The sequence below is a fragment of the Hemiscyllium ocellatum genome, chromosome 9 (genome assembly GCF_020745735.1).
Source record: "Hemiscyllium ocellatum isolate sHemOce1 chromosome 9, sHemOce1.pat.X.cur, whole genome shotgun sequence".
Classification (NCBI taxonomy): domain Eukaryota; kingdom Metazoa; phylum Chordata; class Chondrichthyes; order Orectolobiformes; family Hemiscylliidae; genus Hemiscyllium; species Hemiscyllium ocellatum.
The window spans coordinates 85989674-86133852 of NC_083409.1; the positions used below are offsets into that span (position 1 = coordinate 85989674).

Consider the following 144179-nt stretch of genomic DNA (forward strand, 5'->3'; position numbering starts at 1 on the left):
GATTGGATAGTACACATTATATGTTCTGCTAGATGTTTGAGTGTGGATAATGGGCTGACAATGCAACAGGGGTCATTTCCCATATCTTGAAATGATTTTGCCAGTGTACTGTTGTCTGTTGTCACCCATGATCTGATTGGAACACTGAATAAACTGAACATAGCATCATCAAACCAGAATGGTAACACTTATTGAGTTCTTTGAGAAGGTGACTAAGGAAGTGGACGAGGGTAAAGCAGTAGATGTTGTGTATATGGATTTTAGTAAGGCGTTCGATAAGGTTCCCCATGGTAGGCTAATGCTAAAACTACGGAGGTATGGCATTGAGGATACATTAGAGGTTTGGATTAGGAATTGGCTGGCTGGAAGGAGACAGAGGGTAGTAGTTGATGGACTATGTTCATCTTGGAGTGCAGTTACTAGCGGTGTACCACAAGGATCTGTTTTGGGACCATTGCTTTTTGTTATCTTTATAAATGATCTAGAGGAAGGGCTTGAAAGCTGGGTAAGCAAGTTTGCGGATGACACAAAAGTCGGTGGAGTTGTGGATAGTGAGGAAGGAAGTGGTAAGTTACAGCGGGATATAGATAAGTTGCAGAGCTGGGCAGAAATGTGGCAAATGGAATTCAATGTAGCTAAGTGTGAAGTCATTCACTTTGGTAGGAGTAACAAGAAGATGGATTACTGGGCTAATGGTAGGCTACTTGGTAGTGTGGATGAGCAGAGGGATCTTGGTGTCCATGTACACAGATCTCTGAAAGTTGCCACCCAGGTAAATAGTGCTGTGAGGAAGGCATATGGTGTACTGGGCTTTATTGGTAGAGGAATTGAGTTCCGGAGTCCTGAGGTCATGTTGCAACTGTATAAGACTCTGGTGCGGCCTCATCTGGAGTATTGTGTGCAGTTTTGGTCGCCATACTATAGGAAGGATGTGGAGGCATTGGAACGAGTGCAGAGGAGGTTTACCAGGATGTTGCCTGGAATGGTAGGAAAATCTTATGAGGAAAGGCTGAGGCACTTGGGGCTGTTCTCATTGGAGAAGAGAAGGTTTAGGGGAGATTTGATAGAGGTGTACAAGATGATTAGGGGTTTAGATAGGGTCGACACTGAGAACCTTTTACCGCTAATGGAGTCAGGTGTTACTAGGGGGCACAGCTTTAAATTAAGGGGTGGTAGGTATAGGACAGATGTTAGGGGTAGATTCTTTACACAGCGGGTTGTGAGTTCATGGAATGCCCTGCCAGTAGCAGTGGTGAACTCTCCTTCTTTATGGTCATTTAAGCGGGCATTGGATAGGCATTTGGAAGTTATTAGGCTAGTGTAGGTTAGGTAGGATTCGGTCGGCGCAACATCGAGGGCCGAAGGGCCTGTACTGCGCTGTATCTTTCTATGTTCTATGTTCTATGTTCTATGTACTTGCTGCATTGCTAAATTGTCAATAAATTGGAAATTTGGAGAAAGAATCCACCCAGGAGTATAATCTTCCCCATTCAAAGTGTGGATCAAGCATCATGTGGATGCAATGGTTCTCTCCACTGCTGGAAGTGATACATCTAACATGCCTCAAAGCATGCTGAATATCATGATTTATTCCTGGCCAATACACAGATTCATGTGATCACCGTTTTGTATATTCGATAACCATGTGTCCCTGGTATAGCATATACTGATTGGAGGCAGATGTTCACAGGTAAAGGGACAGCTGGAAAATGGGAAGCCTTCAGAAATGAGATAACAAGAATCCAGAGAAAGTATATTCCTGTCAGGGTGAAAGGAAAGGCTGGTAGGTATAGGGAATGCTGGATGACTAAAGAAATTGAGGGTTTGGTTAAGAAAAAGAAGGAAGCATATGTCAGGTATGGACAGGATAGATCGAGTGAATCCTTAGAAGAGTATAAAGAAAGTAGGAGTATACTTAAGAGGGAAATCAGGAAGGCAAAACGGGGACATGAGATAGCTTTGGCAAATAGAATTAAAGAGAATCCAAAGGGATTTTACAAATATATTAAGGACAAAAGGATAACTTGGGAGAGAATAGGGCCCCTCAAAGATCAGCAAGATGGCCTTTGTGTGGAGCCACAGAAAATGGGGGAGATACAAAATGAATATTTTGCATCAGTATTCACTGTGGAAAAGGATATGGAAGATATAGACTGTAGGGAAATAGATGGTGACATCTTGCAAAATGTCCAGATTACAGAGGAGGAAGTGCTAGATGCCTTGAAACATTTAAAAGGTGGATAAATCCCCTGATCAGGTGTACCTGCGAACTCTGTGGGAAGCTAGAGAAATGATTGCTGTGCCTCTTGCTGATGTATTTGTATCATCGATAGTCACAGGTGAGGTGCTGGAAGACTGGGAGTTGGCTAACGTGGTGCCACTGTTTAAGAAGGGCAGTAAAGACAAGCCAGGGAACTATAGACCAGTGAGCCTGACCTTGGTGGTGGGCAAGTTGTTGGAGGGAATCCTGATGGACAAGATGTACATGTATTTGGAAAGGCAAGGACTGACTCAGGATAGTCAACATGGCTTTGTGCATGGGAAATCATGTCTCACAAACTTGATTGAGTTTCTTGAAGAAGTAACAAAGACGATTGATGAGAGCAGAGTGATGGATGTGATCTATATGGACTTCAGTAAGGCGTTCAACAAGGTTCCCCATGGGAAACTGATTAGCAAGGTTAGATCTCATGGAACAAAGGGAAAACTAGCCATTTGGATACAGAACTGGCTCAAAGGGAGAAGACAGAGGGTGGTGTTGGAGGGTTGTTTTTCAGACTGGAGGCTTGTGACCAGTGGAGTGCCACAAGGATCAGTGCTGACCTTTTGTCATTTACATAAATGATTTGGATGCGAGCATAAGAGGTACAGTTAGTAAGTTTGCAGATGACACCAAAATTGGAGGTGTAGTGGACAGCGAAGAGGGTTACCTCAGATTACAACAGGATCTGGACCAGATGGGCCAATGGGCTGAGAAGTGGCTGATGGAGTTTAATTCAGATAAATGTGAGGTGCTGCATTTTGGGAAAGCAAATCTTAGCAGGACTTAATGGTAAGGTCCTAGGGAGTGTTGCTGAACAAAGAGAGCTTACAGTGCAGGTTCATAACTCCTTGAAAATGGAGTCGCAGGTAGATAGGATAGTGAAGAAGGCGTTTGGTATGCTTTCCTTTATTGGTCAGAGTATTGAGTATAGGAGTTGGGATGTCATGTTGTGTCTGTATAGGACATTGGTTAGGCCACTGTTGGAATATTGCGTGCAATTCTGGTCTCCTTCTTATCGGAAAGATGTTGTGAAACTTGAAAGGGTTCATAAAAGATTTACAAGGATGTTGCCAGGGTTGGAGGATCTGAGCTACAGGGAGAGGCTAAATAGGCTGGGGCTGTTTTCCCTGGAGTGTCGGAGGCTGAGGGGTGACCTTACAGAGGTTTACAAAATTATGAGGGCTATGGATAGGATAAATAGACAAAATCTTTTCCCTGGGAGCGGGGAGTCCAGAACAAGGGGGCATAGGTTTAGGGTGAGAGGGGAAAGATATAAAAGAGACCTAAGGGGCAACTTTTTCACGCAGAGGGTGGTACGTGTATGGAATGAGCTGTCAGAGGATGTGGTGGAGGCTGGTACAATTGCAACATTTAAGAGGCATTTGGATGGGTATATGAATAGGAAGGGTTTGGAGGGATATGGGCCGGGTGCTGGCAGGTGGGACTAGATTGGGTTGGGATATTTGGTCGGCATGGACAGGTTAGACCGAAGGGACTGTTTCCATGCTGTACATCCCTATGACTTTATGACTCTATGACATGATATCTTGGTGCAACATTTTACATTTAAGATTTGTTTGTCCCTGAAAATGACTTGGCATGCTAATGCAAGTTCACCCTTGTATGGCGAAAACAAATAAATATTCTTTGGTACTCCTTTAATGTCAAGCCATTCCTCGAGAATGATCTTTTGCAATTTTTGCAGCTGCTTATTTTTTGCCACTTTCAACTGTGAAATGTCTTTAACTTGCTAGTATAAAGTGTCCTTCATTATGAGAGGAATTGAACATAAAAGTACGGATGCTATGCTTCAGTTATAGAGAGCATTGATGAAACCACACCTCAAATACTGTGTACGGTTTTGATTTCCTTATTAAAAGAAGGATGCAAGTATATCAGAGGCAGTTCAGATCAGGTTTACTTAGATTGATCCTGGGATTAGTAGGTTGCCTTAGGAGAATAGGTTGGACAGGGTGGGTTTGGTTCTACTGGAGTTTAGAAGAGTGATGGGGACTTTATTACTAAAGTATCTAAAATCCTGACATTCATTGTTCCTCATCCACATTGCCACCACCTTTATAGAACCTAAAACATTGAGGTAAAACTCTGGCCTGCCCCTTCTCCTGCCACTGGTAAAATAATGACACAACACCAGGTTACAATCCAACGGGTTTATTTCGAAGCACTAGCTTTCGGAGCGCTGCTCTTTCATCAGGTAGCTACAGCTAGCTACCTGATGAAGGAGCAGCATTTTGAAAGCTTGTATTTCCAAATAAACCTGTTAGACTATAACCTGGTATTGTGTGATTTTTAACTTTGTCAACCCCAGTCCAGCACCAGAACCTCCACATCACAAGTAAAGTAATGGCAGAGGTGGAGCAAAAAAATCTTAAATACTAAAGGGGGAAAATTAGTAAAGGAAATAGCTACAATTGTTACCACAGAAAAAAGGGACTAAGGAAATTAATGGAGCTAAAGGCAGATAAGTCCACTGGGCCTGATAGGATTCATCCTGGACTGAAACAATAATAGATTCACTGCTAGTAACCTCTGAAAAATCCTTAGAATTTGGAAAAGTCCCAGAAAATTGGAAAACTTCCAATGTAACTCTAATCCATAAGGTAACTGTAGGCCAGTTGGTTTAACATCTGTTGTTTAAAAAAAATTAGCATTTCATTATTATAGTGGAGCCTACTATAAAAGATGTAATGGGTACAGCAGTAATAAGGAAGTCAAATGGAATTTGGGTATTTATTGCTAAAGGAATAGAGTATAAAAGTAGGAAGTATTGTTGCAACTGTACAAGAAATGAGTGAGACCGCACCTGGAGTATTGGAGGTGGAGGTCTTATGTGGAGCAATCTAGAATGAGACGCCTTAATTTTAGGATAAAGGGTAGGAGATTTAAGACCAAGATGAAGAGAAATTACTTGTCTCAAAGGGTCATGAATCTGCAGAATTCATAACTGGTGATGTGTATGCTGGGACGCTGAGTAAGTTTAAGGAAAAATTAGATAGATCTTGATTAGTAACAGATTGAAGGGTTATGAAGACTGGGCAGGAAAGTGGAATTAAGGCTGAGATGAGATCAGCCAAGATCATGATAAATGGCAGAGTAGGTTCAAGGGGCTGGATTGCCTGATTCTGCTTCCAGCTCTTATGTCCTAAGGTTGGTCTCTCATCCGAGAGAGATGACTGGTGGTGGCTGGAGTAGCCACACCTCAGGCAGAGGGAGAAGTTGAGATGGCACATTCTTCATAGTGACTTCAGCCAGTGCAAGAATTGAGTTAAAGCTATTGGCATTTCTCTGCATTGTAAACCAACTGTTCAGCCAACTGAGCTAAACCAAAGATACACAACCCTCTGAGAGCAGAAATTTAGTTTTAAATTGGCACCCCTTAATTCTGAGACTATGTCATCCGCTCTTAGACTCTCCTATGAGTGGAAACATCCTCTTAGCATTCACCCTGTCAAGCCACTTAAAATCTGACATGTTTCAATCAGATCACCTTTCATTCTTTTAAATTCCAATAAATAGAGTCTCAGCCTGTTTAACCTTTGATCATAAAAAAACCCTCCAAATCAGGTATCTTCCGAGTGAACCTTCTCTGAACCTCCTCCAATGAAATGATATCTTGCCTTAAATAAGGGGACCATAGCTGTTCAAAATAGTCCTGATGTGATCTTACCAGAACCTTGTACAGTTGCAGTAGGACTCTTCTACTCTTACACTTTAGGCCTCCTAACTCCGCCCCTACTTCGATCCACGTCTAACTCCGCCCCTACTTCGATCCACGTCTAACTCCGCCCCTACTTCGATCTCTGTCCCCGCCCCTAACCCCGCCCCCAGCCCCAGCTCCAGTCCCACACCAGGTCCTAGCTCCCAACCATGCCGGATTTTCACCATCCCTCCAGATCTCCCCCTCTCTGAGGATGAAAGATCAGTCCTCAGCAGGGGCCTCACCTTCATTCCCCTACGCCCTCAGATTAATGAGTTCAACACGCGCCGGGATATTGAACAATTCTTCCGTCGCCTTCGCCTTCGTGCCTACTTTCACAACCAAGACTCCCGCCCACCCTCTGACGACCCCTTCTCCCGCCTCCAACACACCCCATCCACCTGGACACCCCGTGCTGGCCTCCTACCCGCCCTCGACCTCTTTATAGCTAACTGCCGCCGTGACATTAACCGACTCAACCTGTCCACCCCTCTCACCCACTCCAACCTCTCACCCTCAGAACGTGCAGCCCTCCACTCCCTCCGCTCCAATCCCAACCTCACCATCAAACCCGCAGACAAGGGAGGCGCGGTGGTAGTTTGCCGCACTGACCTTTATACGGCTGAAGCCAAACGCCAGCTCGCGGACGCCTCCTCTTATCGCCCCCTTGACCACGACCCCATCTCCCACCACCAAACCATCATCTCCCAGACCATCCATGACCTCATCACCTCAGGGGATCTCCCATCCACCGCCTCCAACCTCATAGTCCCACAACCCTGCACCGCCCATTTCTACCTCCTGCCCAAAATCCACAAACCTGCCTGTCCCGGCCGACCCATTGTCTCAGCCTGCACCTGCCCCACCGAACTCATCTCCCAATGCCTCGACACGGTCCTGTCCCCTTTAGTCCAAGAACTCCCCACCTACGTTCGGGACACCACCCACGCCCTCGACCTCCTCCAGGATTTTCGCTTCCCCGGTCCCCAACGCCTTATTTTCACTATGGACCTCCAGTCCCTGTACACCTCCATCCCCCATCACGAAGGACTCAAAGCCCTCCGCTTCTTCCTTTCCCGCCGCACCAACCAGTACCCTTCCACTGACACCCTCCTTCGACTGACTGAACTGGTCCTCACCCTGAATAACTTCTCTTTTCAATCCTCCCACTTCCTCCAAACTAAAGGAGTTGCCATGGGCACCCGCATGGGCCCCAGCTATGCCTGCCTCTTCGTAGGATATGTGGAACAGTCCATCTTCCGCAACTACACTGGCACCACCCCCCACCTTTTCCTCCGCTACATCGATGACTGTATCGGCGCTGCCTCGTGCTCCCACGAGGAGGTTGAACAGTTCATCAACTTTACTAACACCTTCCATCCCGACCTGAAATTCACCTGGACTGTCTCAGACTCCTCCCTCCCCTTCCTAGACCTTTCCATCTCTATCTCGGGCGACCGACTCAACACAGACATCTATTATAAACCGACTGACTCCCACAGCTACCTGGACTACACCTCCTCCCACCCTGCCCCCTGCAAAAACGCCATCCCATATTTCCAATTCCTTCGTCTCCGCCGCATCTGCTCCCAGGAGGACCAGTTCCAACACCGCACAGCCCAGATGGCCTCCTTCTTCAAGGACCGCAGATTCCCCCCAGACGTGATCGACGATGCCCTCCACCGCATCTCCTCCACTTCCCGCTCCTCCGCCCTTGAGCCCCGCTCCTCCAACCGCCACCAAGACAGAACCCCACTGGTTCTCACCTACCACCCCACCAACCTCCGCATACAACGTATCATCCGCTGTCATTTCCGCCACCTCCAAACGGACCCCACCACCAAGGATATATTTCCCTCCCCTCCCCTATCAGCGTTCCGCAAGGACCACTCCCTTCGTGACTCCCTCGTCAGATCCACACCCCACACCAACCCAACCTCCACCCCCGGCACCTTCCCCTGCAACCACAGGAAATGTAAAACTTGCGCCCACACCTCCACACTCACTTCCCTCCAAGGCCCCAAGGGATCCTTCCATATCTGCCACAAGTTCACCTGTACTTCCACACACATCATCTATTGCATCCGCTGCACCCGATGTGGCCTCCTCTATATTGGTGAGACAGGCCGCTTACTTGCGGAATGCTTCAGAGAACACCTCAGGGACGCCCGGACCAACCAACCCAACCACCCCGTGGCTCAACACTTTAACTCTCCCTCCCACTCCACCGAGGACATGCAGGTCCTTGGACTCCTCCACCGGCAGAACATAACAACACGACGGCTGGAGGAGGAGCACCTCATCTTCCGCCTGGGAACCCTCCAACCACAAGGTATGAATTCAGATTTCTCCAGTTTCCTCATTTCCCCTCCCCCCACCTTGTCTCAGTCGGTTCCCTCAACTCAGCACCGCCCTCCTAACCTGCAATCTTCTTCCTGACCTCTCCGCCCCCACCCCACTCCGGCCTATCACCCTCACCTTGACCTCCTTCCACCTATCCCACCTCCATCGCCCCTCCCCCAAGTCCCTCCTCCCTACCTTTTATCTTAGCCTGCTTGGCTACTCTCTCTCATTCCTGATGAAGGGCTTATGCTCGAAACGTCGAATTCTCTATTCCTGAGATGCTGCCTGGCCTGCTGTGCTTTGACCAGCAACACATTTTTAGCTCTTGAAACAAGGGCCAACATTCCAATAGCCTTTCTGATTATCTGCTGTACTTGTGTGCTAGCTTTCTGTGGTTTGTGCACAGGTTCCCTAGTTCCATTGTGTTGTAGCTTTCTCCATTCAAATATTTATCTGTTCTTTTGTTCTCCTGTTGAAAATGAACAACTTCACATTTTTCACAGCTCCATCTGGCTACTTTATGCCCATTTACTAAACCTACTGACATTTCTCTGTAAACAGTTTGTACTTCTTTGCCTTTCTACCTATTCTTTTTTCTACTGAAAATGTGGCTAAAGTACATTTGTTTCTTTCCTCCAAATCATTAATATATAATATAAACTGTGCAGTCCCAGTATTGTTCCCTATGGAACCCTACTGGTAAGCAACCAATCTGAAAAAAAAACTCTTATCCCCATTCACTGTTTCCTGCCCAATAGCCAATTGTTTACTTGTATTATTACTTATATTATTTCCAACACCATGGGCTCTTATGAATGAACATTTTGTAAGGCACCTCATTGAACACCTTCTGGAAATCCAAATACAACGCATCTATTGGGTCCCCTCTGCCCATGGTGGTTGAAACTTCCTTGAGAAACACAAACAAATTAGTCAGACACAATTTCCCTTTCATGAAACCACACTGACTCTACTTGTGATTTTCCAATCATTTTTATTAGCAGAGATAGAGGATTCATTAATTAATGGAAGAAGAGGATTGCGATATGTGGGGCATTTTCAGTTTGGCAACCTCTATCTACCAGAGATGCCACAGGGATGTGTGCAAGGGCCACAATTATTTAAAATATACATGAATGACTTGGATGTGGAAAGTAAATGTACTGAAGCTTACTTTGTAGGTGACCCAATAATTCTTTGCACGCAAGTGACACAAACAAATCAGCAGATGGACATACACATGTTAAGTAAGTTGGCAAATACTAAAAGTAAGTGGATAGAGGGTTATGGGAAAAAGCAGGACAGTGGAGTTGAGGATTTTCAGATTGGCCATGATTTCATTGAACGGTGGGCCAGACCAGATAGGTTTAATGGCCTACTTCTGTTCTTATGTCTTATGGTCATTTGATAAGGTATTACAGTTGGTTCTGCTATAATGAGGTAGTTCCATTTTCGTGCAATCCCATGTTATAGGAAAATCACATAAAAGCAGCACCTAATGGGGCCAGAATCACTTTATGATCAATACACGCTTTAAAAGTTCACGTTTTAGAAACAGTGTTCCCAATTTGTCCATCGCGTTGTAGTGAATTCGTATTAACGAAACATGTGTTATAGTGGAACAATCTGTACAGAGAAAGGTCTTTGCATAAGATACAAACTCATGGTACTGAGATAATAAGTTAGCACGGATTGAGGATTGGTTAATACAAAAACGGCATAAATTGGGATTAACTGACCTTTCTCAGGTTGGAAACATGTAACTAGTGAAGTACCACAAGAAACAGTACCAGGGCCCCAATTATTTACTGTTATTGACTTCAAGGAGGTGGAAGAGTGCAGTGTATCTACATTTACTAATGATACAAAAATACATGAGATAACATGTTGTGGTGAGGATATAAGGAATCTGCAAGAAATATAGATAGGTTGAGTGAGTGGGCAAAACTTGGTATATGGAGTTTAATGTAGTAAAGTGTGAGGTTATGCATTTTGCTAGGAAGAATCAAATAATATTCAGTTATAATATAATATTAAATAATGGTTTTAAAATAGAGAGACTCCAAACAATGCAGAACAGAGGTATCTGAATGTTTGTGCATGACACTAAAAGGTTAACATGTGGATGCAGCAAATAATTAAGAAGGTAAATAGGATTTAAGTCTTTATTAATAGGTTTGGATTTTAAGAATAGGAAAGTCTTGTTGCAAATGTGCAGAGTGTGGGTGAGGACGCCCCTGGTGTATGGTGCACTGGTTTGGGTAGTATATTTAAGAAAGGATACACTGGCATTGGAGGTAGTTTGAAAAAGATTCACTAAGCTGATTCCTGGGATGAAAGTATTGACATATCAAGAACAGCTAAACAGGTTCGGCCTTTATTAATTTAAGTTTAGAGAAACGAGGAGTGAAATAAGATTCCGTGGAGCTTGACAGGGTAGAGTTTGAGAAGATGTTACCAATAGTTACAGAATTTGGGGGCACTCATTTAAAACTCAGATGTAAAGTGATTTCTTCTCTCAGAGGACAGTGAATATGTTTTATTCTATATCCTAGAGGCTAGATCACTGAAAATGTTTAAAGAGGAAAGAGACAAATTATTGAAATATCAAGGGGTTGAGGTCTATGAGGAGCTAACATGAAAGAAGAGTTCAGGCAGATCAGGCATGATTTTATAAAATGACAGCACAGACATGAGAGGCTGAATGGCCTGAAATCAATTTAGGTAAAGAGGCAGCGCAAAGAGATCTGGGTGTTCTCGTACACAAATCAATGAAGGTAAGCATGCGGGTACAGCAGGTAGTGAAGAAGGCTAATAGCATGCTGGCCTTCATAACAAGAGGGATTGAGTATAGAAACAAAGAGGTTCTTCTGTAGCTGTACAGGGCCCTGGTGAGACCACATCTGGAGTATTGTGTGCAGTTCTGGTCTTCAAATTTGAGGAAAGACATTCTGGCTATTGAGGGAGTGCAGCGTAGGTTCACGAGGTCAATTCCTGGAATGGCGGCTAAAAGACTGGAGTGACTGGGCTTGTATACCCTTGAGTTTAGAAGACTGAGAGGGGATCTGATTGAGACATATAAGATTATTAAAGGATTGGACCCTCTGGAGGCAGGAAACATGTTTCCGCTGGTGGGGGAGTGCCGAACCAGAGGACACAGCTAAAAAATATAGGGTAGACCATTTAGGACAGAGATGAGGAGAAACTTCTTCACCCAGAGAGTGGTGGGTGTGTGGAATGCTCTGCCCCAGAGGGCAGTGGAGGCTCAGTCTCTGGATTCATTTAAGAAAGAGTTGGATAGAGATCTCAAGGATTGTGGAATCAAGGGTTATGGAGATAAGCCAGGAACAGGATACTGATTAAGGATGATCAGGCATGATCATATTGAATGGTGGTGCAGGCTCAAAGGGCAGAATGGCCTACTCCTGCACCTATTATCAATTGTCTATTGTCTACTCTTGCACCTACATTTGATATTTTTATATTCCAACAGGCCCCAGGTAGCAAAATTGCCTGACAGCTTCCTTTCCAGTCATGGTAAGGGAGACAGGTCTGTGGATGGTGGAAAGGTGGTGGGGAAAGCCTTCTGCTTTACGTTATGAATCCCTCGCCTTTAAATGTGCCATAGGTGAAGCCATAAAATTCAGCCCATAATTTCACTGCTTCCTAATTTGCAAACATCTGCAAATCTTTAACCTTGAATGTTGACAGTGCTATTGAGTGGAAATTCTTTAGAGTTGCTGTCACATAGATATACAGGATTTCTGTCACATCTTCAGTATTATGATGATAGAGGAGGAAAAGCAACAATGAAATTCCTTACCAGAGCTTTTATGAGGACATTGCATTTATTTATGAGTCAAACATACAGTTGAAATGTTCAAGAAAAGTATACTTTCTTACTTACATTTGCAATAACCATACTTACCCAAAACAATTGCAAGGTGATTTGTACTTACAACTTCCCACATAAAACATAGCAACATGCACTAGTAATTTTGTATATGAAACAAAGATATAATACAGGTTGGTTCTTAAATTTATTGCCCATTCATTTGCATTCATCCCAGTATTAGGCATGGTGGTGGAACCTTTTGTTAATTAAACCAAACATGCAGAAAAGCTCATCTCGCCTCACAATCTGTTAAAGTATGACTGACAGAGAACTTCCCAAATTCCACTATTTAAAGAAAAATATCAACTTTATTCTTTAGCTCTAGAGTGAACATTCAACAACAATAATTTACAATTCGAGGCCTCCTTTGTCTTAAATGTCTGTTATCTACCTCCAACTCTATAACAATATACTTATCCAATAAAAGGCTCTATTAAAATTACGTCAACTTAATTTTTAAAACCAGACAGCAGCTATCATTATCGGCGCCTGTCTACTTTCGGCTGAAGATCTCCCTGGGTCATCTTCAGTCTTTTGCTGCAAAGATGTTTCATATGAAAAAGATACCTTTGATAGAGAGTGTTTTGAATTGCACTTTCTCTCCAGATGGCAAATTGCACTCTCTGGCTAACTATTAAAATGCTGGCTTATTTATGCTCCAAACATCAGATCATCTCGATGTTGTCAAAACAGTAAAATTCAAATTTGGTTGGGCTTTAGTATCCTGGTGCATAATGTAAACTGGTTAAATTCAAACAGCCAAATGTAACATATTTTCAATTTTCCAGTACTCTCTAGGTCTGCTAGTCAGTCACACGACAGGTGCCTGCAAACTCTCAGTACAAAACAACCTTCAGTCTCTCTTAAAGGTACAGTACATGGCTTCAACTTCATAACACCTCCCCCTAAGAAATAAAAGTTAACTTACATAATGAAAAGATGGCTTTTTTAAAATTTTTAACCCTATTTTATATATATAAATGTATATAAAATACTGGTATCTATTCAATCTTATCGATACTTTATCTGTTAAATCCGTGATAACGCATTTGCTATCACATTCTTACGTCCCGCAACATGTCTGTTTTAGAAAATAAAAGTCTGTAATATAAGACTCCAATGAAATAGTACCATCTTCAAATTATTCCACGAATATAAGAGGATTGTGATGCATGTACACAGCCGTCTCTGACACATGGTTCGTCACATAAAAAAAATGTTGTCAGGCCAGTATCAAACTCAAGAATTCCTTTTCAATGGTAGGATGTTTTCTCTGATGGGTGTTGAGTTTCTTTGAAAAGTAACCAACCTGCTGTTCAATGCTATCATCACCTTTCTGTAGCAGTACAGTTCCAACTCCTACGTCACTAGCATCGATTGCAACTTTGAAGGGTTTCAAAATGTTTGGTGTAGCTAAAACTGGTGCAGTGGTTAATTCTGCTTTTAAATTGTCAAATGCCTCCTGGCACTGTTCTGTCCACTGAAAGTTTGTGTTCTTCTTGAGTAAATCTGGTAGCAGTGCCATTATGCTGCTAAAGTTTGAAACAAACTTCCGGTATAATCCGCTGAGTCCCAAAAATCGAAGCACCTCTTTCTTCGAGGTTGATCATGGAAATCCCTCGATGGCCTTCGTCTTTGTGTTTCTTGGGATCAACCATCCATGACTGATGTTAAGTCCCAACACATCACATCTTTATTCGCAAACTCTGTTTTCCTTAAATTTATTACCAATTTTGTTTCTCTTAATCATTCAAAGAGCTCTGCCAACAGTACCATGTAACCTTTCCATGACTCACTAAAGATCATTACATCGTCCAGATGGACTGCACAGTTTTTTAACCCAGCTACAACTCTGTTTGTGAGTCTTTGGAACGTGGCCGGTGCGTTCTCTATTCCAAGGGCATCATAGAGTCATAGAGTCATAGAGATGTACAGCATGGAAACAGACCCTCCGGTCCAACTCATCCATGCCGACCAGATATCCCAACCCAATCTAGGCACACCAACCAGCACCCAGTCCATATCCCTCCAAACCCTTCCGATTCATATATCCGTCCAGATGCCTTTTAAATGTTGCAACTGTACTTGCCTCCACCACTTCATCTGGCAGTTCATTCCATACATGTACCACTCTCTGCATGAGAGACCTAAGTTACCTCTTAGGTCTCTTTTAAATCTCTCCCCTCTCATTCTAAACGTATGCCCTCTAGTTGTGGACTCCCCCACCCCAGGAAAGAGACTTTATCTATTATTCCTATCCATGCCCCTCATAATTTTGTAAACCTCTATAAGGTCACCTCTCAGCCTCTGACACTCCATGGAAAACAGCCCCAGCCTATTCAGCCTCTCCCTGTAGCACAAATCCTCCAACCCTGGCTAAATACTTGTAAATCTTTTCTGAACCCTTTCAAGTTTCACAACATATTTGTGGTAGGATGGAGACCAGGATTGCATGCAATATTATTCCAAAACTTTGAATTGATAAGGGACTGAAGAAGTGTCCTGACTGAAACGTCGACTCCCTTACGCCTCGGATGCTGCCTGGCCTGCTGTATTTTTCCAGCACCATGCTTTATCAACAAATGTTCTAATTGTACCAGCCTCCGCCATTTTCTCTGGCAGCTCATTCATACACACACCACCCTCTACATGAAAAAGTTGTGGCTTAGGTCCCTTTTAAATCATTCCTCTCTGAACTTAAGCCTTTATCCTCTAGTTTTGGACTCACCTACCCCTGGGGAAAAGACCTTGTACATTTACTCTATCCATGCCCCTCATGATTTTAGTTACCTCTATAAGCCCACCTCTTAGCCTCTGCTACTCCAGGGAAACTAGCCCCGCCTATTCAGCCTCTCCCAATAGCTCAAACCCTCCCAACCTGGCAACATATTTATAAATCTTTTCTGAACCTTTTAAAGTTTCACAACATCTTTCCACTTCAATGTGTACGTTTGAATCTACTGATTAGTAAAGTACTAGCTAATCACAGTGGCTCAACAGAGGAACTTCAAATGAAGATACCTCCAAAATTTCAGTATCCTGTACTAAACCATCAGACTAGTTTATATAGAAATAACTGGAACTTGTTCTGAGTGCATTTTTTAGCATGTATTTCTCACAGTATCTCATAATTGGCAACCTTATATTTGACCCTGAGATGTGCTCATGATCAACATAACTATCAAGACAGCCTACCTTCCTTACTCTTTTCCAAGACCAAAAGTGGGGGACATGGTGGAATTATGGTAATATCACTGGAATAGTAATCCAGAGGGTGAGACTAATGCTCTGTGGGCATAGATTTAATCTCACCACAGCAGTTGGGGGAATTTTAGTTCAACTAATTAAATCTGGAGTTGAGAGCTGTTGTGAGAGTGGTAGTATCCTGGGTTCAAAAAGGTCTGGGTTCAAATTCTACTTGCTATATGAGTATGGAATGGCATTTCTGAACAGGTTGATTAAAAAATATCTAAATCTAGAATTGAAAGCAACTCTTAATAATGGTGACCAAGAAACTAGCACTGACTGATGTAAAAACCCATCTGTTCACTAATATCCTATAGAGGGGAAATCTGCAATTTTTATTTGGTCTGGCCTTCACGTGACTCCAGACCCAGAGCAATGTGGTTAGCTTCTAACTACTTTTAATTAGAAGCTCAAGGGAAATGAAGAATTTAAGATGAGGTCTGATCTTACTAGTCATGCCCATTTTCCAGGAAATAATAAGAAATAAAATTACCAGAGTGTCTCTCTGTTTGACTACTGTTGAAGACCTTTCTTACTTCTGGAGTTTTAGATCGACTGTTCCAATGCACTCTTAGCCAGCCTCTCATTTCCCCCCTTCTTAAACATGAGCTCATTCAAACTCTATTGTTCACAACAAATCCTATTTATCCATCCCTCCTGTGTTCACTGATTCACTTCCAAGCAAAGAATGCTACAATTTGAAGATCCTCATTTTTGTTTTCAAATTCTTCTATAAACTAACCCCTTCTTAACTGTGCAATCTGTTTCAGAACTAAACCATATGGGCATCTATTTTGCGTCAATTCTGACCTCTTGCGCTGGCTCTAATGAAGAGTCATCTAGGTTCAAAAGGTTAGCTTGCTTTCTGTCCATGGATGCTCCCTGACCCCTGTGATCTCCAACATATTTTGTTTTCAGGACTGGCCTCTTGCATATTCTGTATTAATAGTATGTTGATGCCTGTGTCTTCATCTGCCCTACATTTCCCTTCCTCAAGATCTGTGTGTATCTGTTCAAACTCTTTCTTAAAGAATCTCCTTAAAATCAATCGTTTTGGCCATTGTCTGACATCTCTTGTACAACTGTATTAAATTTTGTCTGATAATATTCTAGGTAATAATATTGTGATGTTTTGTTATATGTTAAATGTTTATTGTGGTTAATCTAATGAATTATGTGAATCTTGTGAAGACACACTTTCATCTAGCTTGGTTAGTCTTTAGCTGGTCTCAGGCATGCCTTTTAACATCAGCTCTCCCAACTCAGACTTTAATTGCTGGACTTCAGTCAATTGCAATTAAGTAAAGTGAACACCAGATCTAATAATCATGTACAAAAGCAAGTATTTGTTATTATTCTCTCATTAAGATCCTCCCTGTGCTTTCTAAGGCTACCAATATCTATACAAAGTCTTTTCGAATTTCCTGTCCAAAGGCAGGTGTCAGGCAATTATTTGCTTACCCATGGCAAAGTGCTGTGATACTATCTATAGGTAAGGTGAGGTGACATGGGAAGATCAAACCCATTAATCTGATCCACATGTAAGCCATCTGGCCATTTTAGACAACCATTCCCTCATCTACAATCCCTCAAAAATACTATTGTAAAATATCTCAAGCATTAAATTTAAGATGAGTTCTGGCCTTGTTAGTAATGGCAACATTCCAGGAAACAATAAGAAATAAGTGGTGAACTCAGCCCAGACAATCACAAAGACCAACCTCCCATCTACAGAACCAATCTACCAGGTCCCATGGGAAAGGAAAGGCTGCCAGCATTCTCAAAGATCCATCCCACCCTGGCATTGCTTTTCTACAACCACTATCAATGGGGAGAAGATACAGAAGCCTAAACACACATACCAGCAGGTTTTGAAACAGTTTCTACCCTACTGTTGTTAGAATACTGAATGGACTCACAAACTCTTAACATTCGCCTGTACCTGTGTTTTTGTTTTAGCCACTGTTTACCTATTATTTACTTATCTATGCTACTTAACTATGTGATCTGCCTGTGTTGCTCGCAAGACAAAATCTTTCACTGCACCTCGGTATATGTAACAACAAATTCAATTCAGTTCAATTCAATTCAAATAAAATTACCAGAGTATTCTTTCTGATGGCTTCTGAAATATCAAAACATTCAACAGTTGCAGTTTATCATGAATCCTCACCACAGAACATTCACAGCCTCCTTTGAATATGTTTCTGCCTTGTTCATATGTCCCAGATAGTCCCACTGTTAAGCCAATCAGTAAGTTAAATTCTGCATGGGCTGAGCAATGATGTCTATGTGGAAAATCTATGGAAACATCAGGCCTTCAGTACAAAGAAACACCTCATTTCTGCATTTCTTATTTTACTTTCTTCCATACATTGTACCAATACAAATAACTTGTCTGGGAAGCAATTTTCTTTCCAATTTACAGAGAGTAAGAGTCAGAGAGTCATACAACACGACTGGTCCAACCATTCCATGCCATATTCCCAAATCAAACTAGTTTGCCCAATATCCCTTCAAAATCTTTCCTATTCATATGCCTATCCAATGTCTTTTAAACATTGTAACTGTATACGCATCCACTTTCTGGCAGTTCATTCCACACATGAACTGTGTAAAAAAAATTGCCCCTCAGGTCCTCTTTAAATCTTTCTCCATTCATCTTAAAAATGACCGTAGTTTTGAACTCCCTCACCCTAGAGAAAAGACCCTTGTCATTGACCTTATCTGTGCCCCTCATGATTTTATAGACCTCAGTAAGGTCACCGTCTCATCCTCCTATGCTCCAGTGGAAAAATGTTCCAGCCTTTCTGGTCCATTTTATATCTCAAAACCTCCATTCCTGGCAACATCCTGTTAATTCTTTTCTTCAGTTTAATAATATCCTTCCTATAACAGGGTGACCAGAACTGCTCGCAGTGCACCGTAGTCTAAACTTAGTGAAGGAATGACCAATGACCTCTCTTTTGTGATTGTGCTTCGGAAAACACTGCAGACTAATTCATCAGTTATGCAGAATCCTGTTTCAGCAGTCTATGTTTTCGCAATGGGTCAAATTGTATAAAAATCTGTATTACTTTTGATTTGCCCTTCACTGGCTCAACTTACAACTCTGAAACATTTACCATATTCTTTGCACACTAGTGCTAAAGGAGCACCTAGTTACTGCAGTGGTTGCTACAGTAACGAGTTACCATAGCAATCAACTTAGCAGCCCATTCATGCAGGATGAATTGCTGTTGTCCAGCAAATAAATACAGCAGAATTTAATGTTACCATGGCTTTCTGACCATTTCAACAATCTCCTCCAAAGGTTTTGTTGAAAAAGAGAAAAGTAAATACTGTGATTCTATCAATTCAAAATTATATTTGTTGCAAGGCCACTGTAATAAAACGGAAGAAATTGTTACCATGCAAATGCTAAGTGCTTAATGAGTGGCATTTCTGAAATCCTTGGTTGAGCATATAAGCCTTGTTCAATAACTGATTGCACGTTTATTCTACCTCATTAAAAACAAACCTGCTGACTGCAGATTGAAAAGTCCTTACAATTAGTTTATGTTTTTAAAAATGTGACCTGTTTTACAATATTGACATTCATTGCTGTGGCATTCTGTATTTTACTGTTGGCAACAATGTGCACTGAAAAGAATTGTAACGTGGAACACTGTCTTTTCCTCTTTAGAGACTGGATTTTAATTTAGACTCAAGAGTCTTCCACTCTTTCTGCCAGCTAAGATTCGGATGTAAACTGAATCCGGGCTGCCTCAATACCTTCCAGTGTACAGCGTATTCACTATTGTAATGTATGAAAGTGCAAAAAATCCCATGGTACTACTTCAAGAGGAATACAGTTGTCCCAACAAATATTTTTTCTTCACAAATTATGAATTTGTTACTCATTTTATTGCAGTTTAAGATACATTGCTGTGCAGAAATCTCCCACATCACAAGGATAGAAAAACACAAGAAATAGAAGCTGAACTAGGTAATTTGGCCAATAAGCATTTTACATCATTAAATTGATCATATTCTCCCTCCAATCCCTTACCACTTTCCTGACTGCAAATTCTGTCACTCCCTTAATAACTGAAAAACTATCAATCTTAGCCTTGATTATACTCAACAACTGAGCTTCCACACTGCTCAAGATTCACAAACCTTTAGTTGAAGAAGTTTCTCCTCATCTCAGTCCTGATGTCTGAACAGTATTTACACCTAAAAAGTACTTAACTGCCTGTGAATTAATTTCTGATTCCCCCAGGATCATAAAAGACAGTTGCAATTTTAAATGTTTAAATTTAACCCTTGCTGTGGTCAAAAGCTGTAAGTTCTTTACTCACGTACCAATTTAAGTTTTGATGGGCATTAGGTGTATGCATTGGGAAATTATAATAACACTCTTCATGATTTACCATCCAAAACAACTGTGGGGAGATGCATTCATAAAATCATCTTTTATGTACCATAAATGAGAAAATGTCTCCTCTGTCAGCTCTCATCCTGACCAGCAGAAAAATTCATGAAAAATTGTTCTTTTGAGACATAGCTACCGTCTGGATAGGTAAGGAGAATGTGTTTTATTATAACTTCACTCATGGGGTGTGGGCATCGTTAGCTGGCCAGCATTTATTGCCCGTCGCTAGTTGCCCTTGAGAAGGTAATGGTGAGCTGCCTACTTGAACCGCTGCAGGCCACATGCTGTAGCTTGACCCACATTGCTCTTAGATGGGAATTCCAGGACTTTGATCCAGCGACAGTGTAGGAATGGTGATAGATTTCCAGGTCAGGATGGTGAGTGGTTTGGAGGGCCAATTGAAGGTAGTTGTGTTCCCATGTATCTACTGTTCTTGTTCTTCCAGATAGAAGTGGTTGTGGATTTGAAAGATGCTGTCTAAGCATCTTTGGTGAATTTTGACAGTGCATCTTGTAGTACACACTGCTGTTACTGAGTGTCGGGTGGTGGGGGGAGTGGAAGTTTGTGGAAGTAAAAACAGAAAAAACTGAGGATGCTATAAATCAGAAACAAAACAGAAATTACTGGAAAAGTTCAGCAGGTCTGGCAGCATTTGTGGAGAGAAATCGGCGTTAACATTTCAGGTTGAGTGATCCTTCCTCAGAACTTTGTGAAAGTGGTGCCAATCAAGTGAGCTGCTTTGTCTAGATGATGTCAAACTTCTTGAGTGTTGGTGGACCTGCACTCATCTGGGCAATGGAGATTATTCCATCACACTCCTGATACGTGCTTTTCGATGGTGGAAAGTCTTTGGACAGTTATTCACCACAATATTCCTAGCCTCTGGCCTGCTTGTAGCTACTTATATTTATGTGGCGAGTCTAGTTGAATTTTTGATTAATGGTAACCCCAAAGATGTTGATAGTGGAGGATTCAGTGATGGTAACACTGCCAAAAGGCAGTTATTAGATTATCTCCTATTGGAGATAGTTATTGCCTAGCATTTGTGTAACACAAATTATACTTGCCACTTCTCAGACCAAGCCTGGATTAGATTAGATTAGATTACTTACAGTGTGGAAACAGGTCCTTCGGCCCAACAAGATCACACTGACCCGCTGAGGTGCAACCCACCCAGATCCATTCCCCTACATTTATCCCTTCACCTAACACTATTCACCTAACCTGCACATTTTTGGACTGTGGGAGGAAACCGGAGTACCCGGAGGAAACCCACACAGACACAGGGAGAATGTGCAAGCTCCACACAGTGGATCGCCTGAGGCAGGAATTGAACCCGGGTCTTTGGCACTGTGAGGCAGCAGTGCTAACCACTGTGCCACCGTGATTGTCCAGGTCTTGCTGCTTTGGAGATGGGCTGCTTCAGTATCTGAAGATTAGTGAATAGTGCTGAACGTTATACAATCATTGGGAAATATCCCCACTTCTAACCATATGCTGAAGGGAATGTCAGAAGTGGGATGTTCATTGATGCTCGCACAATATTCAACACTATCTACAACTCCTCACTTGGTCTACAATATGGTGAAGCTGGATAATTTGTGGGCTGACCCATTAGTAAAACATTGTGTGTTCTTTTGAAAACAATATTACACACTTCTAAGTTACCAGGAATGTTCCACTCAAAGAGCATGAAATCACTTAAGGAAATTCCTTTATGTGGGTTCCCAGGTCTTAGAAATAGCAAATCTAAAATGATTCGCCCTAACAAGCCTTATTTGAGGCTGGAACTTTATAACAATGAGGAACAATTACCTGAAGAAGTTTTCTGATTTTCTCATCCAAATGTTCTGTGCACTCAGCTCATCTTTTTAAATAGGGTATTAATGGCAACAGTATGATAGCATTTCAAAAATAGAAAGCTGAATTGCTAGATTATCCATTGCAGCAATCAAAATACTAAAGTGAGTACTGGAATGAAGTGTTCATAATCTTCCTGATTTGAGCTACTTAATTGAAAGAAGAGTGCTAGCCATTTTGCTTTCACCTGCAGTGCAATATCCACACTTGCCTTTACCTACAGAATCAGAAAAATACCAAAACAATACAAGAAGATAACTGCAAGTGCAACCCCTGATTTAACTAAAATAACAATTATGTATCACGTTTAGTAGCATTTTGTAAACGCATGGCTTCCACCACTCAGGAAGACAAGGGGACCAAGTACTTGGGAATTCATTCATCTACAAGTTCCCTTCCTGATATTGACATATGTTACATTCTTTAAGTGTCAGGGAATTAAAATCTTGAAACTGTCAATGCTTTGGGAGTACCTTCATCACAAAAACTACAAAGTTAAGAAGAATTCAAATAGAAATGCACAGACTATTCAGTTTCTTATTTTCTATAGTGCAAGTAATATTTCTAGTTTTGTCCTCAATGAGGAATGACTTCTGTATGACCTTTATTTATGTTAAAGTACATTTATCTCTTAATTATCCAGTCTGCAAGTTTTCTAATATTACGTTGTTGAATGTTTTCTCGGTATTGGCTATCCACGGGTCTGGTTTCCACGGTTTCAGTTACTCTTGTTTTACCTTGGCCCAAAGATATTATGGGAACGTTCCAGAACCAGGGACCAGGAGGCTTCTGGGAAGGTACGCTTCCCATTTAACTGAAGGGGTTAGCTCCTATCCGCGGTTTTGGGTTTCCACAGTAAGTCTTGGAACGTATCCCCCTACGTGTACGGGGGGGGGACAACTGTATACCCCCAATTTAGTATCTTCTGCATGATGATAATTTGCTTGTCTCAAAATCATTAATTCATGTATATTAGTAATGAAGGTGGATCCAGTACTGATTTTTGTGAAGCACCAACTTTTACTATCCACCAATTTAAATAACTACCAATTAACATTACTCCAATTTATTTTTGAGCCAACTCGCTACTTATTTGTCCCCAACTTCAAATGCCCTCACCTTTGATGTGAACCTATTGTGTGATACAAATCAAAGGTGTTTTGGAAATTCCAATATAGCATCTACTACATTATTCTTGTCTGTGCTTCTCGTCGCCTCTTTATTAAATGTAATCCGGTCAGTCAGAATCCATGCTTTTTTGTTACATTGTACTTCCTGTCCCTGTTATTTCATTACTCCTTTCAGTATAAAGCCCAGTATTATTCCTATTGCTGACATTATCTTGACTGGGCTATCATTCCAATTTTTTGTTCTATTTCTCTCTTTATTAAAATGAACATCATTAGCTGCTCACTAGTTTTCAGACATAATCCCAGTTTTATGGAGTTGTTATTTGCATATGAGTGGGCTGATATCATTCAAGCCTTTATCTGCTTTTGGTTTTGCTAGTTTGTCATTTTTTCCCTTGTTATGTTTTCTGAATTAATATTCTTTTTAAATATACCCTGAAATGTGTTGTCTATCTTTATCTTCCCTCTTAAAAACTAAGCCCAAGTAGTTATTCAATCCTCATGTTATTTCTGTGGCATTAAAGGAGGAGCTGTTTAGTTCATTTGTGATTTTCCTATTTTTAATTTATAAAAAAAATTTGGGAGGTGAGCATCTGTGGCTGAGCCAGTATTTCTTACCCGTCACTAGTTGCTCTTGAAGAGGTGATGGTGAGCTGCCTTGTTAAACCAATGCAGTCCATCTACTGTAGTTAGATTCACAATGCAGTTAGGGAGGGAGGTCCAGGATTTTAACAAAGTGACAGTGAAGGAACAGTGATTCATTTCTCTGTCAGGATGGTGATTGGCTTGGAGGGGAACTCACAGGTGGTAATGCTTCCCTGTATGCGCTGCTCTTGTCTTTCTATTCAGGGATTGGGAATTGACGTCGGTTTCAAAGATGCTGTCTAAAGAGGTTTGATTTGAATTTTATTTTCCTTTTGCTGGTACTGTGCCCAGAGAACTTTACTTTCATATTGCTTGTTACTTTGATTTCGTGTGCTCTTTCCCTTTGTAGTGTTCTTCTTTTAATTCTCTCCTAAAGTTAAATGGGTTGAAGACGCAGATGATCTAATTGAATGGAAGCGTGGCCTTGGGGCGGTGAGGCTAAATAGCTTACTCCGAGCCACATTCCTCTCTTCTTGCAGAAGGGAGTAAAGAAACAAAGTGGATGTTACTGAGAGAAGAAATTCTCTTGATGGAAAATGTTTTTGAGAACATTAAATATTGATAGACATAAATACATGTTGGAAGTTCAGATAATTAAATTTACAGCTCAGTCATGGGGTTAAAAGTTAATATAAAGTTTATAAATACCTATTTGTTGATAAGTGAAGATTTGTATTTTTTATGTATATGTACTGTAAATACTTTTAAACATTGCAATTTGGAATAAGTCTTAAAGGATCAGAATGGCAGATAGACATTTGTTTAGGAACTTGCTTAAACCTCTCAGGTCCTGGACAGCTTTTAGCACAGCCTCTAATGGTCGGGTGAAATCAGTCAGTAGTATACAAGGTCAGATTTGAATACACAATTCTTAGAGGACCATAAGAAAGAAATAGTGCATGTTAAGTCTGGGAGTAAGCAAACACAAAAGTTTGGGGACTGAGGGCCAATGTAGATCAGGGAGCAGAAAGTCGATGACATGAGGGGAAAATCCAGATGTCTTTGCACTCTGCTTTAATCCTATCAGTAGTGAATGGGAGGCTGGCCAGAAAGTTTGAAATAGTCAAATCTGGAAATCTTAAAGACATGGCTGTATTTGAGAACAATGAGCTATGTTTGAACTGGAAGTAGGTGCTCTTAACAGAAGGCAAACCTGTTATGGAGGAGATGCAAGGACCAGAGCTTATCTGAAGTGAATTACAACGTCAAGGCTGCGAACAGTCTTGTTAAGTCTAAGACAGTGGAAGGGAGGGAAAGAAATGAATGTCAAGGGTACTGTTTTTGGAAATAGAACAAAATGTTTAACGGGAATAAATTCTAGCTTATCTCAGACTAGACATTGAGTTTGAGGAGATGTGGTGGAGAGGTAACGTTGTCCTCAATGTAAATGTGGGTGATAACCTCATGCCTTTGGAAGGTGTTGCCAAGGGACAGTTATGTACATAAAGAAGATGAAGTGTAAGAAGCCCGACGTAAACATTTGGCCGATTCTAAAATTAACACAAGGGTAGGGGGAAGAATGGTTTCTTAAAATGGGTGACAGAATGGTAAGAGTGGAGGCAAAGACAATGGAGGAGAGGCATTGGCAAAGGTGACATGGTTAAAAGTGTCAAATGCAGCAGAGCCATGAAAAGAACAAGGAGGGCACGTGCATTTTGCTCACCAGTCACAGAGGAGGATAGCTTTACTAAATTTGATTCGCATATTTTCAGTTGGGGCAAAACAAAATTCTAGACTGTGAAGAGTTTGGACAAACAAGGCATGTATTCTCTAAACATGTGAAGAATGAGAGCTGGTCTCCTGAAACTTTCAAAATAATTTAAGAAATAGAAGGCCCATGAAGCTAAGATGGTTTTATATTCTCCAACCCGCAGGCCCAAATTAAAAATAAGGGGGATATCACTTAGGTCTGAGATAAGGAAGATTCTTTTTACTCAGAGGGTTGTGAACCTTTCGAATTTTCTACTGCAGAGGGTTTAGGAAGCTTGGTTTTTGAATATGTTTAAGGTAGTGATTAATAGCTTTATAATGGTCATTGTATAAAGGGTTATAGAAATGGGGTGGTTAAAAGGTATTGAAGTGTTCCATTGCCATGATTGTATTGAATGATGGGGATAGGTACAACAGGGTGACTAGCTTACTCTGTTTCTGTGGTCCTATGAACCAGCTTAGGCCGATGACATGATGGTAATGATGGAGTGAAGGGTATGCTTAGTTACCAGGTTACAGATTATGGTAGGACATAATTCTGCTATCTATCCCATTTAGCACAGTAGTAATTGTGGAGATAGGCCTCTGACATAAGCTGTCACATCACAATGTAATCAGTTGTCATGTGTTAGTCAGCAGCTAAGATGTTGGATGTGATACTGCTCAGACCATGCTACTCTGTAGCCTTCTCATCACATACAATGTATTAATAACTTTTCGAAAGAAGTTTAGAAGTCTGACTTGTGTTTGAGTGAAGACCTGAAGAACCAATATAAGAACATAATACAGTAGTAATGTCAGATAACATGAAGGAGAGTAATTTCAGCGTGAAGGTGGGACTTTGCTTCCACCAGGCAACATCCTAGTAAATCTCCTCTGAACCCTTTCCAAATCTTCCACATCCTTTCTATATTGAGTGACCAGAACTGTATGCAAGACTCCAAGTGCGGCCACACCAAAGTTTTGTACAGCTGCAGCATGACCTCATGGTTCCGAAACTCAATCCCTCTACCAAGAAAGGTTAACACACAGTCTGCCTTCTTAACATCTCTATCAACCGGGATGGCAACTTTCAACGATCCATGTACTTGGACACAGAGATCTCTCTGCTCATCTAAACTAACGAGAATCTTACATTAGCGCTTCCCCTATTGCTTCTGACTTCACACACAACTTCCCACTACTATCCATGATTGGCCCTAATCTTACACTAGTTATTCTTTTATTCCTGATATACCTATAGAAAACCTTAGTGTTTTCCTTGATCCTATCTGCCAACAATGACTCATGTCCATTCCCGGCTCTTCTTAGCTCTCTCTTTAGGTCTTTCCTGGCTAACTTGTAACTCGCAAGTGCCCTAAATGGGCCATCACATCTCATCCTAACAGTTAAAAATCACAACACCAGGTTATAGTCCAACAGGTTTAATTGGAAGCACACTAGCTTTCAGAGCGTCGCTCCTTCATCAGGTGATAGTGGAGGGCTCAATCCTAACACAGAATTTATAGCAAAAATTTAGTGTGATGTAACTGAAATTATACATTGAAAAATTGATTGACTGTTAAGCCTTTCATCTGTTAGAATACCATGACAGTTTCGTTTCTTTCATGTGTAAATCACAAAACCTTTTTTTTAAAAAGTTGTATTCTCAGGTTAACTGTTAACAATGGTGATAGCTAGACGATATGTTAAAGGTGTTAGCCCCCTGTGTTCCCTGTCTATGCCATGAATAACAGAGCTTTACATGAATTCATGCAGGTTTTGAGCAAAGTACAATGTAACCCTGCAAGTACAAATTCACCCCACAAAATATGTGTGTGCATGTGGGCCTTTATCTGTCTGTCTGGGTTGGGGGTTTTGAGTTTGTGAAAGTTATGTGTGTGTGTAGTGAGTGCAGAGTATCTTAAGTCTGTGAGGGGGGTGCATGTGTGTGTGTGTAGGAGTTTGTGTGTGTGGCCTTCTATGTGTGTGTGTGTGTGTAGGAGTTTGTGTGTGTGTGTGTGTGTGTGTGTGTGTGTGTGTGTGTGTGTGTGTGTAGGAGTGTGTATACGTTTAGTGCAATGATGGTCACCTGTAATGTGACATGAACCCAAAGTCCCGGTTGAGGCCCTCCCTATGGGTACCGAACTTAGCTATCAGCCTCTGCTCGGCCACTTTTCTCTGCTGTCTGTCCTGAAGTCCGCCTTAGAGGATGGTCACTCGAAGGTCCGAGGTCGAATGTCCTGGACCACTGAAGTGTTCCCCAACTGGGAGGGAACCCTCCTGTCTGTTGATTGTTGTGCAGTGCCCATTCATCCGTTGTCATAGCTTTTGCTCGGTTTCCCCAATGCACCATGCCTCCAGGCATCCTTGCCTGCAACGTATAAGGTAGACGATGTTGACTGAATCACATGAGTACCTGCCACGTACAAGGTGGGAGGTGTCCCCATGCGTAATGGTGGTATCTATGTCCACACTCTGACATGTCTTGCAGCGCCTACTGTGACAGAGTTGTATGGAGTTGTCCTGAGAGCCGGGCAGCTTGCTACAAACAACGATCTGTTTGAGGTTTGGCTGTTAAAAGGCAAGTAGTGGAGGTGTGGGGAAGGTCTTGGTGAGGTGCTCATCCTCATTGTCACCTGCAACACATTATCAAAGAACATGGCATAGTTTTTCAGCTCCTGGAAAATACTGAACAACGAAGGGTACCCTGTCATCCTAACATAAGTCTTCTTCCTCTTGACAAGAGATTCAACTTCCTTAGTAAATCACGGTTCCTGGGCTCGACTACTTCCTCCTTGCCTGACTGCAGTAGCTGGTCCTTGAATAAGCTCCACATTTCAATTGCACCCATCCCCTGCAGTTTCCTTCCCCATTCTATGCATTCTAACTCTTGCCTAATTGCATTGTTTTTGCCTTTCCCTCAGCTATAACTCTTGCCCTGCGGTATATACCTATCCTTTTCCATCACTAAAGTAAACATAACGGAATTGTGGTCGCTATCACCAAAGTGCTCACCCACCTCCAAATCCAATACCTGACCGGTTCAATACCCAGTGCCAAATCTAATGTGGCCTCGACTCTTGTTGGCCTGTCTTAATTTATGCTGAAAATGTGTTGCTGGAAAAGCGTAGCAGGTCAGGCAGCATCCAAGAAGCAGGAGAATCGATGTTTTGGGCATGAGCCCTTCTTCCGGAATGAGGAGAGTGTGCCAAGCAAGCTAAGATAAAAGGTAGGGAGGAAGGACTTGGGGGAGGGGCATTGAAAATGCAATAGGTGGAAGGAGGTTAAGGTGAAGGTGATAAGGTGAGGGTGATTGGCCGGAGTGGGGTGGGGGCGGAGAGGACAGGAAGAAGATTGCAGGTTAGAAAGGTGGTGCTGAGTTCGAGGGTTGGAACTGGGACAAAGTAGGAGGAGGGGAAATGAGGAAACTGGAGAAATCTGCATTCATCCCATGTGGTTGGAGGGTTCCTAGGCGGAAGATGAGGCGCTCTTCCTCCAGCCGTCGTGTTGCTATGGTCTGGCGATGGAGGAGTCCAAGGACTCGCATGTCCTTGGTGGAGCGGGAGGGGGAGTTGAAGTGTTGAGCCACGGGGTGGTTGGGTTGGTTAGTCCGGTTGTCCCAGAGGTCACCTTCCTAACTTGCTGGGTTAAATGAACATGAGTAAAGAGTGAGGTCTGCAGATGCTGGAGATCAGAGCTGAAAATGTGTTGCTGGTTAAAGTACAGCAGGTTAGGCAGCATCCAAGGAACAGGAAATTCAACGTTTCGGGCCAGAGCCCTTCATCAGGAATGAGGAGAGGGTGCCAGACAGGCTAAGATAAAAAGGTAGGGAGGAGGGACTTGGGGGAGGGGCGATGGAGATGTGATAGGTGGAAGGAGGTCAAGGTGAGGGTGATAGGCCGGAGTGGGGTGGGGGCGGAGAGGTCAGGAAGAGGATTGCAGGTTAGGAGGGCGGTGCTGAGTTCAAGGGAATCGACTGAGACAAGGTGGAGGGAGGGGAAATGAGGAAACTGGAGAAATCTGAGTTCATCCCTTGTGGCTGTAGGGTTCCCAGGCGGAAGATGAGGCGCTCTTCCTCCAACCGTCATGTTGTTATGTTCTGGCGATGGAGGAGTCCAAGGACCTGCATGTCTTCGGTGGAGTGGGAGGGAGAGTTAAAGTGTTGAGCCACGGGGTGGTTGGGTTGGTTGGTTCAGGCGTCCCAGAGGTGTTCCCTGAAGCGTTCTGCAAGTAGGCGGCCTGTCTCCCCAATATAGAGGAGGCCACATCGGGTGCAGCGGATGCAATAGATGATGTGAGTGGAGGTGCAGGTGAATTTGTGGCGGATATGGAAGGATCCCTTGGGGCCTTGGAGAGAAGTAAGGGAGGAGGTGTGGGCGCAAGTTTTGCATTTCCTACGGTTGCAGGGCGCAAGTTTTGCATTTCCTACAGTTGCAGGGCGCAAGTTGAGTACCTGTTTTAATACTGATAAGCCTGTATAGTTTTATTCACATTTGACAGTTTCATAATAGTTTGATCCAAGTAAGTGGCTTTGCAGAGAGCAGTTAAGAATCAATTATATTGCTATAGATCTGGAATCACATCATTTTTTATTAAAAGATATTACTGAACCAGAAGGGCTTTTATGATGATCTGGTAGTTTAATAGTGACTCATATTTAATGAACTTAATTAGTTGAATTCAACTGACTGTCCTAGTTTAGGGCCATCTGCAAATTGGATTTTTGAAACAGTCATTTATGTCAATTAAATTATTTATCCCTTCAGGCACTCTACTCTGTACTACCCCTCCAGTAAACAGGATTGTCTACAAGTACCTGCTGTTTTCTAACCTTTAACCAATTTCCTAACCAATCCCAATGTTAACTCTTAAATGTACAATGGAGTATTTTGGGCAAAAGTTTGTCAAATACTTCTTGGAAATCTGAATGCTGTTTTAGTGGACTTTAATTCAGAAATGGGGTATATTTCCAGGAGGCACCTCTGTCTTATCTGTTATAACTTTGATAGAATGGCTGCAGAGATGTTGGAATAACCAAAATCATTATTCTAGCAGTATTTTGAGGATTGCCAGATATGGTGGACAGACAAGCAGAAATTCAGCTCATAATTTTACTTGATTGAACTTCAGCAAAGAAATATTATGAATCATTTTATGATTTTAATATGAAGAGCATAGAGAGACAATATAATCTAAAGAATGTGATTCTAAAGGGATGCTTAAGCTGAGAGACCTGTGTACACTTGTAAATTATGTTTGAAGGTGACAGGACAGGTTGAGAGAGCAGTTTATAAAGTGTACAGTTTTTGGTCTTATCATTAAGACAGGCATAGAGGGCAAAAGGTGATCGTTCTGAACTTGTGTAAGACAGAAGGACTTAGTTTGTGAAACTTCCTGGCCAGGAGACTGTTTAGAAATTGACAGGACTTTAGAACAGAAATTTAGACTTCCAGATTTGTGGAAAAGGTCATATTGGCAGATTTAGCAACAACTTATTGAATTGACCCCATTCAGTAGGAAAAGACTGTCCTGAGTCTGTTAAGTAGAATCTTAAATAGTTGAGATAAAGTTTTAGTTTCTCTGGACTGGAGTCTCAAAATGCAGTGTCAGTTGAACAGGTTGGAAGTTTGTTTTGATGTATTCTTTAGATCTAACTGTTTTCTATGTTTAAGTAGCTTGTTTTATCGTTTTACTATTGTTCAAGAAAATCTACAGCCTCACGTGAATATGTTTCAGTTTACTTAAAAAAACCCCATCAGATTTTGGGTTTTGAGTTGTCCAGGAACCCATTGGCTGTGATCGTAAAGATGCTTCCAGGGATGATGAACTTCAGTAATGAAGATGGATTGGAAAAGTTAGGACTGTTAGCGTTGGAAAAAAGACGGAAGAGAAAAGATTTATTAGAGTTTTAAAATCCTGAGAGAGGTCTACACACATTAGGTAAAGACAAACTGTTCTTATTTGTGAAAGGAAGCAAAAAGGAGAGAGCACAAATTGAAAGTAAAAATGTGTTTTCTGCCATCACAACCATAGACTGTGCACTGACCTGTTTAGTCCTAGTTCCTGTGATATCATTGTAGTAGGTTGTAGTAGCTACCTGTATCTGAAAATTGTCCTTGTTTGCCAGAGTCACCACGTCTAACTCCGCCCCTACTTCGATCTCTGTCCCCGCCCCTAACCCCGCCCCCAGCTCCAGCTCCAGCTCCAGTCCCACAGCAGGTCCTAGCTCCCAGCCTTGCCGGATTTTCACCATCCCTCCAGATCTCCCCCTCTCTGAGGATGAAAGATCAGTCCTCAGCAGGGGCCTCACCTTCGTTCCCCTACGCCCTCGGATTAATGAGTTCAACACGCGGCGAGATATTGAACAATTCTTCCGCCGCCTTCGCCTCCGTGCCTACTTTCACAACCAAGACTCCCGCCCACCCTCTGACGACCCCTTCTCCCGCCTCCAACACACCCCATCCACCTGGACACCCCGTGCAGGCCTCCTACCCGCCCTCGACCTCTTTATAGCCAACTGCCGCCGTGACATCAACCGACTCAACCTGTCCACCCCTCTCACCCACTCCAACCTCTCACCCTCAGAACGTGCAGCCCTCCACTCCCTCCGCTCCAATCCCAACCTCACCATCAAACCCGCAGACAAGGGAGGCGCGGTGGTAGTTTGGCGCACTGACCTGTACACCGCTGAAGCCAAACGCCAGCTCGCGGACGCCTCCTCTTATCGCCCCCTTGACCACGACCCCACCTCCCACCACCAAACCATCATCTCCCAGACCATCCAGGACCTCATCACCTCAGGGGATCTCCCATCCACCGCCTCCAACCTCATAGTCCCACAACCCCGCACCGCCCGTTTCTACCTCCTGCCCAAAATCCACAAACCTGCCTGCCCCGGCCGACCCATTGTCTCAGCCTGCTCCTGCCCCACCGAACTCATCTCCCAATACCTCGACACGGTCCTGTCCCCTTTAGTCCAAGAACTCCCCACCTACGTTCGGGACACCACCCACGCCCTCCACCTCCTCCAGGATTTTCGCTTCCCCGGTCCCCAACGCCTTATTTTCACTATGGACATCCAGTCCCTGTACACCTCCATCCCCCATCACGAAGGACTCAAAGCCCTCCGCTTCTTCCTTTCCCGCCGCACTAACCAGTACCCTTCCACTGACACCCTCCTTCGACTGACTGAACTGGTCCTCACCCTGAATAACTTCTCTTTTCAATCCTCCCACTTCCTCCAAACTAAAGGAGTTGCCATGGGCACCCGCATGGGCCCCAGCTATGCCTGCCTCTTCGTAGGATATGTGGAACAGTCCATCTTCCGCAACTACACTGGCACCACCCCCCACCTTTTCCTCCGCTACATCGATGACTGTATCGGCGCTGCCTCGTGCTCCCACGAGGAGGTTGAACAGTTCATCAACTTTACTAACACCTTCCATCCCGACCTGAAATTCACCTGGACTGTCTCAGACTCCTCCCTCCCCTTCCTAGACCTTTCCATTTCTATCTCGGGCGACCGACTCAACACAGACATCTATTATAAACCGACTGACTCCCACAGCTACCTGGACTACACCTCCTCCCACCCTGCCCCCTGTAAAAACGCCATCCCATATTCCCAATTCCTTCGTCTCCGCCGCATCTGCTCCCAGGAGGACCAATTCCAACACCGCACAACCCAGATGGCCTCCTTCTTCAAGGACCGCAGATTCCCCCAGACGTGATCGACGATGCCCTCCACCGCATCTCCTCCACTTCCCGCTCCTCCGCCCTTGAGCCCCGCTCCTCCAACCGCCACCAAGACAGAACCCCACTGGTTCTCACCTACCACCCCACCAACCTGCGCATACAACGTATTATCCGCCGCCATTTCCGCCACCTCCAAACGGACCCCACCACCAAGGATATATTTCCCTCCCCTCCCCTATCAGCGTTCCGCAAGGACCACTCCCTTCGTGACTCCCTTGTCAGATCCACACCCCCCACCAACCCAACCTCCACCCCCGGCACCTTCCCCTGCAACCGCAGGAAATGTAAAACTTGCGCCCACACCTTCACACTCACTTCCCTCCAAGGCCCCAAGGGATCCTTCCATATCTGCCACAAGTTCACCTGTACCTCCACACACATCATCTATTGCATCCGCTGCACCCGATGTGGCCTCCTCTATATTGGTGAGACAGGCCGCTTACTTGCGGAACGCTTCAGAGAACACCTCTGGGCCGCCCGAACCAACCAACCCAATCACCCCGTGGCTCAACACTTTAACTCCCCCTCCCACTCCACCGAGGACATGCAGGTCCTTGGACTCCTCCACCGGCAGAACACAACTACACGACGGCTGGAGGAGGAGCGCCTCATCTTCCGCCTGGGAACCCTCCAACCACAAGGTATGAATTCAGATTTCTCCAGCTTCCTCATTTCCCCGCCCCCCACCTTGTCTCAGTCGGTTCCCTCAACTCAGCACCGCCCTCCTAACCTGCAATCCTCTTCCTGACCTCTCCGCCCCCACCCCACTCCGGCCTATCACCCTCACCTTGACCTCCTTCCACCTATCCCACCTCCATCGCCCCTCCCCCTAGTCCCTCCTCCCTACCTTTTATCTCAGCCGGCTTGGCTCTCTCTCTCTTATTCCTGATGAAGGGCTTATGCTCGAAACGTCGAATTCTCTATTCCTGAGATGCTGCCTAACCTGCTGTGCTTTGACCAGCAACACATTTGCAGCTTGTTTGCCAGAGAACCTGCTTTCTCACCTGCAGAAGTGACATGAGGAAAACCATCTTCACATAGTGTGTGATTAAGGTCTAGATTGCAGTGGATTCATTTGAAGCATACGGCAGGGAATTATGGTTATCTGAAAAGGAGAAAAGTGCAAGGCTACAGGGAGAAGTCTGGGAATGTCCCTGAGTGAATGGCTCATTTGAAGTGTAGTTAATGCAGAATGGGCCAAATGGCCCCTTCCTGTACTAAGCTGAAAATGTGTTGCTGGTTAAAGCGCAGCAGGTCAGGCAGCATCCAAGGAACAGGAAATTCGACATTTCAGGCTAAAGCCCTTCATCAGGAAGCCATTCCTGATGAAGGGCTTTAGCCCGAAACGTCGAATTTCCTGTTCCTTGGATGCTGCTTGACCTGCTGCGCTTTAACCAGCAACACATTTTCAGCTCTGATCTCCAGCATCTGCAGACCTCACTTTTTACTCTTCCTGTACTAAACCAATTATGGGATTCTGTAAATGTTATTTTAATTAAACAGAATTTGTGTCCTATGGATATTTCCAAGCAGTCTGCTAAACTAGGTGCAGCACTAACATAGAAATAGCTGATGAGATAAACCTTAGAGGCCACTTACAAATGTTACTGGCCTTTTGCTAAAGAACTCCAAATCTAAGCTCAGTACTTTTTTGCAAGCTCAACTGCTTCAAATATTTATCTACTTTATAATTAATAGATGTAATAATCACCACCTCAATTATCCCCTATAGCAAACCACTTCAGGCTCCAACAACTAAAGAACAATTGATAACTCCTTGGCACCAGAGGAAATAACTATATTTCTAATTGATAATTTCCATTCAGAGTAACATCATAATTTCCAAACACACATTTACTAAGGTTTTTTTTAAACCACCCTGAATTTCAGAGGAAATAAGTTTATTTGTGAGACACTGCAGAAATTGGAGATCATTTCCCCTGAAAAAAGTCTGACAGTCTGTATGTCCACTCTGCCCAGGGAGTCTGCTCCATCATGCAATGAGATCACGGCTGATCTGAATCCTCAATGCCATTATCCTCCTTCATCCCTCATAAGCCTTCATTTCCATACAGATTATTTTCAGAAAAAAAACCTATCTTAGCCTTGCATATACTTAGCAACCCAATCTCAACAGTCCCCTGTGGTAAAGAATTCCACAAATACATTGTCCTCCTCTCTGTCTTAAATGGGTGATTCCTTCCTCTGAGATTATGTCTCTATTCTTAGACTTTCCCACAAGAAGAATCAACTTATCTATTGACTCTATCAAGTGCTCTAAGAATAGTTTGTTTTCAATAAGGTCTTCTCTCATCTTTGAAACTCCAATGAGTGCAAGCTCAGCCTACCAACCTCTCCACATAAGAAAATCTCTTTATCCTCAGTATCAAGCTACTGAACCTTCTCTGCTGTCTCCAATGCCAGTATATCTTTCTTTAGATAAGGAGACCAAAACTGTCCACAGTATTCCAGGTGTAGTGGAACTAGTGCTTTAGAAGAACTCTCTCTTTTTATATTCCATTCCCTTTGAAAAGTAAGCATTAGCTTATAGTTCCCATTTATCTGAATTGCTTGTTACCTCCTTAAAAGAAATGTAATGCCTCTATCAGCCATAATTATTATTCATAAAGCCATGCTGATTCTGTTGATTTTGATGCATTTCTCAATGCTCTGCTATTACATCCTTTATAATGGACTATATAAAAGACTGGCTTAATGTTACCTTTCTGATAAGATTGTTAACAATTACACTATGAAAAGTTAGCCAATCAGAAAAGCAAATGATACATGCAGATTTTGTGTACCTTGCTTGACTTGAAAGGAGGCAGGATTACAGGTCATTACTCCCAATTGCTGTTCAATATCTGCTGAAGGTTCATTTGTGCAATCTTGGCAGTCTCAGCCAGGCCTGCTAACCGAGCAGCAGAAAAAACTTCCTGCGAGTATGGAATTCCATAAGCAATTTATTTGCTATGAATCATTGTGAACAGGTTCACAATCTCAGCTGTCATACAAAGAAAGCGAAAATAAAACTGAAAAATAATTCATATGTGGAATCAGCCTGGGTTATCGCCGTACACATTCCAACAGCTTACTGTAGAAGTCATAGAGATGTACAGCACGGAAACAGACCTTTCAGTCCAAATTATCCATGCCAATCAGATATCCTAAATTAATTTGTCCCCTTTGCCAACATCCCGCTAAACCCTTCCTATTCATTTAACTATTCAGATGCCTTTTAAATGTTGTAATTGTATCAGCCTTCACCACTTCCTCTGGCAACTCATTCCATACACGCACCACCCTGTGTGTGAAAAAGTTGCCCCTTAGGTCCCTTTTAAATTTTTCCCCTCTCACCCTAAACATCTACCCTCTAATTTTGGACTCAGGGAAAAGACTTTGTCTATTTATCCTGTCCATGCCCCTCATGATTTATTAACCTCTGTAAGGTCACCCTTCAGCCTCCAAAGCTCCAGAGAAAGCAGCCCCAGCCTATTCAGTCTCTCCCTACAGCTGAATTCCTCCAACCCTAGTAACATGCTTGTAAATCTTTTCTGAGTCCTTTCAAGTTTCACGGCATTCTTCCAATTGATGGAAGAACAGAATTGCACACAATATTCCAAAAGTAGCCTAACCAATGCCCTGTACAGCTGCAACATGACCTCCCAACTCCTATACTCTGTGCTCTGACCAATAAAGGAAAGTATACCAAATGCCTTCTTCACTATCCTATCTACCTGCAACTCCACTTTCAAGGAAATATGAACCTGCACTCCAAGGTCTTTTTGTTTTAGCATCACTCCCCAGGACCTTACCATTAAGTGTAGAAGTCCTGCCCCCATTTGCCTTTCCAAAATGCAGCACCTCACATTTATCTAAATTAAACTCCATCTGCCATTCCTCGGCCTATTGGCCCATCTGAAGAAGATGTCATCGTATTCTGAGGTAATCTTCTTGACTGTCTGCTACACCTCCAATTTTGGTGTCAGCTGTAAACTTACTAACTATAGCTCCTATGTTCACATCCAAATCATTTAGATAAATGATGAAAAGTCTATGTATCAAAGCAGTATTTCAAAAAAGTAACATGCTAAAAAAAAATTGGGAGGAGGTAGAAGAGATTTTTAGATTTTTTAAAAAATATCTGCAGCATGAAAACATCTTTGGGACCAATGTAATTCTTTTCCATTATCTCTTTTGAACTGTCACCACTTTCTGACTGACCATAAGTTCACATAACTCTATACTGAATCTTAACTTCTTTTGAAAATTAAAAGGGTCTTACTCAAAGCAAAAATTATTCCAGCCAGTTTGATTTTATCGACTGCAAGCTGCGCCATGATGAACTATTATAAGTTAGTGCAAATAAAGAAAGGAATTGCAATTCCACTGTCCAGAATACTCTGCATCAGTGCGGTTCTGTATTCTGAAATGGTCACAGGTAATAGTTGTTGATTCAGCAAGCTTTATCTAACTATTATCATAATCTTTGTTCAACTTCCTTATGGAATTGCAAGAATAGCCTATGGACCTATAATACTGTTACTGATGTAATATCACAACACCATTGACTGTCATCTGGTACAATTTTGGAGGACACATACCTAAACCAAAGAACTAGACTGCAACTTCAATTTTCAAAATAGAAACATAGGAACAGGAGTCCATTCAGCTTCTCAAGCCTATCTTGCCAATTATCAATGAAAATAGATCTGTACCTTAACTCCATCATCCACCCTTTGTCTCTATCTCTTGAAACCCAAGCCTAACAAAATCCATCAATCTCAATGTTGAAAGTTTAAACTTACCCTGTTTCCATTGCTCTTTGGAAAGGGTGTCTCTACCCTTTCTCAGCTTGATTATCCCAGAACTGTTTAGGACTGTTAGGAGTCCTTTAGTTGGCAAGAAGTGTAAACTCTTGGGCACACTGGATTTGTGTTGAGAGTGTGTTGCTGGAAAAGCACAGCAGGTCAGGCAGTATCTGAGGAGCAGGAGAATCCATGTTTAGTGCATAAGCCTTTCATCAGGAGTCCTTGACCACACTGGATCACAAAGATCTCTGCTGGAAAGAGGTGTTTCTTGATTTGCAATCAATTTTTTCTCACATTAAAACCCTTACTTGAGACCAGATACACACACACAATTTATTTATTATCATTTTGTTTACTCCACTTTTTTTAAAATTGTTTACCTCCCATGTAAAATGATCACATGATCATTGAGTGGAAGCCAAATGTTAAACCTGAAACAAACTGAGAAAAACCTGAAGGAATTATTGCTTCAAAATAACATTTCTATCCCAAGACTTGCACACCCGCCTTGGGATTCCAGCTACTAGAAGGTTTTGCCACATTAATTAATGAAACTTGTGTATTCGTGGTTCCATGACCACCCAGAATTGATTGCAGATATACAAAGAAGTGCTGCTAAATCTTTACAAATCTAAGGTCAGAAGCCTGTCAATGTTGTGTCTCTGCAATGTAGTACCACAATCTCACTCACATTTTATGATGACTTTAAAAGATTTTTGTTGTCTGCTTAGTGAACCTTCCTCAGTTTTGTTGGGGCAGACCGTGGGAGGGGGTAGAAAAAGCATGTTTCCTTTCTGATCAAATTGATTCCCAAACAAGGTTTGTAATGGGACATTTGAACAGATTTGATTCCCTTGTGTGTAATGAGATTTCAAAACAAGCAGATGCATAGTATTTCAGCTGGCACTTGACTAATCAACTGACCCAGTTCACTAAATGATTCTTAACAGTAGACTCACCATTGCGTTTGGGGATTTTTCCCAGTAATTTCAGTTAATTCTGCATCAATCTTGCAGATACTGGTCTGAACAGGAAAATACGTGGAAAGTTCACATCTCAGTGCTTGTAACCTGTTTGGTTAATCTCCAGAAACATCCCTATGTTTTCTGGATTTCCTAAACCTTGATCTTTGCTAGCCTAACTTTTTCTGGGCATATGTTCCTATATCTATTAGGCAAATTATGTCTGTCAACAACATTTCATAAAACTTCAGTTTGCAAACCCAAACACAATGGATTCCCATGCATGTCAGGATACAATCACAATATATAAACACAAATTTAGAACAACAATATTTTAAGTTTTGTGCAGGTATATATGCATCCTTCAAGAGCTTCTTCCTGTGGATTAATAAACCTGAATAAGTCAAGGCTACAGGTTATCTGTGAGAGTTGGAGTAATGATTCAAGATGTGCATAAGTATAAGGGGCAAGAAGGTGACCAAAAGAAAATGGCCGACATATGAATTTGACTAACTTAGCTATAGCAGCAGAAGGGGTAAACAAGTTGCAGCTGGACCACAAGGTCAGACAGATAACAAACCAGACAATGGGCGACTTTACACATAGCAAAAACAAGTCCAGGCAGCAAAACCACAAGGCCGACATTTATGTCAGAAACGAACCTCGTGACTGATAACGAAGGACAACCGTTGAAAAACAACCTGAGGTGGACAATGGACGGTTGTCAGCTGCCTGGGAAGATGGTAAACACTTGAGAGGGGAATGTGTCCAGCTGCGCTTGAAACAAGTAATGGATAAGTACCGGTTACTCAAGATTGAGAATCACCTGACTCAACAGGGGGTGGAGTTTAAGGGTATATCAGGGGATGCTTTGTAACAATCAGGGTCCCTTTCTTTGAGGGGTACCCAACTCTGCAGACTTGCTAATTGCTAATAAACTTTGTTTTCCTGAATTTGTCTTGAGCTGACTTTTTTACGTCTAACAACTCGGGGGCTCGTCCGGGATCGACACTCCGGCTGCGAGGGGATCGAGAAAGGACATCGGGGAAGGTGCACCCTGCCGAATTTGGCAGTCCCTGAGTGCTTGCTCGTCGCCCCACGCGGCTTGAGCGAGTGATATCCGGAGGACTCAGGAAAACAAAGAACAGGGGACCGAGGCAGAAGGGACTTTTTTTTCGATCGAGTAATTTTGGTGCACCAAACCCAGGTAAGATACCTTGCAGATGTCTGGTTTAAGGAGGAGCGTGCGTCACGGGGTCCTGCAGGCCTTCTGCAGAGGCGTGGCACGCGCGAATCTGAGGACCGGAGGGTCCTGCTTGTGTTCCTGGGCGATCGAGGGCGCAGATGTCTGGTTTAAGGAGGAGCGTGCGTCACGGGGTCCTGCAGGCCTTCTGCAGAGGCGTGGCACGCGCGAATCTGAAGACCGGAGGGTCCTGCGGGGTAAGTGTGTTTTGACACGGATACTTGCAGAGGTCTGGTTCAAGGAGGAGTGTGTGCCACGGGGTCCTGCAGGCCTTCTGTAGAGGCGTGGCGCGCACGAATCTGAGGACCGGAGGGTCCTGTGAGTGTGTCTTGACACGGGTAAATCTTCGTAAGTCCTCGGAAATGGGAAATAAGGAATCAAAAGCAAATAAGGAAGAGGGAGGTCCAAACGTGGATAATGAGAATTTTTTTACCAGCAGCTTGCAGTAAGACCGACAGAGAGAGAGAGAGTGCGAGAACTGCTCGCAAAACAATTAACCCTCTGTGATTCGGTTTGAATGCACATTGGTTTGTTGGTGATTGAATGAGGAAGTTTTATTCACTGGAGCTTGAGTTCCAAGATTGTTTTAAATGTGATCTTTATGTAAACTTAACATGATTTATTTTCAATATGTGAAGGACAGTTGTAGTTTCAGTTCAACAGTAGACTGTCGGAAAAAAAAAGACGATAACTTCCATGGTTATTATCTGAGACCTTGGATTCGGCCATTAGAATTTTTTTAAAAACTTGAATTGACAAATTATTGTAAGACAGCTCTGATTATTTTACGACCTAAAGTATTGTAATTAAGAAATAATTGGTCAGGAGTACATAAGAAAACTAATTTTGGATCTAAATTAGAGTACTAAATCTGGGTGATTAAAGTGGATTTCAAAATTGGGAACTGTATGCATTTTACATTTTAAATATTAAATACTGAATAAATGGACGTAAATATATAAATATGTTTACAAGTTAGGAACAGGCTTTAAAGTTAGTCAAGCATGAATTAATAAATTGGTGTTTGAGGATATGAGAAGCTAGGAACATTGCAATATTTATTAAAAAAGGAAGAACGTATCGACTAAAGTGCCGATAGGGGACAAGGAGATTGGGTTTGTGTGTGACCCCCTCACCAGTGGGGAGGTCGGAACATTTAGAAGGAAATGACGGTCCTGGATGAGAATCCAATAGGATTGTCAGAACAAATCAATTTTTGAGGCCCAGTCTGTATATGTGGGCTGAGTTAATGTCTATTTTTGAATATACTATTTACTGGGGGAGAAAGGAGACTTATATGGGGATACTGGATAGGGAAAGTGTTAATTGAGATAAAAAAAAACTAGTAGCAGTGCCGGTATTAAGCTTGCCGGACAATTTGGCATGAGAGGGGGATGGTTAGGGGTGAAGACAAAGATCCCCTTCAGAACCCTAACTGGGACCACCACAATATAGAAGGGTGGAATAATATGTTAGACATGCAAAATTTGATAATCCAAGGGATACAAACTTGCATCCCCAAACAACAAAATTTAGCCAAGTTTTTCGACCTGAGGCAGGGAAAGGACGAGTCTCCCTGTGCATTCATACACAGATTAAGGGAGTCGGTTAGGAAATGTTCGGGTATAGACCCAGATGGGGAAATAGGATGACGGATGGTAAAGGTTCACTTCGTGACAAAGACATGGCCTGATATCCAGAAGAAGTTACAGAAGATAGAGAACGGGAACGGTAGAAATGAGTCGGAGTTGTTACAGGAGGTTCAGAAAGTATTTGTATAGAGAGACATAATGGCGGAGGAACGGAAGGCTAAGATAATGGTAGCAGTAGTAAGGGAGGACTGTATGAAAGACAAAAGGAGTCGGATAAATAAGGTGGTTATCTAAATCTGAATATTTATGTCTTTGTGGGCCGGCCCCGATAGGAATTTTGTGTTGGTGAAGATTTGTGTGTGTCTTTGTGTGTGTAAATTTGATTGTAAAAAAGTCTCTGTGGATGTGAGAAGTTGTGTTTGTGTATGGATTTTTTTTTTAAAAAAGGCTTCTCAGCTAACAAGCAGTTTAACACTTGAATTCTGGCTTGAATTCATCTGTTTGTTAATGGTTTTATGTGTGAAACTTGTTGTTTGTCATTTGATTCAGTGTGCTATTTTTGATTGTAATTTTATGAATGCTCAACGTTATTTTTTTCTCATGATATGATTTTATTAGAACTTAAGGAGGACCCTGATACTGGGAGAAAACAGCAGTATAGGTGGACTATCTTAGCTGAAGTCACCAAACTTGTTTGGACAGATCCTAGAACAAGTTCTTGAGGGCTTGACTTTAAGACCAACTTTAAAGTTAATTCAGTATGTGGACGACCTCCTGTTGTCCGGTCCCACCCAAACTGACACACAGCAGGGAACCAATGATTTATTAAACTACCTTGCAGTGAAGGGATTGCGAGTTAGTCAGAACAAACTACAGTATGTGGAACGGGAAGTAAGATATTTAGGACATCTATATGAGGCAGTGCTCTTAGATAGAGTGGACCTTAAGATAGAGGTGGGAGCATGTTCAAATCCGGCTGACTTCTTATGGAAAGGAGGACCATTCATGAGATTGAGTGCAAAGTAGTAATAAGTTAGAACAATTCCAAATTCACACGACATGAGGGGTGGTATCCACCTTCAGGAAAATGAGGCAGGGGAGCAGTGGCTCTGGAACAGATGTACAAAGAAAAAGGCTGCTGATAAGGCAGGGGGGAACAGAAACTCTGAGGGTAGATGCGAATTAATATGGGTAACTTGAGAGTGAGTTTCAGGACGTTGAGACAGTAAGTAGACTGTATTGCGCTGAGATTGTTTGTGGGGGGGCTATACGGCGCGTAGGGCCGCATTGAAAAACGGTAGGTAGGGAGCGGGAGCTCCAGGGGCGGATGCGCCCAGACACAGGGAAAACATTACATTTGACAACTGCGATGTGCTTGAAAGAATTAAAATCTTACTGACAACCGACCCTGAACAGTTCCATATGTAGAGCAGTGACCTCCGGGAAAAAGGGGGGGAAGATCTGCCACATGGGGACTGCCCAGCAGTACTGGAGACTGCGAGTGGAGATAGTTGGGGAAAAGAATTAGCACTTGAAGACCTGGTGGTCAAGGGGAGGTCGCTATGAGCTCCGATGCGCAGACACAGGAGACAGTGACAGGCAGACATAGACAGAGAGACCAACACCGTATGAGAGAGAGAGAGAGACTGGCTGTGTGTGAGGACCTACAGAGAGAGAACGGAAGCTATTACATTTTGTTGTGTTTCTGGCTGAAAGTCATCTGTTCGTTAGTGCATGAATGTTTGAGTGTTTATCACCTAGAGCTTGAGTCACGAGATATGTGTATCTGTAAATATGTTGAGACCCTGGGCTTCGCTGTTTCTCGTTTACTTCACCAGGGACTCCTGACTCAGACACCACCTCTGGATTTCGCTGTGCACACTATTGAACCCGGTGAAGGGGATTTGATCAAACATTGACAACAGTTAACTCTCGAACTTGTGTGGGACGGCCCGTTCCTAGTACTCCTCACCATTGAACGGCGGAGAAAAGCTGGCAAATGGCCAGTCACCTCTCCAGTTAAGAAAGGAGTCTGGACAGCCGAATCAACACGTGACCCACTATAACTCAGACTGAACAGACTTTGATTAACTGACTATACTATGGCGACGTGAGTGCGGGGACTGTTTCTTCAGAATTGTATGTTAATCTTGTTTTGTGCTTTGATATATTGTTTAAGTTCTTAGCACTAGTCAGAATTATGCTGCTATTCCTGTTACTTCTGAGTTTTGCTCATATATCTTTTTCAGATGTTGTGTTAATGATTTCTGTTTCGGAATTTCCACAAGTTATAAAAATTGATGCTTGCAGCCTAAGTAGAATGCCCAGATGTAGAGTTTCAAAGGGAATATCTTTCCTCCAAGATATTTCTTCACACCCTACCGAACCGCAAAAGCCACCGCCTAGCATCACTATCCATAGAGCCCCCTTTAGTCCAGCCCTAAACTGTTTTGACAGGAAGTGTCATCCTATATATATCTCACCATTAAAAATGCTTCCTCTGAAGACTCATTTCCCCATAAAAATGGGTCCCAACTCCTTAGTAAAGATTTAAAGATAGAGATGACAGTGTATGGGAAGCGTTTTGTGGGCTGCTGTTTTTGAATTGGCGTCAGACGGGGACAGCCTTTGGGATTCCTTGATTCTAAACTGCAACCTTTAACCCCTTACACTGATCCAAAGTCAATGCAGATTATAGAGGTTAAAGACCTGAGACAGACTCTTGAAATAGAAACAGGATATGGATAAACAAATGCCTGGATTGAATGGGTTAAATATACTGTAAAAAGCCTGAACAAAAGCAATTGCTATGCATGTGCCTCCGGTAGGACAGTGTCTCAGGTAGTTCCCTTTCCGCTCGGGTGGGAGCGAAACAAACAGGGCATGGAATGCACGATAGCCCTATATCAAGATGAGACTGCATGGAAAAATCCGAATTGTGCTTCTTTGTCTTTGATGTTCTCTTCCTTAAAAGGACATAAGAGGCAAGCTCCCCCTGTGTTTTCTGCCGCTGTTGGGAATCACACATCGTGTGTTTATAGACAGGGTGGATCTATTGATTTGGGGGAGCTGAGATTGTGTTCGGTGATTAAAAATGTTACTGAAGCAGTGGAAGGAAGAAATTACTCATCTTTAAACGTTCCCCGAGCGGATCTGTGATGGTATTGTGGAGGGAAAATACTGAGACCTACCCTGCCCCCTGATTGGAAGGGGATATGTGCAATTGTACAATTGGCAATACCATTCACCCTGGCATTTGAAAGAGAACATTTAGTTGAGAAAAAAAGGAAGAGATAAGAGATCACTGCTATCCACTTCTTTTGATAAAGGGATTTATCTTGATTCAATAGGGGTCCCTAAGGGGGGTGCCTGATGAGTTCAAAGCTCGTAACCAGCCTTCAGCAGGCTTTGGATCATCCCTATTCTGGTGGGTTACTAGTCGTATGGCTTGGGAAAATAGACTGGCCTTGGACGTGCTCTTAGCTGAAAAGGGGGGCGTTTGTGTCATGATAGGCTCTCAATGTTATACTTTTATTCCCAACAATACGGCCCCTGATGGCTCGGTGACCCGTGTCCTGGAAGGTCTCCAGGCACTGGCTGATGAGATAGCTGAGAATTCAGGTGTAAATACTAATTGGACTGGCTGGCTAGAGCGGTGGTTGGGCGTTTTTGCCCTGCTGCTAATCCTTCCTTACCTGATCCCCTGCTTTCAGTCCCTGATTCAAATGAACCTATCCCAGCTTGAGGCCGTGGCCATTCCTCAACATGGGACCCGTGAGCTTAAAGTCATGTTGCTTCGCAAGTCTCCTGCCTGACTGATTCCTTATGCACATCTTGAAAAGAAAAAGGGTGGATTGTGAGAGTTGGAGTAATGATTCAAGATGTGCATAAGTATAAGGGGCAAGAAGGTGACCAAAAGAAAATGGCCGACATATGAATTTGACTAACTTAGCTATAGCAGCAGAAGGGGTAAACAAGTTGCAGCTGGACCACAAGGTCAGACAGATAACAAACCAGACAATGGGCGACTTTACACATAGCAAAAACAAGTCCAGGCAGCAAAACCACAAGGCCGACATTTATGTCAGAAACGAACCTCGTGACTGATAACGAAGGACAACCGTTGAAAAACAACCTGAGGTGGACAATGGACGGTTGTCAGCTGCCTGGGAAGATGGTAAACACTTGAGAGGGGAATGTGTCCAGCTGCGCTTGAAACAAGTAATGGATAAGTACCGGTTACTCAAGATTGAGAATCACCTGACTCAACAGGGGGTGGAGTTTAAGGGTATATCAGGGGATGCTTTGTAACGATCAGGGTCCCTTTCTTTGAGGGGTACCCAACTCTGCAGACTTGCTAATTGCTAATAAACTTTGTTTTCCTGAATTTGTCTTGAGCTGACTTTTTTACATCTAACATTATCCACATCTTGAATAATAACAAACTATAAAACCAATGCGATGTGAGGAAAAGCTGTACTTTTATATCTATTAAAGTGCAAGGTGCTTTTTTTAATTATTAAAGGACACTATTAAACAAGTAATCTCACTTTATTGAAATAAAGCAGATTACAATCAAAGCAGAAACTTTGGGTTATTAAACACATTTACTTTGACCTGACCTGAGGCAGTTTAATGTGTGATAACATTTCAAAACCATGCAATCTAATGAGGCTGATGTGCCTAACTGGCCCTGTTTCCTTATGTTTGCTATATTTCACTACACCTCCACATTTCTCTGCAGGGTATCCAGGCTTTAAGCAAATGCGCAGTCAGCAAGCTCGTCTCCTTATCTCTTTCAATGCAATTCTGATCAGCCACTGGAAGACATCGAGAGCCAGTAATACAAAATCCAGTAACACAGCCAAATAATGCAGAACTAACGAGCTGGAGACATGAGATTAAATCACATCACAGCAGTTGGGAAATATAAATTTAACTGATTAATCTGATATAAAATGCTAGCATTAACAACAGTGACCATGAAGGTACAAGTCTATCCAGTTTAATGTCCTTTTTGAGAAGGATGCCTACCCTTCTTCTCCTAAATCCCCTTGAAACAGCTAACAAGTCACTCAGCCATATCTCAAGCATAATCACAGAGTAGCTTGCCTGTACCAATTATATTAACAGCCTCTGAATTCAGAAAATAAATAAGGCAAGTCATTTTTCTTTAATTTTTTTTCAGGGGATGAGATAAATCAGGTTTGAATAGAAATATGATAGCAATGCTGTGTAAACACAAAATTATATTGGTTTCATGGTGTTACTGGAAAGGACAATATTGTCACTCATTCTGAATTACTCTGGAACTGAGTGGCTTGAAGGTCATTTCCAAAATGGAGAGAAGAGGCAATCATGTGAGCATGAAGTCACATGAAAGCTAGACCAAGGGATAAGGGATAATATTCTATCAATGGATAGAGGACTGGTTGACAGAAGAAACAAAGAATAGGAATGAATAGGAGACAGTAAGGACTACAGATACCGGAAATCAGAGTCAATAAATATGAAACTGGAAACACGCAGCACGTCAGACAGCATCCAGTGAGTAGGTAAGTCAACGTTTCAGGCCAAAACCTTTTGTCAGGAGTGGGGAGGGGGAGAGACACAGGAAGTATATAGAGGGACGTGGGGTGGGTCTTGGTGGGGGGTAGGTGGAATGGTGATAGGTGGGTGCAAGTGAGGGTTATTATGATTAGTCAGTGGGAGGGGTGGAGCAGATAGGTGAGTAGGAAGATGGACACGTTAGAACAGGTCAGGGAGGTGGGGTGGGGTGGGGCAGGATATGGTATAAGGATGGGGGTGGAGAGATTTTGAAGCCAGTTAAGTCAGTATTCAATCCATTGGCCTGTAAGCTTCCCAGGCGAAATATCAGGTGTTTTTCATAGAACATAGAACATTACAGCGCAGTACAGGCCCTTCGGCCCTCGATGGTGTACCGACCTTTCATACCAATCTGAAGTCCATCTAACCTATACTATTCCACGTACGTCCATATGCTTGTCCAATGACGACTTAAATGTACTTAAAGTTGGCAAATCTACCACTGTTGCAGGCGAAGCATTCCATACCCTGACTACTCTCGGAGTAAAGAAACTACCTCGGACATCTGTCCTATATCTATCACCCCTCAATTTAAAGCTATGCCCCCTCATGCTCACCGTCACCATACTTGGAAAAAGGCTCTCTCTGTCCACCCTATCTAACCCTCTGATTATCTTATATGTCTCTATTAAGTCACCTCTCAACCTTCTTCTCTCTAATGAAAACAGCCCCAAGTCCCTCAGCCTTTCCTCGTAAGACCTTCCCTCCATACCAGGCAACATCCTAGTAAATTTCCTTTGCACCCTTTCCAAAGCTTCCACAGCCTTCTTATAATGCGGTGACCAGAACTGTACACAGTACTCCAAGTGCGGCTGCACCAGAGTTTTGTACAGCTGTAGCATAACCTCATGGTTCCGGAACTCGATCCTTCTTTTAATAAAAGCTAAAACACTGTATGCCTTCTTAACAACCCTATCAACCTGGGTGGCAACTTTCAAGGATCTGTGTACATGGACACCGAGATCTCTCTGCTCATCTACACTACCAAGAATCTGACCATGAGCCCAGTACTTTGCACTCTGGTTACTCTGACCAAACTGAATCACCTCACACTTGTCCGCATTAAACTCCATTTGCCACCTCTCAGCCCAGCTCTGCAGCTTATCTATGTCTCTCTGCAACCTACAACATCCTTCGTCACTATCCACAATTCCACCTACCTTAGTGTTGTCTGCAAATTTACTAACCCACCCTTCTACACTCTCATCCAGGTAGTTTATAAAAATGACGAACAGCAGTTGACTCAACACCGACCCTTGTGGTACACCACTAGTAACTGGACTCCAGGATGAACATTTCCCATCAACCACCATCCTCTGTCTTCTTTCAGCAAGCCAATTACTGATCAAACTGCTATATCTCCCACAATCCCATTCCTCTGCATTTTGTATAATAGCCTATTATGGGGAAACTTATCGAACGCCTTGTTGAAATCCACATATACACCACATCAACCAGTTTACTCTCATCTACCTGTTTGGTCACCTTCTCAAAGAACTCAATAAGGTTTTTGAGGCACGACCTACCCTTCACAGAACCGTGCTGACTATCCCTAATCAAATTATTCTTTTCTAGATGATTATAAATCCTATCTCTTATAACTTTTTCCAACACTTTACCAACAACTGAAGTAAGGCTCACTGGTCTATAATTACCTGGGTTGTCTCTACTCCCCTTCTTGAACAGGGGAACCACATTTGCTATCCTCCAGTCTTCTGATACTATTCCTGTAGACAATGAGGATTTAAAGATCAATGCCAAAGGCTCGGCAATCTCCTCCCTGGCTTCCTAGAGGATCCTAATATAAATCCCATCTGGCCCAGGGGACTTATCTATTTTCTGCAGGATTTCTAATACCTCTTCCTTGTGAACTTCAATCCCACCTAGTTTAGTAGTCTTTATCTCAGTATTTTCCTCGACAACATTGTCATTTTCTAGAGTGAATACTGTCGAAAAATATTTGTTTCGTGCTTCCCCTATCCCCTCTGACTCCACACACAACTTCCCACTACTGTCCTTGATTGGTCCTAATCTTACTCCCGTCATTCTTTTATTCCTTAAATACCTATAGAAAGCCTTAGGGTTTACCCAGATCCTATCCACCAACAACTTCTCATGTCTCCTCCTGGCTCTTCTGAGCTCTCTTTTGGTTTTTCCTGGCTACCTTGTAACCCTCAAGTGCCCTAACTAAGCCTTCATATCTCATCCTAACATCAGCCTTCTTCTTGCTCTTGACTAGAGATTCCACTTCCTTCATAAACCACTGCTCCCGCGCTCTACAACTTCCTCCCTGCCTGACAGGTACATACTTATCTAGGACACACAGGAGCTTTTCCTTGAATAAGCTCCACATTTCTAAAATGCCCATCCTCCGCAGTTTCCTTCCCCATCCTATGCTTCCTAAATCTTGCCTAATTGCATCATAATTGCCTTTCACCAGCTGTAACTCTTGCCCAGTGGTACACACCTATCCCTTTCTATCATTAAAGTAAACATAACAGAATTGTGATCGCTATCACCAAAGTGCTCACCTACTTCCAAGACTAACACCTGCTCAGGCTCATTACGCAGTACCAAATCTAATGTGGCTTCGCCCCTGATTGGCCTGTTTACATACTGTATCAGGAAGCCCTCCTGCACACACTGGACAAAAACTGACCCATCTATAGTACTCGTACTATTGTGTTCCCAGTCAATATTTGGAAAGTTGAAGTCCCCCATGACAACTACCCTCCAGTTTCCATTTGTCTCACTCTGATAGTGGAGGAGGCCATGGATGGACATGTTGTCAGGGGAGTGGAAGAGGGAATTAAGTGGATGGCAACTGGAAGGTCAGATTGGTTCATGCATGCAGAGCACAGATGTTACGCAGACTGGTTCCCCAGTCTATGTTTCGTCTCTCCAAAATAGAGGAGACTACATCGGGAGGCTCAAAAGGGCTGAATGGCCTGTTCCTTTGTCTGGAATGAATGAGGGAACATTTGGATCTTGTGAAAATTTATATCCATTTGTATCCTTAACTTCTATTAAACATCTTGAAATAAAGCTCCAAGCTTTAAGTTGTACTTGCAGATGGAATTACACAGGGGACGCTGACCTCAGCAGTATCAAAACATTTGCAGTCTGCAAAAGATAACTTCGTGAAACGTTCTTTCATTGATGTTCACAAGGAAGTTCTTTCTGCATTGCTGTGGCTGACATTGTTATTCCAACTGAAGAACATCCATACAGTCTTACTTGGCACAATGCTATAGCTCTTACAAATCCCTGCTATCTATGCCATATACTCCAGTTGTTTCAAGCAGAAGATCAAGTAGTGTTCTCCTGGATAAAAGCTTACAAAGCAGACATGATCTGATGTGAAGGGGCTGGCCTGTGGTAGGTGATGTTGCACTGGACAACATAACACAGCATCCTGACCTCCACTCCTGGGAAGAGCATAGCAACACTGCCCCTCTCTCATTTTCGCAGCATTCTGTTGAAGACAAGGAACTGTGGCTCCTTGTATCTTTGCCACATCATGACAGAGTAGAAGTGGGCACTGCAGATGCTAGAGATTAGACTCAAGATTAGAGTGGTGCTGGAAAAGCACAGTAGGTCAGGCAGCACGAGGAACAGGAAAATCAACATTTCAGGAAAAAGCCAGAATGAAGGGCTTCAGCATTCCTGACGAAGTGCTTTTGCTCAAAGTGAATCACAGGATCAAGTCCCTGAGTTTAAATGCTAACCCCCAGCCCCTCTCCACCACCACAAACTTTCATATTCCTTCTCCTCCCAACCACATCAGTTTTAATTTTTATCTATATTCCAATCCACTTACTTAACTGGTCATCCACCCACTTTATATTTGAGCCTCAGAGATACATCATACCCAGTCCAAGCAGTCTCACACTGTCTTTCCACTAGATCCTCAGTAGTGCTGATATTTAATGCCCCTCCCACCCCCTGCCTGTAGAACCCCTTGCTCTCCTATGCTCTACCACTTCCACTCTTATATGGTGAGCTCACCCCCATCCCCCCTCCCCCTCCCCCCCCCCCCCCCTCCCCCCCCCCCCACACACACACACACACACACACACACTTCACAAGTATTATCCAACCTCCACTTCACCTCTTACTCTGAATAATTTAGTGAACAGACCCTCAGAACTCTCTTGACCAACGCTGACGAATGAACCAAACTTACTGCAAATTCCCACCTGGTTGAACTGAACCTGAAGGATTGACCGTGGCCAACTCCTTGAAGTGCTGAGGTACAGAATCCCTGACCTTAGATGTCCCAAGTGGCTGACTGACCAAACATCTGGTCTGATGATGTTCAATGTCCTTGACTTACTATGCCACTACCACTGACTGAAGACCATCTTCCTTGACCTGACTAAGCACTACTCACTCCCCTCAGACTTTGAGAAATGACCATTTGATTAAAACACATGCATAACATTTGCTGTACAAGCTATTGGCATATGGTGCAAGAGTAACATTAACATAGCATGGTGCTGTACAGCAACATGCCATTCCTGATAAAGGGCTTTTGCCAGAAAACGTCGATTTTACTGCTCCTCGGATGCTGCCTGAACTGCTGTGTTTTTCCAGCACTACAAATCCAGAACATGTCCACTCTCGAATGGTCACTCTGCCAACCATATCAAGCTGCCTAGCTTTGCATTTGCACCAAATACACAATAAGACAAAAAATACTCTTAACCTTTAACTTTTGAATGAGATAGCATGGCAAGGCTATGATGATCCAAGTGCAAAGTGTCTGGGCGCTAAGAAAACAAGTGAAGAACCTGAAATACACCCTGGTCCAAAACACAAAATGGGTGCCTGTCCCTGCATGGTGTCTTAGCAGCATTATATGAAAGGTGTCAGTGCATTCTAGATTGCAGCACTGAAGTGGAGAGATGTTCAACAATCACATGGGGAAGTTGGTCCATGTCTGATGCCACCATCCACAAGAGGGTTAGAGAGGAGGGATGTTTGCAGATGCTTGTTGCCCACGGTGTTTAATCAGCGATGTTGGGGCTGCTGTTCAAGTTGGTGTGTCAGAGAAGCAAGCAACAAATTAGAGCTGTCAGGTACTATCTTTTCACATTCTTGTCAGGAATTGTCAGCATCTAAGTGCATGGGAAACTGCAAATCAATGAGATGAAGAAATGTTCTAATGCACACAAATGAATCTCTTGCTGCTCACTAGCAATAGTCGCATCATGCTCATTTTTCCAATCTCATCATATCTTCCACACTGACTTACCATTGCCCACATTGCTCGGGGTGGGGAATATTCCACCCATTATTTTGACAGGGAACTCACAATCAGAGCATTGTCAAGATTGCACAAATATGGTTGCTTCCCTTCATCGTGTTGCTGCAAGCATGACTATCCATACTTAAAACTACTTTTTTTAACAAAGCTATGGCAATAGATTGAAGGCACTAGATGCAGAAAACAAATCTCATTATTGTACTCAATCAAAGGAGGCACAGAAATCAACTTCTCTTTAAACTCTTGAACGGTTGTCAATGAAAAGTTGTGCAACATGCTGTGCAACACCTGAATGTAAACCTAGGTAAATATGGGTGTTTTGTATTATAAAACAAAAGTATTTATACTTTATATGAACAAGCTCCCTATTTCAAAGGGAAGCGATGACCTAATGGCATCATACTAGCCCAGAGATCCAGGTAATATTCTGGAGACCTGAGCTTAAATCCTGCCATGGCACAGCAGAAGGTGGAATTTGAATTCAATTTTAAAAATCTGGAATTAAGAGATTAATGACCATTGTCAATTGTCAGAAAAAAATCCATCTGGAGCAGGGAAGGAGAACGCCATCCTTATCTGGACTGGCCTATATGTGAGTCCTAACCCAGAGCAATGTGGTCGACTCCAAACTGCTCTCTGGGCATATTAGGCATAGGCATAATGCCAGAGATACCCTCAACCCGTGAATGAGTAAAAAAAAAGAATGTAAAGACTATACTGTTTTGATTTGTCTTTTCTCATTGTTGAAACATTTTTCATGTAAATATTTTAATGAGTGCATGAACAGACCGACATTCCCTGCTCACAGTTACCAAACTGAATCCTTCCTCCATGATTCCTGATGCTAATTTTTCCTTTTTTTCTTGTTTTTAAATAAACAAAATTAATGTTTTGTTAAATGAGTCAGAGGGAAAAAATACAAGAGAATTTCAGTATTCTGCTATATGAATGCCACTGATGAGTGAAACCTAAACATGCATTTATCCATTAGTGCTGAGGGAGGATGGGGGAGTGCTTTCAGCAATCCAATCCTTTTGTCACCATGTCCAGTGTCAGCAAATACTAACAACTCCACATGGGAGCACTTGATGTTAATAGCTGTTTTTGCAAACGTTACAAGTGATACAATTTGATACATTTGGGGAAATAGCACAAACTATAGAGCAGCTTATAGTGGAAGAAATTCATACAAACATACAAACGAGGAGCCTTGAATCTGTTCTGCTGAAAGATGAAAGCTGTTTTGATTACTCCACATTCCAGCCTATTCCTGGAGAAGGGCAAGGACATAACAATTACACTGTATACACTTCTTATGATATGCACAATAATATTCAATGCTATATATTATTAAAACAAAAAAATTGTTCAATGTTTTAAGTATCATTTTAAGTATCATTTGAAAAAAAATTCACATCCTTTCAGAATACAAAAAAAAGTTACCCAAAGAGCAGCATTGAAATTCACGTCAAGAATATCTATTGCATTCATACAAAACATAAGGTTTGCCATCCTTCATATTTTCCCAGTTGACAAGAGCACACTTACTACACATCCATTACTATTTAAAGAAGGCAATAACTCTACAGACAAGTGGAACTCTTCACCTGCAACTGTCAGATGCATTCTTTATTTTACTTTCGACCTAAATAAAAAGTCAGCTTTCTTCAAAGATGAATAAAACTTTCATTCCCAGTAGGCCAAACACACACATACCATGTAAATATTATCTCCAATATGGATTCCTTGAGCTGAAATTAACATATAGTACTGCTAAACCTCTCAAGGTAGATATTGGTGCAGTAACTAATGATCGAATCCCAGATCCAGGCCCATGGCCGAACTTGAAGCAGGAACTGTTCCAAATTTTATTGAGATAAGACGAGAAGGTGACATTATTGTTTTATTCTTCTGGCTTTATATTCCATGTTTTGGTTTATTTTCTGTGTTTTAAGATGGCACTGGAGAGTAGTGATGTGAAACAACACTTTTTACTGTATTTGTTATAAATATTCATGACAATAAATCAATTGAAAAGATCTTGATGTAGTTGTTGGGGTCACAATGTGAAAATTTGAAAAATATGCCATCATGTCAGCAGTGGGATGGTGGATGCTCAGAGGCTGTTTAAGTCAGACAGACCATGATGTGTTGGGCGATCAGGGTCATGATTGGCAAAATGATGTGCAACTTGGTAAGTATAGTGGTACACATACAGGAGATGTGAACACTGAAATCTGAGATATAAAGTGACTGACTAAGTAAATGCTTTGCATTGACCTGAAGAGTAATCTCCTTTCTTTTGATGAATCCCTGAATCAACTTTTGTTTATTTTTATCTTTCAGAAAGTTCAACTTAAAAGTATTTAAAATAATGGCCAGATGTTAAAATAAAAAATAAATATGTTTATAACAATGTACAATGTTTAAAAATATTATCCTATAACCTCTCATTGTACAAAAATATTAAAGTTGGCTGCTTGGTTGAGCAGGTAAATCATGCTTCCTTTAAATTAGAACTTCATAGACTGAAGAACTACACAACTCATGTCCAAAACCACAGAAACATGAGCAGTCCGGTACTAACTATTAAACTAGACCATTACGTCAGTGCAGATCTGCATTGGATAAAATCTATTCGATATATATCAAGAAGTCCCATCACAGACACTCATTGTTGAGGTGAGTAACTGCCATTGTGAGGTTTTCTCAGCCTGTGTCTTGGCCCTGCGTTTGGCAAGTTTGGAATTGGAAGGAGGGGAAAGTCGCATAGAACAAACAGCCTTGATGATCGCTTCCTGTTCCCCTTGCATCTCCTCATCTTGCTGTGAAAGCTGCCTGTTGAAGGCAATGGCTTCTGCAGCAAAATCAGTCAGGTCCTTTGTGCTACTGTTTCTGGAGAACAAATATGACAATTGTATCTATAAGCTGGGAAATAATATTGATAATTCACTGCATAATATCTTAAACTACACACGAAGCAGCATAATCATTAAGGATATTACAGTGTAATGTAACAAGCTAAGACATTATCCTGCAATTATTAAATCCCAATATTAACTTAATCATGCAATTTGATGTCGACCATTACAAACTAACTAGGTCAACCAGAAGGCACAAAGAAATCTCTTTGTTCAGATTCAACTGTTAAAGGGCAGCCTTTTACAGAATTATAAAAGATACGAACAGGCTTGAATCAGAACATGCATAAAATCATTCCAAATCTGAATGCTGTCTTCCCTTGTCAATACTTGGAGGAAGTAATGAAGAATATGCTTTCTCTAAGCAGAGATAAACCAAGCAGAATTAATTAGATTGATATAAATGAGATAGATTTGAAGTTTTGAACAGAGAGATCCCCAATAACACATGGTTACTTTCCCAAGAGACTGAGGGGGGCTTGGAAGGAGTTTTTTCGGCACTGATGATCACAGTAAAGAGAATCACTGAACACGACACAGCAACTGGAAACAGGCAAGCATGATGCCCACACTGATAGGCTGACAGCCAGGTATGAGCAACATCAGTAATTCTAAGGAAGTGACCTGGCATTCAGAAATAGACTACAAACTGGCCATATTTGCAGGTTATGTCAAAGCAGGAGGAGCAGTAAAATTCGATGAGGTGGTTAAAATTGCAAAATCAATGGACAAAATATGTAAGTGCAAAAATTGCAAAAGAACAAATATGACTATTGTCTCTATAAGCTGGATAAGAACATTGGTAATTGGCTGCATAATATCTCAAAATACATATTAAGCAGCAACATATGTCACTCTTATAAATGATAACAAAATTGATCAAGATTATATTGAAAGTCAAAAAAGCCAAAAGAACATGCAACTATATAACCACACGGTAGAAGTCAGAGAATGCCACAACAAAACTGCGTCTGGTATCATAACTTGTTCTAATTTCCAGAATACAATCAAGAAGTGGAGGGAGTACAAAGATTCATGAAGTTGATCAGAGTATCGCACTTAATAGGAAAGGTTAGAAAGCTCCTTGCCTTTGTAGTAGTTGTGGTGTAGGCAGACGTTTTTCTGGCGCATTCTACAAAGAAGAAGAGAATTATTACTATTTTCATTGCAAAAGCATTTTCCGAGACTGTTCTTTTGTTAAAGTCAATGAAGGTTACTTTATAAAAGGGAACATGATATCAAATTACTGCACAGATAAAGTAGCACTTGTGAATGAATGCAAAACCACAGGATTAATTCACTGGGGCAATTTTTACACTACAGTACCTAGTATTGTTTGCAGTGTACTTTAATACTGACTAATAAAGTAGACACGCTTAATGTGTCTTCTTATAAGATGGTCTTCTCAAAATATGTTAGAAACTAAATTATAAGAGCATTGAATTCTAATTGCTGAATCAATCTGACCACACTTCAGAGGGCATTAACCAACTGATCAGTCGTCAGGATTACTCAATTGGTGTTCTGCAGTAAATAGATTAATGTTTCCAGAAACTAACAAACGTTTTTGTTATTAAATAGTTAGATGGTTTATTTGTGACCTCTAGTAATAATCCATACCAAAACAAGATGTTTAACAATAAAAGTAGTGAGCATATCTTGCTCTGTATCATTTTTGATAGCTAATTTCAATCCTTTCAACAAACATGAACTCATGAAGATTCAAAGTATGGGATTTCTCAAGTGAATTGATTTTTTTTTACCAGTTACTGAATAACAATGACGGTTGGATTGGGTTTACGGCTGTAGCACACATCACTCACATATGGAGAAAGTAGAAAATGTTGAGCTTGGTCTTGGCTATTTATTACTCTTTAAATAGTTTCTCAGCTTCACGGTACCAAATATCACCAATAAACTAATTGAAGCGTCTTTTGTGGCATGACTTCCGTCCAGAAGTGATACAGCAGTGCATTAACCAATTTGGCCAAATAATCCCATTCTAATTCAATTTTTGACATGTGTACTTACCCCTTGCACCCAGGGATGTTGAAGAACTTGTCCAGCACTGAGCCTATCCTTTGCATCACGCATCAACAACTTACGAATCAAATCCTTGGCCCCATCAGAGATATTAGCCCAATCCTTCTCAGGGAACTCATATTTACCTTCCTGTATGCTCTCAAATAGTATGTTCTGTAGGCCAAAGAACATCATATTCTAATCGATTGTTGTGTCTTTAACAGAATATACTATCAGTAATACCAAAACTCTTCCAGTGGTTTAACCTGTAAAGACACTGAATGAATAGCTCAGCCACTGAGATTGAATCCAGTTTCTGTTATTCCCTGATCTGAGCTGGTGTACCAAGAACTCCAGGTAGTAAGGGGAACTATCAGCCCCTTGTTCAACCAGATGATATAGTTTAGTTTCAATAGACTGCACTGAAACTAGGATGTCAACCCTCACAATTTAGGCACAAGCAAAAAGAGTTCTGATGGAAACCATAATCCTACTCCAGGTATAGTAGTTTGGTGGTTATGTTAGTGGACTAGAAAATTTTCTGGAGACTAGAGTTCAAATCCCAATCTAGCCAGTTGGGAAACAACCTGGAATTAGCAGCTAACATCAGTGATGACGACCATGGAACTACCAAGTTGTCATTAAAACTCAACTGGTTCACTAATACCATTTGAGGGAAGGAAATCTGCTGTTCGTACTTGGTTAGCTAAGTCCAGACCCATTGCAACGTGGTTGACTCTTAACTCTCCTCTAAAGTGATCTAGTAAGCCAGTCACTTGCATCAAAAACTTGTGATGAACTCTAGCAGTTCAATAAGATGGCTCAGCACCTTCTTCAAGGGCAATTAGGGATGGGTAAGAAATGCTGGCCTGGTCAGTGACATTTACACCTTGTGACTGAATAGAATAAAAATATTTTTAAAAAGGTTAGAACATTGATATAATAAGTATTTGCTTTTTAGATTAAACGTTACAAAGCAACTACCAATCAATATGAATGTTCGAGAAAGGTTACAAGTCACAATGGTACATTAATGAAAACTGTTTAGCCAAAAGAATGGCTCAATTTAACAATGCTTTTGGAGGTGCATTATAATCCTTGCCACTTTGTGGCACCATTTCAAACCAGGTGACTTTTTCTGATGTTAAGGTGAAGGAAGTCAAATCCTAAAGGCACTGAAAATGTTTGAAGGCTTTGTCTAACTCTCAAAGGAAAGGAACAAGCTGAGAATATCACCATCCTCCTCTAGAAAGCTTTTCTTTCAATACATTTAATACATTTCAGCCAGATTAAAATATTGTCAATAATTTTTAAATGATTTCTCCAATAAAGAGAGTATTAAGATGGGGTTCATGAGTTAGCAGTACAGAGTGGAACAGAATGTATTGTCTATGTAAGACAATATAAAATCTAAATGATAAAGAAGCAAGCATGGAATTCACAGCTGGTGAAGCAGTCAAACACAACATTAATAGAACAGTGCAGCACAGTACAGGCCCTTCGGCCCACGATATTGTGGCAAGCATTTATCTCAATCTAAGATCAATCTAGCCTACACACCCCTCAATTCACTGCCGTCCACGTGTTTGTCCAGCAGTTGCTTAAATGTCCCTAATGTCTCTGACTCTACCACTGCTGCTGGCAGTGCATTCCAGTACCCACTACTCTCTGCATAAAGTGTAACAACATTGGGAAAAATAGAAAACTTTTTAAAATTTATAATTAAATCCAATACTTAAATTCAAAAATTGTTGCAGTTCAATATTTAAGTAGGACATCCATAACTTAAAGGAACATTTACCTCAAAACCCAGAGTTAGCAGAAGCCTGGTGAGTTAGCAAGATACCTCTGACGCAAGTTAGGGGGAGGAAAATCATTACCTCGCTCGAACAGCCATAACTTTTACTTTGAAAGATGCTGAAGAACTGTTTACTTCTGCTTTTCAAGTTGCAGAACTGAATTTCTTACATACAGCAGATATACCCCAATTCCAAGTACATCCATTCACATTTAGTTTCCCATTAAAGTTGCATAATTTCTCATTTCCAGGCCAGTTCAATCCCCCTTCCTTTTTGAAGAAAGGCAATGTTGATTCAAGTGGAAAGTGCTCATGATGATCAGTTTTCATGATTCATCTAACTATATTTCAAGACTGGGGTATTAACAATAATTCAGTTTAACATTACATTTGTCAAAAATTCAGTTGACTGCAACTTCGGGCTATTTTAAACCTTTTTCATAAAATGTTGTACAATGGTAACTTTTAGTTCTGGTTTGCAAAACCACTTTATCAATGTTTTAACCTGTGGTAAGCTTTACTGTGGAATGGATCCCTCTTATCAAAAGTTACCATTAAAGTTTTAAAGTAAGTTTAAACCTTACTGCACAATAAATTTTACTTACTATTCTATTATGATTACCACTATTTCTGTATTGATTTATCCTACTTTATGCCAACTCCAAATCTTAATATGAAAAAACATTTGTCAGTTGAATAATGAGTAAAACGTCATTCAAGAAATAGTATCATTGTCAGAACTTTTAAAATTTCATAAATATGATAAATTTGATACTTTGTTATAAAGACCCATTTTGAATTTAAAAAACATTTCTCAACCTCATGACAAACAGAAAATCTGTTTATCTAGTTCTAACATCCTAATTAAATCTAAATAAACGCTTTACAAATTAACTCAGTCACTTTACTTCAGTAAAATACTTCACATCCAACAGAACCATCTGTCCCCCACGGGTGTTCATCTCAGTTTGTTTTCAAATTTTTACTTTTATTGTTAGAATGTTTTTCTCAACAAGAATTGTTTAATTTATTTTCTAATTCTTGTATTAGAATTGTTTTGTTTCTTCGTTTGAATAAAAGTATTCTTTTAAAAAACAAATCACCTAGGAAATACAGGAAAGAATACTTCAGTAACGGCAGAAAATATGAACAAATTGAAGTATAGTAATAATAAAACGAGGTGATCAAGTCAGTGAAAACAGAAAAGACAATCTCATGAACTCTCAGTAAAAAATATGTTGCAATTATACTTGAATTCTGTGGAAAAATAATTGGACCAAAACTACTGAAGAAAATAATGAGAAATTATGGAATGTCAAGGAGATTACTGCGAACTTTCCAGCAAAGGTATTAGTCAAAAAAGAGACACTACAGCCCCCTCCCACAAAAAGAAGAATTGAGAGAGAACAGAAGCACTGAAAGTTGTACAACAGGCAATAAGCCCCAAGAGTACACAGAATTGAAGCACAAGGAGCTAAAGAGGAGTCTGAAGTGATAATTTACCACAGTAACAAAGCAGAACAGCTTTGGACATTGGCAGTAATGCCCATTTCCAGGTAAACAAAGAACTGCAACAATGTGTTGTATTAATCTGATTAGGATGCTTGAGAAGCTATTTACCAGATATGGTGACATCTGTAACATAAAACATAAAACATCATACCTAATATAGTAACATATTTCTGTAGTTATCACATCGCCTTTAACACTTTTCATCCCCCATAAATAAAGCATAATTTCTCATTCTTTAATAAGTTATTTGCAGATATGTTATACAGTCTTACCCGACAAGCCATGCAGGCCTCTCCTCTGTCCCAGCCGCAGTCTGTTCCACAGTTCCCCACGAAGGGTGGGTTGCCACTCAGCATGATGTACAGTATTACTCCAAGGCTCCATAAGTCACAACGCTTATCATAAAATGATGCGTCCTCTGTGAACGTCTCTACGACTTCAGGAGCCATGTATTCCACAGAACCACACTGAGAACATTAATGCAGTTATTAGAAATTAAAACCTGAGACAGTTGAGCATTAATTTCTCAACCAGCTCTCAAAATAAGACTAAGTTCGAGCATCACATTAATCTAGGCTGAGTTATATTTTGGACATGGATAATCATGCAAGAATGATCGCCACAGGCCATTCTGATAGTTTTTACTCTCTGACACCATTCTATGTTTAGCATCTCACCTAAAGTTGGACTGCATAAAGGCAGACCTGCCAGCATGAATTTTACAAGCAATTTTGATTGTTGCACTGTAGTAGCAGGTTCTTCCACTGAAAACCTTTAACAGTAAACCAGCTAAGTAAAGATAATGCCCCAAATTCTTAGGTCAGAGGCAAAAACCATGGAAAAACATGACTCCTTAACCACAGGAACCTTTACTGTGACAGGAGTCTGAAAATCAGGAAGGAGAAGTTTGAATTAGTTAATTCAATGTCAATCATGCATAGAAGGTAAAATAAGAAGAACGAAGGGATTAAGAGAGATAACAGCCAGAAAGGAAAGTTTGTTTTTAATTCTCCAACAACAATTAAGATCTAAAGGAATGAGAGACTTCACTGTAAAGATTAGTTTTTAATAGAGAGGTTGCTTGGCAATAATTGAGACTCCACACATCATCAACACTTGAATGGACAAGTATTAACTTTTTCTGGTGTGTATGATAGGAAATTACCTAGCTTAACATTAACAAATGGAACAGTCTTAAGTCTCTCGGAGTCTCACCATTATAAATAATTCCTGTTGCTCCAGAAGTTAACAGCTCCCTGATTTCTGCATTTGACAGTTGCTTGCCAAAAGTTCATGCCTGGTTTATTCTTCAATACCAAATACTAGTGCAGAACATCAGTAATGCTGAAAAGACATGCTGTCAAATCTTTTCATCTTGCACCCATCAGAATACAATCACAAACAAACTAAACTTCAAAAGGATCATTTTGAGGTGGCACAGTGGTTAGCACTACTGCCTTACATCACCAGGGTCTTGGGTTCGATCACCCCCTCTGGTAACTGTGTGTGTGGCATTGGCATTTGCACATTCTCCCCGTGTCTGCCAGGGCTTCTACCAGGTGCTCCGGTTTCCTCCCACAGTCTAAAGATGTGCAAGCTAGGTGGATTTGTCATGCTAAATTACCCATGTGTACATTAGGTACATTAACCAACAGACATGCAGGGATAGGGTAGGGGGATGAATCTAGTTGGGATGCTCATCAGTTGGTCGGTATGGACATATTGGGCCGAATGGCCTATTTCCACACTGTGGCAGATTCCAAGAACAAGTTGTACTGCATGAGAAAAGTGAACATACTGATTGGCAAGTGGACTTGCAGTGTGGCTCACTCACACATACTAGAAGCCACCGATATTTATCAGCAGGGCCCTATGCTTTGTAAATAGAAGGAACATATTGTATCTGCTTTAACTGCACACAAATCAGGGGGAGTAGCCTTTCCCTGAGGCATATCCCATTTCAATGCCCCAGACAGAATCAACTTGCCTGGTTTGAATGTAAACAAAAACACCAGTTTAGGAAATGCACTATAGTTTAAAAAGAAGCCATAATGATATTTACATACCGGTGTCATCAGCTCAGGCGTTGAAATGGGAGTACATGCACTGCTCAACTTTACCCCACTGCCAAGGTCAAAGTCGCAAATCTTCACTGGGGATATCTAGGGAAAGGAATGACAGAAGGGAAAGGGAGGAGAGAGAAAGAGGGAGGGAGGAGCAAGCAGAAGAAAGTGAGAGGGGCAGGTGGAGGGAGAGACAGGCAGAAAGAAAGATGCAGGTAGAGAAAGGGGGAAGGGAGGAGCAGACAGAAAGATAGACATGAATTTATGATTAAATTGTCAGTTTCCAGCAAGCATGGAGAATTTCATTTTCAAATCAAGAAGCAATGTGCAAAAGGATGTAGATTTCTGCTAACAGAAAGGCAGTCTGTTAGATTGGTATCCCAAATACTTCAAATTGTTCTTCTACAGCTTATGTCTCAAAGAAACTGCTGCCAACTTGCATAGTTTCAAAAATGTCTCAAAACAGAACGTGACTTCAATTTTATAAATGCAAACATTTATAGCACAGGAGGAGAACATGCAGACCATCCTGTCTGAGCTGGTCAACAAATATATGACTACACTAATCCCATTCTCACCTCGTGGCTCATAGTCCTGAAGGCTATAGCAATGCGGGTGAACATCTAAAACGAGACTTTGACTCAATCAGTCTTTCAGGCAGTAAGTTCAGGACTCCCCACACCGTCTGGGTGAAAAGAATTCTCAATTCTTCTACCTCTTACTTTTGATGGTATGCCCTCTGCTTACTGATGCTGTACTAATGGAATAGATGCCTTCCTATCCACCCAATCTGTGTTCCTCATAATCAGGATCTCTCTTAACCTTCACATCACCAAAGGAAATAACTTCACCTACCCAGTCTTGCCTCTTAGCTCAGATCATCCAGTCCAGATAGCATTCTGCTATTGTATTCAATGCCTTGTTTAATAAAGGCAAGTGTCTATTATGCTTTAACTACTATTTCTACCAGTCCTGCAACCTTCAATGATCTGTGGATACGCACACCAAGGTTCCTCTGATCTGCAGTTCTTTCCATGATCCTACCATTTGTAATGCAACCTCTTGCTTGTTAGCCCTTCCCAAGTGCATTACTGCATATATTCCCAGGTGGCATTCCAATGGCCACTGCTCTGCCACCGTGACTATCTGTTGACGTGCTCCTGCACTTAATGGCTATCCTCTCATTTTATGTAGTTAACATAATTATTCATAGTCCACAAGAAACCAGACATATATGCCTTGAAGTGCACCACTCCACATCATGCAACGGAGCAAGGCAATGAGTCAGGCCTCTCTGGGCTACAGCTGTTACAGGGATTGAACCTGCACCAATCACATCATTCTGCACCACACTCTAGTAATCCGCCAACTGAACTAACAAATCCCCATAAAAACCAAATGAACTGCAGATGCTGTTCTGGACGGTCACTCAATCCAAAATGTTAACTCTGATTTCTCTCGACAGATGCTGCCAGACCTGCTGAGCTTTTCCAGCAATCTCTGTTTTTGTAACAAATCCCCATGCTTTGTGAAACAAAAGTACAAATCTTGTACAGTCAGACGTACAGCACAGAAACAGACCCTTCGGTCCAACTCACCCATACTGATCAGATATCCCAACCCAATCTAGTCCCACCTGCCAGCACCCGGCTCATATCCCTCCAAACCCTTCCTATTCATATACCCATCCAGATGCCTTTTTACTGTTGCAATTGTACTAGCCTCCACCACTTCATTTGGCAGCTCATTCCATATACGTGCCATCCTATGTGTGAAAAAGTTGCCACTTAGATCTCCTTTATATCTTTCCCCACTGACCCTAAACCTCTAGTTCTGGACTCCCCCACCCCAGGGAAAAGACTGTCTATTTATCCTATCCATGCCCTTCATGATTTTATAAACCTCTAGATGATGATCATCCCTCAGCCTCCAACGCTCTAGGGAAAACAGCCCTAGCCTATTCAACCTCTCCTCATTGTTCAAATCCTCCAACCCTGGCAACATCCTTGTCAATCTTTTCTGAACCCTTTCAAGTTTCACAACATCTTTCTGATAAGAAGGAGACCAGAATTGCACACAATATTCCAATAGTGGCCTAACCAATGTCCTGTACTGCCGCAACATGACCTCCCACCTCCTGTACTCAATACCCTGACTGATATACGAAAATGCCTTCTTCACTATCCTATCTACCTGTGACTCTACTTTCAAGGAGCTATGAACCTGCACTGCAAGCTCTCTTTGTTCAGCAACACTCCCTAGAACCTTACCATTAAGTGTATAAGCCCTGCTAAGATTTGCTTTCCCAAAATGTAGCACCTCACATTTATCTGAATTATACTTCATCTGCCACTTCTCAGCCCATTGGCCCATCTGATCAAGATCCTGTTGTAATGTGAGGTAACCTTCTTTGCTCTCCAATTTTGCCAACGGAGTCTTGCCAACACTGGCAAATGACTGACAAAAACTGCGCAAGGAAGTGCATTCATCCACTTATAAATACATTGCTACTAAAAATACTAACTGCATGTTTAACTGAAATGCAGCAGCACTATTTTAAAGATTAATCATATGCTTAATTCACCAGAATAATAGACTTATTTCAGTAACTGTTTAGTTACTATTTAATTTGCTCGCATTTTTAGCTAAGTGCAAGCTCCAGTCTCCAAGATGTTATTACAGTTCATTGTGTTAAGGCAAAAAGATAAGGATTAAAAAACTTTCTTCTGCATAGTAGGCAAAATAACTATGGTCAAGGTAATAAACCTCCAGTGATTAATTCACTCTTCCAAAATAATTAAACATTTGGTAGCCTGGTATAGGACCTAATTGAAATTTTACAAAAGGACTGGCCCTTTGAGACCAGGGAAGTGGAGCAATGTTTCAGAGAAAGTTAAATCTATTCATGCACCAATAGTCACTCTCTAAAACTAGCAAAGTTGTAATCTAACATTGTACTTAAAAACCACTAAAGGCTGACTTGATATATACATAAAATATCACAGCCACAATGTACAAATCAAATGACTGAGCAGGAATATGTACCTGCAAGTTCCTACCCAAACCGCAATCAAATCCGGCTTTGAAATGCTGCAATTCATAATAACTGGCAATTCACTGGGCTTATCCAGCAGACATCTGAGTTCTACATCAGATGTAGTTTCATTCATAAATGAAGAAAAAATGGAATTAGGGATTATTCAGTGTACATCGCTCCAAACTGTAACGTTAGAATTTTGGTCAAATGATAATGTGTATAAGTGTGCTGGACTACACACAAGATAGCTTAAAATCATAACATGATTTACAGGTTCCACAGGTATTATACAGGCATCCACGCTGGCTGCATCCAACATCTATTTAAAGAACAAGGAAAACCTGGCAAGAAACATCAGCAACATGCTGGCATTTTGTTTAATCTAATGTCCCTGGAGCAGTTTGTACATATTTTGAAATTATAAGACATTGAATGTTAACTAAATCTAAAATTGAATTAGCAAACTGGCATCCATGTGACTCAGGCACTCATGGTTCAGAATCAATCTGCATTCCTTTTCTTTGAATCTATCTCCATCACTCCATATTTCCTACCTCACTGATGCTTTTCTCAGCTTTTTGCTGTCTATTCTCATGCATACTAACTGTACAGTTTCTAAAGAAAAGTAGTTTGGAATTTTGAAAAAGGGCATAAAAACCTACATGAATAGTCATATTTTATTAACCAAAGGAGCTAACTATCTCAGCAGCTAACTTCAGTTATTGAAATGCAAAGTGAGCAGCATTCCCTTACAGAAGGGAAGCATCAAGCTCAGTTTGGAAAAATATCTCAGTGACACAAGTAATCAGCATACCTTTAACAAACGTCCTCAATATGATATCAAGTTGTACAAGTAAACTGGTACAACAGACATTTTACCTGTTCTGCAAATTCACAAAGGATGTTCTCTGGCTTCAGATCTCTATGCGCTATACCTTCACAGGGAGAACAAGAAGTTAATTACATAAATCAGAGACACAAGAATTCTATCAAACACCTTAAATATTGCATAGTAAGGAATACATTTCCCTAAGCTGTTTGCAGTGAAAGTCTGACACACCCAAATCTGCATTGTTGCTGCTATACTAGTCGATAACTAACTTGTGCCATCTACCAATTATAACATCCTCCAAGAAAAAATAAATATTTCAACCAGTGAACCCTGGAAGCACTCAGCAGGGCACGGAGGATCTGTGAAGAGACAGAGATAAAAAATAATGTTTCAGGATTAACAACTATTCCTCAGAACCAGTTCCTGTTGTCCGATCTGAATATTTCCAGCATTCTGTTTTTATTTCAGATTTTGTGCATTTGCACAATTGCTTTTATGTTTTCCATTTTGAATAAAATCAAACTTTAATTTAACAATTTTGAATACAAAAAAAAACACCTGATATTGTCAGTGCCCAGATATGGTCAATGCAGCCACAAAACAGGCATCAGTGATATTAAATAGGATTTTAAAAAGTACTTAAAACATTGATTTTATTGTTGGCACATGTATTGAGATTCAGTGAAAAGTGTTGTTTTGTGTGCCACGTAGGCAGACCATACTAAACAAATTGCATTAGGGTAGCAGAACAGAGTGCAGACTACAGAATTATAGCCACAGAGAAGGTGCACAGAGAGAAATCAGAGTTAATATTTGAGAGGTTCAAAAGTCTGATAACTGTAGAGAAGAAATTATCCTTGGATCTATTTATACATGTATTAAATATCATATATCTTCTGCCCCATGGAACAGAGTATAACCAGAATGGGAGGGTTCTTTGATTATGGTGATTGCTTTCCTGAGGCAGTGGGAATTATAGGTGGAGTCAATGGATGAAAGACTGATTTGCCTGATGAACTGGGCTGTGTTCATGACTCTCTGTAGTTTCTTACAGTCTTGGGAAGAGCTGTTGCCATACCAAGCTGTGGTGCATCCAATCGAGAGTAAGATTCTGGAAAAGCACAGCTGGTCAGGCAGCATCCAAGGTGCAGAAGAATCAATGTTTTGGGCATAAGCCAGGAATGAGGCTTGTGGGTTGGAGGGCTGAGAGATAATTGGGAGGGGAGTGGGGTTGTTGAGGGGGGGTGTGGTAGCTGAGAATGTGATAAGTAAATGAAGGTGAAGAAGGAGAGGAGGGCGGAGCGGATGGATGAGAAAGGTGATGGACAGGTCAGGAGGGCTGTGCAGAGTTGAGGGATTGGGACTGGGATAATGTGGAGGAAACTGTTGATATCCACATTGATTCCATGTGGTTGCAGAGTCCCAAGGCAGAATATGAGGCGTTCTTCCTCCAGACATTGGGTGGTAAGGGTTTGGCGATGGAAGTGGCCCAGGACCTGCATTCCTGTGGTGCAGCCAGATAGGATGCTTTCTATGATGCATCTATAAAAATTGGTAAGAGTCCCTGTGGACATGCCAGAAACTAATTTGAAAGGCAACAGGAAGAGGTGTTGGGAAGGTTTAAAACTGTTTTGAAAGGGGGCAGAGCCACAAAGTAGATGTAAAGTCAGGAACAAGGTCCAACCAGATATAGAAGGAATACTAGGACAGTCTAAAAGGTGGAGAAGACATGAGCATGATAAGGCACTCAGGAGATCCCAAAAGCTAAAGTGCATCTATTTTAATGCAAGGAGCTTGACTGACAAGATAGATAAGAGCATTGATCAGCACATGAGAATATATTATATGGTTGAAAAAAGGGCAGGACAGGCAGTACATCATTCAATAGAAGTTGCGGGTGTGATGAGAGGTGGGACCATTGCATTATTGATAAAGGAAACCATCACTGTAGTAATGAGGGAGGATTTACAGGCAGCACAGTGGTTAGCACTATTGCCTCATAGTGCCATGGACCCAAGTTCAATTCCAGCCTTGAGTGACTGTCTGTCTATGTTGAGTTTTCAAGTTCTCCCTAGGTCTGCGTGAGTTTCTGCTGGTGCTCTGGTTTCCTCCCACAGTGCAAATATGTGCAGGGTTACAGGGATAGGGTGAGGGATACCCAGCTTCACTGGAACACTAGCTGAAGTAGGACATAAATGACAGCATGAGAGCAAGGTGGCACATTAAAATGGCAAGCAATCGAAATGTCAACAGTGATACTTGTTGGACTGGTCAGGATGACACAACAATTCAATGCAAGCTGGAGGAACAACACCACATTTTCCATTTAGACACCTTATTGCCTTCTATACTCAACATTGAATTCAACAACTTAAAATCTGTCCACATTTTGTCCACCATGTAATTTCTGGTTTTCTTGGTTTTACTTTCAGCAGAGCTAAGCTATATAATGCTATTAATAATCTCTCTGGACCCCTCACCCTACTCTACAATCATTCCCATTCCCTTTACTTTTTGTCCTGTGTCATGTAGCCTCTAACCCTTTATCTTTTCCAACAGGTAAAAAAAAAATCCAGGACTTTTCCACCTCTCTCTTCAGTTATGAAGAATCATCGTGTTGGACTCAAAAAAAGTGTCAACTCTGTTCCTCCTCCACAGATGCTCCAAAATCTTATGTATTACATACAGGTAGTATGTTTAAGAAAACAAACAGTCTCAAAGAACGTAAACAAGGCTACAATCACAAGATGTTTTGCAATAAACCAAAAAAAGCTTTCTCGATAGATGCACTTATTTTATAAACATCAAAACACAAGTGCTCTTGAGAATAGAATAAGTCAATTAAACCAAAGAGCTGTTTGACAAATCAATGCAGTCCTCCCAGCCTTTATCGTTTTTTTTGTTCAATCTCTTTCCAAAAAAGAAAATCTGCATGGTTTAGCTGTTAGAACACCTAATTTTTTTTAAAAAACTACTTTAATGCCTTCAAAGGCCCTCTTATCCAAGATTAGACCAGGTGAGGCATAGTCATACTGCAATATTATCAGGCATGTGCTGCTCACACTGTTTGATGTGTTTTCTCTCTCCAAATGTTGTTCTAACTTTGTAGGGCAGTCCAGTTCTTGTCTCTCCCATACACTTAGTATAATTTGTGGCCTCTGAACAAAATACATTTGCTGACTTGCTTGATCCACTCATTATTTCCAAATTATTTTGTCAATACCTTAGTCAACTGGCTTAACTTTTTTTTCCACAGATTTCACTGTGATCAATAACTGCTATTACTAGTGGGAACTTTTACACTGGCTCATACAGATCCAATGCTACAACAAATTTCAACTGATACTCAAACACAGATCTCCAAAATTCAGCTTCTCAGAACATATTTGTTTTTTCTTTTGACACTGACTCTCCTTACCTTTGGTATGCAGAAAATCCAAAGCAGATGCAATGTCTTTCACAACAATACTTGCTTCTCTCTCATTAAAGTACTTTCTTCTCTGGATGTGGGTCAAGATGGAACCTAGAAAGCACAGCAGACTTTTCTTCTTAAATGTAAAAGTTACATGAATGGAACTCCTCAAAGAGTAAAACAAAAGATGCAGCCAAGTTGTTGAATTTCATAAGCAGCACTAATACGAGCATCAGAAAAAAAAATGGTTTAGAGTATGAAATAGTTGTTTGTGCCTGCACTTCCCACAAAGTGAATTGATCTTACACATGTTCATAGTGGAAACCACAAGTACTGGAAAATAAGTAGATTTTTGTGAGCAAATGTTGTAGGCCAAGGATACTCAATCTTTTTATTTCAAAAACAGCAGTGCCATGATTTAGAATTTTCAGAAATTTACCTCCTCCCCTCCAAACTACAAAGGTTCAAGACACAGAAAATACAAGCAGTAGGCCATTCCAGGATGGCAGATGGTGACTGGCGGAGTTCTGTGGGGGTCCATGTTGGGACAACTATTCTTGTTAGACAGTAATGATCTGGAATAGTGAACTGGACATTGTCACTAAGTTTGCAGATGACACAAAGATACAGATTGATTATAGATTCCAACAATTTCCCCAACACAGTCAGATTAACTGGTTTGTCATTCCCTCATTTCCCTCTGTCACCCTTCTTAAAGATTGAAGTGGCACGAGCAAAATTCCAATCTCTCCACAGATGCCACGAGGCAGCTCAGTATTTTATCATTTTAAAAATTAGGCTGAATTAAAATTCCCAAAGGGATGTTAATTTTTTTTTAAATTACTGGAACATTCGTGACTAACATGTATTTCTGTTTTAACTCCACAAAGGCCTATATCCTTTCACCAAGACAGCCTTTCTTTACATGTGCACTTGACACTGATCCTGCTCAGAGCTGGCTCCTAAAGTGAACGGAACCCCTGACACTCCTGTTTATTTTTTTTTCAAAATAGAGTTGGAGGGTTACTGTTCTTTTTTTTTATTAACCCCCCACACTACCACCTAACTGCTGTAGTGTTTATTTTCCCCAGCACCCATGGTGTGTGTGTGTGTGTGTGTGTGTGTGTGTGTGTGTGTGTGTGTGCAGGTGTGAGACAGTGAGAGACACACAAAGTACACGAATCTTCATTCAATTTCCACCACCAGGAAGATAGTAAAAACACCCGAGTGGCCTGTGACAAACAGTGCCCTTCACGTCAAAGGGCACTGCTGTGTGATCTAAACAGTGAAGGGGAGGGTAGGGAAGGGACTAAATCAAAATGGAGTTGGAGGGTTCCTGTTCTTTTTTTTCCTTAGGGAAAACACCCGAGTGGTCCAGTGACAAAGCAGTGCCCTTCACGTCAAAGGGCAATGCTTGCACTCCTGTTTTTTTTTTGAGTTTTTTTTTCTTTTTCTCTTTTTAACCCCCGCACTACCGCCTAACTGCGGTAGTGCTTATTTTTTCCTCAGCACCCATGGTGTGTGTGCAGGTGTGAGACACAGTGAGAGACACAAAGTGCATGAATCTTTATTCAATTTCCACCACCAGGAAGATAGGAAAACACCGGGGTGGGTCTGTCACCCAGTACTTCCTGATTGGGGCTGTTAACCTGGTCCAATCAGGGAACTCTTATGCTATGAGTCAAAATTAGAGGGGTGCTGGAAATGCACAGCAGTTCAGGCAGCATCCGAGGAGCAGGAAAATCAACATTCCGGGCAGGAGTCCTTCATCAGGAATGAGGCTGGAAGCCTCAGGAGCGGAGAGATAAATGGGAGGGGGTGAGGCTAAGGAGAAGGTAGTAGAGAGTGCGATAGATGGATGGAGGAAGGGGTAAAGGTGACAGGTCGGAGAGGAGGGTAGAGCGGATAGGTGGGGAAGAAGATCGACAGGTGGGACAAATCATGAGGGCGGTGCTGAGCTGCAAGTTTGGAACTGGAGTAAGGTGGGGGTGAGGGGAAATGAGGAAATTGTTGAAGTTCATGTTGATGCCCTGGGGTTGAAGTATTCCGAGGCAGATGATGAGGTGTTCCTCCTCCAGGTGTCAGGTGGTGAGGAAATGGCGGTGGAGGCGGCCCAGGACCTGCATGTCCTCGGCAGATGCGAGGGGGAGTTGAAATGTTCGGCCATGGAGTAGTGGGGTTGATTGGTGCGGATGTCCCAGAGATGTTGCCTCAAGCACTCTGCGAGAAGAAGGTATCCAGTCTCGCCAATGTAGAGGAGACCTCATCAGGAGCAACGGATGCAATAAATGACATTGGTGGAAGTGCAGGTGAAACTTTGATGGATGCAGAAGGCTCCTTTGGGATCTTTGCAATTCCTACGGTGGCAGGGGAAGGTGCCAGGAGGGGATGGGTGGGTTGTTGTGGGGCGTGGACCTGACCAGGTAGTCCCAGAGGAAATTGTCTTTGCGGAAAGCAGATGGGGTAGGGAGAGAAATATATCCCTGGTGGTGAGGTCCATTAGTATGTGCCGGAAATGTTGGCGGATGATACGGTTTATGCGGAGGTTGGTGAGGTGGAAGGTGAGGACCAGGGAGGTTCTGTCCTTGTTGCGGTTGGAGGTGGGGTGGGACCCATTCTATGAGATCCATTTGGCTGAGCTTGTTCCAATCACTGCAATGATAACAATGTTTGCAGCAACAAAACCAAGGCAGTTTCCAATGCAGTCCAAAATGAATATTCCAAATGTATGCACTTGCTGACAAGGGAATTACACAGCTACACTATAAAGGTTTCCTGACCTTTCTATTTTTAGGAGCACAACAACAGAAGGCTTTTGAGGGCAGTGCTAGAACAACAGGAGGGAAGAGCAGTAGTGAAAGATGGTAATATGTCACGAGGTCACAGAATAACAAATCACCTGGGGTAAGTGCACAGTTAAACATTTAATTTATTCAATTAAATTATAAGAAAAGTGGTTATGAAATAAAACCGTATTAAGCATGAAACTTAAGCTAATCCATATACCTAGTATTCAATTAAGCTTAGGGATAAAGTTAAAATTAAATAGAAATGGATAGGACCACTAAACTTTTCTGTAAATTAACTCTTATTATCCATGTACCTAAGATTTTAATTCAAACAATTAAGCTAATACCTTGTAAAATATAATGACATCGGTGTAAGACTTAAGTTTATTTCCAAAGTCTGTTAATAGTCCAATGAATGTATTGTTTACTGGGCATCTCAGTTAAAACTCTAACCTCACTGCATCAAAATCCTAAAGCTCCCTTATCTCTCAATATTGCGAGTGTATTTACACCTCATGGACTCTAGCAGTTCAAGTTGGCAGCTCACTGCCATCTTGAGGGCAAATAGGGATGGGCAATGAGTGCTAGGTCAGCCTAGTGACACTCATATCCTTTGAGCAAATAAATTTTAAAAATCCTGTGGAATGTGCATCCTTTTCCATGTTGGAATTCCAGGACGTTTCTTGAGTCCTGGATAACTGCATATGCAGAAAGTGCCATCCATTGGTTTAGGAGTATGAACAGCAGTTGGTTTTACTGTGGAAGTTGTAGTTCACCTTTACAAAAACACTAGTCAACCTCACCTGCTATATAATATCCAATTTTGGACCAACATTTTAGGAAGAATGTGAAAACATTGGACAGGATGCTCAAAAGGTTTGAGGATGGTTCCTGGAATAAGGCTTCAATTATGCTGGAAAAGCTGGGAATTGTTCTTCCTTAAAGAAGTTTTGCATATCTTTGTCCAATTTTCTTTCAGAGTCTGGTTGAAGAAGCGAGAGGAATAATTGTTTCCTTTGACACAGGGATTGAGAATCAGCGGGCAGCAAGTTAAGATCATTGGCAAAAGCAGCAAAAAAGTGACACAATAAAACATTTTATGTAGCGAGTGGTTCAGATCTGGAATGCAGAATGAGCGATGGTGGGAGAACCCATTCTGGCTTTCTAAAGTGAACAGTATAACTTTCCAAAGAGAAAGAAATTCACGGGATCAAGGGAAAAAAAAAGGGAGAATAGGACTGGCTGATTCACTCCTGCAGACAGTCAGCATGTAATTCAATCACATTCTACTATTCAATGAGATCATGGCTTATCTTCAATCGGATTCCCCATAACTGCCTTTGTACTATATCCCTTAAAATATTTGAGTAGTAAGTGACTAAATATCTACTGCTGTCTGCAGAAGAAATTTCCAAACTTGTCATCCTGTCATTTCCCAAATATACTCCTGAAATATCTGACTCCACTTTTAAAAACCGTTACTCCTAGTTCTAGATGCCTGAACACGTGAGAATAATATCTCATCTACGTACCCAATCTATTTTTCTTGGTTTCACCATTTCACCTTCGTTATTCTTCTCACGGCTGAGGATAACTTGCTTCCACGCAAAAAATTGGTGCTGAGGTGACTGAAGAGTCCAATACACCACTTTGAGCCTCTGTCACACATGCAGCAGACAGTGATTCAGAGAATTGGAGGGTTTGCTACACATTCCTTTTTCTGTAGATACTTGACTTCAGTTCGTTACAGATGCTGGGGATGTTGGCCTGAGCAAGAACACTGATGTTAGTGCACCTATCATGCCAGTTATTGGCTGGATTTTGCAGAGGTAACATTGGTGAGAGCTTTTAAGTATTTACCATACACAGTCCATGTCCCTCAGCCACATCACTACTAGGAGAAAGTGAGGTCTGCAAATGCTGGAGATCAGAGCTGAAAATGTGTTGCTGGAAAAGTGCAGCAGGTCAGGCAGCATCCAAGGAACAGGAAATTCGACGTTTCGGGCATAACCCTTTCATCAGGATTCCTGATGAAGGGCTTATGCCCAAAACGTCGAAATTCCTGTTCCTTGGATGCTGCCTGGCCTGCTGCGCTTTTCCAGCAACACATTTTCAGCATGCATCACTACTAGCCTGTAGTCTGTGAGTTTGGTGCTGGGGTTTGATGTTCTGATCTACAATGACAGAGGATGAAACAACTTTGGATCAGGCCTGCAGTCAGCAGAGGTTAAACACTTCCCTGTGTTCTGTAGCTGAGCTCCATGACAGTTTTTGATGGGGAGGTCAGGCTTTGCAGCAAAGAATATCAAGAAACTTTAATTAAATCATTTCGTAATCTTTGAAATTCTAGGTGTAGTAATTACTTTTTTCTCTAATTACTCTTAATCCTTAGAGATCAGATGTCATTCTGGTAAATTGATGCTGCAGCCCCTCCAAGGCCAATATTTTCGAAAATGTGCTGCCCAGCAATGCTCACAGCACACCAGGCATGGTTTAACCAGGATGTTGTATAGCTGAAACAACTTCTACTCCCTGGCCCCACTAGACTACTCCCATCCTATTGCAATCTCTAGCTTACAGAAACATTGAGCCTGCAGGAACCTTAATAGGATTTTTTTTGTTTTAAGATATCCAGAAAACCTATTTAACTGTTTAGCCCAAGACTGTTATTCAAAACTTTAAATTTACACATTATTTTACCTGATGACTCTATCCAGCCACTGTAACTTTGATTTTCGATATGGTTAAACTTTGAATGGAGGGAACACAGGTGATGAGTCCTCACTGTGCTGACGAGTTAGACAGTGGAAATAATAATGGAACTGGGTTTATAGTTTTCAATATAAGGAAATAATGCCAATGGTCTATTGTTCCTAAACCCTTAAAAATAATGAGAAAATACAGTTTTGTACTGCATTTTAACACAGTCACTACTCCTAGCCACTTAAACCAAATAATTTACAATACAATTCATCACAAGTAAGAGAAGATTCAACAAAGCTGTTGTGGAAGTGGTACCCATCAACAGCTACCAGTTGTCCCTACTGTCCTTTTGACCAATGACTAAATTATTGGGCTCTGTATCAAATCTCATTTCAGTTTTGCCTGTGTCAGATGTGTAACAATAACTCTGGACATTAGCATATAGATATCTTTCAGTCACATTTTCTAATAGCACTGTAGATGGATGATATGAGGGACAGATTTGTAACTGCTGCAAGATATTATCTATGTCTGTGATAAATCATAATTACAATATTTACAAAACAGATTCTTCAGATATGTATAGTGTAACAAAGCACAATCCATTACTTGAGGATTTGAATGATGTTATAAACTATGATAGCAAAACTGATCAGTTAATCATCTAAAGCCCAAAATTATACAGAAATTAGTTGATTTCATTATTGCCCATAGTCATGGCTTAAATTTTATGTGTATAAGTTACTGCATTTATTTAACTTCTGAATTAGAAACCTATTTATACAATCCACATTCTCAATGACCATTGAGCAATTCATAATTCATATTGTCATCATTAAATACTCTCCAATTACTGAGATTCTTAACATAAAAGTAATTGAATATAATTTTACAGATTGTGTAATTTCGTATTTGACACAAATATCAGTGTCTTTACAAAATATTTGAAAGTACAGAAACTGACCATTTGGACTAACAGATCCATGCTGTTTTTATGGTCCATATAAGATTGCCACATATAATATAAACTCATCAACATAACCTTCTGCCACTTTCTTTCTCATATGGTTATCCATGTATCCATGTAACGTAAATAACATTTGCGTTATTTGGTTCAACTATACCTGGTGGTTAATTCTGACCAATCATTGTACAAAAGTGGTTTCTCCCAAGTTCTCTAGTAGATTTATTTATGGTGCTTAATTCTGGTTTTGACCACAAACAAGTATCTTCTCCACCTCTACCCTACCAAACCTTTTCATGACCTTAATGACTTCTATCAGGTCACTTCCAAGTCTCCTTTGTAGTTCAAACTTCTCTAATAGGTATAATTTTGTAGTTCTGGGATATTTTTTCTGGTTTGGTATTTTTCTTATAAATAATATTTTGTACATTTTAATAACTTACCCAAGTTTTTGATTTTTACAAACTGAATGACTCTGGAAGGACAGCATTTATTGCCCAACCTCAATCCAAAGAATTTCCTAGTGTGAAAACAAGCCATTCTGCTCATCAAGTCCATCTGAACCTTCAGAGTATCCCACCCAGACCCGTCCCCCCTATCCTATTCCTGTCACTCTGCATTTCCCATGGCCTACTGCACGTCTTTGGACTGTGGAAAGAAACCAAAGCATCCAGCAGATACCCACCCAGACACAAGGAAAATGTGTAAACTCCACACAGACAGTCACCCAAGGTTGGAATCAAACCAGAATCCCTGGTGCTTTGATGTGACAGTGCTAACCACTGAGCCACTCTGCTGACCTATGTCCTTGAGAAGTTATTGGTTAGCTGCCTCCCTGAACTGTTGTAGTCCATGTGGTGTAAAGTGACAGTACTGTTAAGAAGGGAATTCCAGAATTTTAACTAGCTACAGTGAAAGAACAGTGATATAGTTCCAAGTCAAAATGGTAGGTGACTTGGAAGCAAGTTGCAGCTGATGGCACTCTTATGCATCTGTTGGCCTTGTCCTTCTAGATAATAGAGGTTGTCAGTTTGGAAGGTGCTTTTGAAGGAGACTTGGGAAGTTGTAGATAGTACGTATTACAAGCAGCGTATGCCAGTTGTGGAAGGAATGAATGCTTAATGTGTTGGACCTGGTGCCCATGTAGGCAGCTTTGTCCTGCATGGTTATGCTTTTCTTTTCCTGAGAGTTGAGACTTTCAAACACGTTGTCTCAAGAGTCAGTGTCATTCAATATTTTTAAAGCAAAAATCAGGTGAGAATATGGATTCTGAAATGCAAACAAATTAGCCATGATTTATTAATGGTGAAACAGACTGAAGTGGCTGAATGGCCACCTTCTATTCCTATTTCTTATGTTCATAGGGGTTTCTTGAATGACATTACAGCTGTACTCATCCAAGCAATTGAACAGTATTCCATCATATTTGCAAATTTTGCCTTATAGATGGAAGACTAGCTTTGGGGAGTCAGGAGGTGAATTACTCAACATAAAATTCCAAGATTTCTTTGTAGCCACAATAATTATGTAGCTCATCAACTTGGGATAGGTAAGAACTGTTGGCAAAGCCTGTAACACCAACATCCTATGAACGCTTAAAAAATAAACTACCTCTAAGTGGCACTCAACCTGGTCCCTGATTCATTAACTGAGGGACATCAACAAGTTAACAAGAGGTTTGGTTGTCCCCCCATTTGAGTCAATGGCATTGGACTTCACAAGGTCCAGAATAGTACTAGGAAGTCCTATAGCCATGCCCAACCAACTGTATAACACTGTATCACTGCCAATGTTGCACTAGGACATATCCAAGGATAGTTATGGCAGGGTCTGGGATTCTGTGATGAATCTGTTACTATGACAAAATTAGGCTGCTTCTTAAATATCTGTGGGGCATTTCTTCCGAAGTCTTTAGAAGTCCTAAATGTTAGTGATGTGGGGTGATTTACAGGATTAGCAAGGCTGGATGTACCTTAGTGGTGTTTGATCTCCAGGATGTTGTTGGCTGGTCCATCAGGTTTTAAATATCTTTAATCAATCTGTTTAGAGGTATCATGGCACACCTCTGGAGCAGATGGGGCTTCTGGCCTGGATGTAGGGACACTATCACTACACCACAAGAGCCCTTATTGTTTTTTGTAGTGGCTTGATACTAAGAGTAGTTAAACATCAACAATTGTTAAACAATTTGATAGCTTCCTGAGTACCATTACTGAAACTAATCTTTATTGGCTATTTTTCATTTAACAAACTTAAATTTCCCAGCCTCAATTGTGACTTATACACTTGACTCTGATCATTTAGTCTTTACCTGTACATTACTAGTACAGTGACTTAACAATATCTATATAGAATATAGAATCCCGACAGAGTGGAAACAGGCCTTTCAGCCCAACAAGTTCACACCAACCCTCCGAAGAGTAACCCATTTAGACTCATTCCCCTTCCTTATATTTACCCCTGACTAACGCACCTAGCCTTACACATCCCTAAGCACTAAGGGCAATTTAGCATGGCCAATTCACCTAAGCTGCACATCAGTTAAAGTGTGTTTGCTTTAACGCAAGGAGTATCAGGAATAAAAGTGATGAACTTACAACATGGATCAGTACCTGCTGCCATGATATTGTGGCCATAACAGAGACATGGGTTTCTCAGGGGCAGGAATTGTTGCTGGATGTTCCAGGGTTTAGAGCATCTAAAAAGAATAGGGAGGGGGGAAAAAGAGGAGGGGGTATAGCACTACTAATCAGAGAGGGTATCACAGCTACAGAAGCTTCCACTATCGAGGAAAATCTGCCTACCGAGTCAGTATGGGTGGAAATTAGAAACAGCAAGGGAGCAGTCACCTCATTAGGGGTTTACTACAGGCCCCCCAATAGCAGCAGGGAGATGGAAGAAAGCATAGGTCAGCAGATTTTGGTAAAGTGTGGACGTAGTAGGGTTGTTGTCATGGGTGACTTTAACTTTCCCAATATTGATTGGAACCTCTTTGGAGCAGAAGATTTGAATGGAGCTGTTTTTGTAAGATGTGTTCAGGACATTGTAACTCAGTACGTTGACAGGCCGATGAGGGGAGAGGCCATTCTAGACTTGGTGCTCGGAAACGAGCCGGAGCAGGTATCAGATCTTGTGGTGGGAGAGCATTTTGGTGCTAGTGACCACAACTACCTCACATTCTACATAGCTATGGAGAAGGAGAGGATTAGACAAAATGGGAGGATATTTAATTGGGGAAGAGGAAACTATGATGCGATTAGACATGAGTTAGGAATCATGGATTGGGAGCAATTATTCCATGGTAAAGGCACTATAGACATGTGGAGATCGTTTAAGTTGTTGCAAGCGATGAATAAATAGGTCCGTCTGAGACAGGCAAGAAGTGGTAAGACAAAGGAACCTTGGATGACGGGAGCAGTGGAGCTTCTTGTCAAAAGGAAAAAGGTAGCTTACATAAGGTGGAGGAAGCTAGGGTCAAACTCAGCTCTAGAGGATTACAGGCAGGCAAGGAAGGAGCTCAAAAATGATCTGAGGAGAGCTAGGAGGGGACACGAGAAAGGCTTGGCAGAACGGATTAGGGAGAACACAAAGGCATTTTATACTTATGTGAGAAATAAGAGAATAGTCAAAGAAAGAGTAGGGTCGATCAGGGATAGCATAGGGAACTTGTGTGTGGAGTCTGAGGAGGTGGGGAAAGCCCTAAATGAGTTTTTTTCCTTCTGTCTTTATGAAAGAAACGAACTTTGTAGTGAATGAAACCTTTAAAGAGCAAGTGTGCATGCTGGAATAGATAGAGATAGAGGAAGCTGATGTGCTGAAAATTTTGTCAAACATTAAGATTGTCAAGTCGCCAGGCCCGGACCAGATTTGTCCTCGGCTGCTTTGGGAAATGAGAAATGCGATTGCTTCGCCACTTGCGAAGATCTTTGCATCCTCGCACTCTACTGGAGTTGTACCTGAGGACTGGAGAGAGGCAAACGTAATTCCTCTCTTCAAGAAAAGAAATAGGGAAATCCCTGGCAATTACAGACCAGTAAGTCTCACGCCTGTCATCTGCAAGGTGTTAGAAAGGATTCTGAGGGATAGGATTTATGACCATCTGGAAGAGCATGGCTTGATTAAATGCAGTCAGTACAGCTTTGAGAGGGGCAGGTCATGCCTCACAACCTTATCGAGTTCTTTGAGGATGTGACTAGAAAAGTTGATGAGGGTCGAGATGTAGATGTGGTTATATGGACTTCAGCAAGGCATTTGATAAGGTTCCCCATGGTAGGCTCATTCAGAAGGTCAGGAGGAATGGAATACAGGGGAACTTAGCTATCTGGATACAGAATTGGCTGACCAACAGAAGACAGCGAGTGGTAGAAGAAGAAAAATATTCTGCCTGGAAGTCTGTGGTGAGTGGTGTTCCACAGGGCTCTGTCCTTGGGCCTCTACTCTTTGTAATTTTTATTAATGACTTGGATGAGAGGATTGAAGGATGGGTCAGCAAGTTTGCAGATGACACAAAGGTTGGGGGTGTCGTTGACAGTATAGAGGGCTGTTGTAGACTGCAGCAGGACATTGACAGGATGCAGAGATGGGCTGAGAAGTGGCAGATGGAGTTCAACCTGGATAAATGCGAGGTGATGCATTTTGGAAGGTCGAATTTGAAAGCTGAGTGCAGGATTAAGGATAGGATTCTTGGCAGTGTGGAGAAACAGAGAGATCATGGTGTGCAGGTACATAGATCCCTTAAAATGGCCACCCAATGGACAGGGTAGTTAAGAAAACATATGGTGTTTTAGCTTTCATTAATATGAGTTTAAGAGTCGTGAGATCTTGTTGCAGCTCTATAAAACTTTGGTTAGACCGCACTTGGAATACTGCATCCAGTTCTGGTCGCCCTATCATAGGAAAATGTGGATGCTTTGGAGAGGGTTCAGAGGAGGTTTACCAGGATGCTGCCTGGACTGGAGGGCTTATCTTATGAAGAGAGGTTGACTGAGCTCTGACTTTTTCCATTGGAGAAAAGGAGGAGGAGAGGGGACCTAATTGAGGTTCACAAGATAATGGGAGGCATAGATAGAGTCGATAGCCAGAGACTATTTCCCAGGGCAGAAATGACTAACATGAGGGGTCATAGTTTTAAGCTGGTTGGAGGAAAGTATAGAGGGGATGTCAGAGGCGGGTTCTTTACACAGAGTTGAGATAACATGGAATGCGTTGCCAGCAGCAGTTGTGGAAGCAAGGTCATTGGGGATATTTAAGAGACTACTGGACATGCATATGGTCACAGAAATTTGAGGGTGCATACATGAGGATCAGTGGTTGGCACAACATCGTGGGCTGAAGGGCCTGTTCTGTGCTGTACTGTTCTATGTTCTATCTTTGGATTGTGGGTAGAAACCAGAGCACCCAGAGGAAACTCACACAGACATGTGGAGAATGTGCAAACTCCACACAGACAGTCGCCCAAGGCTGGAATCGAACCCATGTCCCTGGTGCTGTGAGGCAGCAGTGCTAACCACTGAGCCACCATGCTGCCCCATTAACATTCACTATCTACATTAGCATATCTTGTGTACTAAGTTAAGTGAAATATAAAATAAAAGCCAGGTCAGATTTCAACTAAAGCATCCAGCAGGATAAAGAGATAACAGGTGTCGGATTTTAAAAAAACCTTTGGCACTGAGTTCCGTCATTAGTTCTCCAAAACGAATAAAGATAAATAGCATTCCTGGTGTTTTGGATAAGTTAGTAGAGGTAAGTCTCTGGAACTGTAACATGTTAAAGTAATGGACAGGGGTTACAGACTATATACATTTTATGGATGAGCTGGTGGGATCTAATGATATTTTCTTCAGTTCTACTTAACGTAAATTTATGTCCTTTTCGTCCCCATTTGCCCATACCTCTAACACAATTAGCAATTAAAATACAAGCAATTACTATGCTTCCAACATCATTGCACCAACACCTAATCTTGAATGGGTGGATCAGCAGACTGACCTAAGGGAATGGTGAACACAATAGACTGACCGATGCATCTAAAAAACTTGCATTACAACATTAAACTAATTAACTGTGCGTGAAGAATTTTGCAAAGTTCTGTGTCTGAAATACAGAAACTTCTTTATATAAAAATTTCATGAACTGTACTAAAATGAGAACAAGGTCCTTGTTGTGTTTTCAAGTGGAAGAACGTTAGTTTGAGCACCAAGTAAGCACAACACTTTGCAGCAACTATTTACTGCAGAAATAATAAATATGACCTACCTCCACGCATTTTTTCAAACACCAGGTAGAAGTGTGCTTCATCCTCAAAAAATTCAATCAGTTCTAAAATGTTCCTACAAAAAGGCAGAAAAAAAATCAAATCTCATGAGACCTCAGTGAAAAAGATAAAACCAAGAAAAAAATGCCTCCTGTTCCAGTTGAATAACAAGTGAATGAAAACATTTTATCATATATTGATTTCCTTTCTTCACAGACATATTTCTCTCGTGAATATCTGTGGTGGTATTTGAAAATGTAACGGACTCTTTCCACACATCTCAATTTGCTGGAGTCAGAATAGCAGGCTCTGACATTGTCAAGTAACAGTCTTTGTTTGTCTATCTTATTAGCTACAAATTATTTACTATTAGAAAATCTCCCATGAAAAATTCACTATTATAAAAATTACAATGTAAGTTTATTTAACATTGATTGTGTTGGTCTCGGTTTAAAGCTACAAAGTGCAGTCATGTTCTAACATTAAGCCCATTTATTGTTCCGACAGTAGGGTAATTGCAGCCCCAATGAGCCAATTGTCAGTCTGATATAAACATTCAATGTTTTAAAATGCCCAGTCCACAAACAAACCCATGAAAGATCATTCCTTTCCTCCATGTCTTGGGATACCTGCGTAGGTCCTTTTACTGCTGTGGTAAATCAACATGAACATGACCACACACTATTATTAGGAATTAATATGATCTGTGTGACCATCTGGATTTGGCTCTAAACAAACCTTTGAGTATTACATATCCTGAATGCTGATAAGCTCTCTCATAGCATTTACTACTGAGCGAGGTGAATTGGAAGATTATTATATAATCTTTGCAATGTAACAGGTAGGAGGAATACCATATTGAGTAGCATGATCAAACATTGAAACTGCCATCACAACAACTGCCAAGGCAACAGATGTCACTGAAAACAAAACAGCACAACAATAGTTGCAGGATTGAGTGTTGCTATAATCTTGTTAACGACTGTTAATGTGTGACGAAATCTGTACATCTGGCAATTAATTGACAGAACTACACCACAAATTTCACAATAACACAAAAGATGTATATATAATCATTTTTAAGAAATTTAAATTAACAAGAAGACTGATAAATAATAGTTACACACTATGTTTGACTTCTTGCATTCTATCTTCCTTCTCCAGCACTCCAAAACCTCCCTTAAATATTACATAAACCCGAATTTTCATTCGTTTCTTCCTTCGGACAAAACAAGATGTATAATATAGCTCTCTACAATGTGCTTCACCTCTCCTCACGGTTCTAATTATTTTCCAAGGTGGAAGGTTTCATGGGTATCCTTCCATTAGTGTTTGGTTAAGTGACCATCCAACATTCCTTCATCAACCTCATTACACCAGAGCTTAAGTACAGGCCCCTTTGCAACTTCTGATTAGTGCCTTAAAATATTTAATCCTAGAATGAAGTTAATTGCCTTTCATTGAATGGATTGATGTGGATATCTGTGAAACATAACAGGAATGAGTCATTCAGTCCCCTCAAGCTTGTTCCATCATTCAATGAGATCACGGCTGATCTTTGCCTTAAGTCCATTTACCTGCCTTAGACTAATGTCTTAATATTTTGCTTAACAAAAATTTATCTCAGATTTAAAATTAACAACAGATCCTGCATCCACTGCTGTTTGTGAAAGTGAGTTCCAAACATCTACCAGCCTTTGTGTGTAGAAGTGCTTCCTTACACCTCTCCTGCATGGTCTGGCCGAATTCTCAGACTATAACCTATAGTTACAGAATCTTCAACCAACAGTAACAGTTTATCATTAGCTACCCTGTCTCTCGCTGTTAACATGCTGAAAACCTCTATTAGATAACGCCTTAATCTTTTAAATTCTAATTTCATTAACCCTTTCTCATAACTTAGCTCCTGAAGTCTTGTAAATCTTCTATTACTCTCTCCAAGATCAATATCGTTATTAAGGTGTGGTCCACATATCTGCTCTCAGTGCTCCAACAGGACTCTAACAAGTATAACTGCAGCTTAACCTTTGCATTCTTGTGCTTCAGTCCTCGAGATATAAAAGCCAGCATTCCAAGAGCTGTCTTGAATATTTTCTCCAACTGTTCATGATATTTCAAAGACCTACGCACGTGAACTTCAAACTGACTTTCGAAATCCACTGTATTAAGCTTCACATTACCTAGAAAGTACCCTAATCTATCCTGTATTGGTCCAAATTGGGTAATTTAGCAAGCTTTCTTTAGCTTCAAGATAAATTAATCTTACATAAGACCATAAAACAAAGGAACAAAAATAGGCTATTTGTCCCAATGAGTCTCCACTGCTATTCAATCATGGCTGGTATGTTTCAAAGCCTCAATCTCCTACTTCTTCCTGTAACCCATGATACCCTTAGTAATCAAGAACCTATGTATCTCTGTCTTAAATACATTTAATGACTTGGCCTCCACAGCCTTCTGATTAATGACTTGCATACATTAACCACCACTGGCAGAAGAAATTCCTCCTCAACTCAGTTCTAAAGGGTCACCTCTTCACTCTGAGGCTGTGCCCGCAGGTCACAGGACTCCAGGATCATTCTTGCAAACATTGTCTGGACTCCCTCTAGTGCCAACGCATCCTTCCTTAGACATGGGACCCAAAACAGTTCACAATATTCCAAATATGGTCTGACCAACTACAGCCTTGTGCAGTCTTAGTGCATCTCTGTTCTTCTATTCTAGCCATCTTGACATGAACGCTATCATATTTGTCTTCCTAACTTCCAGTCTTTCTCCTCCTATTAACTTTGTCATGTACTGAATATTGCCTGCCTCTCCCAGAATGCATCACAGATGATACATCATGCAGAATTCTGACAATGTCATACAAAAAGGAGCTGTACATGAGCAGAAAGAAGTATACTATTGAAATTGTTATGAAGATGTGGGTGTACCTTTAAGAGAGTGAAGCACTTGGCCAGTACACCAAGCACTGGAGAATTTACAAAGTAATATTTGATTAAGAACAAACAGCACTAGCTGAGTTGCTATGAAACAAAAAAAACACAAATTCGAATTCAGTCAACCAGTTTAAATTATATACGGAAAAATATCAAACTCCAACCCATTTGAATTGAGTATATTGGCAATCTTAAAAGCCAATGACACAATCCGATTATTTGGGTGTATAAGACCAGGGAAAATCAAACAGTTGAGAGGAGAACTGCCGAGCCTAGCATGCAAACAGAGTGCTTGAAAAAAAGCTCTCTTAAAAGTAGCTTTTTGATCAGTAACCTGTGATGCAGGTATTCATAAGAAAAAGACACAGGAAGATCCCATATTCCTGATGAAGAGCTTTTGCTCGAAACATCGACTCTCCTGCTCTTCAGATGCTGCTTTACCAGCTGCGCTTTTCAGCACCACACTTTTATCTCTGATCTCCAGCATCTGCAGTTCTCGCTTTTTCTCCCCAGTTCCATATGTTAATTAGTTTTCTGCCTATTTCATTGCCACCATATTTTGTATTGGTGAAGAATCCATATAAATACACACATTCCAGTAAACACGCATGCACACATTTTCAAGCAGTGTGCACACGTGGTGTTAATAAGTGCTACCTTTGAGTTAATGACCTGGCTTGGACCCATCAGACCTGTTTTTTTCCCTCCTACACTGCAAATAAACAAACAAACAGAAGATGACACTGAGAACAAAGGAGTGCATGAAAGTTAATTAGAAAAACGAGATTGAATGAGAAGAGGAAGATAGAAAGTTAAAACTTAAAAGGAAGACAGAGAAATCGCTATAATAAAGTTGTCTACTGATATTCTTGAAGGTATTAATTTTTTTCTTTTGAGTACAGTAGCACATCACTTCTCTAAGTTAGCTCTGCCATAGCTTCATACTGTAGGATTTGAAACTTACTGGCTTCCCTGACATTGGTATAAAGTCTCCACTTCACGGAACACCCTATTTCGGCTCAGATCTGTTTTCTTCTCAATTATCTGCAGAGGAAAAAAAATAAAGTATTTTTGCCTTTGTTATAACAATTAAGAGCAAGACAGGTATAACTCCAATATGGTTGAGCTTTGAAAAGCTGAATTTCCAGGAGCTGCATCTTCCATTGCAAGAAATGTATTCCACACGAAGTAATGGTGATAATATTTTGCTCATTACCTTCACAGCACATTCTTTTCCACTGTGTGAATTGACACAGCCTTGGACCTTGGCGTAGGATCCTTCGCCTAGATGTTCATCAGTCAATTTGTACAAATCTATCAATGCAATTAATGATTTAATAAATAATTATTTCAGAATTCACAATATTGTCATCACACTTAACAAGATTCTACCATGGAAAATCATTAGTGAACTGATTAAAATGAGGTCAGAACATAACTGATCATAAATAATTGGAAAAGCAAAGCTTACAGTAACTGTCAAAACCCACAGAGATTCTACATTCATTGTCCAGAATAAAATTTCAGAAATTTGATAGGCTACTTATGTTAACTAAGTATTAATTAACAAAGTATGCGGAATTCTGAATCTTACAGGTAAACCTGAATAGTACAAGTTATTGAATAGGAGGTTCAAAATATACAGTGCTCCAATCAGCACCCAAGTATTCTGCTCAATTTTGATCAGCAAATTTGAAGAATGCAAGCAAGAAGATGGTACAAATTTAAACAAAATTTCTAGAATTAAACAATGGATTTTTGAATTCTGTGCTTGTAGGTATTTCAACCAGTTATCTGCTGTCATGGTATATCATGTTCCTCTGTCTTGTATCATTCTCATCCATTCTGTGGTGTCCGTTAGCTAACAATGTCTAGCTTGAACTCTTTCTGCTGTCCTTCATTTTATCTTATGAAAGAGATCTCTAAAGCTTTTCAACCCCATATTTCTATTTCAGTCCTTAGTGAAGTATACAGTCCTCAGTGAAAACCCCTGCAGATACGCTCCCCCCTTATTCTCACAGCGCCAGAGACCTGGGTTCAATTCCCGCCTCAGGCGACTGACTGTGTGGAGTTTGCACGTTCTCCCCGTGTCTGCGTGGGTTTCCTCCGGGTGCTCCGGTTTCCTCCCACAATCCAAAGATGTGCGGGTCAGGTGAATTGGCCATGCTACATTGCCCGTAGTGTTAGGTAAGGGGTAAATGTAGGGGTATGGATGGGTTGCGCTTCGGCAGGTCGGTGTGGACTTGATGGGCTGAAGGGCCTGTTTCCACACTGTAAGTAATCTAATCTAATCTAATTTATAATCTAATCTAATCTTATTCATTTTTATAATATAAGTTTAATTATCTCTGACAGTATGACTGACTACTCTTCATTGCTTCTAGTTCATGGATAAAGTACAAATAGAGGTGGAGATAGTGTTGAGGAGGTCAGGAAGAGGCCTATGTGCAGAAAACTGGAGCCAAGGGGGACATGCAAATGACTGGGCTGTATATTAGTGACCTGTTGTCAATGACAAAGGCCATCTGTCTAACAACAACTATGTGATTTGCTGCCAGTTAGCTGAACAGATCATAAGTGTGAATGTTTGTGCAGTACTCTTTGACCACTGGAATGGAAGGAGTTGCCCTTTTCTCTGTATTACCTCAAGTTTGAAAAAAGAATTGCTTACTTTCCCTTATCAATTTCTGGGGGTAGTGGCTTTTTACCAATAAACAGAAGCATTATATGTAGAACCATCACTCTGTGCCTCTTACAAGCAAATTAAAATACCTGGAGAAGGAAGATCGAGAGCAGCAGAACCTGACAAGCCGGTCGGATCGGGTCAGCAAAATGAAATGGAAAATAGATCCAAAAGGTGTGACTGTGTCGCATCAAAGGCATTTTGCCTGTCAGCAGGGAACAGCTTTCCCAGTCTTCTTCTCTATCCATGACACCCCAATTTCTTTTTACAGCTGTTTGTGTGCATTGGGCAAGTTTTAAAGGGGGGTTACAGTTTTAACTAGGAGAATTGACAGTTCGTAATTGTTGACTTGTAGCTAGAATCTATTTATACAAAGCAAATATTAATTCTGGTTGAGTACAAGATTCTAGTCCGTGCTGACAAACTGGGGAATTTTATCCACTTCTTATAAAATCTTTAACTTTCATATGATTTTGCGATTTGTAGCGTGCTACCCCTGTGAGACATAACAATCATCTATCTGGAAACTTGACTCTCTGCAAAGGAGTACAGATGTCCATTTGAAGAAATGCACAACGTTACAGAAGACTTTCAAAGCTGTAAGCTAAAGCTTGGAAACAGCTAAGTTCTTCTGTCAGGCAAGGGATTCAATGAAAGAATTAATTAGTTGAGTTTGGGGCATTAAAATCAGTGCAAGAAATAAAATAAAATGCTGACAGAATTATGGGACAGGTTATCATTTGGAAAAATGGCAGGGAAAATATTTACAGATTTTAAGAAAAGAACCAAGTGAATATCTGCTCAGGACTTTTGGCTTCAGTGCCCAAGGTCAATGTTACGGAGAGTCAGTTAAATGGAACAAAGATAATCTTATGCCCAAGACCTTACTATGCATGTTACTGTGTATTTTAAAAAATTACAAATTCCATTCACTAACTGTCTGAAATTTATATTTTAACTCACATACCTTTTCATAAATGAAATGACAATGGACTACTGAGTATTTATCTTTTCCTGTCTGAAGAATCTCTTTCTTTTAGCAGGATTTAAACATTTGACAAGGTTAGCTTTGACAGTAATGGATTTCACTTGCATCCAGTAGATGGCTTTTTCAATTTCATACCTTCAAATTTTATCAGTACTGTGACACAAAATGAGTCTGCTTCTCAGCAAATAGATAATTTTGGATGGTGAGTTACAGGAGTATGATACACTCTGCAGGAATCTTCAATGACCTAATATTAGATGGCATGGGGTTTTGTAACAGTATCATAAAGGAAATATACTAGGTTAAACTCTGGCATGTCAACCGACTCTACCAAACAGTGAGAATGAACCAAAAACAATTACCTTCAAACTTTCCAGTAAGGCTGTTTGTAGCCCTGGTTCTTCTCTTTTTCTTCTTTCGCTTTCCAATGTCAATAATATTGACTGGCTGACTGGACATAATTTCTGTGAAGAAAAACACTTAAATGTACGTGTAACAATATTTATTGTTTGGATGATCATCCAAATATTATGAACTTCTCCTTTTATCAACCCATCCCACTCTGCACACTGCTGTGAAGGAAATAAATGCGAGCAAACATGAGAAACTGAAGGATTAAGTTCTACTGCGACGCAGAAATCATATTTATGGAATTCAAGATGCTGCAGACGACTGACAATCAATTATTCTCGATCAGAGAGAAACATGTCTTCTCAAAAGCTTTATCTGTCATTAGTCATACCTCTATTTATTCAGATACTATGCTAGGACAAATTGTACTTTGTATTTCAGAAAGGTTAGCTTCAATGGACATCCTTGTTCTATCATTTGCAATTAAATACACTCACACCACCCCCTCTATCTACCTTTATCACTGCTCTCATTATCTCTGGATCAGAGATCTCTACAATTTACACCTGAGACCAAAAGTTGGACAATTTACTCCTATTATTCAACCCATCAGCCCTCTAAAATTGGCAGGTCGTAAATGCCCTACAATGACTCCTATTGTAAAAGCATCCTCACTGAAATCTGCAACCTATTGCAACAATACTGCCACCTTAGAATAGGACAGGGACTACAGTTTTTAGTGATAAAAGTTTAGCTGGTAGTATTTGCAACATCTCACAATGTGCTATCCAATTTTGCATAAGGGAAATCAGAGGTAAGCTAGCTGAGCAAACCTGTGGCTTCTCTAGGATTGTAGGTTGTCACATCACTTAGCAAGTGCCACCAGTTGAATTATGCCAATTATCTCACTGTTCAGCAACTCCTGTCTTTATGCTCTGCCCCTGTTGTGGCCCATTCCCTCAATGTCTCACCTTCTGTGCATCTATCTTAGAGCACAGATCCGATGTCACTATCTGACTGGTGGACGCAAGTGTAAAGTAATAGAGCTGTGTCTTCATCATTACTTTCTCCTTAACAGTTTTTTTCACTTCCTCTTGTGAATCTGCTGAGTGGAAGTCACAGAGGCAAGTTTGTGCTGTGGTTCTAGTGTGTTGGGAGTGGGGAGGTATTAATGTGTGCAGGCTTACACTGTCTGCAGCTTGCTAATCAGAATAGAGTGAGAGAAGAAGGGAAAGTGGAACGTGAGAAGATTATTAGCTCTGACGTTACCATCAGCTTTGATGGATTCAGGCCCATCCTCTGAATAGGGCATCCCATAATAACCTGTACAGTCTCAATGGCAGTAAATATGTCCAGAAAGAGAGAAGCAAGTGTATTAGTGAATGTCATGCAATGTACTTAGGTGATGTGACTCTTATGATCAAATTTAGCAGTAGTGAGCACAAGTTGAAAGACATGGGTGTGAACCTTGCAGAATTGCTAAGTGTGACAGTGAGATGAAACTGATCTTCTTAGGCTACAGTAAGTGACTATTGGCACCAGCTCCCATGGTTATTTAGGTCCACTGCCTGTTTGAGGTGTTTACATGTCTCCTGCCTTCCAATCCTCCAATACAAGCTCCCTTGTAATGTCCAAAGACAGTAGATCCCATTGTCTCCCAGCTTGCAACATCATTTATTGTTTCCTATGTTGCACTGACTTCCTACAAACTTCAGCAATACTGTACCCTCTTCAAGAGGTCCAGACCAGTTTTAATTGGTGCTGGCAAGTTTTGACTTTGAGCCCACTGTAATGCATACAGCCAAAGAACAGCACAGCTCATGGTGGTTGCAAAACATTCAAGTGCTGATGACATTATACTGAAAGGTCAACGATTAAATTCATGTTAAAAACTTCCCACCCGTTTTTGAGGACTATCCAGTTTAAACCTCATGATTCAAATGTTATATCTTAGTCTTTTTTTTATAATAAATAAACCGTAGAGGTGGAACTTAAAGACCATCAATTATCACTGAGCATTCACTCCAAATTTCCTTTTCTTGCTCCTTCTTAACAGTTTGCCACTGTTCCAAAATGAAAACTCACAACACAGTATCCCATTATAAATAATTCCTCTCCCCATTCCCCATTTCAGATCTCAAATTTTCATCTCTCCAAATTTTATTCATTTCAAACTTGGTGCTATGCTACACAACATACCTTGGCCCTTCAGAATAATTTTTCCATCTTATTTTGATTGTTTTATTTGATAAAACGTGTGACATCTTGCTTCTCTTCCTCTTGCAAAATGCTTCATTCCAGAAGCTGACGTGAACAAGTTCACATATCAATAGCAATCAAATTGCTTAATTAGGTCTCATATGCAATGTGACTTTACAACATTCTTTTTTTACTGCTGTAGACAGTAAGTTTTTTTTGTGCATAATCTCTAACACCTAAGAAATTAATTGGGGACCACCCAATATAGTTTTTGCTGTTAGTAGTTTTGTTTTTCATCTTTTACCTCAACATGTTAGCATGTGTGGTGTTCATCAGCAGATTTTATCTCGCCAAATATTTTAGCAATTTGAACAAATTTCTTGAAACAAGAGCTCACAAATCAGATTAAGCCACACTCCTGAGCAGAAGGAAACAAGAGCAAAGATAGAATCAGTTAAAGGAGGGTCAGAAAAAGATTAACTCCACTCTTAGACTCTCTTTCTGAATCATTCCACATCTCTCTTCCCCTGAAAACCTAACACTTGGGCAACGTTTTTGGCCCAATCCTCCTTTAGGAATCAAATTTGTTTGTATCACCTCTCCTTTGAAACATTTTGGACATTTTATCAACTTAAAAATGCTACATAATTACATGTTGTTACTGTTGCTTAAACATCTCAGTGTCAGTACCCAAGTCTGACTGTACTTGAATTATTGTACACAGTACTTGCTGCAATAGAACCACCTTTTAAACTAAACAGCAGGGGCAAGGACCCAAATCTGGGAAGGTGTAGTGAATCAAAGCGGGGTAAAAGGTAACAGAGGAAGGAATTAAATTTAGGAAATGATAAACAGGCAATGACAGGAAGGAACAGAGAATACAGATCTACAAGCAAATCAGATAAGACTGGAGGTTATGAAAATAATAAGGAAAGAAGTTGTAGTGATCGAAACAAAACAGATGAACTAACAGTACAAATTGAGACAGGTATGATCTAGTGGCTATTACTGAGATGAGGCTACAGAATGATCTAAATTGCAACAAGAATATCAAAGAGGAAGCAAATTTCAGGAAGACAGGAAGTTAGGAAAGGATGGAGGAGTGATTCTGTTAATTCGAGATGAAGTTAATACAATAGACAGGGATGATCTGAATACCAGGATACAGAAACAGCTTAGGGAAAAATGAGCATACGAGGAGTAGAGAATTCAAGCCTTCTCTGTCATTTAATATGATCATGGCTGATCTCATTTCAGCTTCAACTTCACTTTCCTGCCTACGTTCCATAACCCCTCAACCCAGTACTAATTAAAAATCTGGCTACCTCCTTCTTATATTTACTTAATGTCCCACAATCCACTGCAGTCTGGGTGGTGAATTTCAGAGTCATGCACTTTTGAGAGAAGTATATACTCCTAGTTTATGTTTCAAATCTGCTACCTCTTATCCTACGATTATGACATCTCATTTTTGATTGCCCCAGAAGATGAAACATCTTCTCGACATCTATTTTTTTCCAATGACCTTCAGCATCTTACATGCATCCATTAGACCTCCTCTCATTCTTCTAAACTCAACAGTACAGGCCTAAAATGCTCAATCTCCCAAACCAAACCCCTCACCTCTGGAATCAATCTAGTGAACCTAGTTTGAACTGCCTCCAATACAACTCCATCCCTCCTCAAGTAAGAGGACCAAAATTATATATAATACACCTGGTGCAGTCTCTTTAATGCCTTGTACAGTTGCAATAACACTTCCTACTTTTATACTCCATATTTTTTGCAATAAATGCCAAAATTCTATTTGCCGCCCTTATGATCTGCTGCACCTGCACACATGTTTTCTGTGATTTATGCATGAGATGCCTCTGCACTGAGGCACTCTGAAGTTCTTTCTGCTTAGATAAAAAGCTGTTTTTCTATTCTTCTAACCAAAATGGATAATCTCACACTTCTCCATGTTCAACTGCTTGTGCCAAATTTTGGCCAATTTACCTAACCTATCAATGTCAATTTGCAAATTTCTTATTTCTTTAATTCAGTTAACTTTTTCAGCTATTATAGTGTCATCTGCAAATCTACTATAGAACCTTCGATCCTTGCATCCAAGTCATTAAAATCCATTTTAAATATTACATTTCCTTCCTGCCTATCTTCCAAAACACCAAGTACTCTTGGACCTTCAATTCTCAAATTGGATTTCTCTGCAACTTTGTCTCCAAAATCACCTCGAAATCATACCCATTTGTCTACTTGTGCTGTCAAATCATTAATTTTACTACAAATGCTTTGTGCATTCAGATAAAAAGTCTTTATGTTTGTTCTATTATTAAAGTGTATAAATTCCTTTGGGCAATACGACATTGTCAAATTCTTTTTATTTTCTGCTAACAGTCAGTCTTATCACCATGTGCACTTGCACCTTCTCCTTAGCCAACAGCTTCCTGACAGTTTTCTTGTGATATCACTCTTTTTTTCACTCTGTGGTGAGCTGCTTCCCCCCACAGCTACTTTCCTCATTCACCTCTCTGCATACTGTTTTAACTCATTGGGTTCACCTCTCTCCCTGCTGTTTCATGCTCCCTGTTCTTTGAGGAAAGATAAAGGCAAGTAGTCACTTGTAGGAGTGGTGTTCGGATTCCCAAACATTAATCACGTGATAGGGCAGTGTATCAGGAGACAAATAATAGGAGCTTGTCAAAAGGGCACGGTGATTTCCATAGGATTTTAACCAATTTACAAACTGGAAAAATTAGACCAGATGAAGAATTCAAGTGCTTTCAGAACAATTTCTTAGACCAGCATGTTATAGAATCAACCAGAGACAAAGCTAGGCTTGGCTTTTACCAATGAGGTGGGATTAATTACTAACCTTATAGGGAAAATGCCCGTGTAGGTACAATCACAGTGTGACTGAATTTTACATTATTTTCGTAGTCCAAGACTACTATTTTGTTATAATAAAGGTAATTATGAGGATATGAAAGCAGAGTCAGTGAACATCAGCTGGGAATGAATGTTAAGGGATAATAGAGATGTAGTGGCAAACATTTAATGAAATATAATAAGAAAGTCAAAGTCAAACTCAAAAGACATAATTTTGCAAAGTGGCAGTTCAGAAAGAATACCAAACAAAAGCAAAAAAATACCAATACAGTAAAAGGATAGAAAATTAGAGTTTGAAAGTAATTTATAACATGTAAAACAAAACAAAATATTCAGGGACATGTAATTTTTCAGAAGGACAAGGAAGCATTGCGGTCACTTAATTAGTATGAAAATAAGTAAGATAGTACGAATTGGTCTTGGACCAAATAATGCATATTCCATTTGGCTGGAGGAAGAACTAACAAGCGAATGAAGTCACCGATGGGAATAAATGGTTCATGGCTCACAGCAAATCTATATTCCAGGACGAAGAAAAGCTTTAGGAAGGAGGATAAATTGACCATGCTAAACCAAAGAAACTACGAATAGTACGAAAGTGAAAGAAATAAAAACAATGTGGCAAAGATCAGTGGTAAAAGAAGAATTGGGAAGTTTTAAATGCCAACAAAAGGTGACCAAATAAATAGAGGAGGAGAAAATAAACTAAGAGGATAAATGAACAAGTAATGTCAAAAATGACAGTAAGGGCTTTTCTTTAAAAGTAAGCACAGGCCCCTTAATGGATATGGTTGGTGCAATAATAATAGGGAACTAGACAAAGGAAATGAATAAATACTGTATTAGACTTAAATTGTACATTCACTTCCATCAGTCATTAATATGTAAAGTACTGTATACATTGCTACTTAACGAGAGTCCCTGATTTTGGAGGTAGCTTTTTGCACAGGATAGAGGATTGGCTAACTAAAAAAGACAAAATTGGGATAAAGGGTCTTTTTCAGGATGACAACAACCTATAAGTAGTGGAATGCCATGAGGACCAGAGCTGGGCTGACAACTGTTTGCAATATATATTAATAAATTTAATGATGGAAGTAAATGTACAACTGCCAAGTTTGCAAATGACACTAAAATAGATGTCAAGAGTATGGTGCTGGAAAAGCACAGCAGGTCAGGCAGCATCCAAGGAGCAAAAAAAAATTGACGTTTCAGGCAAAAGCCTTTCATCAGATTTCTGAGGAAGGATTTTCCTGTTGAAGGGCTTTTGCTTGAAACATTGACTTTCCTGCTCCTTGGATGCTGCCTGACCTGCTGTACTTTTCCAGCACCAAACTCTCGACTCTAAACTCCAGCCTCTGCAGTCCTTACTTTCGCCTACTAAAATAGGTGGTTACAGAAATGGTCAGCACGACACAAAGTTTCTTCATTGGATTATAGACCAGTTAAATGAGTGGGTAAAATCTTGACATGTGAAACAGAATATGAGGAAATTATATTGCTCTTTAGCAGGAAGAATAGAAGAGCTAAACATTTATGTAAATGGAGAAACAATACAAGCTCAATAGTACAATAAGGGGAATACAGGAGCAGATGGACCTCAGGGTTCAAATGCTTAATTCTCTGAAGGTGGCCAGGAAAGTTGAAACAGTTATTATGACGACTTATACAGGATCCTTGGGTGTGTACAATAGAGACAGAGTACAAAAGCTAGTGATGCTACACCTCAGCAAACCATTGGTCAGACCAGATTTGAAGTAAAGCGTTCAGTTCAGTGTACCTTATTTAAGGATGTTAAAGCCCTGGAGAGAGTGTGCAAAGGGGATTTATTAAAATGATGCCAGGAATGAGGGACTTTTTGTTTTAAGATGCAAGGAAAGATTAGAGAAATTGGGTTTATTCTGCTTGCAGCAAAGATTAAGCGGTTATTGAGTTGATAAAAATTATGAATGATGATGATAGGGTAAAGAAGGATACTCTGTTTTGAAATTGTGACCCCTTCATTACTGACATACCAACTAGTGGAAACAGTCAGCAAGAGAGCTAGGGGTGAGAGGAAAACAAACTTCATTACTCTGAGTTGTTAGGATTTGGAATACGCTGCCTTGGAGAGTGATGGATGTGAATTCCTTAGAAGTTTCAAGAGAGAGCTGGAAACAATTTGAATGCAATGTACTTAGAGGGCTATAGAAACAGTGCTGGAGAATAGGACTAGGTGGCAGTTCTTTCAGGAGTCCACACTGACACAGTGGACTGAATGGTGTCCTTCTCTACTGTAAAATTTTATTGATTCTATGAGCTGTAGAAAGCTGCAGCATGGAGGGATTTGGGGGCCCTCTTGCATGAGTCACAAAAAGCTAGTATTCAAGTTCAGCAGATAACAGGGAAGGCAAATGGAATGTTGCCCCTTATTTCAAAGATAAAGAGATATGATTAGATTAGACTTACAGTGTGGAAACAGGCCCTTCGGCCCAACAAGTCCACACCGACCCGCCGAAGCGCAACCCACCCATACCCCTATATTTACCCCTTACCTAACACTACGGGCAATTTAGCATGGCCAATTCACCTGACCCGCACATCTTTGGACAGTGGGAGGAAACCGGAGCACCCGGAGGAAACCCATGCAGACACGGGGAGAACGTGCAAACTCCACGCAGTCAGTCGCCTGAGTCGGGAATTGAACCCGGGTCTCAGGCGCTGTGAGGCAGCAGTGCTAACCACTGTGCCACCCCAAAATAAAAATAGGGAGACCTTGCTAAAACTATGCAATGCACTAGTCAGATCACACCTGTAACAGTGAAAGTTTGGACCCCTTGTGTAAAAGAAAACATGGGCAGTGGGTGCAGTACAGTTCACTCGGTTAATTCCAGGTATGTCAGGATTTTTTCTGAGAAGAGGTTGAGTAGGTTAGTTCTGTACTCATTGGAGTTTAGAAGAAAAAAAAGAGAGGAGATTTTAATGAAGCATAAAAGATTCTTGGGGACTTCACAGGCAGATGCAGGGATGTTGTTTCCCTTTGCGGAGAGTCTACGACCAGTAGACTCCATTATGGCACAACCTCAGAATTAAGCATTAAATATTTAGAGATGAGGGGGAATTTCTTCCCTCAGGCAGTAGTTAATCTGTGAAATTCTTTATGGGACAGAGCTGTTGAGGCTGCGTCATTAAGTATTTTCAAGGCAGAAATGGAGAGATTTTTAATCATAACAAAATCAAAAGTTATGGGGGAAAAGTAGAGTTGGAGGACTATCAGATCAGCCATGAAAGGCAGACCAGACTAGATAAACTGAACGGCCTTCTGTGCTGCTACATCGTATGACCTAATCACATTATGGCAAGAGATAAAAATAGAAATTGCTGAACAGCTGAGCATGTGAGGCAACATATGAGAGAGAAATCAGAGTTAACATTTCAGGTCGAGTAACCCTTCCTCAGAACTGATCGTAGCTAGGAAATGTCAGTTTATATGCTTAAGATAGGGTCGAGGGGAGTGGGGATGGAGTAAGTGATAAGTGAAGATAGAGCCCAAAGAGAGAGAAGAAAGTGAGGACTTGCAGGTGCTGGAGATCAGAGTCGAAAAGCACGGCAGGTCAGGCAGCGTCCGAGGAGCAGGAGATTCAACATTTCAAGATGATGGGCCTATGCCTGAAGCGTCGATTCTCCTGTCCCTCAGACACTGCCTGACCAGCTTTGCTTTTCCAGCACCACACTGTTCGACTCCACAGAGACAGAGGAGCAGTCAGACAGACAAAGGAATGGATAACAATCTGGGAGGGTGAATATCTATTAATGGATAACAATGGATAGTGTTTAAAAAAAAAACACACACACAACACCAGGTTATGGTCCAACAGGTTTATTTGGAAGCACTAGCTTTCGAGGCGCTGCCTCTTCATCAGGTGGTTGTGGAACATAACCATATATCACAATTTATAGCAAAGGGGTTACAGTGTCATGAGGTTGTAATGATATATTAAACAAGTTGTTTAAATAAACTATAACCTGGTGTTGTGTGATTTTTAACTTTGTCCACCCCAGTCCAACACTGGCACCTCCAAATAATGGATAGTGCGTATTAGCAGACTATGTGATAACAAGGCCTGGTGGTGGGGGTTGGGGTAAGGAGATGGGAAAGCTCAAGTCCTAAAGTTAGTGAACTTGATATGGAGTCCAAAAGGCTGGGGGATCCCCAAGCAAAAAATGAGATGTTGTTCTTCCAGCTTGCGCTGAGTTTTGCTGGAGCACTGCAGTGAGCCTGAGACAGAGATGTTGGCCACAGAACAGGATGGTATTAAAGTGACAGGCAACTGGAGGTTCAGGGTCTTTTTTTGCAAACAGAACACAAGTATTCTGCAAAGTGGTCACCCAAATTACGTCTCATTTCCCAAACACAGGGGAGATCACATTGTGCCAAGTGCATTATAGCACTGCTTCACCTGTGTTTGGGTCCTTGGTCACGGAGAAGCAAGGAAGTAAACGGACAGGTGTTGCACCTTACGCAGTTGCAATGGAAGGTGCCATGAAGCTGTGGGTGGGGGTGGAGATGGTGGTGGTGGTGCTATTGGAAGTCAAAAAGAGTGGATTAGGGTGGCCACAGGGAATGCTGACAAAGGGAGGGGAGGGGAATTTGTGTTTGGTGATGGCATCCCGCTAGAGGTGTCAGAAATGGTGGCTGACGAACCACATTATTGCAGTACTGCGTGAAAAATGCAAAGTTAACTGCTGAGGCATAGAACAGAAAAGAATTTAATTAAATGACTAGTGCAGTGAAAAGATAATTGTGATGTTTTTACTTTGAGATCTCGGAAAAGTCCAGATAAAATTACACATAAACTATCCAAAGTAACACTCTAAAACAATTTTCCATTATTTGTTGGGAACATTCAGGTAATGATATGGTAATGGAAATGCTTTAAGTAAAGATGCCATGCCTGAGCATCAGCTTCTCGGAGATAACATGGCAAAAAAATAGCAAAGTACAGAATTAACACCATAGCACTCTAACATATGACAAACAGGCACTGTACCTGATAATGGAGGCCACATTATCCCATATCCATTAAGGACCCATATCTAAATGTATGATCTCAACTTGTCACTTTCCACAGACAAATCTAATCCATACAAAGCTGTATATTCACAGGTGCCATTACATACATATTGAGATCGCAAATGGTCTGAGTGTTTGTTAAAATACACTGATGGCAGAACACAATACAGAAAGCTACGGATGATAGCATGGTAAATGGCAGCAAAGTGCATGTGACAGCAGGATCCCATGTAAGGGTCTGCATGAAATGGTGAAAAATATTGCATACCTTGATAACTATTATAGAATCATGTGGAAAAGTCTTAAGTACACTTAATAACATTAAAAACATTTTTCAAAAATGCTGGTACAGTATCTACAAATATTTGTATGTTATTAAAAAGCTGAAGCACACAGCAGATTGATCAGCAAAGACAAAATAGTACTGTTTGGTGAGGCTTTTCATCCGAGTTTCTTTGGACTCAAGGTAATATTTTGAACCAACAGCGTATATTTAACATGGACAAGTACAGAATACAAACTACAGGAAAATATTTCTAGTGAAACATTAATGTTTTATGTTTCCTCTCTGTAGATGGTGACTGAGTGGCTGTGTTTCCAGTATTTTCTAGTTTTATATCAGATTTCCAGTTTTTGTAAAAGTAGTTAAAATAGGCCTGTATTTGATACCTGATTTTGATCGTGAATTCTAAGTAATTTCTTCAGGGTAGTTTGTCACTGGATGATTCGAACTGCTGTTGTTGAAATCACTTGCAAGGATCAGGAAGAGTCAAATTCCCTGCATCTGTTAAGCAGCAATTAATTACTTAAGCACAAGAAAAGTATTTTTGTGGTACCATCAGAGTATTATCTCCGACAACAGAAGACAAGGTTTTGACCAATAAGTCAGAAGATAGTGCAGGTAATTCCTTTAGTCAAAAAATGGAGGCATGCAAAAGTTGGAAAACTACTAGCCAGTTTGCTTAATACCTATCATAGGAAAATGATAGAAGCTATTATGAAAGAAGTTGTAACAGGGTACCTGCACATGTTCAAAACAATCAGAAAGTGTCAACATGGCTTGTGAAAGGAAAACCATGTTTGACTAACCCATGGAGTTGAGATGGTGGATAAAGGGAAAGGTGCTAAGTCAAAGATTATTGCAAAAAATAAGTGCTCATAGAGTTGGGATAGCACACTGACATGGATAAGAAAGGCTAACAGGAAGGAGAGACTCGGTGTAAATGTTTTTTTCAGGTTGGCAAAATGTGATGAGTGCTGTGCCACAGAGATTATTGCTTGGACCACAACGGTTTATAATTTACATAAATGACTTAGATGAAGGGATGGAAGGTATAGTCATCTAATTTAAGGAAGGACGTAAACGTGTTGGAGACAATTCAGACAGGTTTTACTAGACTTATATCTGGAATGGTCAGACTGTCTCCATAGGCAAGGTTGGACAGGCTAAGGCTTTGGGTTATCTATTGCATTTTAAAAGAGTAAGAGGCAATTTGATTGAAACACAAAATCCTGAAGGGTTTTGATAGAGCAGATATGGACTGGTTTCTCTCATTACAGGATCTGGAACTCAAGAGTTGGCCATTTAAAACAGACATTAAACAGATAATTTATTTTCAAAGGTTCCTGAGTCTTCCCAGTTTTTCCCTCTACCATAATATCAATGATTTGTTTCTCTCCATGTGGATTGGGTGTTAGACTGTGTCTTAGCTGGTACTGTTAGATGTTGATAGTTGAAACCTGTAGCTCGAATCAACTCTTAATAAATATTAATCCTTGGATAGATACTTATCCTTGAATAAGCATATGGATGGTGATAAGATAGTGTAGGGGGATGGGCTTAGAATAGTTCACAGGTCGGCACAACATCAAGGGCCTGTTCTGCGCTGTATTGTTCTATATTCCAAGTCTTGTTAAGTGTAGAAACTTGATTTGCACTCTCTTTCAACATGGGTTTAAAAAGACAGATAAACTGAGAAATTTCACATCCTTTTATAAAAACTTTCACTCTTGTGATATTTCTGGGAATAGCAGGGCTTGAATTTCAGCGCACTGCCAGAATAAGGATTTACAGAACCAAACACTATACCCTTCCTTTTCCAAGTACCTAGAGAATTTCATTCCTTCTCTAGATCAATCATTTGGTTCTGTTTCTTCGAATAAATTAGACAAAATATCATACACAATTGACAATTTCAGTACATCGCTGATGTAATAGCATGACTCCACCTATTACTATGACCCTATCAGTTACTTTTATCAATGGAAATTAATATTTGCCTTTGTGATGCTTACCTTGAGGAAGTGTTGAAAGTTTTTCAGTTCTGTTATCATACTCTGCCTCACCATATCGGTCAATTGTGCAATAAAGTAAACATTTTAGTGGAACTAAACAAAGAAGAAATCATTGAAATCAAGAAAGTCATCATTGACACTGTCAACTGGAAGGTGACAATGACTTCTAGAGACTGAATGCAAGAGTAGTGGAAGAAGCAAACAGAAACAAAAAGCTCAACTGGTGAAGAAAGCAGCTCAGATTAAATGAAGGGCAGTAAATGACTATGAGACAAGGAGCAGAAATTAGGCCATTCAGCCCATTATACCTGTTCCGCCATTCAATCATGGCTGATAAGTTTCTTAACCCAATTCTCCCACTTTCTCACCATAAGCTTTGATCACCCTGACAATCAAGAACCTATCAATCTCTGTCTTAAATATACTCAATGACCTGGCCTCCTCAGTCTTCTGAGGCAGTGGATTCCATAGATTCACCACTCTCTGGCTGAAGTGGTTTCTCCTTATCTCCGTTCTAAAAGGTCTCCCCTTTAACTTAAAGACGTGCCCTCGGGTCATAGTCTCTCCTACCAATGGAAACATCTTCCCAACATCCACTCTGTTCAGGCATTCAGTATTCTGTATTTTCCAGTTAGATCTCCCCTTGTTCTTCTAAATACCATTGACTATAGACTCAGAGTCCTCAAACTTTCCTTATATGTTAAGCTTTTCATTCCTGGGACAATTCTTGTGAATCTCCTCTGAACCCACTCCACAGCCAGTTATTCCTTCCTGAGATTTGGAGCCTAAAACTGTGCACAATCCTCCAAATGTAGCCTGACCAGAACCTTATACATCCTCAGAAGTACATCCCTGCTTTTATATTCAAGTCCTCTTAAAATACCAACATTGCATTTGCCTTCCTAACTACTGACTCAACCTGCAAGTTTATCTTGAGAGAATCCTGGACTAAAACTCCCAAATCTCTTTGCACTTCCGACTTCTGAATTTTCTCCTCATTTAGAAAATAACCCATGCCTCTATTCTTCTTGCCAAAGTGCATGACCTCACACTTTCCCATATTGTACTCCATCTGCCACTTCTTTGCCCAACACTGACCCTTGCGGAACACCATTTGTTACTAGCTAGCAGCCTGAGAAAGATCTTTTCCTCCCCACTCTCTGCTTTCTGCCAGACAGCCAAGCTTCTATCCATGCTAACATCTTGCCTCTAACACCTCTTGTGTGGCACCTTGTCAAAGTCCTTCTTGAAGTCCAGGTAGTTAACATTTATTGGCTCTCCTTGGTCTAACCTACTTCCTCAAAGAATTCTAGCCGATTTGTCAGACATGACCTCCCTTTGACGAAACCCATGCTGACTTTGCCCTATTTTACCACACACCTCCAAGCATTCAGAACTTTCATCCTTTGTTGGTCTTTGTAAGCTTCCCAATCCTCTGGTTTCCCACTGCTCTTTGCCACATTTCTCTTTTGCTTTTATGCTATCCCTGCCTTCACTAGTCAGCCATGGTTGCCTCATCCTCCCTGTCAGGCGTGGGGGACTAGAAAAGTGCAGCAGGTCAGGCAAAATCCGAGCAGCAGGAGAATCAATGTTTTAGGCAAGATCCCTTCATTAAGAATGAAGGGCCCTTGCCCAAAACGTCGATTCTCCTGCTCCTTGGATGTTGCCTGACCTACTGTGCTTTTCCAGTACTCCACTCTCGACTCTGATTTCCAGCATCTGCAGTCCTCACTTTCTCCTCATCTTCCCTGTACCAAGCTTCTTTTTCCTCAGAATGAATCTCTGCTGTGTCGCCCGAACTACTCCCAGAAACTCCTGCCATTCCTGTTCCACTGCCTTTCCTACTAGGCTCCTCTTCCAGTCAATTCTGCCCAGCTCCTCCATCATGCCTCTGTAGTTGCCTTTATTAACTGTAATGCCATTGCCTCTGATTCTATCTTCACCCTCTTAAATTGCACAGTAAATTCAATCATATTATGATCACTGCCTCCTAAGTGCTCCTTCACCTTAAGCTCCTTTATCAAGTCTGCCTTATTGCATAACATTAAATGCAGTATTGCCCGTTCCCTAGTGGGCTCCACCAAAGCTGCTCCAAAAAGCCATCCACAAATTCCTTTTCTTGTAACTGACTACCAATGTGATTTTCCCAGTCCATCTGCAGACTGAAATTCTCCATGATCAGTGTAACTTTACCTGCCTTACACATCTTTTCTATCTCCTTGTGTATCTTGCGCCCCAGCTCCTGACTACCGTTTGGAGGCCTGTACATAACTCCAACTATTGTTTTTTCACCTTTGCGGTTCCTTAATTCTACCCACACAGATCCTACATCATCTGACCCTACTTTGTTTCTTACTATTGATTTAACTTCATTTCTTACTAATAAGGCAACCCCTCTCCCCATCTTTTCGATATATCCTTAGATATTCAGCTTCCAAATGGTTGCACCAAATCATTATTCACAGCCTAAACAAGAATCTTTATTTTCTACATATTCTCCAGGCAAAGAGTCGATCAATAACAATTCACCTCTCAACAAGAGTATTCTTAATTTCTTTCCGAAAGCTTCATCCAAAAGAGTTTTTAAAAAATTAAAAATATTAAAAATATTAAATCATCTATGCAATATCTCCAGTGCTCCCTGTAGTTTTGTGTTCTAACTATGGGTAGTTCCCAAGTCACCAATACCTACACAAAGTAAATAACCAGGATGAATTACGTAATATGGTAATTACATTTGTAAGCGAATTACCAGGCATGTTTCGAATGGATAATACTGAAGATAAAGATGGATATCAGTGGCATTTTTAGCATAATACAGATGTTCTGATGGTTTATCGAGGTAGAAACCAAAGTAATTTACTAAACTAATTCAACTAATTAAAAATCCAATCAAATAAACATTACAGGATTTGTAAAATTGAGCCAAATGATTAAGGCTGTCATACATTTAGTTCAATCTGGACTGCTATTCATATTATAAGCAAGGCACTGTGCAATGCCTTATCTTTCTGAAAAGTTTCTTCTGCTGCAATATTGTTGTAACTACCATCACAATGTGCTTCATGACGTTAAAACGCTTTGAAAATTTAGCTTCTTCAGACCTATTACTCAGCACAATGCACTGTCATAATTTTGCCCTCCTTTGGATCAGTCTGCTTCCTCTTTAGTAGTTTGGGCTTTAGAAAAATAGCTCAACCCTTGTCAGTTCAAAGAAAATTATCCAAATGTCAAATCAGATTGAAAATGTCTATTTAAACATACACGCAAGTAAGAATGAAACATAAGACAACTGCACCCTCAAATTATTTTCAACATCACCCCAAATTGTTTTCATATATTGTATCAATTCCTGTGATAAGATAAATCAGAAGATTAGGTAAGATGTTAATGGCTGGAGACGAAAGCAGTTTATCAGCACACATAGGCTGTTGTCCATTTAGGAGACTAAATAATAACCAGAGAACTGATTTTTTTTTCCACAAGTTTATAGCGTGAAATCTTTCTCTTTCAGCGTATCCTGCTAGTATAACAAGTCATTGGCCAAGCTCCAGGGCGTGATGAATTTATAGAGGAGTACGCTAATAGACACAGATGCTCCATAGTTGATGCCAGCTCTGTATTGAGTTCGCTGATATCAGTTGTTTACATAAATAGCAAGCAGGACAAAACACCAGCACTTCATCGGAAGGTCAATGATGATGTTACCTAGCATGGTGACAAAATATCTGAGAACAAATCTACCGGCTCAGCGAGCAAACATACAACATAATATGAGTTGTCTGGATGAGGGGTGAAATATACTTAACGAGGATTCACATTTCTGCTTGAGCATCAATAATCCTTACAGGCAGTTGAGGATCTTTGCAGACAGCATCAGGATCAGCTGTAACTCTCTAGCAATACATATCCTGCTGACATTCATTTAGGAGTTTGGATGACGACGAACAAAATAACTGATGCTGGAAAGCAGAAACAAAAACAGAAGTTGCTTATAAAATTCAGATATGATAGCACCTGTGGAGAGAAAGCAGAGTCAATGTTTCAGTTCCAGAACTATCAGTTCTGAAGAAGGGATCCAAAGTGTTAACTCTGCTTTCTCTCCACAGATGCTGCCAGACCTGCTGAGTTTTTCCAGCAATTTCTGCTTTTGATCGTAAATAAATACTTGTTATCTGAGCAGTGTACCAGACACTAAATGCCTTTCATGGACGGACAATTTAACACAAAGTGTTAACATTTTCAAGTGGTATAAAACTGATGATTAGAAATGTCCCTTCTCACTTCTGCAGATGCAACATTTAGTGTTCAATTACATATCTGAAAATAATACACTTCAGCCAACCTTAATTCCAGAAAGGAGCATGTTTAAGCCATGCTATTCTGCACACAGTTACACAATGTTGTGCCAAGGGGTTTAATATTTTGAATTAGATGAACTGCAAACTGGACTTTGGGTCTGTTACAACGGTGCAATAGGTCAATAGGTAAGATTATGATCGCAATGCTTACATAGTATTCTATCAAATATCTAAAGTTGAAGGACGCACAATTCTACAGGAAGTTCCCTCTAACAAACACCAGTACCTATAGTATTACTAATACATCTGGGGAACCAAACTCACCTCCAGAATAAAGCTGTATATCTGCCTGCTGTCAGCCAAGCTTTTCAAGTCCTGGCCACATAGCATTGCAATATATCAGCTGAGACCAGTCAACGTAGCTTTCATGGTGATAATTAGGAGATAATTTCAGTGGGGGGAGCATTTCGTGAGCAGTGACCATAATTCTGTAAGTTTTAAGTTACTCATGGATAAGGATAAGAGTAGTCCTTGTGTGAAAGCACTAAACTGGGAGAAGGCTGACAGATTAGACTATTAGATTCCCTACAGTGTGGAAATAGGCCCTTCAGCCCAACCAGTCCACACAGACCTTTCGAAGAGTAACACACCCAGACCCATTTCCCTCTGTCTAATGCACCTAACACTATGGGCAATTTAGCAAGGCCAATTCACCTGGCCTGCACATCTTTCGACTGTGGAAGGTAACTGGAGCACCTGGAGAAAACTCATGCAGACACGGGGTGAATGTGCAAACTCCAAAACAGACAGTCGCCTGTGGCTGGAACTGAACCTGGGACCCTGGTGCTGTGAGGCACCAGTGCTAACCACTGAGCCACCATACAAGCAACACAATATTGTGTACGAACTGGAGAATGTAAATTCGGGGCAGCTGTTTGAGTGTAAATCCATGTATGGGACACAGGAACTTTTTTTTAAAATTGCTAGCTGATTAGAGTTCAGGACCAATATGTTCCTGCGAAAATAAAGGGTAAGAATGGCAAGATTTAAGAATCATTGAAAACAAGAGAAATTGAGAGCTTAATCAAAAAGAAAAAAGGAGACATTCATAAGATTAGGAAACTGAAGATAGGCAGAGACTTTGAAGAATACAAAGATAGCATGAAAGAACTCAAGAAATGAATTAGGAGAAGTAAAACGAGCCATGAAATGTCTTTGTCAAACAGGATTAAGCAAATTCCAAGGCATTTTATACAAATATAAAGAGTAAGATGGTAGATGGGGAAAGGGTAGGTCCACTCAAGGACAAAAGAGGGAATGTGTGTGTGGAGCCAGAAGAAGTAGTTAAGGTTCTCAATAAATACTTTGTCATCATTATTCACAAAGGAGAAAGACATGATGAATGGGAAGTCTCAGGAGGGGTGTTTTGATATTCTAGGGCATGTTACTATATATAAAAAAAAGATGATGGGTGTTTTGAAAAGCATTAAGGTTGACAAGTCCCCAGGACCTGATGGGATCCATCACAGAATGCTGAGGGAAGCGGGTGAAGAAATTGCTGGGGCCTTGTTTGAAATCTTTGTATCCTCTTTAGTCACAGGAAAGATCCCAGAGGACTGGAGAATAGCCACATTGTTCCTTTGTTTAAGAAGGGCAACAGAGATAATCTGGGAAATTACAGGCCAGTAATCCTTACCTTAGTGCTACCCAAATTATCACAGAAGATACAAAGGGATAGGACTTCCTTACAGTTTGAAAATTATGGGCTCATTAGCAACAGCCAGCATGGCCGCGATTGGGAAGGTCATGACTTACAAACTTTATTGAGATTTTTTGAAAAAGTTACAAAGATGATTGATCAGAGCAGGGCACTATATATTGTCTATAAGGACTTTAGCAAGGCTTTTGACATTATAAAAAGTGACTTCAAGGTAAATTCATGTGGGATCCATGGAGAGCTGGAAAGATGAATACAGAATTGGCTTAATCATAGAAAATAAATAGTGGTGGTGGAAAAGTGGTTTTCTGACTGGAGATCCATTACCAGTGTGTCCTGTAGGAATCTCTGCTGAGGCCCCTGTTTTTTTGTAATATATATCAATGATTGAGGAGAACGTGGATGCCCTGAGTAGTAAGTTTGCACACACCATAAAGATTGGGGAAGCTGCGGATTTGAGGATTGCCAGAAGATACAGTAGGATAAAGACAGGCTGGACACTTAGGCAGAGAAATGGTAGATGAAGTTTAACCCAGACAAATGCCAAGTGATGCACTTCGGAAGATCTAATGCAAATGGGAAGTATACAGTAAATGGCAGAATTCTGAATACTGTGGGATCTAGGTGTATAGATTCATAGTTGCTTGAAAATGGCAACACAAGTGGATAAGGTGATCAAGAAGGCTTATGGCATGCTTGCCTTCATTGGTGAAGGTATAGAGTATAAAAATTGGCAAATCATGTTGCAGCATATAGAAATTTAGTTAGGTCACATTTGGGACCGTGTGTACAATTCTGATCACCACACTACCAAAAGGATGTGTAGGCTTTGGATGGGGTATAGAAATACCTTTACCTTGAACATCGAAGGATGAGGGGCGACCTGATAGAAGTTTACAAAGTTATGAGGCGCACAGATAAAATGGACAATCGGAGCCTTTTTTCCCCAAGGTACTAGAGGGCATATGTTGAAGGTAAAAGGGGGTAAAGTTTAAAGGAGATGTGAGGGGCAAGTTGTTTTTTTTTAAAACCCAGAGTGTGATGTATACCTGGAATGATCTGCCAGAGGTTTGGTTGAGACAGATACAAAATCAACATTTAAGAGGCTTCTAGACAGATGTATGAATAGGCAGGGAATAGGGGATATAGACTGCGTAAAGGCAAAAGGTTGTTAGTTTAAAAAGGCATGCCGGCACAGTCCTGATGGGCCAAAGGGCCTGTTCCTGTGCTGCACTGTTCTTTGTTTTTAAAAGGAGGGAAATAGAAAACAGGAAATTATAAATGAACAAGCCTACTACCTACCAAAGCAAAATGCTACAATCCATTACTAAACAGGTTATTGCACATTACCTGGAAAATCATTATGGATTCAGGCACGGTCAACATGGTCGTGAAAGCAACATTACGATTAACTAATATGATTAACTCACAGCGCCAGGGACCTAGGTTCAATTCCACCCTCGGGCAACTGTCTGTGTTGAGTTTGCACATTCTCTTAATGTCTCCGTGGGTTTCCTCCAGGTACTCCGGTTTTCTCCCACAGTCCAAAGATGTGCAGGTTAGGTGAATTGGCCATGCTAAATTGCCATTGTATTAGATACATTAGTCAGAGGTGAATGTAGGGGAACGGGTCTGGATGGGTTGCTCTTCGGAGGGTCAGTGTGGACTTGTTGTACCGAAGGGCCCGTTTCCACACTGTAGGGAATCTAATCTAGAGTCCTTTGCAGAAATAAAAGCACTGTGAATAAAGAGGATCCTGCGGATAAGGTGCACCTGTACTTGGATTTCCAAAAGGCATTTAATAATCTGTCACGAAGGTCACTACAGAAAACAAGAGCTCGTGTGTAGGTGATAACGGATAAAAGATTGGGTAGCTAACAGGAATCAGAGGGTGAAGATAAATGGGTCTTTATCAGGATTTAGCTATAAATTCAGCTCAAAGTTCTGGACAACCACAGGAATCACTGGTGGGCCTCAGCAACTTGGAATCTATATTAATGATTTAGATGAAGGAAGCAATCTAAATTTGCCAGTAACACCATAATAGGTGGAATTTAAGTTAGCAAGAAGAGGTAAAAAGTTTACAAATAGGTTATAAACAAGTGAGCAAACTTGGGCACAGGGGAAAAAGTAAATTGGTCCATTTGGCTGGAAGAATATAGAAACAGTGTACTATAAAATGGAGGCAAATGGAAGAATACAATTATACACAGAGTGTTGGTTCTGGGTGCATGAAGTACTAAAGATTGGATACAAGTATAGCAGATGATTAGAAAAGCAAATCAAACTCCGGTAATCCCTCTTTTTGTGCTCAATTCAGGAAATCATCTCATTAGTCTTTTTCATTATGTGCTTTATCGGTACACTAACGTTTTTGACTTATACTAGAACATCAAATCCCTCTACACTGCAAATTCTACAGTTCTCTGTTTAAGTAATATTCTGTTTCTTTTATTCTTCCTTCACATTTTCCTGCATCACACTCCACCTGCTGGATTTTTACTCATTTAATCTATGTCCATCTGCAAATTCCTTAGTACTTATAGAATCTCTACAGTGTAGGAGCAAGCCATTCAGCCCATTGAGTCCACACTGACCCTTCTAAGAGGATCCCACCCAGTCCAACCTAACCCTTTAACCCTCCATTTTCAATGGCTAATCCATGGACACTATTGGCAATTTAGCATGGCAAACCCATTTAACATGCGCACCTTTAGACTGTGGAAAGAAACCAGAGCACCTGGAGATGCAGATTCGGGGAGAATATGCAAACTTCACACACAGGCACCCAAGTCTGGAATCGAACCAGGATCCCTGGCACTGTGGGGCAGCAGTGCCAACCACTAAGCAACTGTGCTGTCCCTTCTTCCTAACTTAGGTTTTTTAAAAAAACCTGTCTTGTTGTAGTCTGCAAATTTAGCTGCCATGCCATCGTTCACCTCATCTATGCCACTGATGTAAACTGTAAAGATGTGAAGATCCAACACAGATATCCCACTAGTGGGAACAGCAGCTAGGTGAGCAGTAATGCAGAAGTCTTACCACCTGCGACAATTGGGTCTGCCCAGTGTTGGGGGCTTCAGGTCAAAACAACATTTCGCATCACTTAAAATCCACCATAAGTATTCTCGCAAAAACATCTAATTTGTCCCTCATGGCGAGAAAATATCACTAAGAAATGTTGGCAGTAGCCAAGATGGCAAACCTTAAATCTGAAAGAAAATCTAACCCGCACACAATTTCTAATCAAAAGTCCCCAAAGCACAGCTGACAGTTGGAGGATCCACCTGTTGAATGTGTGAACGTTAAAAAAGGAGAAAAATGAACCTTTTAGAAATTGTTTTTAATCAAAGTACAACATTCCCGTATCCTAATATATGCATTATTTCACACTTTGGATAGACACCCATGATGCAATTAGTACAAATTCCGTTTAATTACTATTTAGGCAAAATATTTGGCTATATCGGGCAAGATATATTTCTCGAGCATGAATACACCATTCGTATAATGCAAGTTTAGTGCGTGTGGAACAAGTGGTTGACAACTACGGAATTTAAATTCAGCGTTAATCAGGATTCAGCAATAAAGTGGCATTATACTCAGCAATATACAGCGTAAATTCAGTATAAAAGCGCTCAGTAAGCACGCTGGACACATTTTAAACCAGTTTTGTTTAACATTTGGACAATAACTTTCAAACACCTCTCTCCCTCCAGTCTATAACCATGTATTCATGTAGACGCCCGTTTTTTTTAAATGGACAGCATGTAATGTTCGTTTTTATTGTTCGGCTGAAACTTGAACTGCAGCTAACAATCGTGTGGCAGTATAAATGCATCTTGAACGTTTTGAACATTCCTGAATTTTGAACTCCGACTACAACCCTTCGGAGATCGTTCAAGCTATTTTATTACCCTAGGAATGTGCCACTTTTTAAAATCTACATTTACTTTTCGCTAGGATCTATTTCATATTCAGTAAATCGAATACAAAAGCACCAAATCTCAAATCGTTTCTGTTTTGCGCACATAGCATTTAGCAGAGTTTATGTCCTCGAAACATTATTTACAAACAACTTTGGCAACTTACCCAGTGGGTGCAACAGCAAATTTCACGCGCCTTGGAACTAATCGCCAGCAGATCCAGTAAATGAACTGAAATAGGTTTCAAATAAACCTCATTTAACATACGAAAATGCATACCATGAAAATAAGATTGCAGCCGTTTTGCTACAAAGAGACGCCTTAAATAAAATTAGAAAAGCTGCATTCTGAGGAAATACCAGTCCCACTGTGATCACTGAATGGTGAAACTGTCCCAGTGAGCTGCATCATGAGTTACAACTAAAACTCATCGATTTCCTCGCCCAGAGTGACCCGAAATTTTAACTGTTTCCTCTCCTGCAATGTTCCATTCAGACAGTGTTGATTTTTAAAGGTTGGCACACTTTTTACAAATAAAAACAGAAGAATTGGGGGTTCAGTGATATAGCAGCTCAGCCAGTGCTGAGGCGATGGGGCTTTATTTTCATTGAGATGGGGAAGAATATATTTGAAAATCAAAGGGGGTCACGATGGTGGTAAATTCCCAACCAGCAAAGGATCGAGAACTGTCTGAATGTAAAGTGAAGACTCCTTTCCCTCAGGGGAAACCTAGTCCCTTTGCTATTTTTAACTGAACATGAACAGTCTGAGTTCCCGCAGTCACAGAGGAAAGGAAATGAAAAAAACAACTCATGATGGAGGGAAACTACAAATAAATCATGAAGATCAACAAAAATTAAGAAGGGAAGAGCTTCTGACAATCTAATCCCAAACCGTGTCTGCTGTGTGTGAGTGACTGGGAGGGAGATAAAGTTGTCGAGGAGCCGGCCGGCCGGCGGGAGCTGTCCGCCCCCCCCCCAGCCCCCAGCCCCCAGCCCCCAGCCGGGTCCACACACAAACCCACATCCTCCCGTCTCACAGTAAGGCACAAACTCCGCTCGCTCTTTTACCTCAAGCCGCAGGGACGGGACGGGACGGGACACCTGCTCGCCTCTGCTGTTTTCCTCCCTCCCGACAGGCCGGCCGCGACTGGCTAGTCGAAATTCCAGGAGCACAGGCAGTTGGCGAGACCCCTCCCGGCCACCGTCCCGCCGCCCTCTTAGGAAGGGAATTGGACTGTTCCTGGGCGCCATCTTGTTAAGGTGAAGGATCCCGCGTGTGCACGTACTCAGGGGTCAGGGCGGTTTTCCCTTGGGTTGGCTTGTCCATCAGGGGGGACTGGCAGTGCAGTGGTGGTGTCCTACCTCTGAGATAGGAGGCACCGGATTCAAGTCCCACCATGCTTCATAGGCGTGTAATAATCCCCGAATAGGGAAACATAAGCTTATTGCATTACCTCTGTAATGAGAGCGTATAATCTCCTAGTAGTTTTGGATTTAGTATATTTTATCAATAGGACCAGACTATGACTAGAACTGCGGATGCTGAAGATCTAAAACAAAAACAGAAAGCCGTGGAGGCAAGACCATTGAGTCAAGTTCAGACAGACATAGATAGGTTCTTGATTGACAAGGGGATCAAGGATTACTGGGAGAAAGCAGGAGGATGAGTTTGAGAAAATTATCATCCATGATTAAATGGCGGAGCTGACTGGATGGGCAGAATGGACTAATTTCTGCTCCAATGTCTTATCTGGACAAGCAGGAGGTTGGAAGAACACAGGAGAAAGTGAGGTCTGCAGATGCCGGAGATCAGAGCTGAAAATGTGTTGCTGGAAAAGTGCAGCAGGTCAGGTAGCTTATGCCCAAAACGTCGAATCTCCTGTTCCTTGGATGCTGCCTGACCTGCTGCGCTTTTCCAGCAACACATTTTCAGCAGTTGGAAGAACACAGCAAACCAGGCAGCATTTAGGAGGTGGAAAAGTCAACCTTTCGGATCCCGAAGAAAGGCTATACCTGAAACTTTAACTTCTCCACCTCCTAATGCTACCTGGCTTGCTGTGATCTTCCAGCCTCCTGTTTGTCTACTTTGGATTCTGGCATCTGCAGTTTTTTTGTCTCTACCTATATCTTATGGTAAACAGACCTTCTCAAGTGTCACTGGAATCAAAACATTAGCTCTGTTTCTCTCACCACAGAAACTGCCAGACCTATTAAGTTTCTCTAGCAATTTCTGTTTCTGTAACAGCCCATCTATCATGTATTATGGGCCTACAGTGCCTGATATTATGTGCAATGTGGAAATAACTCCTTTATGACAGAGAATTGTACAGCATAGAAGACTATTTGGTCCATGCTAACTAGATAAATTAATCTAATCCCATTTGCCAACATTTGGACCATATCCCTCAAATCCCTTCCTATTCATACTCGTATAGGTACCTTATAAATGTTATAATTGTACAAGCCTCCACCACTTCCTTTGGCAGCTCATTCCATATATGCACCACCCTCTGCATGAAAAAGTTACCCCTCAGGTGCTTTTTAAGGCTTTCCTCTCTCACCTTAAACCGATGCCCTCTAGTTTTGGACTTCCCCACCCTAGGAAAAAGACCTTGGTCATTCAACCTATCCTTGCCCCTCATGATTTTATAAACCTCAGAAGATCACCCCTCAGCCTCTGACGTTCTGGGGAAAAAAAACAGCCTATTCAGCCTCTCACGTTTGTTCAAACCCTCGAGTCCTGAGGCGTCAGAAGGATAAGATTTATCTCATGCTTTGACAGGAGATATTTGGAACAATGCTTTATGATATTGTGTGAGCTAAGCAGATGAACAATTTTCATTGAAATCAGCTCCAACCATTAAAAGTAAAAGCCAAAAATGATGGAAATACCAGGTTTGATATATCTAAGAAGACAAATAAAAAGTCATGACCATAATCCAAAATATTGTTTTCAGCAAATTTGAGTGCTAATGATCTAGATTTTGTAAACTAGCCTGTGTTGTGTCACTCAACAATTAAAACAGTAAGTTGCATAATGAATTTGTCAGAAAATAATCTGTTGTACTGACAAGACTAAATACCGCTCATCCTTGATCATGATTTATTTTGCTACTGTCAACAGTGATGTAGAACATTCAATATTAGGGACAAAGATTATGTTCCTCAACAATCTCAGATGAAAAAGTGTTTAAAAAGTAATATTTGGAAATGGATGTACTGGATCTCCAATTCCTGTCTTAACCTTTGATTACTTAAATGCAGTTATAGGTCCTTAAGAGTTCCATATGTTTTGTTTTAAGTGTAGGAAGTAATATTTTCTGTTGTCAGACATTATGAGATAATCTAACCTGAGTAAATATAATCAAGGTGAAGATGCAGTCAAGTAGCAAGGTAGTGATATCTGGATTACTCCTGGTGCCACGTGCTAGTGAGGAATCAGAGGACAGAGCAGATGAATGAGTGACTGAGGAGCTGGTGTAGGGGGCAGGGAATCACTTTTTTTGCATCATTAGAATCTCTTTTGGGTAGAAATGAACTGTATAAGGACAGGTTGCACCAGAATTGGAAGGGGACAAATATCAATATCGTGGCAAGGAGATTTGCTAGTGCTACTCAGAAGGCTTTAAACTAGTAAAGTGTTGGGTGTGTGTGTGTGTGTGTGTGGAGATCCAGGAGAGATAGTGAGAAAAGAAACAAATCTGATGCTCCTCCAGTTCAGAAGAGAAGCAAGTCAAATAGTCAAGGCAGGCAAGAGCAAGGCAGAGAACAAGTTTAAGGCTGATGAATTACATTTATTTCAATGCAAGAGACTTGACAGGTAAGGCAGATGAACTCAGGGTGCGGTTGGGGCTGAGATATCATAACTATTACAGACGTAGCTCAGGGAAGGACAGGACTGGCAGCTTAATAGTCCAGGATATAGATGCTTAGGAAGGATAGAAAAGAGTGTGGCCTTTTGGTTTATGATTACGGCTGTACTTAGGAGGATATTCCTAGGAGTTCATCCAGTGACATTATTTGGGTGGAACTGAGAAATAAGAAAAGGATGATCACCTTGTTGGGATTGTATTATAGCACCCCCCCCCCCCCCTCCAGTAGTCTGCAGGAAATTGAGAAGCAAATTTGTAAGGGAGTTTAATTTAGATAAATGTGAGACATTGCATTTTGGTAAGGCATTGAGGGCAGGACTTATACATTTAATGATAAAATCCTGGGGAGTGTTGCCAAAAAAAAGGACCTTGGAGTGCAGGTTCATTGTTCCTTGAAAGTGGAGTTGCAGGTAGACAGAGTAGTGAAGGAGGGATTCGATACGCTTGCCTTTATTGATCAGTGCATTTAGTAAAGGAGTTGGGAGGTTATGCTTCAGCTGTATAGGACATTGGTTAGGCCACTTAAGGAATACTGTGTTCAGTTTTGGTCTCCCTGCTAAAGGAAAGATATTGTGAAACTTGAAAGAGTTGAGAAAAAATTTACAAGATTGGAGGGTTTGAGTTATAGGGATACTGATTAGACTGGGGCTATTTTCCTTGGAATGTCAGAGGCTGAGGAGTCACCTTACTGAGGTTTATCACATCATGAGAGGCGTGTATGGGGTGAATAGCCAAGATCTTTTCCCCAGGGTGGGGGGAGTCCCCAAACTAGAGGGTATTGAGTTTAAAGTGAGAGGAGAAAGATTTAAAGGGAACCTAAGAGACAACTTTATCAGGTAGAGGCTTGAATGAAATGAGCTGTCAGAGGAGGTGCTATATGACTCTGACTTTATTTAATCATTTGTGAGCGATTAGGGGGAGTTGAGGACTTAGTGGTTATTATCCCTGGACTGTTAATCTAGAGACCCAGTTAATGTTCTAGGGACTTAGGTTCAAATCCCATCATGGCACATTAGTGGAATTTGAATTCAATAAAAATCGAAAGTAAGAGTCTAATGATCAGGAATCCATTGCTGATTGTCGAAAAACCCATCTGGTTCAATAATGCCCTTTAAGGAAGGAAACGGTCATCCTTACCAAGTATGGTCTGGTCTAAATTGACTCCAGACCCACAACAATGTGGTTGACACCGAGGGCAATTAGGGATTGGGGAAAAAAATGCTGGCCTAGCCAGTGACACTTTTATCCTGTAAATGAATAAAAAAACTCCAAGCTGAATTTTATAGGTTTTTTTTGGCTAAGTGTGAATTGTGTCAAGGTTATTGGAGGGATCCTCGCCAGAGGTCTCTATATATTTCACAACTCGCCTCATTAACTACCTAATACCTCACCCTACTACATTCCTTTTGTCCAATTCTATCCACATCTTACCAGAACTCACCACTCGGTAGATGCCCCTCAAAGCACTGGCACTCTTGCACCTGCACCATCTTTAAAAGCCTGCTTTGCACCTGGATAAGCACTGTCAGTCCGCAGCTGCCATTCATGTGTCTGCTGTTTTCCCCATACTTGCCAGATAAGGAAATTGGCATCCCACTTTGCAGTTAAGAACTGGGAGATGCTGCTGGATAGGGCCATTCCCTGTCTGCACTGCCTTTCGCCCAGGATCAGCACTGGGGGCCACAACATCAGTTCCCACTAGCCTGATTCAAGGTTGTCACACAGGTTATTGGAGTTTCAACCATATGGAGGAATGTCTAACAGTGTAGGAAGAAAGTGACCTTCTCCACTCCACCAGTGTATGTGCTTCCATCATTGTGATACCTCACACTCACCCTGCTGTTGTACCCATGTCCCAGAAAGGCCCACACTCTACCACTCTCGCTATTGCAACATCTCCCGGACTCATGCTCACTCAGTTCAACATCACTCAACCTGCCAACACACTCATCCGGGGCACCTCCCACCTGCATCAATTATGCCACCCACTTTCCTCTCCTGTAATACTCACCTCTTTCTCCTTCCAGGAGGAAACCAGTGCATAGTAGGGCAGAAAGATGTAAGTTGGGTGGTGGGTTGCCTTTACGTGAAGAGGATCCTTACTCTGATCACCTTGAGCATCTGATCTACTGTGTAGGTATCCTTTGACAACAGGCTACCTGCCTCCGCTTGAGTGAGGACTGCTGACAACCACGACAAACTTCCTGGCTTTCTGTCTGGTCTAAACATGAAGGCAAGCCAGAAGTGATATGAGCTTGGTATGTCTGACTGAGGGGAAAAGCTCAAAAAGGCAAAGCATTGAAAGGCAGGGATATTGTGTGCATCCAGGTAGGCTGTGAGTGAGGGAGCACTACAACAGCAAGCAAAGAACCTGGAGATGCAGCCAGATCCAGTCTATGAACTTGATGTGTATTCCTAAGCGCAAAGTGTCCTCACTGGACCTTTACTATTGCTGCAGCTCAAGGTGCATTATTGCACAAGCAGATACACTGCTGGTATTCTTAGGAGCTTGTACATATTGGATGTCCACCTACATGGATGCACATAGCCAGTGTGCCATGGCCACTAGCAGCAAGAACACAGCAAAGTCCCTGCAATGACAAGCACTTGGCCTCTCCTGCCACGTGATTTCATGAGACAGGCCCTAAAGAATCCAGTTGTATATTTCATTAAGAGCAGAAGATTGCATGAGAAAAATCAGTATGGTTCATGATAGACGGGCGCCATGAATCTTGCTCAAAAAAGCACCATCAAAAAAAAAATTCAGCCCATAGTTTTAAGCAATTCTGTTCAAATTGGTAGAAAACCAATAATCTATAAATTAAAATTATGAACAGCTCTATTTTAAAACAAATAGAACAATAAAGCCCAAAAACTACTAAAAGTACAATGCACAAATTGGAGAGACATAATTGGAATGTCTGCAATATCTTAACTACTGTTACAACCAGTAGATTTTTTATTTAATCCATTTCGAAAACTAAGTTCCTTACAATGCATTACAAATTCTATTCATCTCCAATCTAGCATATGTTCTTATAGAAAAATAATTCAGAATCACTCCAGATCATTCACTTTCAGATGATCCTTGTAGTTTCAAATTTCCTTATTTCAGCATCATAGATATCGAAGGCAACACTTCTAGAAAACTCTCAAATGTCATCTTGTTTATATAAAAGAAGAAAATAAACTCAAACTTCCATCAAAAAGCCTATATGAAATAATATTCTGTACAAAATAAAATTAAACTGATGAGGCTTCATCATGATTTATATTTTAATGTTCAGGAATTTAATGGAGAAAGGCATGTTTTATAAGGCATGCATCGAACGCATCTGATTTTAAAATGGATCATGTCAGTTCTTTAAATGAAACAAAAAAATCTACTTAAATAAATGAACTTTTAAATATTTAGTTTGAAAGTAATGTTTGAAAGTAAATTGATGGGATTAAAAACAGAAAATGCTAGAGGGACTCAGCAGGTCTGGCAATATCTGTGGAGAGAGAAAGAGTTCAAAGTTTTGAGCAGAATATGATTCTTAAAACCTTGCTCTGAAGAAGTCATATTGGACTTGAAATGTTAATACTGTTTCTCTCTCCACAGATACTGCCAGTTCTACTGAGTTTTACCAGCATTTGGTTTTTATTTTAGCTTTCCAGTATCTGCATTAATTTTGCTTTTACTTAAGTACTGGAATGTCCATAATGCTTCAGCAATTTCATGTAGCAAATGTCAGCACCTTAATCACTAGGACTTATCAAATCTGAGCTGAGTTAGTTGGCTTCGGTCTCCTTACTTGAGAAAGGATGTACTGGCATTGGAGAGGATATAGAGGTGATTCACAAGGTTGATTCTGGAGTTGAAAGGGTTGGCTTTTGAGGAAAGATGGAGTAAACTGCGACCATCAACATTGAAATTTAGAAGAATGGGGTGATCTTAAAGAAGCATACAATTATGAAGGGAATAGATAAGATAGAAGTAGGGAGGTTGTTTCCACTTGCGAGTGAAACTAGAACTGGGGGCATAGCCTCAAAATAAGGGGGAACAGATTTAGGACAGAGTTGAGGAGCAATGTCTTCACCTAAACGATTGCGAATCTGTGGAATTCCTTGCCCAGTGAAGCAGTTGAGGCTACCTTGTTGTATGTTTTTAATGCAAAGAGAGATCGATTTTTGAACAGTAAAGTAATTAAGAGTTGTGGTGCGCGGGCAGGTAAGTGGAGCAGAGTCCACGAAAAGATCAACCATGGTCTTATTGAATGGCAGAGTAGGCACCAAGGGTCGGATAGCCTACTCTTGCTCCTATTTCTTTTGTTTTTAGGACACAATCAGCCTTACCCTAACCCCGTATTTGGAAAAGCAAAACTAACCATATTTTGTGCTCTTGATTGAAATCCAACTACCTCTGATGGAAGTGTGCATGTATATAAGGAAAATATCAGGCTTGGACATGAAATCTACCATTCCTGAGAAACCTATTTGCACTCAGTATTGAGGCTTGCATTTACAAATTGAGTGAATTATTAGTTGCAATGATAATTCTTCAAAGAAATGAAAAACTAGGGTAAGGGCAAAACTGGTAATTGAAAGTAACTTTAAACAGTACAAACTTTGACACAGTAAGTCCACCTTAACAGCATTGAACTTTAAGCAAGAATTTAAATCATCCAATTACCACAGTTAAAAAAATTACAAAGCATTCATTCATATACATCTATAAAACAATGAATAAGAAATAACGTATACACTTTTAAGAATACAATTTTTCTGAGTTCCCATCAAGTCCTTAGATAAATGGATTTACTTTAGGACTAATTTCATCTTAGTCATCAGCTGTGACACACAATGAATAAGACAATATAACAAAGTGGGAGTCTTCCTTCAATGATGTACACCTGCAACTGATGTATGGTTCATGGCTCTCGAATCAAACTCAAAACTATAAAATCTTATTGACTGGCAATCTAAACTGTACTTCAGTGAAGTACTCCACAATGTTTATTGGAATGTGATTGATACATGTTGACAATTATTCCCAGTTGCTTTTCAAAATGAAAATATTTCATTATTGTGACATGTTATTCCCATAAAACTGTTTTGATGGATATCCTAAGATAGTCACTGCTATCTACATCCTATACAAAATCTTATATTGTTATTATTGTGAATGTCCCTGCCAATACCACATCAATCTTCAGTCACAAAAGGATCCACAGAAGACAGTGAAGCTTGGCATACTCGAGAAATGAGAAGCCCTATCTCCACATTGCCAAATCTGGTCTCCTCAGTAATTTTGAAGAGGAGGCTGTATAAATGTTCTGTTAGCATGGCTCAGTTATATTACCCTAATGGAAGAATTGAAGGAATGTTTCCTTGATAAATGTGCAGTGTCTGCAATGAGACATCAAACCAAGGCTCCATCCAGTTGTTCAAACAGGCATGAAAGATTATCTTGCATGATATGAAAACATATAATGAGGTTCTCCCCTTATCGTGGGGAATGTCTGTTCCTCTGTGACTGGTAAAGTTGATCTTCAGTTTTGTTGTGAAGATTCATTCTTTGCAATGATAAACTGTTTTGACAAAGTATGTCTTCTTCAAGTCACAGAAGTGACATTATATCTGTGTTATAAAAAAAAGGTTTTCAATATTTGAGCAACAAAATATTAGGATAGATATTCCTGGATTTGTCCCCAATCAAACTAAATCATTTAATTCAGGGATAATAAAAGCATCAAGCCAGTTGGAGCACAGTGCTGTAAATAAATTTGTATTACTTATTTCTCTTCAGGCTAAACAACAGTATTTTCAGTAATTTGTGTGGATTCATTTTCAACGAACAGTGCGTTATATGTTGTGCAGAAGCTTAATTACAAACAACATCACTTATTCAGCAGTTAGCCAGTGGTTACTGGGTTGGTCCCTAAGATGAAAGTTGAGTTTAGAAAAATTAAGAGGCGATTTCATTAAATCATATAAAATTCTAAAGGGTCAACATTGAGAGGTTGAGGGGAGAATCTGAGATTAAGAGATATTCCTGTACTCAAGACAGTTGTGAAAATTTGGAATTTTGGATGTATTGTTGAGTGTGTTTAAGGTGATAGATTTTTGTACCATCAGGAAAAGGGCTGTGATGAGTGAGCAGGAAAGTGAAGTTGAGGCAGAAAGTCTGCCATGACCAAATTGAATTGTGAAGGAGGCTCAAGGGGCAATATAGACTTCTGCTCCCATTTCTTATATTCTTACCCATTCAACCGACTGTATAGAAAATAACTCCAACAGATTTATCATTTTGATTAAATGTTATTCTCAGAGAGCTGACATTCTTCACATATTTTAGTATAAGTCACAGTAAAATATTCCAAGGTTAAAACAAAATGCAGTTGGCATTTATTTTCTGTAAAATACTGGAATCTATTGGTTGACATTTATCTAAAGGCATGACTGTGACACATTCATTGCCATTTTTTGTATACAAGGGCCTACAGCTATTTTGAATTTTAAACAAAACCTAGTAAGTGTGGTACATTTAAAACAAAGGCTCAAAAGTAACTTGCATCCAATTCAAAAGTTGAGTAAATTTCATACGAGGAGAAAACGAGGACTGCAGATACTGGATATCAGAGTCGAAAAGTGTGGTGCTGGAAAACCACAGCGGGTCAGACAGCATCCCGGAGCAGGAGAATCAACGTTTTGGGCCGAAACATCAATTCTCCTGTCTGACCTGCTGTGCTTTTCCAGCACCACACATTTCAACTAAGTTTCATACGAGGTGACTTCAAGCAGTTATTTGACAGATTTTGAAAGTGCAAAAGCTGGCATGTTACTCTGATCTGACAGTGTGAGACTAAATTGCCTCAATTTTAAATTGTGTAAAAGAACATTAATTATTCAATAAAAGCAAACATTTTATTCCTGTCAAATCTCATTTCTGTATTCTCAGAGTCAGCTTTTGACATGGGAGAAAGTGAGCACTGCCGACACTGGAGATCAGAGTCGAGAGTGTGGTGCTGGAAAAGCATAGCAGGTCAGGCAGCATCCGAGGCATAAGAGAATCAACGTTTTGGGCATAAGCCCTTCAGCTCTTGATGTATCACAGATGAATAATTTTTCTTCTTGATATAATAATGTACAACTTCTGTATCCAAGTTTCTGCCATGTTACTGTTCTGGTAAAAATTTAAAAGTCTGCAGTATCATCCTTGGACTCCTAGTAATTCTGCTGCATTAGACTGTTCACTGTATGGGAGACAAGAATTAATTTATAAACTAAAAATGAGGATATTTTGAATCATTACACTGAGTAAAAACTAATCTATCCTTTTACCACAGATGGTGTAGGGCTGCTGGTATTTTATGCCCAGTGCTCACAGGACACAGATCAGATCCTGGATGATCCAGAGCTGGAATGGTATTGGTTGATCTTGATAGCATATCCCTAATCCCCTTGTGTCATGGCAGGATGGAATACACTTGAACCTCAATAGTTTTGCACATGTCTGAAAACTTTTGGTTTGCAGTCAATATAATTTCTGATTCCTGGCAGCCGATGCTAAAGCAGTATATTTTTGCTCTGTGGTATCGAAGTGCTCCAGGAGGTACTCTGATGAAATGTACATCCATTGCCAATGTGACATCAGAAATATGAGGAGTGGATGGTGGCGGCCACTTAGTCTTTAAATATATTGTCATAGGAATCCTCAATTAAGTCAAAAACATTTTATAAACCAAGTAATTTAGGAACAAACAGTCGTGATGAAGTGACAAGGATCTGTTGGCCTGTGTCAGTGTTCAACCAGGTCATAGAGTCATAGAGATGTACAGCATGGAAACTTTTGTTTGGGAATCTAAATACATTTGTGGAGAGCTGAACTGTTTTCAATTGATTGGACTGCATCAGATTTGAGAACAAAAAGGGAGGATGTGAGTGATAGCCATCTAAATGCAGTATGTATTCCATCACCATCAATCCATTCCCATGAAGTATTTTTAGGAATTCTTAACTTATGCTTTTAATGATTTCCCATGAGAAATCTTCACAAGGATTCAGATTGTAGCATTTAACTTCCTGGTAATCTTCTGTTCAAGGCAGTAAATGGCTCAATTTTTAGGTTTTATGTCACTGGAGAGACTTGCTGCAATGCCTCTCTCAAGCTGGAATCAATGGCAAATTTTCTCTGTCATCACTTTCTGTCAGGGAGAAAAAGAACAGAAAAAAAACTTATTAAAAAGGAGATTTTGCAGTTCAGGCGCATTTTTTGAGTACATTCAATTACCGGAACAGCCAGGCAATTGGGGAATTCTGCGCTGCATCAGACACAATGAACGTCACAGCACCACCAACAGTAGCTTTCATCTTTTACAGTGTCCCAAGGCACTCAACATAATCAACAACAATATGATTACACTGCTACCGCTTTAGGTAATTCAATTGAAAAGGTTAAAAGGATGTACCTGAAAACTCAAACTATTAAAAATAAAGGCACGGTTCTCCATTTTGAGTCAGAACCACAATATTGGTGCATATGGAGTTCCTGACCTACTGGTTTGCCAGCAACAGTACAAGATCAGTCTGTGCAGCAAATTTGTGCTCTGTCCACTTCCATACTTGCCCCATTCTGGAACATAAGTTTTGCCCCAGAGACTTCTAGTAACATTTTTCAATGTGTGTATGCTGGTTGTATTTTGGCATTCCAATACATTTATACTATATTAGCTTTTGCAAAATATTTTCAGTTTAATAGGCTCAAATTAAAAGTGAAAAGAATTTCAAACGTATTAAGTACAATTATTATATAAATGATAACTTACACCCAAACCAGACAGGAATCTTCCATTAAGTTGCATAAAATAGTTGTTGCAACTACATTTGCGATTAATTGTTTAGCTTCTTTTGTTATGAAGTTGTCAAACGATCCTCTAAATGCTTAATTAACTATGAAATGCACTGGCACATCCTGTGATTGTGAATGCTTAATGCAAGGTTGGTGCAGGTTAATGCAATCCCTTTTTGCTTTTGTCTGTTGTCTACTGGTACTCGAGACCTTCTACAACTAGCAGACACCACAGAAACCAGACAGCATAGTCAACATGGACAATAAATTTATTCTTTAATTTACAAAGTTTCTTCTTTATGATATTGTTTTCAATTAGTTGTGCAACTTTGTCCACCACTTTTTAATGACTGTCTTTATTGCTTTATTTTCAAGGGATTCATTGATCGAGTCACTTTGCCACTTACTTTTCATTATCAATAATCAATAAAACCTTGCACACATTAATGACCTCGATTGGGATTTTGCATTCTATTTTTTATCCTAATAGTTAGCACTTAAACTATGCAGCTCTTCCCTTTCATTACCAGTTAAAGAAAATCTAACAACATACATTTTTGAGTACAAAACAAGCTACTGTTAAATGATGGCAATAGATATTATTACTAATTACTAGATGGTTCAACTTGCACCATTGGGCCATATGTCTGGGCCATAGTCATTGACTCAAAATCAAACTTTTCCATTGGCCCCAACAAAGCAAATTTAATAATGTTATTACTACTGAAAGGACTTTCAATAAATGAAGACAAACCTGAAGAACACCCAAGAATGGATAATAGGAGTGGTAATTCAGTGGTAATAGGAGAGCCACATTCAGTAATAAACTTTGAGTGTCTAAACATAGATAGTGTTGCAGTATTTATGCTACACATTATAAATAGAATACTTAACAAAACATGGACTCAGAATTCAGAAAGAAGGCCAACACCTGCAGTACTACTATATAATCATTCATAATCATGCCAATACAACCCTCCCATGCTCCAGTTCAATTTACTGGTAATAAATTACAGCTTTTCCAATTAGAACTATTGTTGCACCACAATATTTTCCTACCTACAAGGGTTTTCCTGGAACTCTTCCATTGGCCTTTGTCTATGTCAATTTTTTTTAATATCACTTAGTTTAAGGGCACTGGTAGCTTGAATAACAACTTCGAAGTCAGCCTTTAATTAGTTTTCTTACTTAAACCAAATCACATTTCTTGGCATGTCTAAAATTATATTGTTATATAAGTGTAGGAATACTATACCTTTAAGAGAGAGAGGAAACTGGCAAGGACTGAAAGCACAGAGTGTGCTGAACAATTTAAAAATGTAACATTTGATGACACAAACAGCTGTTCTGTGTTGCCTTGGTACAAAAACAAAATTCAAATTCAGCCATTTTAAATATGCCTCAGATACCAAACTCCAAACAAATTTGAATTTAATGTTTTGATGACATCAAACCAATGGAATGATCTGATGTTTTGGAGTATAAAACCAGATGTTCTGAACAGTTAGGGAGAAGCAAAGAGCTGCCAAGCACCAACAACTGCCAGCAAAATAGCTCTCTGAAAGGTACCTGTCGTAAGAAATTTGTGCAGCAGAAGACTGAAGTCGACTTAGAGAAATCTACAGATAAAGTTCGACATCCGAAGTTGACAACTGGGTTTGAAACTGATTTGCTGTAAATTTAAGATGGACTTTATCAGACCAGTATTGTAGAGTGAGAGGTAAAAGATAGGTTCAAGAGAAAGGAGTTGTAAAAAGCTGTTGTTTAATATTCTCTGTTAGAATTAAAGAATAAAATTGTTAATTTTTACTTTAAATAGTGACCTCTGGGATGGTTCTTTGCCTCTCAAAAGTTAATAGATTATAGCTTCTTTGTGTCAGGTTTAAATTAGTAGAGGGGTTTACCCAGTGTTGTTACAGTTTGTGGGCTCGTTGCCAGGATTTGAACAGTTTGGGTCTCGGATTCGTGATTTGAACAGGTTTAGACAGATCCAGCCTGAGATTTGGACAGATATGAATAGATTTGAGGTAGGAAAAAAAGCCAAGTATTAAACACTTACTGGTTAGTATCCTAGATCTTTAAATAAAACATAGGTGAGACAATTAGTTTAATTTCAGTTACTTGTGGTTGGATAAATTAAAAAAGTGAGAGAAATGGCTCTTAAAATTGTTAAAGAGGTTCTGGGGTTTGAAGATGATTCCCAAGTTTGCCAAGAAAGTTTAGAAGGAAAGGAAATTACCATACCCTTAGAATTAGCAAAAAGGTTACAATTGGGATTAACCAAGGACAAAAGTAAAGCTGAAATTATACGGGAATTACTCAAACACTTAGAGATGTCAGAGAAACAGATGAGTGCAGTAGAATTAGAAAAACTAAACTGCAATTGAGGAAATAGAAGATAAACAAAGAGAGAATGAGAGAGGGAGGAAAGAGAGAGAGTGAGGTTCTTTGCTGAGCAAAAAGAGAGAATTTGAACTTGAGAAGTTGTGACTTAGTCAGCAAAGTCAACATGATGGAGATTAAAAGAGAAAGCAGTAATATATACAAATATGTCAAAACTCTTCCACATTTTGAGGGGAAAGATGTCAAAGCCTTCTTTATTTCATTTGAAAAATTGGCTAGGCAGTTGGGGTTGTCTGAGGATTTATGAGTAATGATAGTTCAGACTAAACTGGTAGGCAGAGATGGTGAGGTATTTGCCGCACTGTCAGATGAGGAGTCAAGAGATTATGAAGAGGTCAAACAGGCTATTTTAAGAGCTTATGAATTGGTACCAGAAGCATATAGGCAGCGGTTCAGAAACACAAGGAGGAACCAGGTCAGATTTACGTTGAGTTCAAAAGAATTAAACACAGTCATTTTGATTGATGGGGTGCAGGCCTTAAAGATAGCTAAGACCCAGGAGGTTCTAACAGAGATTATTCTGCTGGAGAGTTTAAAAACTCATTTCCAGAGATGGTAAGAATTCACATGGATGAACAGAAAATTCAGGAAGTGAAAAGGGCAACAGAGTTAGCAGATGAATACATGTTGGTGCATAAGAGAAGCATCCAGCCAGAATTTCATCCTGTGAAGGGTTGAAGTTGGGAGGAGGGGAGATACTACACTACAAAACAAAGAGTAAAGAGCACTGGTGTTTACCACAGGATAAAAAAAAGAAGCCCAAGAGGGTGAGAAGGAGTTGAAAGGCCTCAGGTGTTTCCACTGTGGTAAAGTGGGACACACAAAGTCACAGTGCTGGTTGTTAAAGAAAGGCACTGTGGGAAAATATGCTGTAAAAGAAGCTAAGCCAGTGGCATTAGTGAATGTAGTAAAGGAAACCCCAAGAAGAGCAGAGGAGCTGCAGGAGAGTGCACGGCCTACACAAAGGCTGGATATGGAGTTAGTGCCTGATCTCTATGAAGACTTCACTTCTGTGGGTAAAGTTTACTCAGAAAGAACAGGGAGAGAAGGGAAAGAAGTTATAATTTTGAGAGATACAAGGTCTAACCAGTCTCTAATAGTAAGAGATTAGCAAATTTGTACTCTTCCTGATCTGTTACCCAAGAGTGTGGTAATTTGTGGGATAGATGGACAGAGATTTTGCATTCCCGTAAATAAGACCAGGTTGGAGTGCCTACTCAAGACTGGGGAAGTTATAGTGGGAGTGATTGACAGAGTGTCAGATCCAGGAATCCAGTTTGTTCTTGGGAATGACTTAACAGGGCCCAAGGTGGGGGTGACACCCCTTGTTGTGGAGAAGCCCAGGGAAGATCAAGAAACTGAGGAGTTAAAAGAATTTTTGGTATTTTCCCAGACTGTGTAGAAACAAGATCCCACTATCATAAGTCACAACACGAAGCAAAAACTAAAGAGAAAGATGAAAGAGTTGAGGTTCAGTTAGCAGACACCCAGTTTGACATAATGATGCAGGAAAAACCTGAACAGGCAGAGGGTCAGACAGAAGAGTTTAGTCCTGAAAAGCTAAGAGACTTGCAACAGAAAGACAAGATGATAAACGATATATATGTGGATGTGTACTTCGAAAAGGAGGCAGAGACTATTCATGAGGGTTATTGTCTGAAAGATAGAATCCTAAGACAGAAATGGAGACCACGGTAGGTTAGTGCACAGGAGAAATGGGCCGACGTGCACCAGATCATGTTGTTCGTATCATACAGGTAGGAAGTGTTATGGGTAGCATATGAACTACCTGTAGGAGGTCACCAAGTATTGTTCTTTGAGGAGAATGTTGGTAGATTTGAAGGAAAAGATGCAGGATTTGAGGGAACTATTAACAATATTACGTTACAGGCTATTACAAAAGGAAGAAGCAAATTCCTGCAGATGCTGGAATCTGTATTCCCTCCCATACTGTAGAGAATTTGGGGCAGCATGGTGGCTCAGTGGTTAGCACTGGTGCCTCACAGCACCAGGGACCTGGGTTTGATTCCCACATCTGGCGGACTGTCTATTTGGAGTTTGCACATTCGTCCCATGTCTGCGTAAGTTTCCTCCGGTTGCTCCGGTTCCCTCCCACAGTCCAAAGAGGTGCAGGTTAGGTGAATTGGCCATGCTAAATTACCCATAATATTAGCTGCATTAAGTCAGGGGTAAATATAAGGGTATGGGTCTGGGTGGGTTACTCTTCGAGGGTCGGTGTGGACTTGTTGGGCCGAAGGGCCAGTTTCCATACTGTAGGGAATCTAATCTAATCTGTACTGAAAACACAACGGGTCAGGCAGCATCCATGGAGAGAGAACAAGCTAATATTGAGTCTAGATGACTCTTCCTCACAGTCAACTTCAGTCAAAATGTTAACTTGCTCTCTCTCCATGGACGCTGTCCGATCCGCTATCATTTCCAGCATTTTTTGTTTACAGTAGCAGAAAGAGAAATTGGATTTTTGGCTGTTTGGTAGGAATAGGGTTGAAAGGATAGAAGAAGAGAAGGATGGGACTAAGATAGGACAAGACAGCAGGCAAGAGAGAAGCTATTGAAAGTTGTAAATAGGTTTAGGGAATGAAAAAAGTCTTTGAGGAGGTTTCACTGAGTTAGAGAAAGGAAAAGATGTGATACATGTTGTGTTATGCCACTCACCTAATATGTCAATATTTCAGAGACATACTCATGATACCATCACTGTTTTACAGCATGTGACCTGAGAGTACAAAGTTTTCAGACTCCTTCCTGATGTGGACCACATGACACATGAATAGAAGAATGTTACTCTTTGTAATTGTATAGCTTGTGAAGAATTATTTGTATATATTAATCAGCTGAAATAAAACATCTGTTGGATGCACCAGTACCACATACCCACACTTAGAATGTTTCAGGAGATAACGTGAAGTTTGTTGCACCAGGTGGAGATGTCCAGCTGGAGGAAAAATGTATCAGGACAAACTACAAAGTGGGTAATTTTAATCTCAGTGAAACGGCAATCTATTTACTCCTTCCACATTTCAGAGGCAAGGGTGGAAGAGACAGCAAGAGGAGCACAGCACTTTGCAGAAAGATTAGTTATATGGGGGGTGAGAATGAAAAAAAGGTTAGCATGTAATTTTTCCCAGTTGGCTCACCTGCTCACAGTGCCTTATCTCGGAGTCATGTTTCTGCCGGCTGGTTCAATGGGCAGAAATGACGGTGAGCTTGTCACAACAACTTAAAAGCCAAGCACTGGAGACCAACTGGTATTTTTCAGGCAACTTGTGAACAGGCCATCTGCCTGGAAACCGCAGACAACCCTGACACCAAAGTCCCAACCTGAAACAGGATGACCTACCGGTGGGTTAAGGTTGTTTGCAGTTGAGAAAAGAAGTAAGGTGTTGTCCTGCATTCCAGATTGTTCTTGTGATTGTTGAAACATTAGATAATATTTAGCAAAACAAATCGGCTGTTATTTGGATCAGATGAAATCATCCTTCCCGATCTTTACTGCTGTTAAAGATATTCCACTGTTGTGCACTATTCCAGAAGTCACTTGATGATAGTAAATATGCAGAATGGACAGCAGCCAATGCAGTAGTGGTATGGGATTAACATCTTTTGACAATGCACTGCATAATAATTCATGTAGGATCATCTTGTGTTGTGTTAGTGGCATTAAATCAATTTGTTTTAAAGAGGTTAACAATTGTATTAAAATTGTACACCAGGGAATGGGTTGACAATTTGTCCCAGGCAGACAGTGTGAAGCATTGGAATTCTTGTGGTGCTTTGTTAGAACACACTTTATACTGTGACATGATACAACCATATAATTGGATCAAGTGCTGCTAATTAATTTACATAGCTGCTCTGACCGGGCAGCCCCACAACTAAACCTTTATTAGTTTTGTGCAAACACACAGCACAGGATTTTCTGGAAGGTAGGAGTTCCCACTTGAGACTGAAAATGTAAATATATTACTATTACAGCAATGTAGTTGCAGGATGACAAAAATGGGTCCACAATATCGAGGAGTACGCAACATTCAACAAGAATAGGTGAATGGGGTAGCACTTCTCATGAAGAATGGCATTGGTGTGATAATTACAGATGACCTTGGTTCAGAAGATCAGGATGTACAAACAGTTTGAGTGGAGATGAAGTATAGGGGAAAGAAGTCACTACTGTGAGTGATCTATTAGCCTCCTAACAGTAACAGATAGTTTATGACAAAGAATACAAGAAGAAATACTGAACTGATATGATAAAGAAATGGTAATAATCTGCACATAGACTGGAACAAACAGGTTGGCTGCAATGGCTATGATGAATTTATAGAATGGCTTCAAGATAATTTCTTCAAGTGGCACATTCTTGAACCAACCATGGATGCACCAGTACCACATACCCTCATTTAGAATGTTTCAGGAGATAAGTTGCACCAGGTGGAGATATCCAGCTGGAGGAAAAATGTATCAGGAAAAACTACAAAGTGGGTAATTTTAGTCTCAGTGAAACAGCAATCTATTTACTCCTTCCACATTTTAGAGGCAAGGGTGGAAGAGACAGCAAGAGGAGGACAGCACTTTGCAGAAAGATGTTGGACGTGGTACTGCATTGTGTACTGTGACTGGACTAATTCAAGACCTCACAGTAAAGATACCCCTCAGTAGCAGTGACCATAATTTGATTGAATTTTATATCTAGTCCAAAAGGGAGATGATTGTGTCTTCGAAGAGTATTTTAAACTAAAGCAAGGGTGACTATGTGGGCATGAAAACTAAAATATGAACTAGCATACTCGACTAAGGGATAGATCAACAAAGATGCAATGGCAGGCATTCAGAATCCTCTAAATAAATATGTACCTACTTTAAAGGAAGGTTTCACAGGAGGACCCACCATTTATGATTAACTAAAGTTAGGGAAATAGCATGCAATAGCAGAAAAGGTAAATGGCAGGTCAGATAATTGATCAGAATATAAAGAATGGTAGAGGTTAAATCAGGCTAATAAAAACAATACGAGAGAAAGCTAGCTACAAATGTAAGAATAGATGGCAAGAGTTCTATAGGTATTCAAAAGGAAAAGAGAAAGTTGGACTTCTAGTGAGTAGAAATGGGGAGTTAATAGTAAGTAATAAAGAAAAGGCAGAACAAATATTTTGCATTGTCTTCATTGCAGAGGATACAAAAAACATTCCAGTAACAACTGTAAATCAAGAAGTCATAGAGTCATAGAGATGTACAGCATGGAAACAGACCCTTCGGTCCAACTCGTCCAGATATCCCAACCCAATCTAGTCCCACCTGCCAGCACCCGGCCCATTTCCCTCCAAATCCTTCCTATTCATATACCCATCCAAATGCCTTTTAAATGTTGCCATTGGAAGGAGAAAGCAATTTAGTGAAATTACAATCAGCAGGTCTCCCACTGCAACTCCCAGGTCATTTCCTCTGCCCTGAAGCTCTTCAACCATGTCCTGAAACAAACTTGCCCCCACCTCACCTTAGTTCCAAACTTCCAGCTCAGCACTGTCCCCATGACTTGTCCTACCTGCCTATCTTCTTTTCCACCTATCCACTCCACCCTCCTCCCTGCCCTATCACCTTCATCCCCTCCCCCACTCACCTACTGTACTCTATGCTACTTTCTCCCCACCCCTACCCTCCTCTAGCTTATTTCTCCACGCTTCAGGCTCTCTGCCTTTATTCCTGATGAAGTGCTTTTGCCCGAAATGTCGATTTTACTGCTTCTCGGATGCTGCCTGAACTGCTGTGCTCTTCCAGCACCACTAATCCAGAAAGCAATAATGAGCGAAGTAATGGAGTTTAGAGCAGACAAATCCCCGGGTGCAGAAAGGCTCTCGTAGGGTCAGAAAGAGGGGTGACAATAGACTACTGAGTTTGATGTCTGTCATAGAGAAGGTGTTGGAATCAATCTTTAAAGAGATTATAGGGCCACACTTAGAAAAACCCCAGATAATTGGGAAGAATGAGTATAGTGTTGTGAAAGAGAAATAATGTTTAACTAATTTTGTTTACTTTGAAGAAATAACTTTCTGTGGATAAATGGGGGTCAGTAGATGACCTGTATGTAGATTTCCAAAGGAATTTGCCACAATACATAGAGCACAAAATAAACTTCATAGCGTTAGGGATAATGTATTAGCATGGACAGAAGATTTGGTTGTTCAGCAGAAAACAGAGCACACGTAAATGGGTCTTTGATGAATGCAGTTCCACATAGGTCATTACCGGGGCATCAAATTTATATGATAAATAATGAGGGAAGTGACTGTTTGGTAACTGAATTTGCTAAAATTGATAGGAAAATATGTTGTGGTGAAGATATGAGGGGGTTTGAGAAGGATCTAGACTGGTAGAGCTATTGAGCAAAACTCTAGTAGATGGTGTATATTGTGGGAAAATATGAAGCCGTTCACTTTGGCAGGAAAACATTTAACCAGTGTATCACTTGAATGGCGAACGACATCTGAGATATAGAGGTACTTGGTGTTCTAGTGCATGAGTTATAGGCTTAAGGCTAATAAGATGCTATCCTTTGTTATGAAAGGACATAAAAGGAAGGATATTATACTTTAGTTATATACGGCTTTAGTAAGACCACATATCAAATAGTGTGCACAGTATTTTGAGTGCAATGTGGTCTCCTTATTTAAGAAAATATGTAAATACATCGAAGGCACTTCAGAGCAAGATTACTAGATTGAGACCCAGAATGAGTGAATTGTCTTAAGGATAGATTGGACTGGCTGGCTTTGTTTCCACAAGCGTTTAGGAAAATGAGGGATGACTTGATTGAAGGGTACAAGATCCTGAATGGTCTTGACAAGATAGATGTGGAGGGATGTTTCTACTTGTGAGCTATTCCCTGCCTTGGGTCTCTATTTTAAAATCTGAGGTCACCCTTTCAAAACAGAGCCAAGAGGAATTTCTTTCTCTCTGAGTTCTGGGTGTCCTCAGAACTCTTCCTCAGAAGGTGCTGAACTTGGGTCATTAAACATTTCTGAGACAGAGGTGGATAAATGTTTTCTTAGTCAATGGAATCAAAGATCATTGGAGGTAGATAAGAATGTGAAATTCAAAATACAAACATATCAGCCATAAACGTATTGATTGGTAGCAAGGCCCATGATGCCAAATGGGTCTTATATTCTATATTCATAAACATCCATCACTAATAGCAGCTGAAAATTTCTATGCCACAATTAGCAAAATGCAAGATTATTTCATCAAAATAAAGCCAACAGAAATATGAAGTCAAAGATATGACTCAGAAGCACATACAATCAAAACCATACAATACATACCAGAGGTTCCAACTCCCGCTCATCAGTCAAGTCAAACTCTGTCACAAAGTAGTAAAAATGCTTGTAGCAGGTATTGACGTGGGCTTCTGCTCCCATGGCAGTAATCCGATCAAAGTGGTGGATGTAAACATGAACAAAGACTCGGAAAAGTCTCGTGAGAATCTTCTTACACAGTTGCATAAAATTCTTGGGGAAAGGAACACCTATGGAAGAGGAGACAAAGTTAAAAGTAAAAAGTTTTGTTTGCCCTCATGTACAATTTATTTAAAATAATACAACTATTTTACAGTTTCCTATTTATCCATTTGGTGATTGAGTAGCATAGCTGCAATCCAGATGAGAGTACTGTCAGACTATCTTTATTAACATACAAAGGATACAGTTTTCAGCATTTAACCATCTTTGTGCAAAGTAACACCCCAGTGAATCCCCTACTCTTACCAAAGAGGGGGAGGGGAGGGTATGGAAGTTCTGGAAACATAGCCAGTGTAAATTATAGGTGCAGCAAAGTGACATTGGCAAACCTTACATTAATGTCATAGGCACACTGAGTGGGCAGTGGTTCTATAGCAATGATGCAGGACAGGGTGAAAGTAAGTTCATAACTTGAACACAGATACAGTTCTCACACGTTTCCTGTTTCTATAAAAACAAACACTGTGTTGTGGCAAGATTGTGATGAGCAATTCACTCCACTACTTTCTATAACTCGATCCAACATAATATCCATCAGATTTTTTTCAATAACGAACATGTGCAGAATGTTCCAGTAAATTTGTCATTGATCCAGCCAATTTTCCAGGCTCTCAGCCAAGAACTCCAAGCACTGCCCGAATGTCTACTGGAAGAAGGCAGAGGTTAATCCTGACTTTAAAATAATTGATTAGTGAGTTTTTAGAAGATTTGTAGCTCGTGTTGAGGTTCTGGATGTAGGTTTGCTCACTGAGCTGTAAGGTTCGGTTTCAGACGTTTCTTCACCATACTAGGTAACATCAGTGAGCCTCTGGATGAAGCACTGGTGGTATGGCCCAATTTTTATTTATGTGTTTAGATTTCCTTGGGTCAGAGACATCATTTCCTGTGGTGATGTGTAATACTGACTTTCACTTTTCCAAAGGAAGGAGTTTGGATTCCAAAAACAATTTTTGGAATTGTTTCTCTGTCATGAGGAAAATTCACGCTTTGTGTCAACTTCAATGAAACCTCTTAACTTTAAAGACTTCTTTAGGTTTCTCCTCAAATGTTCTTAATTAAAGAGAAAGGAGAGCCAGCCTGCTCATTGTTTCCTACAAATATAACACAATGGTTCCCTATAAATATAACCCAATATTCCACTATCATAGAGTCAGAGAGATGCATAGCATGGAAACAGACCCTTCAGTCTAATCCGTCCATGCCGATCAAACATCCCAACCCAATCTAGTCCCACCTCCAGCACCCAGCCCATATCCCTCCAAACCCTTTCTATTCATGTTACCATCCTGACGCCTCTTAAATGTTACAATTGTACCAGCCTCCAACACTTTCTTTGGCAGCTCATTCCATACACATACCATCCTCTGTGTGATCCTCAAAAATATTTTGCATCCCCTCAAATCCCACCATGTTGTACATATGTGTTCCTGAATTAAAAGCAGCAGTGGGCTATTTAGTCCCTCTAGACAGTTCCATTATTTAATAAGATCATATCTGACCTGATTGATCACCTCCACATCCATAGCCCTCACAAGGTTGACTTCCAAGGTAGTACCACTCACTGCATTGAATAAAATCCTTTCATACCCCCTCTGCTTCTCTTGTCTGAAAAAATATCCATGCCCCTACCACCACCCCAACCCCCAGTCCTGTACTATTAGCTAATGGGGACAGCTTTTTCTTATTGTTTACCGTGTCTCAAACGGTCATAATCAAGTTCACCTCTATGAAATCTCCCCGCAACCTCCTTTGACCAATGGGGAACAACCCCAGCTTGTCCTAACCTTGTAGTTAAAAATCCCATGCTAGAAACTATTCTGGTAAAATTTCTCTGTACCCTTTCAAGAGCCTTCACATTCTCCCTACTAGGTGATGATCAAAACTGGAAGCAGTACACGTGGTCAAAGCGGAGATTTATAAACATTTAAAAATAATTTGCCTGTTTTTAATTCGGTATCTCTGTTAATAAGACCCAAGCTCCCATAGGCTTGGCTAAATGCGCTCTCAACGTATCCTGTCACCTTTGAAGAGATATGCACCTTAACTTCCAGGTCCCTCAGTCTTTGCACACTCTTTAAAGCTGTTCCATTATGTCTATACTCTATCTCCCTATACCTTCTATCAAAATGTATCACCTCAAATTTCTTTGCGATAAATTCCACTGGCCACTTAGAATCATGGAATTCCTACAGTGCGGAAGCAGACCATATGGCCCATCAAGTCGGCACAACTCAATGAAGAGCATCCCATCCAGACCAGTCACATTACTGTATCCCCATAACCCTGCATTTACAACGACTAAACTACCCAACTTGCACATCCCTGAACATTATGGGCATAATCAGATATGGGGAGAACATGCAAACGCCACACAGTCGTACAAGGCTGGAATTGAACCTGGGCCTATGATGCTATGAGGCAGCAGTGCTAACTGAACCACTATTCTGCCCCAATTTCTGCCTGCTTGTTTTGCTCAGCTACCTATGTCCTGTTGCAGTCACACCTCCAAGTTGGAATTGTTAAATTTTGCTCTATTGATCAGTACCTAACTTATTTACATACATAACAATAAAGCAAAAATCCTAGCACTGAATGTAGGGAACACCTGAGTTTACCATCTTTAAAAGGTCCTAGTTTTTAATTTCCTTCCTAAATCCTAAAAGTTTAACTGAAGAGCCTCAATACCCACCTCTGTGTCAATGGTCATGTCATGCACCTCAATTTTTAACTCATTCCATTCACCGTGCAGAATATCATACACCCTCACCATGACATACTTTGTTCAGACTCTGTGGTTGCAACATTCCAAGTCATTCCCTCCTGTGCACTAGTTTACCCATTAGTGCTGTGGTTCTAACTCAATGTATCATCACCTCCAGCAATCTCCAGTACAGCGTATTGGCTTGAAGGTGGCATATACACAAGGACAGCTGCCAGTCCTATTCATCCGGATGGCCAGCAATCTACTGTCCAGAACTCATAGCCTGCAGTGTGTTTACCTCCTGGACTGCAGAATCCATGAAACACTCCAGTTCCCAGTTGCTTTGCAATGATTCCGGTTGCCCCTCAAGGCTGGAAAACCTGAGCTCGACCTGAAGCAGCTGGAAACATTTTCTACACATATAGTCTCCCACAATATATATTACATCCTGAAGTTTCCATATGCCACAAGAGTTGCAGGCAACAGTTTTCATCCATGCATGATCTCCAAACCCTCTTTCAGAGTCTAGTTAGCTCCTTGTTCAAACAATTAATTTCAATTAATCCCTCCTCTGCTTTGTGTAAATAATCATTTGTTTTTACATCAAACATGTTGTTTGTGCTGAGGAGAAATCCACATTGCAACATGCAGATGGGAATTATTTGTAAAAATATAAAGAAGTCAGAGTATTTTCTCACCAATCACTTGTGGAGCAGATGGTGATAATCAAGATGAATCAAACTTTGTCACTAGTCTCAAGTGTGAAAACGAAATGTTACATTATCCTGTAAACAATGTGTTCCATTGTGTTGTGAGCAAGTATTTATTTCACTAATGACAGAAAACCCATGTATTCTTGAGTTTTATGTTGAAACAACAAGAAAATTGAAGAAGGTAGTTACCTATATATTATACAATATATATGTATATACACATATATGCTCAAAAAACATTTGGGAAAGTAATACCCAACAAACCTCTTCAAAAAATAAAAGCAAGTTGTGTTAAAGGGGCAATGGTAACTTGGTTACATAATCGGCTGAAGTATATGAGACAGTAACGGCAAAAATATACTGGGATATTTGGCCCAAAAATAATGGGATATTTGGCCCATATCCCTCTAATTATTCATGTACGCATCCAGGTGCCTTTTAAATGTTGTAATTGTACCAGCCTCCAACACTTCCTCTGGCAGTTTATTCCATAAATACACCACCCTCTGCATGAAAAAGTTGCCCCTTAGGTCCCTTTTAAATCTTTCCCCTCTCACCTTAAACCTATGCCCTCTAGTTTTGGACTCCTGTACCCTGGATTTTATAAACCTCTATAGGTCACTCCTCAGCTTCCGACACTCGAGGGAAACCTGCCCCAGCCTAATAAGCCTCTCCCTATAGCTCAAATCCTCCAACATCATTGTAAATCTTTTCTGAACCTTTTCAAGTTTAACATCAACTTTCCAATAGCAAGGAGAGCACAGTATTCCAGAAGTGGCTTAACCAATGACCTGTACAGCCGCAACATGACTTCCCAACGCCTACCATCAGTGTACTGACCAATAATACATGTCTGCTGTCAAGGAAAGGTCGCCAGCATCCTTAAAGATCCATTCCACCACGGCAAAGTTTTTCTACAACCTCTACCATCATGGAGAAGGTACAGAAGTCTGAACACACGCACCAGCCTGTTTCACAACAGTTTCTACCCTACTGTTGTTAGAATACTAAATGGACTCATTAACATTCACCTGTACCTGTGTTTTTGTTTTTACCGCTGTTTACCTATTATTTACTATCTATGCTACTTAACTATGTGATCTGCCTGTATTGCTCACAAGACAAACCTTTTCACTGTGCCTCGGTACACGTGACAATAAATTCAATTCAATTCAATTCAATAAAGGCAAACACACCAATCACTTTCACTGTCCTGTCTGCTTGAGACTCTATTTTCAAGGAATTACGAACCTGCACTCCAAAGTCTCTTTGTTTGGCAACACTTCCCAGGACCTTGCCATTAAGTGTATAAGACCTGCCCTGATTTGCCCTACCTGAGGCCACAGCTTTTTACAATCTATACTAATGACTTCAGTGAACTGTAATGTATCTATATTTGTTGATTAAGGTGGCAAGGTAAACTGTGGCTAGGACACAAAAAGGCTGCTAAGAGATATAGGTAGGTAAAGTGACCAGGCAACAAGATAGCAGATGCAGTGAAGATTGAAGTTTTTCACTTTTGTTGTAATATTAGACAAGCAGAACATGTTTAAAAGGTGTGAAACTAGTAAATGTTAATTTTCAAAGATTCTTGGGTGTGCTTGTACAAAGAATGCAGAAAGATGAGTCAGCAGATATCCAGAGCTCAGAGCTAAAATATTTTGGCAAAAGAATTAGGCAGGGCAATAGGAATAATTTTCTTCAGAGTATCTGTGATGTGGAATGCAATACCTCGAAATAGTTGGTGAAATCAGACACAACAAGAACCTTCAAAAGGCAATTGAACATGAATATGAAAATAACAAATTTGCAGGGTTATAGGGAAAAGCTAAATCAGAAACATAGGGCTAAATTGCATACTGCTGTTCCTATCTGTCATTCAATGAGACCATGGTTGTTCTGTGACTTGACCTTTTATACCAATCTTTGCCTGTTAACCCTTTACATAATTTTATATGTGATACTGACAGAATTAACTATCAATCAAGCAGAAAAATGTTTGTAGAAAATGATTTAAAACTTCTGTCATCCCTTTGCATGTAGAAGTCATTCCTAATTTCACGCCCAAAAGCCTAAAAAGAGCTAGGCATATGTCTCTTGTCCAAGACTTGAAAACCCATCAGAAATTTTTTGTCCCAACCTATGCAATTGCTCTGTATAACAACTTGAAAACTTTAATGAGATCACTTCTATGTTCAAAATTCTAGGAAATATTCCATTAATTTGTGCAATGTTGCCTCATTATTTAACTTTCAGAGTCCAGATATCATTGTGATAAAAGCAGACGTCACACCCACCAAGGCCAAAATATTATTTGAGGTGTGATATTCAGAACCGTTCACATTACCCCAGGTGTAGTCTAACAAAGGCACTGTGTCACTGAAACATAACTTCTACTCTCTCCTTCCTAATTCTCAAACTATAAACACCAGTACTCCATCAATCTTTTCTCTTGACCTGCTCATAACATTTTAATGATCAATATATAATCGATCACCAAGTCAACCTGATTGATGGGGTTGGCTCCCAGTTGCCTTAGGACATTAGAGAAAGGTAGTATGTGGTTACCTTTGTTTGCTACATACAAAACAGAAAGGTCCACAACAGAAAATTGAAATCATATGACACTAGATAGTGTCATATACCCCAGAAACAGACCCTTTTGTCCAACCTGTCCATGCCAACCAGACATTCCAATCCCATTTCCCAGTATTTGATCCATATCCCTCTAAAGTTGCCCTATTCATACACCTTTCCAAATGTCTTTTAATTGTACCTACCTCCATCACTTACACTAGAAGCTTGTTCCATACACGTGCCATCCTATGCGTGAGAAAGTTACCTCTCAGATCCTTTTTGAATCTTTCCCCCTCACCTTAAACTTACACCCTCCAGTTATGGACTCCCTCACCCTAGAAAAAGGACCTTGGGCTATTCACCCTCATGATTTTATAAGCCTCTATGAGGTCACCCCTCAGCTCCAATGTAAAAGGTCTGGCCTATTCAGCCTCTCCCTATAACTCAAACCCTTGTTTTTGATCAGGCTAGACCCCTCAAAACCTTTCAAGGAAGTAGCCCAGACTCCTACTTTGCTAGTTTTTTCAGCAGGTGTAAAGTAGGTATTCCAGGGGAGAATCAGCTAGTCAAACCACTTCATTTTAAACAAAACAGAATTTATTTACAAGCTCACCGAATGAAACACGAAGAACAGAAAATAGCATACCGAATAACTTATCCTATCCAAAAACCCAACAGATCATCCCACTTAATGACACTGTTCTAAAAATACTTGCAACAATACCCATAACTAACACTTGGCACAAAACACAAGTTCTGACAGGATAGGAGTCAGAGAGAGAACCAACCTGAGCTTGCTTCTGAATTCTAGAGTTTCTAACAACAACTGCTTAAAAAATCCAAACCAGTGAAAAGCTCTGCTGGGAGAACTGGCCACACCCCTTTCATTGTACAAGTCTTTTTTAAAAAACTTGAATGCCCTCTGCCTGAGGCAGTATCTGTTAGCTGTAAAGAAATTGTAAAGAAAAGTAATCGTGAAAGGCTGCTTGTTGGACTGGAGACCTGTGTCTAATGGAGTGCCTCAGAGATCGGTGCCAGGCCCATTGTTGCTTGTTATGTGTATTAATGATTTGGAGGAGAATCTACAAGGAGTGATTGGTAAGTTTGCAGATGACACTAAAATCGGCGGAATCGTGGAAAATGAGGAATGTTAACAGAAATTGCAGCAGAACCTTGATCAACTGAGGAAGTAGGCCGAGAATTAGTAAATGGAGGTTAATATACAGAAAAACCTTGATTATCAGAACGAGGCGGGTGGGGAGTATTTTGTTTGGATAACTGATCAGGGTTCCCGTGGCGGCCCTGTTCCTGCTCCCACTGTGCTTTTATTTAAATTTAATAAAAAATTTTATGGAACCTTGAGATCGTTTGGATAATCTGAAATTTGGATAATTGATGTTCGGATAACAAAGGCTGTTCTGGAGATACATGTGAGGTTTTGCATTTGGAAAATCAAATTAAGATAGGAGTTTCACGGTGAATGGTAAGGCTTTAAGGTGTATAGTGGATCAGAGAGACCTTGGGGTTCACGTGCATGGTCCTCTGAAAGTGGAGTCACAGGTAGACAGGGCAGTGAAGAAGGCTTTTTGTCACACCAGCCTTCATCATCATGGCTCTGAGTATAGAAGTTGAGAAGCTATGTGGCAGTTGTACAGAATGTTGGTGAGGTCGCACTTAGGAGTATTGTGTACAGTTTTAGTCACCTTACTATAGGAAGGATGTTATTAAACTGGAAAGTGCGCTGAAGAAATTTGCAATGATATTGCCAGGACCCAATGGTCTAAGCTATAGGGAGAGGTTGGACAAGCTAGGACATTTTTCTTTAGAGCATAGGAGATGGAGGTGGGATCTCATAGATTAAAAGATTATAAGGGGCATGGAAAGGGTGAATGCGCTCAGTCTTTTTCCGAGGGTTAAGGAATCAAGGACTCAAGAGCATCAGTTCGAGGGTAGAAAAGAAAAAAGATAAAAGGGAACCTGAGGAGCAATTTTTTTTTTACACAGAGGGTGGTACACATACGGAATGAGCTGCCAGCAGAAGGGTACATTAACAACATTTAAAAGGCATTTCGACAAATACATTGTTAGAAAGAATATAGAGGGATATGGGCCATGTACAGGGAAATAGGGTTAGCCTGGATGGACATTTTGATCGGCATGGATGAGTTTGGGCCAAAGGGTCTGTCTCCGTTGTAGGTCTCCATGGCTCAATGGCACTTTCACGGAACTATGCATCTACACCTCTAGGTGTCTTTGCTTGATTGAACAGGTGGTTGATTAACATGAAATTGTGAAACTTAGGAGGTTTGAGCTATAGCGAGAGGCTGAACAGGCTGGGGCTGTTTTCCCTGGAGCGTTACAGGCTGAGGGGTGACCTTATAGAGGTTTACAATATTATGAGGGGCTTGGATAGAATAAATAGGCAAAGTTTTTTCCCTGGGGTCAGGGAGTCCAGAACTAGAGGGCATAGGTTTAAGGTGAGAGGGGAAAGATATTAAAAAAAAGAGACCTAGCGGGCAACTTTTTCACGCAGAGGGTGGAATGTGTATGGAATGAGCTGCCAGAGGAAGTGTGGAGGCTGGTACAATTACAACATTTAAGAGGCATTTGGATGGGTATATGAATAGGAAGGGTTTGGAGGGATATGGGTCAGGTGCTAGCAGGTGGGACTAGATTGGGTTGGGATATCTGGTCGGCATGGATGGGTTGGACCGAACGGTCTGTTTCCATTCTGTACATCTCTATGACTGTGTGTGTGCCATTGTTACAATCACAGTAAAAATAGACTGTCAATATTCAATGTCTGAAATAACTCCAGAGGCTTTTTTCCAGTCACCCGTTATTGAAACATTGATAGTCCTTGACTATGGTACTGCGTTAGAGAGAGTCAAGCACCCCAGTGTCAGTTTCTCTCACACTCATCATTTTTAAATGTCAGCCAAGGCTCCCTGATTGGGGCTGTTGATTTGGTCCAATCAGGGAACTCATTCTATGATGTCCAGCTGGCTGACCTCATTACAATCACTAGAACAGCCATCATCTGATTATCATATCCAAGATCTTTCATGGACTAAAACATGTTTTTTGGAAAGGACAAATATTGACATAAATACAGAGCTGTAATCATCTGACCAGAGATTGAGGCAAGTCCAGGGAACTGAAATGGAATCAATGAAACAGACAGCATTGAGAATACCAGAAGACTGAAACCAACCAAATGAGTCAGTTTCAAGAAATGTGCATATCTTGTTTATTTCACGGTTGTAAAGTATTCAGTTTGGAAGGAACAAATTCAGAAATATACAAAGCCAGGATCTATATTAACAGTTACTTTCAGTAGCAAAGAGTGAAAAAAAATGAACATAATAGAAAAGATACTGCAAGCCTTTGTCACTCTGCTCTCCTCGACCTTCAAGTCAGGGGTGGGGGAAGAAAGAAAGAT

General features: G+C 40.7%; 2 protein-coding genes across 5 annotated transcripts in view; both read right to left on the bottom strand.

The window, feature by feature from the left end:
- Positions 1-53872: 53872 nt before the first annotated feature.
- LOC132819140 (MAP kinase-interacting serine/threonine-protein kinase 1-like) lies at positions 53873-113282 on the bottom strand. Of its 2 annotated transcripts, XM_060830537.1 has the most exons (13): positions 113172-113281; positions 112268-112332; positions 89733-89834; positions 86916-87013; positions 86664-86743; positions 82760-82833; positions 70052-70156; positions 66681-66736; positions 62768-62863; positions 60974-61168; positions 57401-57565; positions 56458-56501; positions 53873-55343 (listed from the first exon to the last, which is right to left on the bottom strand). In XM_060830537.1, exons 3-13 carry the CDS (start codon positions 89827-89829, stop codon positions 55097-55099), a joined length of 1257 nt encoding a protein of 418 aa, XP_060686520.1. In that variant the 5' UTR covers positions 89830-89834; positions 112268-112332; positions 113172-113281; the 3' UTR covers positions 53873-55096. The 2 variants fall into 2 exon arrangements, with proteins under 2 accessions (XP_060686520.1, XP_060686521.1); XM_060830538.1 differs by lacking the exon at positions 112268-112332 and having other exon boundaries at positions 113172-113282.
- Positions 113283-120660: 7378 nt separating this feature from the next.
- The window catches only part of LOC132819141 (MOB kinase activator 3B-like), a 46638-nt gene continuing 23119 nt past the window's right edge, over positions 120661-144179 (bottom strand). The window contains exons 3-5 of one of the 3 annotated variants that reach the window (XR_009645046.1): positions 134552-134754; positions 123302-124164; positions 120661-121597 (exon numbers count right to left, since the gene is read on the bottom strand). Coding sequence is in view for 1 of the 3 variants with exons in the window: in XM_060830539.1 (XP_060686522.1) it covers positions 124135-124164; positions 134552-134754 (233 nt within the window). In the remaining 2 variants the exon portion in view is untranslated. The other 2 variants (XR_009645045.1, XM_060830539.1) reach the window with 2 other exon arrangements.

Coding starts and splice junctions, on each gene's coding strand:
- LOC132819140 (XM_060830538.1), bottom strand. CDS start 89,829: ATGTCCAGTCAGCCAGTCAATATTATTGACATTGGAAAGCGAAAGAAG. Junction 87,014..89,732: donor CCTTACTGGAAAGTTTGAAG/GTAATTGTTTTT, acceptor TTGCATTGATAG/ATTTGTACAAATTGACTGAT. Junction 56,502..57,400: donor AACATCCCTGGGTGCAAGGG/GTAAGTACACAT, acceptor TCTTCTTTGTAG/AATGCGCCAGAAAAACGTCT.